Source organism: Salvelinus namaycush, chromosome 19 (assembly GCF_016432855.1).
Source record: "Salvelinus namaycush isolate Seneca chromosome 19, SaNama_1.0, whole genome shotgun sequence".
NCBI classification, from domain to species: Eukaryota; Metazoa; Chordata; class Actinopteri; order Salmoniformes; family Salmonidae; genus Salvelinus; species Salvelinus namaycush.
In genome coordinates this window covers 5,569,603-5,677,820 of record NC_052325.1, presented here as the reverse complement: position 1 = coordinate 5,677,820, position 108,218 = coordinate 5,569,603, and the positions used below count along the sequence as shown (strand labels likewise).

The following is a 108,218-nucleotide window of genomic DNA, read 5'->3' as shown; positions in this document are numbered from 1 at the left end:
AAATTGTCCATGCCTCTATAATATTAAGTATAAATTGCATTATGAGTGTGAGAAAACGTGGAAATTAAGTGTATAAATGTGTGTTCAGGAAAATACTGAATCATACCTTTAATAAATAGCAGCTGCAGTAGTCCTAGTGGAAAATATGAAATGCACAGTATGCAAACTTTTACCAATTGTACAAGAACATCTGATACTATGCAGTTGTTTGGAGTGGTTTGAATGTAGGTAGGCTACATTAGGAAGTTGAAATAGAGTAACAAAGTTACTAAGCCCTACCCTGTCCAGACAGATCATTTATGAATAGCCTACTATGCAGCACCTGACCTGAGTAGCTAGAGGAGCTGCTACATTCCAGCTCTAAGAGCCTGAAAAGCAGGTAACCCGTTGTAGAAATGATTTCTGGATCAATGGAGCTATGAATATGCATTGATTACAGAGAGGCCATTCAGTGGGTTTATACAGTGGTATTCTAATCCATGCACCTTATCTGACAAGGCACAAAGTAATGTGTGTTTTAGGTTTACAGTGGCAGGGATTATATCAACATAATAGTGAATTGTAGGCTATTATGATTTTGGATTTTTGCAGCTCTCTCTTCTCCTTCCTTCTTTCTCAATGAACAAACCTAACTGCTACTGACATCTGGTGGTGGATAAAATAACTTATGTAGAGAATGTTTTCATTAGAGAATCACGTTGCATCCATGAAGAATGTATGTCACAGAATGTGCATGCTAAGGAGTGCCTTGCCATGTTTTCTCACTGTCAAATATTTGCCTCGATAATGTCAATGTGGGGTAGCAATTCTGGGATATTTAAAAATAAACTAACTTATGTGGATGATTAGTTTATTCTCATGGCGGATCTCATGGCGAACCGGATGCTAGTTTATCTATGCCAGACAATGCAGTAAGTAAGTAAGTCTTTCTGGCGTGTTTCCTCTGTAAAACAACAGCTTATCCTCCAAATGGAAAAAGTAGGGAGCATAAATTGGTTTCTGGCAAATAACTCTGGCAAATTTCTGTGAGCCTGGAATTTCTCCTTGTAAAGTTTAGGCATTTATAAGTCTATCCAGCCATCTTTTTGAACTGCATTTCTTTCCAAAAATGTATTGGATTTTTGGAAACTTGCATGTAAAGTCTGACTACAACTGATGAATAACCAGGCATGGAAAAGTCCTCCACTGAAAGCATGGCTTTACAGTTTGTATCCAAGGGAAAAGTGTCAGTCACGATGTTGACACATTACCCAAACTACAAAAACAAACGTGTACCTGCACATCTCCTACGTATCTTTCCAGCCCCCCCCCCCTATCTTTCTTACTAAAGCCCCCTCCTTCCCTCTAACCCTCCCTCTTTAGTTGGAGGTGATGGGTGTGAACTGTCTGTGATGACAGTGTCAAGTTACAGACCTGCTCAACAGGATTCTACTCACTATCTCTGCCCACAATTGGGTCTAATGAACAACATATGCACTGTAAAAACAAGCCCAGCAATGCATACAAAACCACTTCCTGCAGGGCAGACTGAAGCTGAGGGGAAATGACATCACAGGCTTTAAGTTGGGATGTGATGTCGAAATCACCCAAAAACAGTTCAGGAACAGACGGGTACAGATAAGTGTTGACACCAGCGACAGGTCGAAGTCCAGTTGCCGATGTTACAAAACCAATGGTGCAAGACAGAGTACTAGACTGCCGTCTGATTTGGGGAACTCTATAGGTCAACAATGAGACAGGCTACAGGACACAGCAGTGACAACCCGAGGAACAATGCTATCCAGACTGGATCAGTTGTTTTTCTCTCCAACCCTTTGATGAGTGGTGAGTAGACTGCTTGGTGAGATACACTAAAAGTTTCCACTTGTCTATATCTATGCTTTGGCCAATGAATGTGTGTATCTGTGAATGATCCTATAATTGTTGTTCTTCTCTTATAAGATATTGAGTCAGATTGGTCCCCCATTCATGATGCAGCCTACAATGGACGTGTTCTCACACTAAGAAACCTAATAGCTCAGGTAAGGAAGGCACACCCAGGCCCACAGGGCACAAACGTTTATTCCACGTTGGTTCAATGTAATTTCATTGAAATGACATGGAAACAATGTCGATTCAACCAGTGTGTGCCCTGTGGGTCCTTATTATGCACGCTCATGCCTGCAGGCTTTAGTGTAACTGCTATTTGTTATTTCTGTTTATAAAGTAACAATAGCCTTACCATTGTCTGCGGAATGGGGCTGTAGATGGAATGCATCACTTAAGCACAGCATTATTCAAGAGACAGCTTAGCACACTGAACATTCAAAGCAATTTCAATATGGAGAAATGTCTGTCTATTGTTGGCAGAGGGAATAGGATTGGTTTTATATTTGTGTGTCATTTTTCAACCCTCTTCACAGGGAACGTGTGTCAACCTGGCCACTCTAGACAGAGTCTCTCCCCTTCATGGAGCATGTCTGCAGGGACACACTGACTGTGCCCGGTTACTGATAGAAAATGGGGCAAATGTGAGTAAGGAATTTCACTCTAATCTGCACCATCTCTGAATTTGGCTGATTTTAAGACTCACAGCACAAAGCTGTATACATTACTTACATGATTATGATTCAATTTCAATGTAGAACAAGCACAGGCCAAATACAGGCAGACCCCTCTGAATATGGGTTATAAATGTTTCTGTGGAGGTATTAGGCGATTAACCTCACTCATTCCTTGTCACTTTAACATTACTAGCACAAATCTGTAGACAACAATACCCCAACTGTACACTGAGTGGGTGTAAAGTCACATGTTTCAATAGCTACTGAATTGGAGTGTAACAATTTATTTAACTGTTGAATAGTCTACATTTTCGTTTTTAAAAAGCACTGAGCGAAAACGGAATATCAACAACATAGCTCAGGAAGTAGGAAGCTCTCTCATCCATTTATATGCAGATGATACAGTCTTATACTCAGCTGGCACCTCCCCAGTAGTCACCTCATACAAGTACTTGGGAGTATGGCTTGACAGTACACTGTCCTCTCAGCACATATCCAAGCTGCAAGCCACGGTTAAATCTAGACTTGGTTTCCTCTATTGTAATCGCTCCTCTTTCACCACAGCTGCGAAACTAACCCTGATTCAGATTACCATTCTACCCATGTTAGATTACGGAGACGTCATTTATAGATCGGCAGGTAAGGTTGCTGTCGAGTGGCTAGATGTTCTTTACCATTCGGCTATCAGATTTGCCACCAATGCTCCTTATAGGACACATCACTGCACTTTATACTGCTCTGTAAACTGGCCATCTCTATATACTTGTCGCAAGACCCACTGGTTGATGCTTATTTATAAAAGACTCTTAAGCCTCTCTCCCCCCATCTGAGATCCCTGCTGCAGCCATGTTGTGTAGCTACCGTGTTGTTGCTCTTGGTAGGCCGTCATTGTAAATAAGAAGTTGTTCTTAACTGACTTGCATAGTTAAATAAAGGTAAAAAATATATACACTGAACAAAAATATAAACGCAACATGCAATTTAAAAAAATATTTTTCTGAGTTACAGTTCATATAAGGAAATCAGTCAATTGAAATAAATCAATTAGGCCCTAATCTATGGATTTCACATGACTGGGAATACAGATATGCATCTGTTGGTCAGATACTGTACCTTTAAAAAAGTAAGGGTGTGAATCACAAAACCAGTCAGTATTTGGTGTGACCACCATTTGCCTCATGCAGCGCGGAACATCTCTTTCGCATAGAGTTGATCAGGCTGATGATTGTGGCCTGTGGAATGCTGTCCTACTCCTCTGCAATGGCTGTGCGAAGTTGCTGGATATTAGCGGGAACTGGAACACGCTGTCATACACGTCTATCCAGAGCATTCCAAACATGGTCAATGGGTGACATGTCTGGTGAGTATGCAGGCCATGGAAGAACTGGGACATTTTCAGCTTCCAGGAATTCTGTACAGATCCTTGCGACATGGGGCTGTGCATGATCATGCTGAAACATGAGATGATGGCGGCGGATGAATGGCACGACAATGGACCTCAGGATCTCGTCATGGTATCTCTGTGCATTCAAATTGCCATTGATAAAATGCAATTGTGTTCATTGTCCGTAGCTTACAACCTGCCTATACCATAACCCCACCGCCACTATGGGGTACTCTGTTCACAACGTTGACATCAACAAACCGCTCGCCCACATGATGCCCTGCCATCTGCCAATTACAGTTGTAACAGGGGTTCATCCGTGAAGAGCACACTTCTTCAGCATGCCAGTGGCCATCCAAGACGAGCATTTGCCCACTGAAGTTGTTTACAATGCCGAACTGCAGTCAGCACGCAGATGAGCTTCCCTGAGACTTTCTGACAGTTTGTGCAGAAATTATTTGGTTGTGCAAACCCACAGTTTCATCAGCTGTCCAGGTGGCTGGTCTCAGATGATCCCATAGGTGAAGAAGCCGGATGTGGAGGTCCTGGGCTGGCGTGGTTACACGTGGTCTGCGGTTGAGGCCAGTTGGACGTACTGCCAAATTCTCTATAACAACATTGGAGGCGGCTTATTCAATTCTCTGGCAATAGCTTTGGTGGACATTCCTGCAGTCAGCATGCCAATTGCACTCTCTCTCAATACTTCAGACAACTGTGGCATTGTGTTGTGTGACAAAACTGCACTTTTTAGAGTGGTCTTTTATTGACCCCAGCACAAAGCGCACCTGTGTAATGATCACGCTGTTTAATCAGCTTCTTGATATGCCACACCTGTCAAGTGGATTGATTATCTTGGAAAAGGAGAAATGTTCACTAACAGGGATGTTAACAAATGTGTGCACATATAAATAAGCTTTTTGTGCGTATATATAACATTTCTGGGATCTTTTATTTCAGCTCAAGAAACATGGGACCAACACTTTATATATCTCCATGTAGGTGTGCAACTACCATTCCCAGACACACTAATATGCTTGGAATATGACAACCAGTGGAGTGTTAACCTTCTCAGCAGGCTATCACCAGCAGTTATGTTGGTTTGTATAGGATGGTAGAGGTATCTGGCAAGATATATGTTGTTGTCTGCGGTACCAGGTGAATGTCCCCATGTTGGAGAAGACCACCCCTCTGTCGGAGGCCTGTGCCCGGGGCCATGCGGCCTGTGTGACCCTGCTCCTCCAGCACGGAGCCTCACCCCAGGGATCCAGCCTCTCAGCCTCCCCCATCCACGAGGCCGCAGCCAAAGGTCAGGGGTCACATTCTTAGCTTTTATCGTCAGCTTTTATAAAATAAAAAAGAGCACCATGAACTCCATTTTTTGTTGTTGCAGTTATTTCTTTTTTTGTAATACCTAGGAGCACTTTGTTAAACCATTGTCAGATTTGATATTTTTTATGATAAAGTGTAATGAGATGTATCATTCCCCAGATTTAGTTACAGTAAGCAGTTTTTCAAAGCAGATCCCACACACTGTTCTTTATTCCATGAATATATCTATGTCCAGGTCACCCAGAGTGCATTGAGTCTCTGGTTCATCACGGGGCAGATGTAGATCAGCACACTGACCAATCAGGCTCGCCGCTCTACATTGCCTGCACAAATCAGCATCTGAGTACCGTGAGGAAACTGCTTCAGCTTGGTATGAAAATGGATTCTCTTTAGTTTGTTGTTATTACGCAGAAAGGATGTATAGATAGAATCTGGACTAGACATTGACCAGTGTGCTTCTATCACAAGGTGCTCAAATATTATAATAAGAGTTATTTACAGTTTACACTTGGCCTGCAGTATATGATACTCTCATTTGACATTTACTGTAGGCTACATACAAAATCCACACATTTACACACAATATCCACACATATATGCTCTCTGTCAGGTGCTAGTGTGAACAGGAGTAAGGATGGGGACTCTCCTCTGCATGCGGCAGCCCGTCTGTCCAACCCTGAGCTGGTGTCTGTTCTCCTGGAGCACGGGGCTGACTGCAACTGCAGAGACACACAGGGCAAGCAGCCCCTGGACCTGGCCCTTGCCAACAGCCCCGTTGAGAAACTACTGGGCCACAGAGGAGGTAGCTAGACCTGTAAGGGATCTATCTGATACACAAGATTTTGGACAGAAGATTCTGTGGTGCTTTGAACTGCTGTTGTATACATTGAGTTTAAGTACATCATGGATGTGTTTGTGAAAGGATTCTTGGTTCTTGCATGATTTATTAATAGATTTGCATAGTATTTACATTGTACTTGTGTTATTAACAATATCAAACCCTGAGAACATCTTTATGTTATCTAAATTATGGCTGTTTCTCCTCTGATGGCTGACCAGGAGTGTCTCGTCTGATGCAGCAGTGCCGGCTGTCCATCAGGAAGGTTTTGGGAAAGGCCAGACTTAGTTCAATCCATGGTCTTCAGATCCCCACAGAACTGAAGCAATACCTTCTGTACCAATCAGATCTATAGGGTATATCCATTAAATTAACATATTTTTTATGTTCTCTCTCAATGCATTTCTACTTTCGGTCAATAGGTGGCACCTTAGCACCAGCATCTGTGGAGAGGACGTAAACACTTATTGTGAATGTTGATTAGTGGGATGGTTTGTGCCACATTATCAGATTTGTGCACATGAAAGATATGAGAAAGAGAGAACTTTAGATTTTATGCATTCAGAAATAAATAAATAAATATGTACTGTTACTTGAAAATTGGTGTGATATTGCTCAACGGTAAGATCATAAATGTTTACCAAAGGAATGCCAAATAAACATAATTATTTTGTTTCAAACAATGCCTTTTGGATTTTCTAAAAAGCTTAAAATGTAAGTATCCATTCATGATACTGTAGCTTCGTACACCCATTAATGCATTAATCTATCCATACAATTACATATATATTTACTTATTTACATGTAAATTATGTAAGTATACATACACAGGTACATACACAGCTTAATACATAGTGTATTCAGACCCCTTGACTTTTTCCACATTTTGTTACATTACAGCCTTATTCTAAAATTGACTAAATAGTTTTTCCCCCTAATCAATCTACACACAATACCCCATAATGACAAAGCAAAACCAGGTTAAGATTTTTTTTGTTGCCAATGTAATAAAAATAAATATCACATTTACATAAGTATTCAGACCCTTTACTCAGTACTTTCTTAAAGCACATTTGGCAATGATTACAACCTTCTTTGGTATGACGCTACAAGCTTGGCACACCTGTGTTAGGGGAGTTTCTCTCATTCTTCTCTGCAGATCAACTCAAGCTCTGTCAGGTTGGATGGGGAGCGTCGCGGCACAACTATCTTCAGGTCTCTCCAGAGATGTTCGATCGGGTTCAAGTCTGGGCTCTGGCTGGGCCACTCAAGGACATTCAGAGACTTGTCCCGAAGCCACTCCTGCGTTGTCTTGGCTGTGTGCTTAGGGTCGCTGTACTGTTGGAAGGTGAACCTTCACCCCAATCTGAGGTTCTGAGCGCTCTGGAGCAGGTTTTCATCAAGGATCTCTCTGTACTTTTGCTCCGTTCATCTTTGCCTAAATCCTGACTAGTTTCCCAGTCCTTGCCCCTGAAAAACATCCCCACAGCATGATGCTGCCACCACCTTGCTTCACCATAGGGATGGTGCCAGGTTTCCTGCAGACGTGATGCTTGACATTCAGGCCAAAGAGTTCAATCTCGGTTTCATCAGACCAGAAAACCTTGTTTCTGAGAGTCTTTGGGTGACTTTTGGCAAACTCCAAGCAGGCTGTCATGTGACTTTTACTGAAAAGTGGCTTCCGCCTGTTAACTCTACCATAAGGGCCTGATTGGTGGGGTGCTGCAGAGATGGTTATCCTTCTGGAAGGTTCTCCCATCTCCACAGAGGAACTCTAGAGCCCTGTCAGAGTGACCATCGGGTTCTTGGTCACCTCCCTGACCAAGGTCCTTCTCTCCTGAATGTTCAGTTTGGCCAGGCGACCAGCTCTAATAAGAGTCTTGGCGGTTCCTAAATTCTTCCATGTAAGAATGGAGGCCACTGTGTTCTTGGGGAACTTCAATGCTGCAGACATTTTTTGGTACCCTTCCCCAGATCTGTGCCTCAACACAATCCTGTCTCGGAGCTCTATGGACAATTCCTTTGACCTCATGGCTTGGTTTTTGCTCTGACATGCACTGTCAACTGTGGGACCTTATATACAGTTGAAGTCGGAAGTTTACATACACTTAGGTTGGAGTCATCAAAACTCATTTTTCAAGCACTCCACAAATTTCTTGTTAACAAACTATAGTTTTGGCAAGTTTGTTAGGAAATCTTATAATTCACTGTATCACAATTCCAGTGGGTCAGAATTTGGAAAATGATGGAAAATTCCCGAAAATGATATCATGGCTTTAGAAACTTCTTATAGACTAATTGACATCATTTGAGTCAATTGGAGGTGTACCTGTGGATGTATTTCAAGGCCTACCTTCAATCTCAGTGCCTTTTTGCTTGACATCATGGGAAAATCAAAAGAAATCAGCCAAGACCTCAGAAAAAAAATAGTAGACCTCCACAAGTCTGGTTTCATCCTCGGGAGCAATTTCCAAACGCCTGAAAGTACCACGTTCATCTGTACAAACAATAGTACGCAGGTATAAACACCATGGGACCATGCAGCCGTCATACCGCTCAGGAAGGAGATGCGTTCTGTCTCCTAGAGATGAACGTACTTTGGTGTGAAAAGTGCAAATCAATCCCAGAACAACAGCAAAGGACCTTGTGAAGATGCTGGAGGAAACAGGTACAAAAGTATCTATATCCACAGTAAAGCGAGTCCTGTATCGACATAACCTGAAAGGCCGCTCAGCAAGGAAGAAGCCACTGGTCCAAAACCACCATAAAAAAGCCAGACTACGGTTTGGGGACAAAGATCGTACATTTTGGAGAAATGTCATCTGGTCTGATGAAACAAAAATACAACTGTTTGACCATAATGACCATCGTTATGTTTGGAGGAAATAGGGGGAGGCTTGTAAGCCGAAGATGTGGCAGCATCATGTTGTGGGGGTGCTTTGCTGCAGGAGGGACTGGTGTACTTCACAAAATAGATGGCATCATGAGGGAGGGAAAATGATGACCCACTGGGAATGTGATGAAAGAAATATAAGCTAAAATAAATCACTCTACTATTATTCTGACAATTCACATTCTTAAAATAAAGTGGTGATCCTAACTGACCTAAGACAGGGATTTTTTACTAGGATTAAATGTCAGGAATTGTGAAAAACTGAGTTTAAATGTATTTGGTAAACTTCTGACTTCAATTGTAGATACGTGTGTACCTTTCCAAATCATGTCCAATCAAATTAATCTACCACAGGTGGACTTCAATCAAGTTGTAGAAACATCTCAAGGATGATGAATGGAAACAGGAGGCACCTGAGCTCAATTTCGAGTCTCATATTAAAGGGTCTGAATACTTACATATACACTGCTCAAAAAAATAAAGGGAACACTTAAACAACACAATGTAACTCCAAGTCAATCACACTTCTGTGAAATCAAACTGTCCACTTAGGAAGCAACACTGATTGACAATAAATTTCACATGCTGTTGTGCAAATGGAATAGACAAAAGGTGGAAATTATAGGCAATTAGCAAGACACCCCCAATAAAGGAGTGGTTCTGCAGGTGGTGACCACAGACCACTTCTCAGTTCCTATGCTTCCTGGCTGATGTTTTGGTCACTTTTGAATGCTGGCGGTGCTTTCACTCTAGTGGTAGCATGAGACGGAGTCTACAACCCACACAAGTGGCTCAGGTAGTGCAGCTCATCCAGGATGGCACATCAATGCGAGCTGTGGCAAGAAGGTTTGCTGTGTCTGTCAGCGTAGTGTCCAGAGCATGGAGGCGCTACCAGGAGACAGGCCAGTACATCAGGAGACGTGGAGGAGGCCGTAGGAGGGCAACAACCCAGCAGCAGGACCGCTACCTCCGCCTTTGTGCAAGGAGGAGCACTGCCAGAGCCCTGCAAAATGACCTCCAGCAGGCCACAAATGTGCATGTGTCAGCATATGGTCTCACAAGGGGTCTGAGGATCTCATCTCGGTACCTAATGGCAGTCAGGCTACCTCTGGCGAGCACATGGAGGGCTGTGCGGCCCCACAAAGAAATGAGCAAATTCTTTCCATAATAACGGATACTGCGATGACCACATTCATTCCAATTATTGCTTATGAACAATTGGTTATTAAACAAGCCCCAGAAGAGGTGTCATTGATGTATATGGTTCATGACAGCCTGTCTGTCATCGTGTCTCTTCTCCATGTCTATAACTGCAACAGGAGATATTGTGCTGCCATGAACATGATTTCCCTATTCTGTGATGATACAGCAACAGCTGCTGAGCCACATACACGGCTTCTCATTATTCGCAATACTCATTACCTCTTCATCAATCCCCTCTCACAATTTACTGCTCGAGGTTAATCATTGTCCCTTCAAAATGTACAATAAGCATCTTGGGCCACCCGTGCGCATTGAGCCAGCCTTTGATTTACTAGTGCTGAATGTTAAATCAATATTGTGGAGGATATTGTGACTTCTGAGACTCCCCGGTCAGACTTATCAGACCCATGTAATTAGTGGCATCTGGGAAATCAAGAAAGAGACTGAGTCTGTCTGTCAAGGGGGAGAGAAGACAGTCGTGTGGCTACACATTTTCAAACATGTAATGAACAACTTTCTCTACTGTAATGACTGAAAGTAATGCATTAGTGGTGAGAGCGAGTGGGAGCCTGCCTGGAGGATGTTCATATTGGGTTTTGGTTTCGCCTTATGTAACCAACAGGATCAATCTGTCTCTGAGTGGATTCTGACAGACTTGGTCAGGTACTGAAGGAGGTATAGATGCACTTAGAGCTTACCCACCTGCATCTGATGCTTAAGCTTTTACCTAAAGCCCCCTAGAGAACCTGACACTCCATTTGGCTTCGTCCTCCTGCTAAATGCACAGGCACTTACCGCCTCAAATAGCTGCGAAAGCGATTCTCAGTGAGAGCGAAAATACAACAAATAATGCAAGTCTACACCCACTGCACACATTCTCCTAAAACGATCCAATGACTAATACAAACAGTCCATTGATGCAGGGAGAGAGGTTTCTCGATCGCGTGGTAAAGACTCATACATAGGAACCCTTTAAGAGAAAATGGAGGGTTCAAAACATCACATGTGAATGAGGAGAAACACAGAAATAGCACTGTTAGGAAACATGAGGTAGCTGAACGTGATGGGCTTATATAAGAAAAAGAAAAGGCTCCAACCGAAGCAAGACAAAAGCCAATGCACATGAAACAATGATGTCTTCAGTGCCAGACCAAACATATAGCCACCAGACACTGTATCGTTTTGAGGACAAAATGCAATCAACCACCAACAGCAGACCAGCTGCAGAGCAGTCAGAACAGAAGGAGTATTTATATCTGTAATAAAGCCCCTTTGTGGGGAAAACATTCTGATTGGCTGGGCTTGGCTTACAAGTGGGTGGGCCTATGCGCTCACAGGCCCACCCATGGCTGCACACCTGCCCAGTGATGTGAAATCCATAGATTAGGGCCTAATGAGTTTATTTCAATTGACTGATTTCCTTATATGAACTGTAACTCAGCAAAATCCTTGAAATTGCTGCATGTTGCATTTATATTTTTGTTCATTATAATATTCTAAGTGTGATCCCCCTGCGCTGGCTCTGTGGTTGAGTGCTCTGCGCTGAATCTTGTTATAGATACCCAGCCTTCCCACTGAGCTCTGTGGGTTCTGCCATTTCCCCATCCTCACCAGTAATTGCCTGGTATTTTTAGGTTTGCCAGCGTAGGGCGAATTCACACATTGCTATTTTTTCAATTAGGCACCCCTACATTGATGAGGCTTTTATCAAAGAGGGAGGGTGGCAAGGCTGGATCACCGACACTGTTATAATGTTGATGTAAAATTAGAGTCAAAAGAGAGAAGTTTGAGGCCTGCTTCAGGACTGAGATGGTTATCTACTGTATCAGGATGGAGCTCATGTTGGGTGGTGCCTTGTACATGCCAGACACTTATTTTAGCCATTTTATAAGCCAAACAAATTGCAATTGGTTTAAAGAAAAAGTGCACGTTTATTCTTGACCTGACATTTTTATACTGTATATTTAAAATGAAATGTTCATTAGGATCAGAAAAATTTACTAAATCTCCTTCGTCATGTTACATATTGAAATAATGAATATGTTACATATTCTAATAAATAGACTTAATTTATAATTCCATGATTAGTAACAAAAATACATTATTGATTTCATTTCACGGTATCGAGAGTCTTTAGCTACGGTACCTCTCACAACGCCAAGGAGACTATGACGAATCTCTCTGGGCAACTGACTGACAACTCCACATGTCCCTAGTTCACTGCTACATAATTAAGCGTTCCTCCATTTCATGACGACAGACCTTGTAGAGAAGAGAGTCTGCCTTTGTTTTGTTTTTATCACCAAGTCCAATATCAGCCCTGTCTGTTGATTTAGCTTTAAGCTGCTGTAGACAAGGTTGAGTCCAGTCAGGAAGCCCCAGAAAGGTGGTAGAGAGTCAAGAAGCTGAACATCATGACGACCAGCACCAGACCAATCAGGACCTGCTGGACCCACAGACACTGGTCCAGCTTCTGCTCCAGCCTGGCGTTACACACCATCACACGCATCAGCTGCAGAGGAGAGCATTTGATTACTTCATCTTACTAATTTATTCACTTTTCAGTCTCCCACATCAATTTGACAATACTAAAATGTTTCAGAAAACTACACCATTCACTATAATTATAACCCCATGGCTCTAATTGTGTAAAAAAAGATTATACAAAGAAAGTAAATCAAGTTCAAGTACAGTAAATACATTGGTTAATATGCAGTACCTACAGAAAGTCTACACCCCCCTTGGATTGTATGTATGTATGTATGTATGTATGTATGTATGTATGTATGTATGTATGTATGTATGTATGTATGTATGTATGTATGTATGTATGTATGTATGTATGTATGTATGTATGTATGTACAGTGGGGCAAAAAAGTATTTAGTCAGCCACCAATTGTGCAAGTTCTCCCACTTAAAAAGATGAGAGAGGCCTGTAATTTTCATCATAGGTACACTTCAACTATGACAGACAAAATGAGGAAAAAAATCCAGAAAATCACATTGTAGGATTTTTAATGAATTTATTTGCAAATTATGGTGGAAAATAAGTATTTGGTCAATAACAAAAGTTTATCTCAATACTTTGTTATATACCCTTTGTTGGCAATGAAAGAGGTCAAACGTTTTCTGTAAGTCTTCACAAGGTTTTCACACACTGTTGCTGGTATTTTGGCCCATTCCTCCATGCAGATCTCCTCTAGAGCAGTGATGTTTTGGGGCTGTTGCTGGGCAACACAGACTTTCAACTCCCTCCAAAGATTTTCTATGGGGTTGAGATCTGGAGACTGGCTAGGCCACTCCAGGACCTTGAAATGCTTCTTACGAAGCCACTCCTTCGTTGCCCGGGCGGTGTGTTTGGGATCATTGTCATGCTGAAAGACCCAGCCACGTTTCATCTTCAATGCCCTTGCTGATGGAAGGAGATTTTCACTCAAAATCTCACGATACATGGCCCCATTCATTCTTTCCTTTACACGGATCAGTCGTCCTGGTCCCTTTGCAGAAAAACAGCCCCAAAGCATGATGTTTCCACCCCCATGCTTCACAGTAGGTATGGTGTTCTTTGGATGCAACTCAACATTCTTTGTCCTCCAAACACAACGAGTTGAGTTTTTACCAAAAAGTTCTATTTTGGTTTCATCTGACCATATGACATTCTCCCAATCTTCTTCTGGATCATCCAAATGCTCTCTAGCAAACTTCAGACGGGCCTGGACATGTACTGGCTTAAGCAGGGGGACACGTCTGGCACTGCAGGATTTGAGTCCCTGGCGGCGTAGTGTGTTACTGATGGTAGGCTTTGTTACTTTGGTCCCAGCTCTCTGCAGGTCATTCACTAGGTCCCCCCGTGTGGTTCTGGGATTTTTGCTCACCGTTCTTGTGATCATTTTGACCCCACGGGGTGAGATCTTGCGTGGAGCCCCAGATCGAGGGAGATTATCAGTGGTCTTGTGTCTTCCATTTCCTAATAATTGCTCCCACAGTTGATTTCTTCAAACCAAGCTGCTTACCTATTGCAGATTCAGTCTTCCCAGCCTGGTGCAGGTCTACAATTTTGTTTCTGGTGTCCTTTGACAGCTCTTTGGTCTTGGCCATAGTGGAGTTTGTAGTGTGACTGTTTGAGGTTGTGGACAGCATTAATACAGGTAACGAGTGGAGGACAGAGGAGCCTCTTAAAGAAGAAGTTACAGGTCTGTGAGAGCCAGAAATCTTGCTTGTTTGTAGGTGACCAAATACTTATTTTCCACCATAATTTGCAAATAAATTCATTAAAAATCCTACAATGTGATTTTCTGGATTTTTTCCCTCATTTTGTCTGTCATAGTTGAAGTGTACCTATGATGAAAATTACAGGCCTCTCTCATCTTTTTAAGTGGGAGAACTTGCACAATTGGTGGCTGACTAAATACTTTTTTGCCCCACTGTATATATATATATTTTACATTATATTGTGTTACAAAGTGAAATTAAAATGGATGTAATTGTCATTTTTTGTCAACGATCTCTACAACATATTCTATAATATCAAAGTGGAAGAAAAATTCTAACATTTAAAGATGAATGAAAAATAAAAAACAAAAATACCTTGATTAGATAAGCATTTCCCCCCCCCCCCCCCGACATGCTGACCACACCGCTCGCGTTACGTGCGTGAGCGTTTCAAAATTAATGTACACATACAATGTTATTCAATCATTTCATCCAAACTGCTCGCGAGTGTCTGCATAACCAGGCATTAAAATAGAACTCCAAGTCCCACCTCTCCCATCTCCTCATTGGTGTTTAGGAGCATATACCCACGTGGGTGATTGGAAGATGAAGTGATGTCCACACTCCAGTCCAGTTGCTGGTGGTAATGCACCTTAAAGTTGGTTGCCAACTACCATATAAAGTCCAAAAGAGAAGAAGCCTTGAGGAGAGATTACTAGAAACAAACTCAGTTTACCCTTTTATCTGTGGATTAATTGTCGGAGTAGAGGACCTTGTGCATTTCAGGTAAAATAACGACCCAATGTTTATATCCCAGGACAAATTAGATAGCAACAGCAAGCTAGTTAAATTGCCATGAATGTTTCATGTGTTTCGACCAGTCCCCAAATTAATATAGTTGGTTCAGAGTTCGTTTGGATATTTCAACCTGCGTGTCCTGATCGTGTCTGGTGTGGATGGACAAAATCAACATGTGTGCGATTTAGTCAGTATATGCTTCATTACATGTTAGAAACACCTTTGTCAGCGATAACAGCTGTAAGTCTCCTGGGGTAAGTCTTAAAATAACTTTTCACACCTGTATTGTGCAATATTTCCCCATTATTATTTTCAAAATTCTTCAAGCTCTGTCAACATGTTGGGGACCATGGCTAGCAGCCATTTTCAATTCATGGCATATATTTAACAGATTTAAGTAAAAACTGTAACTTGGCCACTCACGAACATTCACTGAGCAACTCCAGTGTAGATTTTGCCTTCTGATGTGGGTTATTGTCCTGCTGGAAGGTGAATTCCTCTCCCAGTGTCTGGTGTAAAGCAGACTGAAACAGGTTTTCCTCTAGGATTTTGCCTGTGCTTAGGTCCATCCCGTTTCTTTTCATCCTGAAAAGCTCCCCAGTCCTTAACGATTACAAGCATACCCATAACATGATGCAGCCACCACCATGCTTGAAAATAAGGAGGCAGTTACTCAGTGACGTGTTGGATTTGCCCCAAACATACAGCTCTGCATTTATGCCAAAAAGTTTATTCCTTTGCCGTGTTTTTTGGCAGTATTACTTTAGTGTCTTGTTGCATGTTTTGGAATATATATTCTATATATTTGAATTCTTCTTTTCACTGTCATTTAGGTTATTATTGTGGAGTCTACACAATAATGATACATCCTCAGTTCTCCCATCACAGCCATTGAACTCTGTAGCTGTTTTAAAGTCACCAATGGCCTCATGTTAAACCTGTGGGGTAGGGGTCAGTATTTTGACATCCGGATGAAAAGCGTGCCCAAAAGTAAACTGCCTGTTACTCAGGCAGCTAGGATATGCATATAATTGGTAGATTTTGATGGAAAACACTCTAAAGTTTCTAAAACTGCTAAAATGTTTGTCTATGATTATAACAGAACTGATATAGCAGGCGAAATCCCGAGGACAAACCAACCCCCCCCAAAATAATTTCAGCTTACCACTATTTTCAATGGCTAGTACTATAATTATAAGCCCAAGTCCTCCCAAATTGCAGTTCCTATGGCTTCCACTAGATGTCAACAGTCTTTAGAAAGAGTTTCAGGCTGGTTTTTGGAAAAATTGTAGTTTTTCTAGGTGGCTCCCATTTTGGCTGTAGTGTTTCCAAGCGCGTGGAGGAAAGCGCGTTCTTTCTTATTTATCTCCGGTAATGAACATACTATTCTCCGTCTTAAATTTTATTGTTTATTTGCGTATTAGGATACCTAAGGTTTGATTATAAACGTTGTTTGACTTGTTTGGAAAAGTTTATTAATAATGTTTGGGATTCATTTTGTATGCATTTTGATGAAGGGAAACTGAGTGGATTATTGACTGAAGCACGCCAGCTAAACTGAGTTTTTATGGATATAAAGAAAGACATTATCGAACAAAAGGACCATTTGTGATGTAACTGGGACCTTTTGGAGTGCAAACAGAAGAAGATCATCAAAGGTAAGGTATTTTTTATATCGCTATTTCTGACTTTCGTGTCGCATCTGTCTGGTTGAAATATGATTTTCATGTGTTTGTATGCAGGGTGCTGTCCTCAGATAATTGCATGGTTTGCTTTCTCCGTAAAGCCTTGAAATCTGACACGGCGGCTGAATTAACAAGAAGTTAAGCTTTATTTTGATGTATAACACATATATTTTCAAGAATGGTAAATATTTGAATTTAGTATTTTTGAATTTGGCGCTCTGCAATTTCACTGGATGTTGGCCAGGTAGGACGCTATCGTCCCGCGTATCCGTAAGAAGTTTTAACATCCCTGAGCAGTTTCATTCCTGTCCTGCAGCTCAGTTCAGAAGACGACTGCATCTTTGATGTGTCTGGGTGTTTTAATAGATCATCCACAGCATAATTATTAACTTGACCATGCTTAAATATGTATTTAATGTCTGATTTGTTATTGTTACCCATCTACCTTTCACTGCCCTTCTTTATGAGGCTTTTGAAAAGCTCCCTTATCTTTGTAGTTGAATCTGTGCTTGAAATTCAATACTTGACTGAGGGACCTTACATATGTTGTATGTTTGGGGGACAGGGGAAGACATTCAAAAAACATGTCAACCCCTATAAAGTCCATATGACTTATTATGTCATTTGTTAAGCCAAATTTTACTTCTGAACTAATTTAAGGAGGGTGAATACTTATGCAACAACTATATTTTAGTTAGTACATTTTATTACTTGTCACTTTGACATTACGCAGTATTTTGTGGAGATCAATTCCTTTTTTTTCTTTTTCTTTTTTTACAATTAAATCTATTTCAATCCCACTTTGTAATGCAACAAAATGTGAAAACAGTTCAAGGGGGTGTAGATTTTCAATAGGCACTGTATAGGTTAATAAGTTATTGTGGGTGGAGGTGTATATTCCAATCAGAGTTCACCGTTGTGTGCAGGTCTGGGTGGCCATTGGCTCCTCCTTCCACAGGGTTGTCACATCCACTCGGATAGCTCAGAATGGGTTTAGTGCTCTCCATGACGTGACATCGTAATCTACAGGAAGGACAGGACACAGTCATGTCAAAAAGGGCCGGGGAGAGGGGATTATCAGCCTGCTAGGTCACTGACATTCAATAGCCATGCTGAGGCAATCTGTGATGTACAATGCAAGACCACAATGGGTTAAGTTAATCAAAGTTATCTTGAGGTCATTATAGATTTTGATAGTGGCATATCAAATGACTTCCTGCCCCTTGAATGAACTGGTAATAAAAACATATAAAAAGGTATTCACATATTCCCATTCCCATCCATGATGAGACATTGATGGTGATGTACCTGTGATCCATGATCTTGGTTTTGGGCACGTCCTTCCAAAACTGAGCGAGCTCTGGTGATCCAGCACCAGCGTTCTGCTCCATCTCAGCAGCCATGACCAAGAAGCGGTCCTGCAGAGATGCCTGGTAGCCTGCACAAACACATCCAGGGCACTCGTTCTCTCATTGAACTCAATGATATTTAATCTCTGTATATTGTTCAGTTTATGTATCTAGAGTCCTACATATGGATGGGATCACCCCACTGCTGCCAGCATCAAAGTCTCAGATATAGAAGTGAAAGAGCTGACTCATTTACAGATACAGTGAGGGTTCTTATCCACTAGAGCTAAGTGAACAAGATGGAAGCGATAGATGGCGGCTGCTAAACATGTAATTAATGAGTTTCAAAGTTAAAACCCAGAAAGAGAGAAGAAAACCCTCAAACTTTGGAATAGTGCCAGAATTCAAATCTTCAAAAAACCCATGTCTAGTACATCAGAAGCCATGATTGACATGTCCATGCTTAAAGGCCTCGGAACTTCTTATCAGCCAAGTCCCTGCATACCAACTCAATGTTGGTCTCAAGTGATTGAGGTAAAAACATTGACCTTAGAGGTTTCAGCCTTCCAGGAGAGTACTGAGAGTGGCTCAATAAAGTTTATTCACCCTCTGTTAGATTTCTGAAGTCTCGGTTTAGGGGAAGATAAGAGATTATTATTTTATCACTCTTAAAATATGTATGTCGGGCAAAAGAAAGCTGCACTCTGTCAGCACTTCCCAAAATGAATAGACTGGACCTTATGATTATTCTGAAGTTTCTGCAGGAGCATTTGGAAACATTCAAAGGACGAAGTAGGTAAGAGGAGGAGAGAGAGTGCAGAGAGATAATATCAGTACTCTACCGCCATGTAAAGACACCACTATATCCACAGATGCGCCCGGTTCACAGCTGCTGTTGCTGGGCTTCACTCTGTACTTCTCAGGTGCTGTGGTTCGTACCTGTAGAGGGACACACACACTCAGGTCAGCTTGGAGACTGACAACAACATTGTGTATTTTGTGCAAATGCACACCACTGTGTATCAGACAGACACACACACACACACACACACACACACACACACACACACACACACACACACACACACACACACACACACACACACACACACACACACACACACACACACACCTTGAAGGCCACTTGATTCTTGGACACATTATCGAGGATGATAAGACACTTCCTCTCTGACTCTTTAGTGCCAAAACTCAGCTCCTCTGCTGGACTGGAAGAAAAAAAGAGAAAAGACGTCACATTTTACAGAAGAAACAGCACATGAAGAGAAGGTTGCTAGGACTGAATTTGTGTCTAACTAAATCATTTAACCCATTGGCCACAATGGCTATCTGGGTGTTCAAAACAAGCCAATATATCTGTTAAAAGTGGATAGCAACAGCAGCTTGCTTTACAGCGTGCTGTTGTTGTTCCTCTCTGTGGTATCTTAGCTTTATCAATCTTTTTGACTAAGCTTCATGTTGCTTCTGTTAGTTTCTGTTGTTACAAATTTACTAAACAGCTGCTGTACCACCATCTACCTCAATATTATTAGCTAACACATGGCAGATTATGTCCATCTGTGCAGGCATGAGTAAACAAAAAGCCTTGTATCCTACAGAGATGCTGAAACCGGTGTGTGTGTGTGTGTGTGCCATTTATCAGAATTATATTCTTCTCTCAACATAAGGAGAGCCTTGATTGACGTCAACATGTTCTTTAGCATATTTTTAAAGGGGGTTCTTTCCAGAGAAATAGCGCCTGACTATGTTCCTCTGGGCCAAACCCTCAGCCTCTGATGTGCTGTGTCTCCTCCTGACCCATATGGAGCTGTCTGTCAGGCTCCTGGGTACTAGGCTGCCTCTAGTCTGGCTGAACCCATTTATGGGGAACATGGAGAATTACACCACATTATTTTCCAGGTTTAGGGTGAAAACATCTGTGATCTGGCATCAAAGCTGTGAAATCCAGAGCAGCAGCGCAAAAAATCCATGGCCTGAGAAATTAGCCACAAGGTGCTCTGATTCGCTCTTCAACACTCAGCACACCCCATTCACTCAGCCCCCCCCCCCCCCCCGCAAGACTGCTTAAACAGGCTCAGGTTTAAGGGATTATTCTGTAATTGGATAATTCAGCCTCAGTGAACACTTCTCCACACAGCGATGCTGTGGAATCCTGATGGCCTGCTACAGTACCTACTGAAAACTCAGTGAAATGGCTAACAGGATTCAAATCCCTGTCTAGCGCATATAATCAAATCAAATTCAATTTGTCACATGCGCCGAATACAACAGGTGAAATGCAACCTTACCCTGAAATGCTTACTTACGAGCCCTTAAACAACAATGCAGTTAAGAAAAATATTTACTAAATAAACTAAAGTAAAAATAATAAAAGAGTAACAATAAAATAACAAGGATGTATACAGGGGGTACCGGTACCGAGTCAATGTGTGTGGGTACAGGTTAGTCGAGGTAATTGAGGTAATACGTACACATAGGTAAGGGTAAAGTGACCATCCATAGATAGATAATAAACAGCGAGTAGCAGCAGTGTAAAAAAATGCAAACAGTCCAGGTAGCCATTTGATTAGCTGTTCAGCTGTCTTATGGTTTGTGGGTAGAAGCTGTTAAGGAGCTTTTGGACCTAGACTTGGTGCTCTGGTACCACCTGCCGTGCAGTAGCAGAGAAAACAGTCTATGACTAGGGTGACTGGAGCCTTTGGCAATTTTTAGGGCCTTCCTCTGACACCGCCTGGTATAGAGGTCCTGGATGGCAGGAAGCTTGGCCCCAGTGATGTACTGGGCCGTACGCACTACCCTCTGTAGCGCCTTGCTGTCGGAGGCCGAGCAGTTGCCATACCAGGCATGATGCAAACAGTCAGAATAGTCTTGATGATGGTGCAGCTCAATACATTTTTCAGGATCTGGGGACCCATGCCAAATCTTTTCAGTCTCCTGAGGGTGAATTGGCATTGTCGTGCCCTCTTCACGACGGTCTTGGTGTGTTTGGACTATGATAGTTCGTTGGTGATGTGGACACCAAGCAACTTGAAGCTCTCAACCTGCTCCACTACAGCCCCGTCGATGAGAATGGGGGCGTGCTCGGCCCTCCTTTTCCTGTAGTCCACGATCATCTCCTTTGTCTTGATCACATTGAGGGAGAGGTTGTTGTCCTGGCACCACACTGCCAGGTCTCTGACCTCCTCCCTACAGGCTGTCTCATCGTTTTCGGTGATTAGACCTACCACCGTTGTGTCGTCGGCAAACTTAATGGTGTGGAGTCGTGCTTGGTCACGCAATCATGGGTGAATAGGGAGTACAGGAGGGGACTAAGCACACGCCCCTGAGGGGCCCCCGTGTTGAGGATCAGTGTGGCAGATGTGTTGTTGCCTACCCTTACCACCTGGGGACAGCCTGTCAGGAAGTCCAGGATCCAGTTGCAGAGGTAGGTGTTTAGTGCCAGGGTCCTTAGCTTAGTGATGAACTACAAACTACAATGTAGAAAATAGTAAAAACCCTTGAATGAGTAGGTGCCCAAACTTTTGACTGCTACTGTAGGTATTACAGACTCGGCCAGGGACAGGTTGAAAATGTCAGTGAAGACACTTGCCAGTTGGTCAGCACATGCTCGGAGTACATGTCCTGGTAATTCGTCTGGCCCTGCGGTATTGTGAATGTTGAGCTGTTTAAAAGGTTTTACTTACATTGGCAAAGGCATTATCACACAGTCGTCCGGAACGGCTGGTGCTCTCATGCATGCTTCAGTTTTGCTTGCCTCGAAGCCCGCATAGAAGTCATTTAGCTCGTCTGGTAGGCTTGTGTCACTGGGCAGCTGGCGTCTGGGCTTCTCTTTGTAGTCCGTAATAGTTTTTTAGCCCTGCCGCATCCAACCAGTGTCGGAGGCAGTGTAGTAGGATTCAATCTTAGTCCTGTATTTACGCTTTGCCTGTTTGATGGTTCCTCTGAGGGCATAGCGGGACTTCTTATAAGCGTCCAGGTATGAGTCCCACTCCTTGAAAGCAGCAGCTTTACACTTTAGCTCCGTGCAGATGTTGCCTGTAATCCATGGCTTCTGGTTGGGGTATGTACGTAGGTCACTGTGGGAGCAAGGTCATTGAACTTATTGATGAAGCCGGGTGACTGATATGGTATACTCCTCAATGCCATTGGATGAGTCCCGGAACATATTCCAGTCCGTCCTAGCAAAACAGTCCTGTAGCATAGCATCTGCGTCATCTGACCACTTCCGTATTGAGCGAGTCACTGGTACTTCCTGCTTTAGTTTTTGCTTGTAAGCAGGAATCAGAAGGATAGAATTATGGTCAGATTTTTCAAATGGAGGGCGAGGGAGAGCTTTGTACGCGTCTCTGTGTGTGGAGTTTTTTCCCCCTCATTGCACATGTACTGTAACATGCTGGTAGAAATGAGGTAAAACTGATTTAAGTTTCCCTGCATTAAAGACCCCGGCCACTAGGAGCGCCACCTCTGGATGAGCATTTTCTTGTTTGCTTATGGCTTTATGCAGTTTGTTGAATGCGGTCTTAGTGCCAGCATCGGTTTGTGGTGGTAAATAGACAGCTACGAAAAATATGGATGAAAACTCTCTCGGTAAATAGTGTGGTCTACAACTTACCATGAGATACTCTACCTCAGGCGAGCAAAACTTTGAAACTTCCTTAATACTTGATTTCGAAACACCAGCTGTTATTGACAAATAGACACAGACCACCACCCCTTGTCTTACCGGACGGAGGCAGCTGTTCTGTCTTGCCGATGCACGGAAAAACCAGCCAACTGTATATTATCTATGTCGTCGTTCAGCCATGACTCGGTGGAACTTAAGATATTCGTTTTTAAATATCCCGTTGGTAGGATAGTCTTGAACGGAGCTCATCCAGTTTATTCTCCAATGATTGCACATTGACCAATAGGATGGATGGTAGAGGTGGGTTACCCACTCGCCAACAAATTCTCCAAGGCACCCGGACCTGCGTCCCCTGTATTGACCTCTTCTCTTCATGCAAACGACGGGGATTTGGGCCTGGTCGGGTATCTGGAGTATATCCTTTGCATCTGACTCGTTAAAGAAAAAAATCTTTGTCCAGTTCAAGGTTAGTAATAGCTGTTCTGATATCCAGAAGCTATTTTCGGTCATAAGAGACGGTGGAAGAAACATTATGTACAAAATAAGTTACAAACAACGTGAAAAAACACACAAAATAGCACAATTGGTTAGGAGCCCGTAAAACAGCAGCCATCTCCTCTGGCGCCATTCTTTAAAGTCTCTCATTGTACATTCCATAGGGTACGGCTCCTCTAAACCGATTGTTCCAACTTCCTTCCTCTCCACATCCTCCTGTATTTATTCTTTGCCCCAGTAAAGTGTTGAGGAGCACAGCGCTCCCCTGAGCCCAGAATGACTCTCTAGATTCCAAGAAACCTTTTGACAAACATATTCTGAAGATCAAAGCCTCCCCTCTCATGCCCCTCCCCTCTCAGTGCGTTCTGCCTTCCTCGTGGTCTCACTGGAATCAGGACTAACACAGCTCAGAGACATAATTGCATCTAATACATAGCCCTGAGCTGTCAAATCTCACATCAAAGAGTCAGCTCTCCAAAAAACTGAACTAGACAAAAATGACTAGGGAAAAGAGGAATGATCTGATTTGACATCAAAATAGCCATCAATGGAGGTAGCTCACAAGTACTGTACCTGAAGTCAACCTGAACTTAACAACAGCACCCCATACAGGTCACCTTAAGTCAACAAATTCTTATAAAATGATTAGGAAAGATAAAGTTCTTTCAAATAAAATAGAACACTGAATAATGCCACTCTATAATCAGCCTCAAGATAAATGATACATCAGCTTCAACACAAAGGAGTACAAATAGGTAACAGAATGACCTTGAACTATGTTTTGCACAAAAGTGTCACCCGATCACTAATGCAACATTCATTTAGCCATCCAACATCCATGATGGGAACTACTGGCTGCTCCTTGGTCAATATGGGAAGTAATCGTCGGTATGATCAATCAATGAATTCCATTGAATATCACAGCACAGTAATTAACTGCACCAACTGATTTCCACGCAATGCACCACTGATCGCAGACATCCGATATTTCTGTTCAGATACTACAAGATCAATCGATCCATCCAGGTGCAAACATATCGATATCTTTCTCTGGGCTTGAGTGTCAAAAACACATTCATCCTAAACTCTACAACCCATTCAAATCCTGCCCATGTGGATATGGATTAGCTACAGCCTAGTCACTGTGCTACCAGTCCTGCTATTCTTTAAGCGTTGAGTGCAGCTGAGAGATGCTGAATTCCAAATCAAACCCTAGTCCCTCCCGACTTTCTAGAAACTCTTGTATATCTGCAACTATTGGATTAACAATATGGTGAAAATTCCACCCAGAAGGCAAGGTGAAAGAATTAACATATTGCTTATACATTTTCAATACTTTCTGAGATACAGGAGTGCCGAGCAAGTAAGGGTTGATTTGATAGTCAGCAAGAGAAGACTAAGAGAGGGCTGCATTGAATACCTGACGTTTAGAAGAGGGCCCTTGAATGTGGTCAGTGGCTTCCTAGCTCCCTTCGTCCGACAGTCTCCTTTGTCGTTGTCATCCAGCTTCAGACTGCTCAGACTCTCCTCAGAGAAATACACCTGAAACAAGACAACAGTTGATCATTCATCAGTTCATCATTCTAAGTGCTTTGTTTGGAGAGGTGTTCTAAAAGATACATATTCTCATAAGTAATCTTTATTCATTTCTAAATAATACTATTAAATGCTTAACTATAGTCATCCAGAAGCGGCGCTCCTAGTGCCCGGAGACTTCAATGCAGGCAAACAAATCCGTTTTACCTAATTTCTACCAGCATGTCACATGTGCAACCAGAGAAGAATATATATACAGTGGGGAGAACAAGTATTTGATACACTGCCGATTTTGCAGGTTTTCCTACTTACAAAGCATGTAGAGGTCTGTAATTTTTTATCATAGGTACACTTCAACTGTGAGAGACGGAATCTAAAACAAAAATCCAGAAAATCACATTGTATGATTTTTAAGTAATTCATTTGCATTTTATTGCATGACATAAGTATTTGATCACCTACCAACCAGTAAGAATTCCGGCTCTCACAGACCTGTTAGTTTTTCTTTAAGAAGACCTCCTGTTCTACACTCATTACCTGTATTAACTGCACCTGTTTGAACTCGTTACCTGTATAAAAGACACCTGTCCACACACTCAATCAAACAGACTCCAACCTCTCCACAATGGCCAAGACCAGAGAGCTGTGTAAGGACATCAGGGATAAAATTGTAGACCTGCACAAGGCTGGGATGGGCTACAGGACAATAGGCAAGCAGCTTGGTGAGAAGGCAACAACTGTTGGCGCAATTATTAGAAAATGGAAGAAGTTCAAATGACGGTCAATCACCCTCAGTCTGGGGCTCCATGCAAGATCTCACCTCGTGGGGCATCAATGATCATGAGGAAGGTGAGGGATCAGCCCAGAACTACACGGCAGAACCTGCTCAATGACCTGAAGAGAGCTGGGACCACAGTCTCAAAGAAAACCATTAGTAACACACTACGCCGTCATGGATTAAAATCCTGCAGCGCAAGCAAGGTCCCCCTGCTCAAGCCAGCGCATGTCCAGGCCGGTCTGAAGTTTGCCAATGACCACCTGGATGATCCAGAGGAGGAATGGGAGAAGGTCATGTGGTCTGATGAGACAAAAATAGAGCTTTTTGGTCTAAACTCCACTCGCCGTGTTTGGAGGAAGAAGAAGGATGAGTACAACCCCAAGAACACCATCCCAACCATGAAGCATGGAGGTGGAAACATCATTCTTTGGGGATGCTTTTCTGCAAAGGGGACAGGACGACTGCACCGTATTGAGGGGAGGATGGATGGGGCCATGTATCGCGAGATCTTGGCCAACAACCTCCTTCCCTCAGTAAGAGCATTGAAGATGGGTCGTGGCTGGGTCTTCCAGCATGACAACGACCCGAAACACACAGCCAGGGCAACTAAGGAGTGGCTCCGTAAGAAGCATCTCAAGGTCCTGGAGTGGCCTAGCCAGTCTCCAGACCTGAACCCAATAGAAAATCTTTGGAGGGAGCTGAAAGTCCGTATTGCCCAGCGACAGCCCCGAAACCTGAAGGATCTGGAGAAGGTCTGTATGGAGGAGTGGGCCAAAATCCCTGCTGCAGTGTGTGCAAACCTGGTCAAGAACTACAGGAAACGTATGATCTCTGTAATTGCAAACAAAGGTTTCTGTACCAAATATTAAGTTCTGCTTTTCTGATGTATCAAATACTTATGTCATGCAATAAAATGCTAATTAATTACTTAAAAATCATACAATGTGATTTTCTGGATTTTTGTTTTAGATGCCGTCTCTCACAGTTGAAGTGTACCTATGATAAAAATTACAGACCTCGACATGCTTTGTAAGTAGGAAAACCTACAAAATCGGCAGTGATCAAATACTTGTTCTCCCCACTGTATATATATATATATATATTTTTTTTTTAAATAACTCTAGACTACCTTTACTCCACACACAGAGACGCATACAAAGCTCTCCCTCATCCTCCATTTGGCAAATCTGACCATAATTCTATCCTCCCGATTCCTGCTTACAAGCAAAAACTAAAGCAAGAAGTACCAGTGAATCGCTCAATACGGAAGTGGTCAGATGATGCGGATGCTACGCTAGAGGACTGTTTCGCTAGCACAGACTGGAATATGTTCCAGGATTCATCCAATGGCATTGAGGAGTATACCACCTCAGTCACCGGCTTCATCAATAGGTGCATCGACGACGTCGTCCCCACTGTGACCGTACGTACATATCCCAACCAGAAGCCATGGATTACAGGCAACATCCGCACCGAGCTAAAGGCTAGAGTTGCCACTTTTAAGGAGCGGGACACTAATCCGGACTCTTATAAGAAATCCCGCTATGTCCTCAGACGAACCATCAAACAGGCAAAGTGTCAATACAGGACTAAGATTGAATCTTACTACACAGGCTCTGACACTTGTCGGATGTGGCAGGTCTTGAAAACTATTACGGACTACAAAGGGAAACCCAGACGCGAGCTGCCCAATGATGCGAGCCTAACAGACGAGCTAAATGCCTTTGATGCTCGCTTCGAGGTAAGTAACACTGAAGCATGCATGAGAGCACCAGCTGTTCCAGACGACTGTGTGATAACGCTCTCCGTAGCCAATGTGAGCAAGACCTTTAAACAGATCAACATTCACAAAGCCACGAGACCAGACGGATTACCAGGATTTGTACTCAAAGCATGCGCGGACCAACTGGCAAGTGTCTTCACTGCCATTTTCAACCTCTCCCTGATCGAGTCTGTAATACCTACATGTTTCAAACAGACCACCATAGTCCCTGAACCCAAGACAGCGAAGGTAACCGGCCTAAAAGGACTTCTGCCCTGTAGCACTCAAGTCTGTAGCCATGAAGTGCTTTGAAAGGCTGGTCATGGCTCACATCAACATCATCATGCCGGAAACCCTAGACCCACTCCAATTCGCATACCGCCCAAACAGATCCACAGATGACGCATCTCAAATCGCCCTCCACACTGCCCTTTCCCGCCTGGACAAAAGGAACACCTATGTGAGAATGCTGTTCATTGACTACAGCGCAGCCTTCAACACCATAGTGCCCACAAAGTTCATCAATAAGCTAAGAACCATGGGACTAAACACCTGCCTCTACAACTGGATCCTGGACTTCCAGACGGGCTGCCGCCAGATGGTAAGGGTAGGCAACAACATCTGCCACGCTGATCCTCAACACTGGAGCCCCTCAGGGGTGCATGCACAGTACCGTCCTGTACTCGCTGCTCACCCATGACTGCGTAACATGACTCCATGCATGACTCCAACACCATCATTAAGTTTGCCGACCACACAACGATGGTAGGCCTGATCACCGACAATGATGAGACAGCCTACAGGGAGGAGGTCAGAGACCTGGCAGTGTGGTGCCAGCATAACAAACTCTCCCTCAATGTGAGCAAGACAAAAGGAGCTGGTCATGGACTACAGGAAAAGGAGGGACGAACAGGCCCCCATTAACATTGACAGGGCTCAAGTGGAGCGGGTCGAGAGTTAAGTTCCTTGGTGTCCACATCACCAACGAATTATCATGGTCCAAACACACCAAGACAGTTGTGAAGAGGGCACGACAACGCATTTTCCCCTCAGGAGACTGAAAAGATTTGGCATGGGTCCCCAGGTTCTGAAAAATGTCTTGAGCTGCACCATCGAGAGCATCAAGACCGGTTGCAGCACCGCCTAGTATGGCAGCCTCTCTGCCTCCGACCGCAAGGCACTACAGAGGATAGTGTGTACGGCCCAGTACGTCGCTGGGGCCAAGCTTCCTGACAACCAGGACCTATATACTAGGCGTGTCAGAGGAAGGCCCAAAAAATTGTTAAAGACTCCAGTCTCCCAAGTCATACTGTTCTCTCTGCTACCACACGGCAAGAGGTACTGGAGCGCCAAGTCTAGCACCAAAAGGCTCCTTAACAGCTTCTACCCCCAAGCCTTAAGAGTGTTGAACAATTAATCAAATGGCCACCCGGACTGCTGCTACTGGCTGTTTATTATATATGCATAGTCACTTTACAAATTACCTCGACCAATCTGTACCTCCACACATTGACTAGGTACCGGTACCCCCTGTATATAGCCTCGTTATTGTTAGGTAATTTTCTTGGTGTTACTTTTTGATTTGATTATATTTTTGTATTTAATTTTATTTAGTAATTATTTTTTTAAACTATTTATTTAACTGCATTATTGGTTAAGGGCTTTAGGTAAGCATTACACGGTAAGGTCTACCTGTTGATTTCAGCAAATCTGACAAAATTTGATTTATTTCAAATTATAATCAGTTAAATACATTTTGGGACTGTGTGTGACAGGTCATTTCATTTCCTAAATAAACACATCAATCCCCATGATAACCCCTGAACCTTGTTCACAGTATAGTGAGGCAACAAGAAGAGGAACCCTACAAACACATGTCCTGTGAGAACACATGGTCCCATGACAATGGCTAGTCAGCACTTTCACTTCAATAAACGTAAACCTTCGCCCACATCCAACTTCCTCCCTCATACACCCACCCACACAATGAGTTCACGAGACCACAGAACAGCCGATATAAACACGTGGTTTGTTCAACGTTGGCAGAAAGTTATGGAAAGACAGGTGAAAGGTCAGTTGTGGTGGGACGAGCGTCATTTGGCCTCTATAGTATATTACCAAGGCCAGTCCCACAGCTTGAGTGAGCCAGATGGGAGATAGGGAGAGGGGGAGTGCAGCAGGAGAGAGAAGATGTGATAGGATGGGAGAGTTGGAGGAGAGGTGACTGGGGTGTGCCTGTGATCCGTGTACAAGCACTAATGAGTCAGATGGGGAGTGTGTCTTCTACTGTGATAAGCAACACACACCTCCACCAGACCGCTGCGACACACACAGATGACACAATAAAGACATCAAGAGACACTTGAGCTGCTTCTGAAATGTCTATTTTTATTCAGTGTTCAAATCAAGTGCAATACACAACAGGGATTAATTAGCTACTGTTGAAATGTACATGAGCATAATTGACTGATCTGTTGGTTAAATAAAAAATTACAGCATTTCCGTTGATTAAATAGACTATCAAATAATTGCATAAGAGTTACAATCATAACTAAATCAATTGTTAATCAAACAGCGAAAAACAAAATGTTCAGTTTATCATTCTGGTTAATCAAAACCAGGATCAAAATACTATGACCTACCGTTATTGATCACCAGCCCCGAGAGTTAAAATGTATTTTTTACACAACGTTTTCACCAAACATCTTGCAAGGTAAGCTTAAATCTGGTCTGTGTTTGAGCTATATGGGGGATATCAAATTAATCCTTAGGTTGGTAGGAACAAATATAGCCTATTGTCAATGTTATCTGATGATGTATGACTTAATGGCAACATCGAATGTCTACCGAGTGACTATATCTTTGCGCATGAAAGATGATGAAAACACTTCAATATCCCACGTATGTCCCCCAACACCACCACAATGTTTGAGAGAGGTTGGTGTTGTAGAAATGTCTTTTTTTTAGTGAACAATAACTTTTAGGCACATCCAGTGTGCAAAAACAGTGCAATTACCACATTCGGACACTTTGGAGAGAAGGACACTTGAATGTACCCTGGATACCCCATAACACCACCACAATGTTTGAGTGAGGTTGATATGGTAGAAATTGTGTTTTTAGACTGAACATTTTGCATTTAGGGATTGCAAATATGTAATAGCACTGGTATTATCTAATTTACAGACATATGCCACAGTGGAGAGGTTTAGGGACACTTGGAAACATCCCGAGACCACACCTGACACCACTTACTAAAACATCTGCCCATTTCTAGTGGTTAGGTCTATCAATCCCATATGTTTTCTGATATTGTTCACATGTTGTGGAAGCCACCTGATGCGTTTCCAGTTCTGGGCATCAATAATTCACTTATAGCTTGTCAATGAAAGATCACTTTCAAAATAAAATAACGGTTATTTTGTATGTGCTTGATCTTGTGTTTTCTGAACTATGTAACTACTATATATCTTCTGATCATTTCCTCACAATCTTACAGATTACTTCTTTCCAAATATACCAAGTGTTGGCATGTCAGAATCATGTAATTACACATGAATAGCAGTTACTTTTGGGTATCTCTATTTAGGTGAAAATCTACATTTTGCCATTACATCTAATATTAATCCTACTGGCTAAAATGAGAAATCACCCAAAAAATGACATAGGGTCAGGAACAAACATTTAGAAATGAAAAAGGACCGTCTTGCCACTACGCAAGCTGGAGTGAATAAGGCTGATCTAGGCAGCAGATACAATATGAAATCCATACATCCAGAAATGTCTAAGACATGTAGCCCGTATGAAATTCTTGTTTTGATAACATGATTTGTAGGCAGCGTCCCCAAGCAGACCGTGGAATGACTGTTCGATGATCTGTGCACAGTTTTTGAAATGTTATTCATCTGGATTTCGCCTATCGAGAGGATTAAATGCATAGAAATATAATGAATTAAAATGGACAAGTCATTGACTTGAATGGGGACTCCTATCTGATAGCCGAATCCGGATAAATAACTTTTGAAAGACGGGGCCCTGGAGTGGTTGACAGTAAGGCACAATACAGATGATTTTTGAAAAGGTGCTCTCTCGTCGTTTGAAACGGTGTTGATACACAGAGGTAGGTCTTGCAATTACAGGTATATCTGTCATAAGGTAAGTGCAAATATGCTAACATAAGTGCGGTAAAAATACCAAAAACTTTAGTGCTGGTGGTAGTATGACTGTATAATTATCTTTCTCTAGTATTATAAACATTGAGTACATTCATCATTATAATACAGTAGATAAGCTCATTTGAACTGAACACAACAGTAATGATACAATACAGTATGGTTTTGGATTAAAAAGGTCAGTACAATACATTTAGGCATGTATACACTTAGCACACTTGCTTTCTTTTCACTACAGAAAAACAATTTCCCTAATGTTACATTAAGGAAGATAAAACACTCAAGTTGGATAAAATACCACCATGCTATAAAGCTGGTCACTGGGACAGGCATCAAGGTTGAAAAACGTTTCTTCTTTTATGATGCAGTATTGTGAGTAATGTATCTGATAGCCTACTTGATTGGCTATGAATCTCTTCAAAAACATAATCAAATTCCAAATCATCTCACTGAGTCCAAAAAGTGCAACACATTGTAGGGGTCAAATTTGAAATGTTTGATCCAGGTCCATTTTGGATTCAATCAAAGGCTGAATGAGTCGATGATGGTGATTAGATGGCAAGGGTGGGGTACTCACACATTCTACATGAGTAAAACCCTCAGACTGCCCTTTCAGACTGCAGAACTCTCCAGGACTCAGTACTTCTGCTGGTGAGGCTAAGAGCATACAATGGCTTACCAAAACCAGCCCTTGGTTCAAAACAGAGAGAAAGGCAATTAGCTGATCGCTCTGGGACGCTACTGTATCAACACTGTTGAGACACACAGATATTGATTCAGGAGGCAGGACAATGTTTATGTAGAGAGAGGAGTAGCAGAACATAATCATGACAGCAGAATGTGTGCAGACAGACAAACTGTAAGCAATGGATATCATGATTGGAGTTAGGACCCTAACCTTAATCACAGCAAACCAAGAGATTAGCCTATAGCCTAAGTAGATTGTTAGTCAGAGTCAACAAAGACCATTGTGCTCACTCGCGTGTATAGATGGACTCATTCACATACCACTCGATCACACATAGGCCTACACACAAAACCACACACAGACTGGATAAGGCTCGGGTTTTGGTTTGCCAACCTGATTTATTATAATCTATTACAAGACATTCCCTGATCATGCCAAAGAAATACCCAGGCTGAACCTGAACCATACACCAACCATACCGTTCCCTCTGGGGTTGCGCAAGGCAGGCTGACCCTCCCTGACCATAAATACATAGCTACACTCCAATGCCACAGCAGAGTGTGTAGTTTGACTCCAGGTCTGTATGTTACAACACCGTCAGCAGGCCATTCCAAGGAAAGGGTTTGGGTGTGAATTATTGGTCCTTGCTATCGGGGATTCTTGGGACATCCCTACCCCACTGAAGTTGAAATGTAAAATTTATGATTAGGTAAGGGTTATGGTTAAAGTTAGTGTAGGGACGTCCCAAGGATTTTGGATAGCCCTAACTATGTTTATTTACCGACTCATTTGCATATGTCCATTTGTAAATCTAAATCTGTTGTGCATGACTAATGTGGTCTTAATTTACAATGGGGACTTTGACGTTTTAGGCTCCAGGTGCTTAAGAGGCTCATGCGAGCAGCTTCGCGACGCGTAGCTGCCGGGGCCACTCTGGAGCATAGGTCTGTGTATCTGCGTGTACGCACGTGTGTGTGTGTGTATATGTACAGAGTCCCCTGTGAGCTACAACAGTGGTGCAGGTTAGCCAAATGGCTTAAATGTAGGGTTGGTGGCATCCAGATTGTCATACCGTTCCTGTACCATACCAGGGTATACTGTATTACCGAAAGTGCACACAAGGGCCGCAATAAATAAAATTAATATATATATTTTAAAAATCATACCATTGGTATTTCTAAATTCCCACAGTATACGGTACATCGCACATGCCTAATTAAAGTTTCAACAAAAGTCTGCTTTGACACAGCACAGTCACAGCATAGCCATAGCGCCCCGTTGTCTGACAATGTAGAGACAACACAACCCTCTGCCAGGAATACAGGACACATAGCTAGCACAGCTACACCCAGAGAGCTACATCAATAAACACCCAACACTTCACAGCACTACCATCCAGTTGACATTACACTAAAGAATATGAAACAGGTAGATCTACTCATGCAGGCTAGTCTTCATATGACAGAAATGACAGTAGCATATATCATAGGCTACAATGTGTGTTTGTTTTGCTTGTCACACAAAGTAGAGGCTAAATAGATTGTGCTGTGGATGAACAGTGAAGACCCCAAGGGAAGAGAAAGAGGGGAATGTGTGCAGCATATGCCAGTAATGATGTGCTGACTGTTGCTAGGGTACAGCAGCCTAACGACAGCAGAGAGCACTAGATGGTGGAGGTTGTCTCAGTGATGGGCCCTGGCTGCACGGTGGCCGGCCGGCAACAAAACCATTAGTGGTAACACAAAAGAAAGAAAGTAGGCCCCGCGGGTGTATTCTGGGAACTGCTTTAAACACTGCTGTGAAGTCAGGTAAGCCGAACGACGCATGCGGGTAAAAGCGGTCTCCACCGCAGCTAGGAAGAGCTTCTTTGACGGCAGTCAGACTTGACACATTCTCAATAGCCTGATGAGAGGAGCCATGGGTTGAGTGAGGTAGACTGAGGTAGATCCAGAGAGTGGGACTGCGATGTGCGGGTACAGTCAGTCAGTCGACAGGAAGGATTAAGCTGCAGCTGGAGACATGGGAAGTCACCTTGACCGAGACAACGAGGAGGAGCTTAACAGCTGCCAAATCAGGGCATTAGCACCTCAACCATTCACAGCTCTCTCCACAGAGGACCCTGATTACATAATGTTATCTCACACTAAATGTTGAGAAATGAAAGGGTCTGGGAGTAAAACGGCACATCAAAGTGAGGAGTAACTGAACTGAACTTCTTCTAACGTCTTATTTGACGTCTTATTTGACTGTGGACAGAGTGTGCTTAATGGTAATTCGAGCTAATGATGAAGATAAAATCTGTCTGCTGTTTCTAAGAGAACCCCATGCAGGGTTAAACCGTCAGTAATCAATTTTAGCTCACTGCAAATACTAACTAAATTCACTCTACTGTTAATGAGTAATAGCATCCGCCATTATCAGATTTAATGGCAGGCTACCTTAGAAACACGACAACATCTTGTACTAATTCTAAAAATCGAATGGATAAGTAAGACTATTTAAGCCAGATTAGGAGTTTATATGCAGCCACAGCGTGAATATACAATGTATCTGTGCGTGTTGTTGTCTTCCTTGCTGTACCGACATTTAGAGAGGAGGACAGAAAATACCAGAGTTGATAAATAAAAGGGGAGGCTTTGTACCTTTTTGGGTTTGACAGCGACCTCGGAGCTAAAGCTTGACTCCAACTCCTTGCCCTCTGATTCGCCCTCCTTGCTCTCATTGTCATCCTCGCTGACGATTGGTCCGTTCTCACAGGTGGGTGTTTGGAAGTCATCGTCAGGAAGGGGAGGATAGCTGTATTTGAAGGGGTCCTGGAATGAAGTCAGAGATAGTATTAAGTCAACCATCCGAAGTAATGTGATAATGACCAAATATTGATTAGTCACAGGCTAGCCACATTTTCTCATGAAAAGTGAGCGGAGGAATAGAGGCAAACCCTGTAAAATGTTGACATTTGAAAAAGGGAATTCATCAGATGAGATAGTAAGATGAAAATGTATGCAGCCAGGTAGATCAATGGACAGCGTCACTGCCATCTTCAGTGAGTTAATTACTGGAGGTACATACTGTTCCACCCATGTGAAGAGGGAGGTACTCAGGGTCAATAAACGTCTGGATCTCGTTTTTGGATGCAAACTTGAGCTTGCTGATGGCTTCTGGACCCAACCATGTCTTCACAATCTTCCATGCAGCTGAAAAAAAAACAAAAAAAAAACGGTGTCCCAACGACGAAGTCCAAACTACGATTCGATTATCATAAAATCCTTATGGGTACTAACATTTCTATAGCAAATATTTTGAATAACTACATGACTCACCATTCATGATCCATGGCATGTCAACAATGATCATTTTGGCTGAAATGACAAGATAAAACCATATCTGAGAGGTAAAATGTCATAGACAAGCTTGTAGCATTAGCCACAACACAGAATCATATGATGCCATGTGCTTTGTTTTAAATCCATTTATTAAAACTAATTTCACACAATGCATGTCAATGATAATACTAATTATGTAGGCCATCTGTGTCATACAAAGTTGATCGATCAACCTGTGAATGAAATCCATATTGTTATACTTTTTATATACTTACATAGAAACTTTGGATAATACACTTTGAAACAATTAATGATATACTTCACAAAATCCATGTCCTGAAAAAGAAAAAAAAGTAAATGAACACGACTCAAAAAGTACAGTGCTATACAGCCTCAAAGCAGGCTTTGACTAGCAAAGACGTTTTATGGGTTTTCAATAGGGAAATTGTTTGCTCAGCCTGAGATATTTACTGCCGCAAGCTGTGCAATGACCCAAATCACCACCATTGAAACTTTGTCACAAGTTCTACTGAACAGAGCTGTAGCCAATCCATTTCATACTTTCAAACACCTTCCCTCAACTCAATCATATGAAATATAATTCAGGCACCCCATGAAACACCATAACTAAGGCAATGGCTAGTCTACTTGCATTGCGCTGATTGTATTAATCACAGTATTTGCTGACACATTGCAGTTTGGTTGTTTACTGTATGATTGAGGAACCTTGATTAAAAGGTTGTATAAAGTCGCTCTCCATAACAAGCCTTAGCTGCGATAACTACGGACAGCTTGGAAACTCAAAGGTTTCCTTTTCGTGTGTGCAAATGTGTTCTCTAAACAAACCAATGCTATCTGTCCTGAGTCTCCTGAAACAAGGACAAAGGTTGAATTCATACAAACACACGAGACTACCGGTATCTAAAACTCTCCAGTCAGTTGAATGGATTACAGCTACCTTAAAAGCCTCCTTCATGAGAATTCACTCAGTCATGTTTTCATTACCATATTGGACTATTATCGTCAGACAACACTATCAATCTAGTCATACCCTTAGGAGGAGTCTGTCTAGATCCCACCCCCTACAGACACATTTTTTAAAGTTAATGAGATAACACTGGCTAGGCCTGTTCCAGCCCACACAGGGCTATTTCAGAAAACTTAATTGAGACTGCTTCCCAAACTGATCTACTAATCCACACATTTCATATTTGGGTTTTGTGAAGTTATTTATTCTCTCTCTGGCTCGTGTGTGTTTAATTGGTGCATTTCTCCAAGAGAGTTTGGCCTGTGAAGCAAGCTGGCTGACAGAGGAGAGTGCCTGCTGGGAGGCTCCGACAGACAAAGTCAGTCTATGGATTAGGTAGTCAGTCGATTTGGATTGACCAAACGGATTTAAAGACCACTTTAATCTCCAACGTGCTAAGCATTGAAGAGCATCAATCCCTCCAAGTCCCTGGCTCAAACAGCAAGCAAAATTAGGATGCTCACCAGGGCTTCAATGACACTCATAACCACCCACAGAGTTAGGCCACATCTTTTTGAAAAAGGGGCAAACATGTTTAATTATGAGGACAAAAATTTACAAAAATAAAGCTCGCCTTTAACCTATGTAGAGTTGATCAACAGTGATATTGGTTGAAACCAGTGCTATTGATGTACTGTAGCAATGGATGAAATTACAGTGATTCTTCAAACACTATCAAATAATAAGGGCAGGTGACAAATACATGAAACGACTACAATGTTAATCATACAGGTAAGTGTCCACTCACGATATTGCTGATCCCTGAATCAGCCATGTCGAACACAACAGTCAGTGGCATCCCTGGCTCTCTCTTAGCATAGCGCTCCAGCCAGAAGGCAACATACTTCTTCTTGTCCATGATGGTCTTTGCATCCTTGGTATGTAGCTTGACTTTGAACCAGACTGAAAACACAGACAAAGGTATTGCATTCAATAATCTCAACATATGTGGCAAACATATTAAAGAACAATGACTGAACATTTTTTGTATCCTTTTGTAAGGGGTATCAATATTGTGTCAGTGAGCAATTATTAGAGAAATCAATTATACATATGGTACCGTATGAGCATATTGAATCAACATACAGAGCTTGTTGCCTTCCTTGTCGTAGCCGTGGAGAAAGACAGCCCCCGTCTCAAACATCCACTTTGGAATGCTGCTCTCAGTGAGATCTGAAATAAGACAAAACTTTCTTGGCCAAAAATCTAATAGAGCATTCAATAAGAATGTTTCATAATAGGAACAATTACTGGCCAAAATAACTTTCTTAAAAACCAAAGCATTCCTAACACCTCTCTTCTATTCAAGACTGACAAAACATGTCAACAAGTGACAATAACTCATATCAGATGTTGTAAATCCAATTTCTGCATGATGCCGATTTAACAAACTGACTGTTGTCTGGATTAAAACCTTGTAATTGCATGACTAAAATGCCACAATTTACCAGTGAAGCTTATAGAAGATTGTCTCCGGCTTGTACGGATGGACTATGAAGCCTTTCTCTGAGAGAAGGCCAAGAATCTATCCCACATTGGCACACAAAAACAGCTACTGATGAATCGTCACAGTGTGGTGATACTGATAGGCCTAAATAAAAATGCTCTTTATAATTTGCCTGTATTTGAATATAGTTAGGACACTACTTTAGCAGAGTGTAGAATGTGTGCTGTTCCTGTTTTCTACACTCAACCTTAAAAAGGAGAAGTTTACTTTTTACAACCAAATCTCTATTTGATGCAAATGGCATGTTATAGAAGGGTCCAGACACTTTTTTTGTAATTTAACTTGGTTTTGAGAAACCACCCACTTGCAGTATGGGGGCCACAGATTAACATGAACAAAGGCTCCAAAAACACCCAAATATGTCCTTTTAGAAACAGCAAAGCTCTCAGTATAGTGATGCAGGTCTTTAGATGTTGTACACATGAAAGTATCATTCCGAACATTTATATGCAATGCTAAATTCCATTTTGTTGCGACTCAATCCCACCATGTCTAACAAACAGATTATCTGTCGGCATTTATAAAATTGTACCAAAACTTCCATCACAGATTTTTTAAATAATGGTATGACTTTACTCGCATAAAAACTGTGGATGGAAACGTGGTTATTGACAGTGTCACTACTTTCCGCTTCTTTAATCCCTGAAAATAAGGACACCTGCAATGGAATTTTAGGAGAGGTTAAAAATGTGCCCAGTCTCCTCACCATTCAAACCAAATTCTTTCCTCCACAGGAAACTGTCGTCAATCATTTTCAAGGCATCGTCAACAGAGTATTGTCGCCATGTCAGGTATGCCTCCACCAGAGCGTCATCCTTCTGTAGCCTGTCCACATCTCTGGAGTCATATTTGTCAGATTCTGTGAGGGATAGAGAAATTAACAATTTATATTACTCATATATAAACTAAAAACCTACTCCAAAAACACACCTATGAGTTTGTTGTTTCTAACCTTTTGCGACAAGACCCTACCATAGAGTGCAGACAGCAATTAGCCTACTGTATGTAAAACAAAACAGGGGTGCCTTGCTACTTGAGCTACCTCATTTACTAAATGTAGCTGTTTAGGAAACAAGTGTTCTTTCAAAGAGGGATTGGTCTTTCAAGAACGCTTATCAGGGGACTGAAAGGTATAGTATAGTCTTCACTTCAAGTAGGCTACTCAAAATAACAGGTTTTTCTATTACAAAAAAACAAGTTTACATTATAATCATGGTGTGAACAGAGACATGTCACTGCCAGTAGCCAAACCAATATTCATTCATCAATGAATTAATGTATCAGAACAATCTGTCAGAAACTGAATAGGTATGATGATGATTACTATGATAATTCTTGTTTACAAGTGGCACATGTGAACATATGGCAACAGGCTACTATTTCAAAAGTATGATCTGTTCTCAGTCAAATAGGTAACGTTAGCTAGCTAACGTTAGCGAGCTAAGTAAACTAGATTGATGAACTGAAATCGAACAGCGCATAGCTTTTTGGCTTTTAGCTAACTAGTTAGCAAATTATGTTATCCGTTACAGTAGCTAGATTATGGGGTGTTGTGTCAAATGTTATTTTGCTAGCTAGCTAACTGGACTGTTAACAAGGCACTTACCTTGGACGTACTCATTCTTGAACTTCTGTTTTGTCTCCTCAATTTTCTTCTCAATGTCCTGTTGTAAGAGAGATAAGTTTGCCATGTGTAATGTTAATGAATATTATCATAACAAATAGCGAAGCAAAATATATGTATTCTTGTTTCTAAAATGAGCTGGTGTGCTACCTGCTCTGATTCGAGCTGCCCAACTTCCGCCATGTTCAAGTGACTCTGTTCAAGTGACTGCTTCTGTGGTGGCTACATGGAAGTTGATAGATGAATCAGTACTACCCACTGATATACAATATGTTGCTATTTTTACTCTTGACTAGCTCGTCAAATATATACATAAATATATGATATCTCAGGTCCATTTATGCAAATGTAAGAACATTGCATGGATTAATTCAAGCCTCTTCAACGTAAGCATTGATGACAAAGCAAGTAAACAATAGTTTATCATTGGTGCTTTCAAGACAACAGGGAATTCGGAAAAAAAACAAGGTCAAATCATGACGTCAGTGAACTTCAGGTCGTAAAATCGGTGCCCCAGAGATTCCATGTTGGATGACCCGTTCAATACGATATTTCCCAGTCGGAGCTCGTTTTTTTTCTCCAGGGTTCCCAGTAGTTATGAGCGCACTGAAGTCGGAAGTCATAGTTTTCCGAGTTACCAATTGTTTTGAGTGCGACAACTGTTCACGTGTATGTTGTTGGAAACAAGACTGGCTATCCCACAATGCAAAGTTTGTTACGTAATTGAACGCGTTAGATTTTGGTCACGTGCTTCGCCGGATGAGCGGCAAATGCTGACCACAATTTGTTGCAGGAAGTAGATGCAGAGGGTTGAGAACGTTATATGAGACTTGTATAACCTTATATATATATATATATATAAAACCACATCAACATCAACTTATATGAACCATTTTGGTATTTGGCCATGAAACACTCCACCCATCTTCTACGCAGGCGACATGAATCAAGGGCACATTGACTGAGTGCTGGCGCGATGTTTTGACTGTGAATATTTGATAGCTAACTAACGTTATTTGACAAACTTTTGCCCCATTACTGCAGGTAAGCATCACCGGTTCATCTTTCATAATTGTATCGCGAAATCACGTAGCTAGCTAGTTAACTACATGTTTGTTCGGTGCAAGTTTGGGGTTTAGTGCAAGTAAGTTAACTAGCTAACGTTACAGTAACTGGCTACTATAACTACAGTACACCAGCTGAGCATTTCAGTCAGCTGATTAAGCTAACTTAGCTAGTTAGACAAGCTAAACTCAACTAGAGTCATGTGCATATACTTTTCAGGTGACGAAGAGGGGACACAGATGACACCTGCTGAACTCATCCTACTGTGGATAAAAGTATCACAATGACACATGACAGTCCCAAACACACGAAGCTGCTCTCCTTCCATGGTGATATTCTCACATTTCAGTGCAAACTCTCCTATCCCAGAGATGGCGAAAGTCGAAGAGGATCAGAATTGGCTTTCAGCAGGCTGACATTTCAACGGGATGGCTGCACTTTCTTAAAGGGGAATGGTGGTATGGCCGTCATCAACAGAAAGAGTTCATCTAATGTTGATATAGTGGCATGCACCTTTGCCCTACATGTGAAAAACAGAGTCACTTCGCCATGCATTTTACTGATACAGAGCAAGAAGGGAGATGTCTTCAAGTACAGCCTTCTCACTCTGAGCAGCTCAAATAGATTAGAGCCACATATGGAGTTTAAACTGCCATACCGAATGAAAGATAATGTTACTATCTTGCAAGGCCCTACCGTATTATGGAGCCATGCAGGTATTGTCTTCTACACATCACTGCAGGCAGGTGAAGTTAGACAAATACCTATCAAGCTCTCTCTGAATTGTATTGGTGAGTTTCCCCTCAACAAAAGAAAAATATTCATACTAGGTTACCAAACACAATCAAAAGAATGTCTGAAAGATCAGTTGGATGCTCCAGGCAGCAGCAAAACCATGGGGTATTTTGTAGAGGACGGACACGTATTTAATGCAGATCTGATCTTACCTCATGCCTATAGTTCCATCACACAGTGTGTATTTGTGATCTCAGCTGAAGAGGTGAACAGTGTGTTGAAATCAACTGTGGTGGCAGCGACCAGTAAAAAGCAGTTGGTGTATTTTGAGAACGGCATTCCCAGAGAGGTATGTCTGCTTCCCTTTGAAGAACCTCAACACATTCAGATGGTCAACACTGGACGCAATGGATGTCTGTTTGCCATCTATTTCAACGATGGACAAGTCTGTGCAGTGTGGAAAGATACTTTTCAGGTATTGTTATGCTATTTTGGGTGAGCTATCATGCTTACTGTATAATTCTCATGGCCCTGTTCTGTCTCCCACAGGTAGCATCATGCTGGTCAGGTGTGAGCTCCCTACATGTGGATGACTTTTTGAGCTGTGGAACAGATCAGATGCTGCTGGTCTTTGGAAGCCAGAGCCCTCCTGTGGATCCAGTGGATCTTTTCCTCATCACAGATCTCTGCGGGACAACCTATTCTGTGAGACACTACTATTTGTTCTTCCTTACCAGTTTTATAACACCCAACTTATACCCCTAAATGTTGTATGTAACAAAGTTCATATCTGGTGTTTTGTAAACCAAATGCCTAAAGGTACCATTCTGATCTTTAAAGATTGTTGTGTGTTTCAGCATGGACAGGAGAGCAGTGAAGGACAGCAGGCATCTGACACGGCTCAGGAGAACTACCTCCTAACTGTCCAAGCTCTACAGTCCAGACTACAGGTATATTATTACATTCAGGAGAACAACATCACAGCTGTTATTCTGTAGTTGTGTATTTGGGTGCTAATGAGAACAATGCGTCAATTATTAAGCAGTTGTCATGTTTGGTGTGTATTGTCCAGATGCAACGATATTCCAGTTTATCCAACATGTTGCTATTTTCCACTATGTTGTGTTTCTTTAGAGTGGCCTGACCTTGCTCCAGGATTTTCAGAGCGATGTGAGGGTGAAGGAGAGGGTTCTACGCCAGTCAGTCCAAGCCCTCACAGACCTGGTCTCAGGAAGAGAACACATTCTCACCCAGACAGAGCAGGTGATTGTCAATAGCCTAGTCATGCTTATCTTTCTTACATTATCATGATCTTTCTCACATTATCATGATTTTTCTTACTTGACAATTCAATATATGCCAGATGTATGTAACTGTTATCATATTGGTGTTGATGGTAGTCTTTGATCCTCTCTAACAGGAAGGCCTTGTTTCTCTATGGGATGATGAGCCAGAGGACGAGGCCGTTCATGAGAAGAGGCAGGTTATGCCAGTGGTGCCACCACCTCTAGTGGACAATCTTTGGCACCGTGTCATTGAAGACCGCTTGATTGTGGGCGTGATACTATCCACAGAGAGTGCCATGTAAATATACTTCTCTCTCTATATCAGTTGATATTTTCACTGTCAAGTGAGCTCGTTTGAGAGCCCTATGAACATTGCATCTTATTTTCCTCAGTTACGTATCATTGAACATCAATTGTTAGTAGTTAATTTTGGCACTTCTAATTTTATTGATATCTTTTTAATTTTATGGAGCTGAGGGCATGCCTATGGTAATGATAGCAGCAGTGTTAAAGTAATGATAGTATGTGTTAATGGGCTCAGTCAAGCATGGATCCTGCCTGGTGAAAGCCACTGACCAGATGTTAGATCCCACAGTGGCTGACCAGATTTCTTTACCTACCAACAAGAGCAATTCCCCAAACCAAAAGACAGAGATAAAAAAGTTAAAAAAGCCAGAATATTGATCTTTAAATCCACTCACTTAAATCACACCCGAAAGATAATGTTTCCTCTCCGGACATTTGTCTCACTAGCTAGGTTTCAATCCAATTGGTGACAAATATTGTAAAATCTGCATATGCGCAAAACAATATGCGCATTTTCACATCAAAGATGTGGTTTCATCCAATTGACTTTTTGCGGACAAAAGGCAGTGATGACTTAATGCACATAAATTACTTTTGCGGTTAAATTCCCATGTACCGAGAGAGAGAAAAAAAGGGTTTCCATCGCATTTTCAATTCTACTGATGATTTTGTCACAAAAAATGTTGCCTTTTTAAATAGCGAATGTTCCCACTCTGGCCTTGGCACGTGCGCTCTAGCAACAGCTTACACATATAGTGCAGGTATAGCCTACATCAGTGGTTCCAAACCTTTGTCCGTTACTGTACCACCAACTGAATTTTGCTCTGCTAGGGGTTACCCCCTCGTGCATTTTACCAGTAGTCCAATGGTCTTGAATCTTCTCAAGTACCCCTTGGTTGGGAATCTCTGGCCTACATGATAAGATTATTATTATTATGTCAAACGACAGCCAAGCATAGATCATAATGTCACCAGAATATTGGAAAAGAGCATCAAGCTCATCGCTGTGTACTTTCACCACCCTGTGAACTTCATCATTTATTTAATCTGTAGTTTAATAAACTGCATGCTTTCCTGAGTTGTAGTGAGAGGACCACACAACATATCGCGTGACTCCAATTTTACTTCGATATGATGGTTATTGTATCAATATGTGCGCATAAAGGTGTTTCCACCACCATTTCTTGCAAAATTAATTGTACCGATACAAAAAGATTCCATCTTGTCTAGCGTATTTTGGTTTGTTGACACTCGCATAAAAAGTGAGATGGAAACCTGGTTAATATCACAGAACTTATACAACTTAGATCATGATTGCATTGATGAGGACATATAGCAAACAAAAGTAACATCAAATGCTGTTTATGCCTGTGAAGTGCACTCAAAGCAAGACTGAAGGGGATATCAATAATGTCTTCCCTTCCACCCAGTTGCCTTGCCTCAGCCTCCTGTAGAAGAGCTACTATTAGGAGCCAGTCTTACTCTCTCGGGCGATAACTCTCCAGACTTTGAGAAATTACTCTACAGCAGCCACATGCCTATCTGGTCACCATGGCAACATACTCTCCAACAGCCCTCAGAGCGATTTCTGTGGGAGCGCAGAGCAATCAAGAGTCCAAGTTGCGCCACCTGTTTTGTTTTAACTTGGGCGCATGTCTTGAGGATGGAGAATATCATCCTTATGGTGGAATTGCTTGGGGGCCCTCAGTGCTGCTGCTGTGGGTTAACATGTTACTGGTACAGCTCAAGTAGTACATAGGCTCTCCAGACAGTTTGAGATCACTCATCTGTTTGTTCTTTCACACGTTCTTTTGGTCTTTCATTTATTCACTCACTTCATTAATGCTAAATGTATTTGATTCCCTGTGCGGCAGCCTACTGTGTCCAAGTGATTGTTACTGACGTTATACACTGAACAAAATTATAAACGCAACATGTAAATTGTTGGTCCCTTGTTTCATGAGCTGAAATTAAAGATCCCAGAAATGTTCCATACACACGAGAAGCTTATTTCTCGAAAATATTGTGCACAAATTTGTTTACATCCCTGTTAGTGAGTGTTTCTCCTTTGCCAAGATAATCCATCCACCTGACAGGTGTGGCATATGAAGAAGCTGATTAAACAGAATTATCATTACACAGGTGCACCTTGTGCTGGGGACAGCAAAAGGACACTGATGTGCAGTTTTGTCACACAACACAATGCTAAAGATGTCTCAAGTTTTGAGGGAGCGTGCAATTGGCATGCTGACTGCAGGAATGTCCACCAGAACTGTTGCCAGAGAATTTAATGTTAATTTCTCTACCATAAGCCGCCTCAACATCGTTTTAGAGAATTTAGCAGTACTTTCAACCGGCCTCACAACCGCAGACCACGTGTATGGCGTCATGTGGGCGAGCGGTTTCTGTCAATGTTGTGAAGAGTGCCCCATGGTGGGGTCATGGTATGGGCAGGCATAAGCTACGAACACAATTGCATTTTATCAATGGCATTTTTAATGCACAGAAATACCAATGACATGCTCCTGAGGCTCATTGTGAGGCCTGTTTATTTTAAGGTATCTGTGACCAACAGATGCATATCTGTATTCCCAGTCATTTGAAATCCATAGATTAGGGGCCTAATTTATTTATTTCAATTTACTGATTTCCTCATATGAACTGTAACTTCGTAAAATATTTGATATTGTTGCGTTTTCTATTTTTGTTCAGTATATATTTTTGTTCCAGCTCAGCAGAGAGTGTTACTTTATCCATCCTGAGAGAGAGAGGCCAGAGCCAGATGCCTGCGGTCATCCAGACCCACAGCCAAGCGTCCTGGTTCCCCACACCCAGCCCCTCTACACCCAGCCCCTCGTCTCCCTACTCTCACCCAGAGCCAGCGGCTAAGAGGAGCAGGCGGGCCGGTGCCAGCGGAGCCCGTGCCACACACCGACTGGCAGTGACCGCTGTGACTGACCTGACCCCTCTGCTGACCTCTGGCAGTGTCAAATGCCCCATTATGCTCCATTACGTCCACAGACAGGGATCTTCGGCCTCTGTAACCGCTCCAGGACCAACAGTGGTCCAGTGCGGTCAAATCCAAGTTGATATTCAGGTCAAACACCACCCCCAGCTGATGACCAACAGTCAACTCACAACAGGTAAAACTGTGACACTTTATATCAGTGGATGGTCAATAAGTAAGAGCTCTGTAACTCCCTGTATGATAATTGATAGTAATTTGTGTATGCAGTTAAAGACAATATGTGGACATCTTCACATGTCTTTTCTTAACAGTATAATAGTGTTGCTTACTCATTGAATAAACAGTTAATACAGTATGTATGTAGTGTGTTCACTATTCTATTGCATTCTATTTTCTTTCCTGTCTCTCTAGATGAGGCTAGAGAAGACCTACTTAGCCTATTGGCTGTGCTGGATGCCTGGACCTTCCTGATCCACTCCCCTGACCACACCCTGTGTGATGTGGCTGGCTGGATCCAGACAAGCATGCCCTGTGAGAGGCTAGAGATCAGCCCACACTACCTACTGGCCAATCCTGCTGGGCCATCTGCTGTCATGCTGTTTCACTGGCAACACAAAACACCTTTCCTGGGAGAATTATCCGTCCACTGCAGGTAGCTAATCTTTGCTTACAATGCCGTTTGATATGTTCAACGAATTAGGAAATTATCCACGAGTGATTTAAATTACTTAGTGGTGGGCCATGCATGAATGTTCCTTAATCTAAATATACTGGAACATTTAATGGTGCTGTAATATTTCAATGGTATAGTGCGTTTCGATACAGATAAAACACAAATAATATATATATATATATATCTCTCATGATATTTACATAATTGTTCACCTGTAGCCAGTTCAAGGTGCTGCAGTTCCTCGACTCCCTGTTTGGTTTCCTGCCAGCATCCTGCTCCATCCTGCACCTCAGACAGGGGGGAGGAGACGGGACGGCACCACGACTGGCCCATTCCCTGGAGAAAGAGGTACTGTCACTCAAACAGGGCGTGTTGTCTTTGCTCCATGGCGAGGAAGAGGAGATGGAGGAGGCGAAGAACAGCAGTGGAGTGAAGAAGATGGAGCCCCCTGATCCAGGCTCTGCTGAGGGACTCCAGAGGTGCAGGGAGGAGTGGCAGCGGGACAGGGAGAGGAGCAGGAGGCTATTGAGCCCCCTGGTGGGCGTGGAGCGCTATCGCAGGTTGACCCAGAGCCTAACCCAGGTACAGCTGGAAGGAGATGTAGCCGCCCTCCTAGAGACACAGACACTAATTTAGGCTTGCAATGCATTGACATGCACACTCAGTGGCCAGCCCAGATTCTTCGGTTCATGGGAACGTAGCTCAATTGGTATCAAGGGACCTAACGGGTGCCAGGAAAACATTCCCCACACCATTATACCACCGCCACCAGCCTGTACCGTTGACACCAGGCAGGATGGGGCCATGGACTCATGCTATTTACGCCAAATCCTGCCATCAGCATGACGCAACAGGAACCGGGATTAGTCGGACCAGGCAAAGTTCTTCCACTCTTCAGTTGTCCAGTGTTGGTGATCGAGTGCCCACTGGAGCCACTTCTTGTTTTTAGCTGATCGGAGAGGAACCCGGTGTGGTCGTCTGGTGCAATGGCCCATCTGTGACGAGTACCGGCAAGTTGTTCATTCCGAGATGCCGTTGTTAGCTTGCACGATTCTTGCCGTTCTCATTTGACCTCTCATCAACAAGCTGTTTTCGCCCACAGGACTGCCACTCACTGGATGTTTTTTGTTTGTCGCACCATTCTCGGTTAACCCTAGACACTGTTGTTTCTGAGATACTGGAACCGATGCGCCTGGCACTGACGATCATTACACGCTCTCATACCACGTCTCTCATACCACGTATCTTAGATCACTCGTCTTAGATCACTGGTTTTGCCCATTCTAATGTTCAATCGAACAGTATCTGAATGCCTCGATACCTGTCTGCCTGCTTTGTGGCCGTGGCTTGCTATACGTGACTCACTGTCTGTAGGAGCGAACCATTTTCGTGAATGGGGTGGTGTACCTAATAAACTGGCCACGGTAGTGCAGTAGTTCTTTTTTATTTCTATGCCTTCTACAGGATTGTATGGTTACCTTCTTTTGGTTTCTAATATTCTGTATGTTCCTGTTATCAATGAAATGTTAAGATTCAGTCCAGATGATCACTGTCTTATGCCATGTTGAACTGAGTGCTACCTTATGCGTTGTCATTGGTAATGAGAAGTTACAAACCTGAGATGCAATTCACCCTGTAGGTTACTGTAATTATTATGTTAATCTCTCATACTGTAAACCTGCCTGTACCTATAGTTCCTCAGATGTACGGTCCATTAAAAAAAGTATTCATACCCCTCGACTTATTCCACATTTTGTTACAACCTGAATTCAAAATTGATTAAATGTTTTGTTTCATCCATCTACACTCTATAATGACAAAGTGAAAACGTTCTGAGAAATTGTTTCAAATGTATTAAATGAAATACTGAAATCTCATTTACTTAAGTATCTCTCTTTGTCAATACATATTAGAATCACCTTTGGCAGTGATTACAACATCTGTGAGTCTCTCTGCGTAAGTCTCTAAGAGCTTTCCACACCTGGAATGTACAATATCTGCTCATTTTATTATTTTCTAAATTCTTCAAGCTTGTTCTTCATTTAAGTCAGCATTGATGGGGTGGAGCATTGCTCTCTCTACAGTAGTTTCTGTTTCGAGAAGGGGCTCAGCCTAGTCGGTTATGGCGCTTCACAACAAGTAAATAGTTTCACTTCCTTTTATTAGCACCTCTAAACCAATGGTGCTTTATTTCTACTGAAGTAGCAGAACAGCAGCACAAAATGTTTTGTTAGAGCCTGAATTAAAAATGGACAAAATAAATAACAAACATCTCATCCATCTAAACACAATACCCCATAATGACAGTTAAAAAAAAATAACAAATGTTTGAAATGTTTCTTATTTACATAAGAATTCACACCCTGAGTCAATGCATGTTAGAATAACCTTTGGCAGTAATTACAGCTGTGAGTCTTTCTGGCTAGGTCTCTAAGAGATTTGCACATCTGGATTGTACAATCATTGCCCATTATTTTCAGAATTCTTCAAGCTCTGTCAAATTTGTTGTAGGTCATTGCTAGACAACAACTTTCAAGTCTTGACAGATTTTCAAGCAGATTTAAGTAAAAACTGTAACTCGCCCACTCAGGATCATTTGCTCTCTTCTTGGTATGCAACTCAAGTGTAGATTTGCCCTTATGTTTTAGGTTACTGTCCTTCTGAAAGGTGAATTCATCTCCCAGTGGTACAGCACACTGAACCAGGCTTTCCTGTATAATTTTGGCTGTGCTTAGCTCCGTTTTTCTTTTTTGTCCTGAAACTCCCTAGTCCTTAATGATTACAAGCATACCCATAACATGATGCAGCCACCACTATGCTTGAAAATATGGAGAATGGTACTCAGTAATGTTGTATTGGATTTGCCCCAAACAAGGTATTCAGGACAAAAAGTGACTTGTTTTGCCACTTTTTTTCCCAGTATTACTTTATTGCAATATTTGTGTTCTGTACCATCTTCCTTTTCACACTGTCAATTGGGTTAGTATTGTGGAGTAACTACAATGTTGTTGATCCATCCTCAGCCATTTAAACTCTGTAACTGTTTTAAAGTTACCATTAGCCTCATGGTGAAATCCCTGAGCTGTTTCCTTCCTCTCCAGCAACTGAGTTAGGAAGGATGCCTGTATCTTTGTAGTGACTGGGTGTATTGATACACCATCCAAAGTGTAATAACTTCACCCTGCTCAAAGGGAGATTCAATGTCTGCTTTTTTTGTTTGTTTGTGAGGCATTGGAAAACATCCGTGGTCTTAGTTTGAAATTCACTGCTCGACTGAGGGACATTACAATTATCTGTATGTGTGGGGTACAGAGATGAGGTAGTCATTCAAAAATCATGTTAAACACTATTGTTACTCACAGTGAGTCCATACAACTTATGACTTAAGCTAGTTTTTATTACTGAACTTATTTAGGTTTGCCATAAGAGGTTGAATAATACTATTTTTATTATTATTATTTTGTATAAAAAAAACATCTAAACAATATTCCACTTTGACATTATGGGGTAGTGTGTGTGGGCCAGTGACAAATATATGTTTAGTCCCTTTCAAAGCAAAATGTGGAAAAAGTTGAGTTGTGTGAATACGTTCTGAAGGCACTGTATGAATGTGTGCGCGTGTGAATGCATGTCTCCCTTGGACCACCTCCTGTGCTTCACACCTCTAATCTGTGTGTAATAGCTACTCCTCTCTCCCCTCAGACCGGCAGCCTGTGAAACACTGTGCTGCTGCTGCTGTGCCCACTGGGAGAGACGGGCTTCTTACTCTGATCTGAAGTGTGAAACACTGTGTGTTCAGAATGAAACTTTAGGAGGTAACGGGATGGCAAAGGTCTACACCTGCCTCCCTGGTTAGAAGCTGAGAAATCTTTGTGTCTGTTCCCGTTATGGCTCAGTTATGTTTTCTGTAAGACGCTATAAAATAAATCCATCTTGGATATTGTCTTGTGTTGACCAAATGTAGTACAGTTACTATGTGTGCTCAAACAGCAGCTTTCCTATGAGTCCTCATCCCAGGCTGTTTGACTAAAGGTGTGGTGAGACGAATGGTGTAGTTCTACCAAGTTTTTGGACCCTAGTTTTGTGAAGTTCGCCCCTGGAGGACCCTAGGATGGGGATGTGCCGTTTTGGTTCTCGTAAAGTCAGATCGCGACACAGCAGCTCCTGTCTGTGGCACACTGTCTGACCAGAGAAATTCCACTTTTCTCTCTCTTTCACCACAATGCTATCTGTGCTCCAATGCCTAAGGCTGTTATTGGATCCAGGGCTCTTGGACTCACTGTCACAATACTTTTTGTCTAGAAAACATAATTGGAGAACATTGTTGTAGGCACTCTTTGTTTTCACTGTCATGGGATTCTTTGCAAAATAATAAAAATAAAAAGCCATGCAATTCAAATGATTCAGCTTTGAACCTGTTTTGTGAGAACTGTATCATCTGGTGATACCTGCCATTTGCGTTTTGTTCTGCTGTCTGTCTTGTTCACAACAATCACACTAATTCACACCTTCGGCCTCTCCTTCAAACACACACAGGTTTTTAGGTTTTCCTCTGGGGTTAGGTATACAGCGCCTGTACTGAGGCACCTGCTCGATTTGTTATGGTATCAGCTGGGGATGGTTTTCTGCCTGGAGGTCTCTTCAAACCTCACTGCCTGGCAGGCTGAGGGGAATGCATTGGGATTTGTTTTGTCATCCCATTATTGCAAGCTAACTTTCGTTAAGTTTGAGAAGGATGACTGCAGGGCATCTGCCCTCGATCCACAGAAGTGTTTTCATCAGAATGAAGAATGCGGTTCCTGACAGAGGAATGTCATCAGGTGCCATTGCAGACGAGGACCAGACATGAAGCTTGCATATGCAACTTCTCCGAAGCCAAAATATACTGAACAAAAATATAAATGTAACATGCAACAATTTTTAAGATTTTACTGAGTTAGTTCACAAGGAAATCATTTAATTTAAATAAATTAAATAGGCCCTAATCTATGGATTTTACATGACTGGGAATACAGAAATGCATCTGTTCGTCACATATACCTTAAAAAAAGGTAGGGGCATGGATCAGAAAACCAGTCAGTATCTCCTTTGCATTGAGTTGATCAGGCTGTTGATTGTGGCCTCTGGAATGTTGTCCCACTCCTCTTCAGTTGCTGGATATGATGTGATGGTGGCAGATGAATGGCACAGCAATGGGTACTCAGGATCTCGTCACAGTGTCTCTGTGCATTCAAATTGCCATCGGTAAAATGTAATTGTGTTTGTTGTCTATAGCTTATGCCTGCCCATACCATTACCCCACCGCCACCGTGGGGCACTGTTCACAACGTTGACATCAACAAACCGCTCGCCCATACGACGCCATACACGTGGTCTGCGGTTGTGAGACTGGTTGGACGTACTGCCAAATTCATTGGTAACAGCTCTGGTGGACGTTCATGCAGTCAGCATGCCAATTGTACGCTCCCTCAAAACGTGAGAGATCTGGCATTGTGTTGTGAAAAAACTGCACATTTGAGAGTGGCCTTTTATTGTCCCCAGCACAAGGTGCACCTATGTAATGATCATGCTGTTTAATCGGCTTCTTGATATGCCACATCTGGATTATCTTGGCAAAAAAGAAATGCTCACTAACAGGGATGTAAACAAATTTGTGCACACAATTTGAGAAAAATAAGCTTTTTGTGCATATGAAAAGTTTCTGGGATCTTTTATTTCAGCTCATGAAACATGGGACTAACACTTACATGTTGCGTTTAATATTTTTGTTCAGTGTAGTTTGAAGGTTATTATAGGGCAATTCTGCCACTTTTCAAACTCATCTCCAGCACCATACCAGAGTCAATATATGTGAAAATGGCACGTTTCTATGATCTGTGGTTAAAAAGATAAGAAGAAAGGTCAAAATCATTTTTTTTCAAAATCTGCAATGAGTCCAGAGGGAGGGTATCTTCTTTCTCCACACGTCACTCCGAATCTCGTAGTGTTTGAAAATCACTGTTTTTAAAATGTCATCAGGTAGAACTTTTTCACTTTTTTTTCTACAAAATGTAGATATGTGCTGTTTTCACATATGTAGACACTGGTATTGTTCTGGATATGAAAATTTGCTTGAAAAGTGGTGGAATTGGCCTTAAAGACATGAAGGCAATTTGCCAGTCATTCCAGATTTAAATCCGTTGACAAGACAACATGTAGCCTAGTTTCCATCTTGTACAGTTTTTTGGAATTCTTATGTTGCTGAACATGAATCACAATTTAATAATCTATTAAGGGACAAACAATCCCCAGATACTTGATTGACTGTTTTCAGAGGCATCATTGTGGTAATGTTAACACCAGCAATGATGAGTGTTGTTGGTGGAGAGAAGTCATTGTTTATGTTGATTCTGAGTGACAGGAGGTCAACCTTGATCGCTCTGCTCCTGGCTTGGTTAGTATAGCTATTGACTGAGGTTTCTTTCGCTGCAGGACTATGTCGCAGGTTGACGTTTATCGGGATGCATCTTGTCCTAGAGGCAGAGCTGAGAGATTTACACTAGATGGGCCAGTTGCAAAGTCAAAATTGGCTAAATACGTACAAAAAATTGCTTTTTGGTCTAAAGGATACTTAGGGATTTTGACATTAGGCCCTTTATCTAATTCCCCAGAGTTAGATGAACTTCTGGATACCATTTTTATGACTTTGTCCAATATGAAGGAAGTTAGAAGTAGTTTCACAAACCAATGCCAACTAGCTTTAGCACAATGACTGGAAGTTTAAGGGCCTCATTGCCAAAATCACAAAGTATCCCTTTAATTTATGGTTAGGCATAAGGTCAGCAGTGTGGTTAAGGTTAGGGTTAGGTTTCAAATCAGATTGTGACTGTTTTTGTGCCAGCTAGTGACTACCCTCCAGTACATGAGTCATCCCAATAAATGCCTGTGACTCTGTGTCAAATCTATGTGGAAATACATAGGCTTATTGATTACAATAGAGAAGTAGGCACAACTATACCAAGTGTCTCTACATTGAAGATGTATTTCGACTTCACCTTGACTAGTAGTCGCGGAAGTACTCTCTCACCCTGTGTTTATTGACTACAATTCCAAGTGGCACACTTGCAGTATTCCAAATACAACATTTCTTATGCAGATAGTCTAAAAAATAAATACTCTTAAAAGCGCTTCCCAGTAATGTGTTTGAATGGAACCATCACAGACACTTTTAAAGTAGACCTCAGACGTAAATCCCAATTGCGTTACTTTATCAAATATCAATCATGTATTATGGTATTTGTTCAATTTAGCGACTCCCCTGTGTTCTTTCCTTATCACATCCTAACACATTTATATTAGTTTCTGATTTGACTACTTCTTCTGACTGATGGGACATGCCTGACTCAGTCAAAGTGTAGGGTTGCTCAGTCTAATTCCTCTAATTGTACATGTCCCATTAGGAGCATAAACAGTGTTTATCAGTTCTCGTTAGAAACCATATCTCTGAGCAGTACAACTCTGTGATTAGAAAGGGATATTTATTTATGCACTTTGGAGTAGGGATTTAGAATGATAGAATCGTTGTGCTTTGAAAAATTCCTAAGAGCAGGTAAACCAGTCTTGGAAGGCCTGGAGGGGAATCGAAGCCTCTAAAGGTGGGAATTGAATTGACATTAAGTGGTTTTGGTAGTTAGTTTGTATAGACTTGGGGGGGCTGTTTTGCTGTTCCAGACAGGATAATGGGTTAACATTGGTTTGAGTTGGATGACAATGATAATAGCTTTGTTGTGGTCATCTATAAGGCTGGTTTAATCACTGGAATAACATAAAACAGTTTTCATTTGTCAAAATATTCATCTCCCAGCCTTTTAAAGAGGAGAAAGACAAAATATATTCTGTGACAAAATGATCCACCAGTTTTCAAACTCAATCAATCCCCACTTTCCCCACACACTGGCCTTTCCATTTCTGTGCAGTTGCTATGGAAACCCTGTAATTTCTTTTTTTCTCCCTCCCAGACCGTCTAGAAGCCTAATGAACGATTGGAAGTCGTATTTCCTCTCTGAGACAATTAAGATGCTATCTATTTTTACACTTTATTCTGAAAATAATTGTATTTTTTTATAAGCTGTCACTGACTGGCTATTTCAATAAGACTGCATCCTTGCCTTTTAGACCAATAATGAACAGTGACGTAAAGTGTCACCTACAGTAAATGGGAGGTATTATTTGTAGACTATTAACATTATGAATCAGTTTAGAATCCTGATGTGAAACACTCAACCACAGTTGTATGCATTATTTTGCTTGGATAGAGTCAATCATCTCCAATAACACACTTTGTGTTGGATGTGGCTCAACGTTGATCTCTCACATTCATTTCCAGCATGGTAATAAGGTCCAGTGAATTAACTAGTGGGAAAGGTAAGTCCAGTATACAGTAGAGCAATGTTATCTTTTCTGTCTAATTAAGATGATTCACATGGTCATTTGGTGTCAGGGAGCATAACATGATTCTCTCTGGGCAGCAGTGTTTTCCATGGTTTTCACATTAAACAACTTCGGAGACAATTGCACTGAGTGGAGACCGTTTAGGAGGTGCTACCACTTAGCCCCAGGTGTATGTCTAATAGAATGTTTTTGCCGTGGCAGTGAAGCCACTCTGGCATTTTCTATTCAGGTGGTGTCCACACAGGTAAACGCTACCTGCTGTGATGTCTCGCCAACACACCATGAGGTCCATTATCCTACATTAGCGGAAGCCCGCTGTCGCCCCAGGTCTGTGTCACACGGTGCGACCTGGATAGAGAGAGAGCCCAGCCAGGCTTCAGCAGTCACCCTGAGTCATTGGCCAGGTAAGAAGAAAGGACAGTTGTTGTTTTTTATCCTCTAACTTTGTCCCAAGGTACCATAGAGATGTCTGTGCTGTCTGTTTTACTAGATTTTTCTTGGTTGGTCTCTAATCATTATTTATGGGTAATGATTCCCTGTTGCCATCCCACTAGAAATATTGAACTCTGTAGTCTGCATCATACTTCTTCTAAAATGTGATCAGCTAGTTCCATACGGTACACATCATGTGAAGTTCTGACAGTCTGTTTGAAGATGGGACAACACACTACCATGATGAGGGAGAGGGCAAATGTGGTGCACACTCAACTTTATTGATGTACAGTTTCTTAAACAACCTTTTTCAGAAACAGCAACAGTTTCCCCTAGGACTTCTTTCAGCAGCGGTGGCAGAGTAGGGGGGGGGGGGGGGGGGGGGGTCTTCCTGCGGTGCGCGGGGAAGAAAACTTCTGGGGAATACATCTATACATCTACATTGCACCGCTGCTAAATGCATATAGGGGAAACACTGAGCATTCAAGAAAATACTTCCCTTGTAGTATGTCAGGAGTGCAAGGACCAATAGCTGCTCGATACCATTGTGTTATGAGGATATCCTGGCAATACTGTATAGTATACAATGTTAACTGTAATACGTACTGCCCAAAGAGGGAATGCATTCAGCAGTCCTCAGAGGAATCTTAAGAAGTAGAATAGAAATCTCAGTATTTAGAAACATATCATCTGCCTTCATTACAATAAACGTTTCATTACAATTAAATCTACAAAACGTACAGCCCAACTCTAAATATTTATCTGTGATACAAACAAACAAATTATTTGGCAAAAAGGGAATATTGAGTAGTGGGATATTGTCTGTGGGTCAGTAGTTTGTCATGTACCCTGTCATGTACCCTGTGTGGCATATTTAAGAATAGAACAAGAAGAAAATGAAATGCAAAAAATGGAGTTTGAAAATAGCGATGATACGTTGAATAATGAATTAGGTTAGATAACATGTATGTAATGATGATGACTTGATATAGAGTTGAAGTCGGAAGTTTACATACGCCTTAACCAAATACATTTAAACTCAGTTTTTCACAATTCCTGACATTTAATCCTAGTAAAAATTCACTGTCTTAGGTCAGTTAGAATCACCACTTTATTTTAAGAATGTGAAATGTCAGAATAGTAGAGAGAATGATTTATTTCAGCTTTTATTTCTTTCATCACATTCCCAGTGGGTCAGAAGTTTACATACACTCAATTAGTATTTGGTAGCATTACCTTTAAATTGTTTAACTTGGGTCAAACGTTTTGGGTAGCCTTCCACAAGCTTCCCACAATAAGTTGGGTGAATTTTGGCCCATTCCTCCTGACAGAGCTGGTGTAACTGAGTCAGGTTTGTAGGCCTCCTTGCTCGCACACACTTTTTCAGTTCTGCCCACAAATGTTCTATAGGATGAGGTCAGGGCTTTGTGATGGCCACTCCAATACCTTGACTTTGTTGTCCTTAAGCCATTTTCCACAACTTTGGAAGTATGCTTGGGGTCATTGTCCATTTGGAAGACCCATTTGTGACCAAGCTTTAACTTCCTGACTGATGTCTTGAGATGTTGCTTCAATATATCCACATAATTTTCCTGCCTCATGATGCCATCTATTTTGTGAAGTGCACAAGTCCCTCCTCCAGCAAAGCACCCCCACAGCATGATGCTGCCACCCCCGTGCTTCACAGTTGGGATGGTGTTCTTCGCCTTGCAAGCATCCCCCTTTTTCCTCCTAACAAAATGATGGTTATTATGGCCAAACAATTCTATTTTTGTTTCATCCGACCAGAGGACATTTCTCCAAAAAGTGCGATCTTTGTCCCCATGTGCAGTTGCAAACCGTAGTCTGGCTTTTTTATGGCGGTTTTGGAGCAGTGGCTTCTTCCTTGCTGAGCGACCTTTCAGGTTATGTCGATGTAGGACTCGTTTTACTGTGGATATAGATACTTTTGTACCTGTTTCCTCCAGCATCTTCACAAGGTCCTTTGCTGTTGTTCTGGGATTGATTTGCACTTTTCGCACCAAAGAACGTTCATCTCTAGGAGACAGAACGCGTCTCCTTCCTGAGCGGTATGACGGCTGTGTGGTCCCATGGTGTTTATACTTGCGTACTATTGTTTGTACAGATGAACATGGTACCTTCAGGCGTTTGTAAATTGCTCCCAAGGATGAACCAGACTTGTGGAGGTCTACAATGTTTTTTCAGAGGTCTTTACTGATTTCTTTTGATTTTTCCAAGATGTCAAGCAAAGTGGCACTGAGTTTGATGGTAGGCCTTGAAATACATCCACAGGTACACCTCAAATTGACTCAAATGATGTCAATTAGCCTATCAGAAGCTTCTAAATAATTTTCTGGAATTTTCCAAGCTGTTTAAAGGTACATGTAAACTTCTGACCCACTGGAATTGTGATACAGTGAATTATAAGTGAAATAATCTGTCTGTAAAAAATTGTTGGAAAAATGACTTGTGTCATGCACAAAGTAGATGTCCTACCCGACTTGCCAAAACTATAATTTGTTAACAAAAAATGTGTGGAGTGGTTGAAAAACGAGTTTTAATGACTCTAACCTAAGTTTATGTAAACTTCCGACTTCAACTGTACATTGAAGGGGAGTGGAAAATACAAACCACCTTTAGGCAAAATTTTACTGAGTTTTAAATAAATACGTGCATTCACTTCTGACAGACAGCTGAGCGAGAAGAGACGTTGCTTTGTGAAAGATAGGGAAGCCTACCATTTATCTCCAAATCCATGATAAGGCTTTGGGTAGCTTATAAAAATGCAGTATCTAACTGTCAATCTGGATTTAATCTATTCACACATGTAGGCCTTATAGATGTGTGTGTGTTTGGTTTTACTATCCTTGAGGGGACCAGAACTCCTCACAAGGATAGTAAAACAAGGAAAATTCAATCAAGTGGGGACATTTTGTCAGTCCCAACAAGGAAAAAGCCTTTTTTAGTCTTAGACTTGGGGTTAGGGTTAAGGTCAGAGTTAGGTTTAGGGTTAAGGGATAAAGAAAATAGGATTTTGAATGGGAATCAATTGTTTGGTCCCCACAAGGATAGTAAAACGTGTGTGTGTATACATTGTGCTCGTTGCCTAATAAATAGAACTGCTGCTTGTAGAAACAGTGAGGAACTGCAGTATAATTGTATAAAACTGCTCTAAATCAACCTTTATATGAAAACCACACAAAAGTCTAACCCTAAAGCCCAGACTACTCCACATACAAATGCATGGAATGTTGCTCCATTGCAAGGTTGCACAAATGCAAAGGCAGTATTGTCTCATAAAATTTGGTCCACCTTTTTACATCATTGCTCTGTGCCTTGAGTAAAAACCCAGTAGAATCTCCAGGATGCATTAACACATAGGAATATATCTGTGCCTCACCAATTGTTCACTTGTTTATCTAAAACATGTGCATTAGTCTATTCGATTTTGCTTGAACACCTATCAATTATCCCTGAAAGAACACCACCACCCCCAGCTTCACTGTGCCTCTGCTCCATGTACAGTCCCACAACATAAAGTAGTCTCACTGTGCTGTCCAATCATTTCTCATTCAGTAAAATTAGAGTGAGAGAGAGATGAGAGTTCCATAGGTAAATCCTGCCGGGCAGAGTGACTACCCTGACTGCATGCCAATGTCCTCATGCCTGATGACCTTGTATGTTATCCAGTAGAAGATGTTGAAGAGGAGGAAGGCCATAGGGAAGGCTGCTCGGGACACAGTGTCAATCCTCTTGGCCCTGTCCACAAACCTTTTCCTTATCACCTCTTTCTCTTTAGGGGTTGGTGGTGCTGGGCTGGGGTTTGGGACAGCGTTTTTAACAGCCGACCCATCCTTCAGACACTGAGTCATGCCGTAACCAGAGAAATTGAAGCGGCCATCCCTCATGTCATCATCCTGGTGGAACAAACCAAAGGCAGAACCATGGTGAGTATGCTTCTGTTCAATGGAGAGAAAGAGTTTCAGACACACTCCCATGTGCACACACACTATGACATTGTGGTGTATGGCCAGTAGCCATGTTCTTGCGTCCTTTTCTTGGCCCGTGACTCAGGTGTTGTACCCTTTACCTGAGGATGCCTCCAAGCGACATCTACAGCTGCTTCATTAACACTGGGGACACAGCTGAATGTCTCCCAGATACACCCTCCCTACCTCCCTCCCTCTGCTGCAGCAGCAACAACAAGCTAACACACTTAGATAACCTTAGATAACCTGACACACTTCAGTCAACAAGTCTCTGACTGCCCTAAATGTTCATTCAGCCCAGTTTCATCATGTCACACTTCCTTTTGAAAGACACCATTCATATGTTCAGCCATGAGGCCCTGGGATTTGGTGTAGCAGTTACTGGCACCGCCTGCCTTTGGTGCATGTAAGCCTGTGTAAGCGAGGGATTGATCGAATCCTGGTCGCATATTGCATTTTCAACACACATTTTCTCAATCTTTCCTGTCTCTCCCCATCTCTTCAATAGCAATTAAAAAATACTAGAGTGGAACTCCCACTCTTTAAAAATGGTTAATGAGTCTGGGCTTTGCAGTGACTGTTCTAAAGGCAATCCCACTGGGCACAGACGTCAATTGAATGTCTATTCCACGTTGGTTCAACGTAATTTTCATTGAAATGGAGTAGAAACAACGTTGATTTAAGCAGTATGTGTCCAGTGGGATGCTCCTCAAGACTAGACTGTTTACCTTGTGAGTCCGCCTCTGTCTTCGCCTCAAGCGAAGTAAATCCTTCTGTTGCCTGGAAACAAAGTTAACCCCAGCATATTCCAGTAGGGCAGCGAATACAAACAGGAGACACACGGCCATCCAGATATCAATGGCCTTCACATAGGACACCTGTGACAAGAAACAAACAAACAATAGTTTACTGGGACTGCATAATCCTTGTATGTCCTGGCGTCATGATGCATCGTTCAATTAACATTTCAATGGGATTATTATCTTCCCTCATTGTGCTTTGTTATGTTAATCAGAGTTGATGTAAATTCTAAATCACCGTAATTAGAGGGGTGGTATTTGCTAACAAGTGCTTTAAACTTTCAACGCTGAAATTGATATGAGTGATTTCAGCGATAGCACTGGAAGGAAATAATTGCTGCTTCAATTACCAAGGTAACATAAAGGAAACAGTAGCAGTTAGACTGAAGCCTTCATCTCCCAGCCGGATGTGAGATGGAGGCTAGAATCTGAAGGATGACCTCTTATTCATCCTACAATAACCTCGTCTGTCTCTCAAAATGACAGGTCATTTATGCATGGAGAGAAAACAACTCAATGTTGTTGAGTGCTCTTTAGGCATATTGAGCTTTTGTTGCTCTGAGTTGGGCCTCTCAAAGTCCTCTCTTAATGTTTATCAGCGTTTTTTTCATGTGGGCCTCTTTGACGTGGCCGAGCCCTCCGTGGTCATGTGTGGTCCAATGTGTAGGAAAATTATTGATCTTCAAGAGATGACTCACACTGGAGGCCTCTTGCTAGCGTAAGTGTGAATAGCAATTTAGTGTTTGACAGTGTACTGTCGCTGTGTATACACTACTGTTTAATTTAGTCATGTTATATCACCACCTAAATCACTGTTCTAACAAGTTAAATACATTTCTTAAATATATTGTGATAATGTAATGTTTAAAGGTCTTCTCTGTTTTGCAACTTATTGATTTAAATATTGAAAGACACAAATGCATTGACATTCGCTTGATATAAATCAATTGATTGCTTATCTATTGCCCTAGGCCACTTGAATCAGAACCCAATACTCAAAATTCAGGGAAGCATGGAGACTTCAACCTTAGGCATATTTACATTTCATGAGCAGTATCTGATTATGTACGACTTCAAAAATGAGTAGGAAATGGAAGATTGATCTGAACATGGCCCTCTCTCCTCCATCAGATTGTCCCCTCACCCTGCTTTGGGTTAACAGGATTACCTTGGGAAGGGAGGCTCTGGAGCCGGAGCTCTGGGTTGTCATGGTGAGCACGGTGGTGATGCCCAGCGCTACCCTGGCGGGAGCGGCGTCCATGTTGATCCAGAAGGAGACCCAGGAGAGGATGACAATGAGGAGGCTGGGGATGTACATCTGGATCAGGTAGTAACCCATCTGTCTCTCCAAGTGGAACTTCACCTCAATGCAGGTGAATTTACCTGGAGAACAAAACACACTGACACCTCAGATCAGGGACGGTGTGGTGAGAGGTGTGGTGTGTGTGCGTGAGAATGTCTGTGTGTGTGTGTGTACAGTATGTGTGTGTGTGTGGTTCTCTGACCGGTGTTGTAGCTTTTGGTACAGTATCCCAGCTCCTTCTCATCTCTCATGATAAACTGGGGGAGGGTCAGCCCTGCGGCCACCTGCACCGGATTTTTGTCCTTGCTCTCCCACTCAAAGATCAAATCATTCATGGTGTAGCCAACTGAGGAATGAATGAATACAGCAAAGATGTTTGAGATGTTATTGCATTTTTACAAAACATATTGCATGTGCTTTGCCATGTGGGATGTAAGGAGCAGTCACTTACAGCTCTCCAGTTGCATGGTACAGATCTGCATGTCCATGGGAAAGTTCTTCAGATCCATTGGACAAGATAGAATGAGAGTCAACCTTTGAAGAAGAGACATGTAAAGGTAAGGAGTCAACTGTGCAGGCATTCTTTGTGAATGTACAAATAAATGATATAAATTATGTAGATACTGGCTTATTACATTATCGTGTTCTATACCTCACTCAATAGATGCATGTAATGTAAAAGTAAAAATCTTATATGGAACCTAATTTTTACTGTTTCAAGATTTAAATACAAGCTCCCTACAATGTATGCCTACTGTGTACAGTATGTGATAAACATATGCTCCTCTCCTGCAGTCAATGCTCTTTCTCCTTCCCCTCTGAGAGCCTCCTCCTCCCACACAGCATGTGGGATTCCCTTCAGCAGGTTCTTATCACACTTTCATTACTGGACAGTTATTGCGTCTGAGATGTATTGTCGTCTGCAGTCTGCTCTCTCTCTCATCTCTTCTCTCATGAATGGAGCGAGCGGCTAACCACCTTTCATCTGTTCTCTCAGAACCCCCTGCCTCCCTCCACACCTGGGCTCCCCCATCTGAATCAGCTCTCCAATGGACAAAATTGAGCTGCATTATTCCGCTGCCTTGAGGTTTAAATCTGAGGCGGAGTTGTGTGACTGAAGTGATATTGAAATGAAATGAAATTTAATGTAATGTTAGTGTAGTAGTGATTTTTGTAGGAGGAGGCTATTGTATGAAGGTTACCCATGTCTCATCTACTACGAGTGGGCTGCACCTACTGCGAAGTGATTCCATCTTACTGATCCCATGCAATGCTAGGGATGAAGCAAATGCCCAGTGGAAATGAATAGCCTACATGAGCGGCTTTTTTTTCCCATACTCCGTCCCTGAACGTATTCTAAACATCTTTGGAGAAAAATTCCCTGTAGCCTTTGGCTACTCTAGTAGTTTGTGTTTCTATGGAGACTCTTAGTGGAGACCATATTGCAGCCAATTCCTCCAGGTAAAGGAATGCTTTATTGAGATGAATCCCATGAAACCAGAGAGATAGTCTTTGATGTTTCTTACAAAAGTAATTACATGTGCGTTAAGGGCTTGGAAGTAGACTAACGTTAAAGGGAATCTCTGTATGCTGAAATCTCACTGGATTTTAATATTTTCTTTGTTTGGATGTTTCCAACAGGAAATGTTCTGCGTGATCTTGTTCTACATCTCTCCAGCCTATTTCACTTATTTCCCCAATCAATAGAGTTGAGTCCACCATTCAATGCATGCCCCACATCTGACCTGATACTGTACAGGACGGTACCATCTTTGAAGACCCTCAGGAGCTTGTTGTCTGTGGTGACATCATGGAAGTTGGCGCCTTTCTCATTGGCGAAGAACAGGTCAGGTTTCCAGATAGAATCCAACATGGACGGATCCAGGTCCAGAGAGGAGTCTGGGTATTTGCTGTACGCCAGCCGAGGGTCTCTCCACTTCTGTCGCAGGAAGATGTTCACTCTGTAATCCTTGAGGAAATAGTGAAATCTGCTTTAGAACTGCTTTATTTTGACATATAAACTACTTTTGTCTATCTCCATTAAATATACAGTACTCTACTTTTGATGACTAGAATATGTTGTGTCATAGTCAGTGAATACAATGACTGGTCACTTACTCATGAAAACATTTTTTTGCTGTGGACTTTTACATATTTAGAATGATAGCGCTACTAATACAAAACAACATTATCCTCTTAATATGTAGGCCAAATGCCTGCCTCAGGTTTTTGCTTCCATCGTAGTGACATGCAGTATTACATTTGGCACTAAGGCACTAATATTGCACCAATGATACCAATATTAATATTAATATCAATGGTAATAGAATACTGACACTGTGGGACTACCACAACCTTAACTAGAGAAATTGCTCAATATATTTTTTTACATAGAATTGTAATATGATAAATAATAGCATGAATGAATGGATGCAATACATGGATTTCAATGCATATTTGTAAATATGTATGTTTGTAAATCACCACACAATACCATCATCTAAAATCCAAATGACATTTTAAGAGTAGATACAAATGTGTTGAAAAGAGCCATCAAAGAATTGCAGCCATCAGTCTAACTTAGTTACTTGCTCCATATGATCAGTTTCCTCTGTTATTGCTGAAGGTCCATAATAGGAGATAGATGATGTTTGGGTGACCCAGGAAGTACATTGAAGTTTGAAGATGCATTTAGTATTGAATCATGCAGGTTTTAAGAAGCTAAATTGATTGCAGATGAACAGACCGTATCAGATGAGATGCCTTTTCTCTCCCTTTCAGAACATACCTATTTGGTAGGCAGTAGTGTATTTGTGGTCAACAGTCTATTGGCAGTCCCAGATGTGTATGCTTATGTGTGACAAGTTATTGAACAACTGTGGGCAAATGGTTGAACCCCAGCTCAGCTGGCAAAGTACTGTCATTGCGATATAACTATTGAATGGGATCTCAATGCCTATTCCAGGTTTGCTATTGTTTACCCCTTGGGCAGTTGGATGTCTTCAGATATTACACCTGATCAATCTGCTTAAATCTCACACCTACAGCTATTGGCTGCAATTAAAATGAATTATGTGCTTGCATTCACTGTGTAAATTATTAAAACAGAACTAATTTAACACATGCACAAGGGAGTGTCATGGGAATAGCAATCCAATATTGCCTTGAGTATAGTGTGCTATACTTGCCCCCTGGAGCTGCCAATAGACTAAGGGGATGGGACAAAGTGAATCATCGAACATGAAGAAGCAAACGTTGAAAACATCCATAAACTAATAGGAAAATTAGCTCATGAACAGTAAAGAAACTATTTGGATTGGATGATTTAAATCTTAAACTCCAGAGGAGAAAAATAGCCAGGCTGTAGACAACATGACCAAGCACAACACTCCAACTCACCATTGTAGTTTCTGCTATAGAACCAAAGCTGTTGATAAATATGTTGCAGGTAACATTAACTGGGGGACCTGCAGGTTGGAGGACAGATAGCACATTGACATGTTTGACAGGGAAGAGGTAAAGCAAGAAGACGTTCGGGACACTTACCATGCTGGCCTCTGTGACCGAGCCCAAAGCTGTTGATAAAAATATTGCATGTAACGTTTACAGGGGGACCTGTGAAATGGAGTGAGAATGAGGTGACAAGAAAAAGTCAATACGTTTTGTAGCCCTTAATTATCATGTGCCATCTGCACGGGGTGCTTTAGCAAATAGAGGTGAGAGAGGTTGAAGAAGATAGTGGTGCAATATCTGTTGGACGTAACTTGAGTGTAATAAATGTATCTATCACCAAAATATGGGCTGTATGTATTTCTGTCAACATAAGAAAGGCATGTTGTTCTCCTAAGCATGCCATGCAAGTCATAAAGCCACAGATAGTCGTTGACTAATCTCATCACCAAGTGTTTGTCTTCAAAAGCAGGCCTGGTACAGTAATAAGACCAGGTTAAAAATGGCGGGATCATTATTCAACAAACAGTGGTATCATTCAGAAATACTGACTTACTTCAAAAGTATGGTCCCTGGTAAGTGGGGCTAGTCATTGACTAAATCAATAAGGATGACAAGGAATGTTTTACTGGATGGGGTTAAAGGACAGACAAAAACACATGCTGAAAGACAAACCGAGAGACACGTTGACACACACATACACACACACACTGGCATTAAACAGTGGCACATGCAAACAGAACAGTTAATTTAGTGTCAGAAGCGTTACGCTAATATCTTTGAGGACTGGTGGCAGAATGACTGGTAAATACATTAACAGTGGGAAAAAAATTGTAGGAAATAGTAAACCCTATGTCATCTCAACGCCCTTCACTGACATGAGTTCTCCAAGCAGCCTTCACTGACATGAGTTCTCCAAGCAGCCTTCACTGACATGAGTTCTCCAAGCAGCCTTCACTGACATGAGTTCTCCAAGCAGCCTTCACTGACATGAGTTCACCAAGCAGCCTTCACTGACATGAGTTCTCCAAGCAGCCTTCACTGACATGAGTTCTCCAAGGAGCCTTCACTGACATGAGTTCACCAAGCAGCCTTCACTGACATGAGTTCTCCAAGCAGTCTTCACTGGCATGAGTTCTCCAAGCAGCCTCAGACAGCAATGACCCTTTAAAGCAGCGCCAAATCTTGGTCTCTGTGTTAAGATGTGAGCACAGTGCCCTTCCCCTGTGTATTCATCAATATTCAATGTGACGTGGTGGTATTAATATTTGCCTCTGTTTGTAGTCGGGCAACTACATTTAACGTCAGTAACAGAAAAATGCAACGGAATAACTCTGCACAACAACCTTGGCAAGGAAATGTAGGTCAGGCTCCAGCAGCACTGTGGGGAATAGTTGTGACAGTATGGTTTGTAAGTGATAAACTAGCATCATCTATGTATATCCCTGTATACTGTACATGGATGTGCAAATGTACTGTAAGTGTGTGTGCGTGCGCATGTGTTGGTGTGGTATTACACCTCATTAGACTGGAATTCTCTATCTGCCAGAGACTCTGTCCTTCATCATTTTACCAGACAAGGTAAGATCATGTTTTTCACTCCAGACTTTTTTTCACCTCTACTCCAGCATTCTCCCATATCCATAAACTGATTAAAATTGTTTCTGCTTTTCAGAACAGACAAGTCTTCCCCTGATCTTAAGTCAATTTCTGAGGTCTTGTCTACACTTGTTTTCCATTCTCCCAGACGGAGTGGATAGATCTGGGCCAATGTTTCTGGGTTGAGGCTGAGTCTTGCTGACCAATCTCAGACTGGGTTTCCTGTGCTACTCTCCTGACAGTGGCCTTCTCTTCAGCATTGTTCCACCACTAGTCTCCCAGCCCTCCTGACCCAGCCTGCCTGCCTCCCTGTCTGGGGTGTGCCCCTGCCTGCCGTTGACGTTTATTGTCATGAATCTTGCACTGGAGGAAGAACTGAGCAATTTCCACTATATGAGCCAGCTGCAAAGTCAAAATTGGCTATATTGTAAAAATAATGAAAACAAGAATGTAAGGTTAGGCATTAGGCTTAGCAGTGTGGTTAAGGTTAGGTTTAAATGAATTGTATGACTTTGTGGCTGTGCTAGCTAGTGACCACTCTGCAAAGCTGCCTCCAGGGCAAGATTCATGACAATAAATGCCAACCTGCTCCCTGAGCCCCACCAATGAGTTCCCTTCCCTCTCCTTACTCAGCTCCATCACAGTGACAGATGCTGTGTCTCTCCCCCTCACCACAACACAACAATAGAGGAACTCAACAGCCCACAGTCTAGCTAGAGGGAACCAATCCCTCATCTGTGGCTGTCACTGTGGCACCACCGTTGGTTTGGGGCCCACATCTATAACTTTAAGCTCATTATTGTTTTTCTAGTGTTGAATACTGATGGTAAATATAGCTGTTGCACACTATAAATGACAATTGAGGAAATAGCTATAGTTATTGGGTGTTGTGGTGGTGGGCTGAGATACAAAACTATATCTAGCCTACTGCTTGGTTCTGATGTGAGCCCTTCATGTTCGATAGCTCAATCCCATAAATCCTACAGGGATGAGGATGTCACTGTCTACAGGTGTGATTGATAGCCATTCTTCTTTAAATATTTAAGGAGTGGGTTCCATCAATAGACAAGTACATAATTAATGTTCATAATGGGCCTTATTGACTATTGAGGGGTTTTTAAGTTGAGAATGTATTCATTGTTCAAAATATGCCCTATTGACTGTTGAGGGTGTGTTCAGTTGAGAATGTATACACCTACATCATAATATGTAAGGGATGTCAATACTTTAGAAAATTAAATATAGCCATATAGGTGGATACAATGATAATCCCAGATGCATTTTATGCAAAGGTTTTGTAATCCACACTAAACAAGTCATAAGAAAGTCAAATAAAAACCAACCTTTGAAGTTCGGTCTTATTCGTGCATCATAACCCGATGTTCTACCCATCAATGAGTCCAGAAAGTCCGAGGGAGACAAGTTAGTAGTAGATCCTGATCTGGACTCATGCTCCTTGGCATCCACCACCCTGTGAGAAACAAATGGAAAACACCTACTTAGTCCAAAGTGTGGGGAAAACATTTCTATTTAAACACAACCAAATATGATCCTGGCCTGAATAGGTATGGAGAGAAACACAAATGGGATTCAAATTCTATGATTATGAAGAATTATAATAGTGTAGAACACCTTGGCAGACAAGGTGTGCAATAAGTCTCTTGTCACTGTAATGGAGAATTGGCATCGTGACTCTCCTCATTGTATACATATAGGCTATGCACATTTTGAAATAAATCACTCCGGCATAGGCTACTATAATTTCACAACGTTTTGACAACGCCCACAGAGTTAGAGGCAGTGATTAGCTTGGCTACACATCCTAAGCTATATTTTCAGTCCAATGACTGAACATTAAAGCTGTATGATTTCTACCTTCCATTAGTAACATTGTAACTTTGAGGTCCATGGGGAAATAACGTGTTCATTTTAGGTAGGTTCATATTAAATTTCCTAAACTTTGTTTTAATGGCAACGCACACCTTTTCAAACAATGAACATTACAGTTGAATAGACTACATATACATACATCCAAGAAAGTATCTAATTCGATTTGGAATAGTTTTATTTGTTTATGTTAAATGGCCAATAACGTAGCCATTCACCTACCTGCTGTTGTTGGTCCCCATTAAACATGCAAATAAAGCAGTTAAGACTTTGATAAAGGGGCGATTCATTCCTCTTGATTTTTTATTTCTTCACTTCTTTATTTCTTCCATATGTGAATGCTGGTCAAACACAATCCAAGCAGCAGTATCGCTTTATTTCTGACCAAAGCGCAGTTGGGTGTTCTCGTGGCACACAGAGAATACGCAGGTGGCATTCCAGTCCGTAGGATCATAGTTTAGTTTGATGAAACACTGGTTCCCAGAATCATAAATTCTGAGTCATTGCCACCAAAAAAATTACCTGTAAAAAAAACGTCGTGAGGTGACACAATTCGCCGAGTCGTCAATGAGGCGTTCTCACTTTCATTCAAAAACTCACTGAAAACAGATGTATGTTCTCAAAAACATATAGCGGTGTTGAAGCATAATCTTTCCTTGCGTTGAAGACTGTCCACTGCTGGAATGGAGACAAGTGGACGCCTCTTCAGATTCAGCACTTGGATAGCTCCCGTTACCTTTGCGCGCAAGCGCACCATTAAGAACTGGAGGACGCGAGTTGATTTTCAATATGTCATATAAATGAGGAATACAACATTTTAAAAATAAATTCAAACTAGCGTTGTTAATGATCCAAATTCCTGTGTTTCGAGTAAAATCCCCCTGAGAGCTGTCCATAAAAAGGTATGGATATGGAAGTGCTCAGGTCAGGAGGGACTGCACACAGATGTTGTGTGCCAGAACATCTTGTTGTCAGACAATAGTTTTCTAGAATGTTTCATCACCTGACACTGGCTGGCTGGCTGCAACCTGTTCTCAGAGCACTTCATATTATTCTGTAAGTAAATCTAAGAAACTCCATTTAGTTTGATATATTACGTTTCATGTGGTATGTATTAATATGTGGATGTCCATCACCCATTTTGTATGATATTATATGAATTACAATTCGTATTATAAGGTAAGAATTTGCAAAAAGTACTATATGTTACGAATTGTAGCTACTTGTCAAACGTAGGTAAGCAGTTGCTTATCTACAGATAGTTTGTTGATAGTATAACCATCTGTAGATCACCTATACGGGACTATCTGAATAAAGTGTGACCCAAATGACTAATGTTTTCCAATGGAGACACACATAAGGCAATTAACCACCCAGAAAAGAGAGAAATACAGCATCCTCTGTGAGCAGTAACAGGTACACTAACAACGTTTAGGTTGGTGCTGCAAAACCAGCATCAACCAGAGTCTAAATGGATTGCACTATAAACCAGGCAATGTAAAATCCTCAATTCCACATAGAGCAGCAAGCAACAGCAGCCAATCTCACTTGTATCTGGGCAGTTTTATGAAAGAGAGGCTTGTCCTGCATTGTGCCTTATTTTAATGGGCATAGGAAGTCCCGGGTGAGGGAAAGAGACAGCTCTAGTCGGGGGATTAGGGTGTTTTATTATTGTTAAACCCACAGATGGATACATCTCTCTTTCCTTTTGGCGACGTGCAGAATGGGATTTAAATTCCTTAATTATCTGACGGTTATCTGATCCACCTGCCCAAAGGTCCTTACTGATGGGATCTAATGACCAGTTGGAGTGGGGACGGGAGGTTGGAACATGGTAAAGCCAATTGTAGCTGTCTTTGGACTCGGAGTGACTACGGACGGGGTCAGTGTGTCTGATCCTCTATACATTGTCTCATTACTTATTCATCATACATCCTGTCTGGGTTTATTTAATGAGATATGGGAATAGTTTCTGGTTGATCGGTGAAACCTTCTCTAAGATAACGTTTGCCAAGATGAGGGTTTCTCAATAGGAATGTTAAGAGATTTTTCTGGGATCTGAGACAAGATATGTTTTGGTGTGTGTGTTGTGTACAAAAGTCTTCCTATTCACGGAAAACAGGATCGGAACTATTGCAGCTCATTACAATAGGCCAAGGCTACTTTAATAAAGATTGGGAAACACCCCCGGCTGCATGTTTTGGTTTTTGCCCTAGCACTACATAGCTGATTCAAATGACCAACTCATCATCAAGCTTTGATTGTTTGAATCAGCTGTGTAGTGCGAAGGCAAAAAACTAAACGTGCACCCAGGGGGGGCCCCAGGACCGACTTTGGGAAACCCTGACCTAGATGATTCAATATTGGTCTGATGACTCAAAACATACATTTTTTCCTCTACATTTTCTAATTTAAAATATAATTTTTAATGGCTGTGACTGGAAGGTTTATGTATTGTATACTCTGTAGTGCAAATCAAACTGATTCATCCATTGAAAGTCTCCTAACCTTTCATTGCCGTTGGGGAGTAGAGCATGTCAATTCGCAGGCGCTCTAATGAAAAAGAAAGGACACACCTCAAACCAGAGCAAGTCATACATCCTGTACCATGAGATCCAATGTGACACTTGTAATTTGGTTCATACAATTAAACAGGGGAGGAGAGAAGGAGGAGGAAGATGGAGTGGATTATTTCCTCCTGGGCCTCAGACAGTCTCTCACAGCAGAACAGCACAGCAGAGGAGCTTGAAGCTGAGCCAGTCAGTAACAGAGTGCCAGACTGAGGAGTAATATTGCCCCCAAGCATGTCACAGCATTCAGCCATGTGTTGTACCGAGAAGTAATCTCACACAGCCTATGGATGGCTTGACATGAATGAGAGAGAGAGAGACGTTTTCACACTGTTGTTGTTGTTGTGTCTCCCTGTCTGCTCTCCAGCCTTCCCAAGTGGAATGAACATCATTCATGCCTTTCGACCATGATGATAAGGCACTTGCAGCCTCCTAAATGGCTTACACAGTTTGAATTCAGGACAGGTCCATGCTCTTATATAAATACTTAAGAAATGAGCAACGCTAAATATCTAAATCGGATTTGATATGTCAATCTCACTCGTGTGTGTGTGTGTGTGTAACTGACTATGCGTGTGAGTGAGTGCGTCTCTCTGTCAGTCAGTTATCCCCTTATCCCCTGGCTCCCTCTGGGTGGCCAACCTTCCAGCATTTACAGTGATGTGCCTCTGAAATCTGTTTCCAGGGCAACCGGGGCACCAAATACATTCCCAGAGGCATCTTGCTGGTGTGCCTTTTGTTTATACTATTCATATCTGAGAGACAATTTATCCACTCCTACTTACAATATTTGAATATGCTAACTGAAAAAGACGGTGAATGACAAAGGGAAAATATATTCAGTGACAAACGATTTTCGAAAAGATTAATTGAATAACCTCACATTGTCCTTATTAATTCATGCTGTTTTATCCAACCTGGACTCAGGAGTAGATGTAACATAGTAAAAGTACATCTGTCCCCCTCCATTTAGTGTGATATGATAAGTTTCATATGGTATGATATATTACGAATTCCAATTTCTTGTGGCTAACATTAGGTAGGTAGCTGATGTTATCTAGGTGGCTAACGTTATCTCAATAATATCCCTGATCTTTTTCTCATAGTAAAGTGAAGCTATTTAGCAGAATCTTACCATATCCACTGAAGATGACAAACACAATATGACAAGACAGGGGCCCTGGTTTCAGTGTTGAGATATGGAGCTTCCATGGGCTTTCTAATATATAACAATATTAAACAAGCCATTTAACAGACACTTTTATCCAAAGCGATGTATGGTTCTATCAGAATATCAAATGTGTACGCTTACACACAGCAGTGTTCTAGAATATTGGACCGTTGGCTTTCATACTTTTGGAATTTCTCAGTGCAGCTCAAGCAATTTCTCCAACTGTCAACACTTTTAAATGAATAGAGGACACATTGGTTGGGAATTGTGGGGACGTGCCCATCCGGACGCACAGTCATAGGTGTGTATGTGTGGTCTCAGAGCTGCGTCACAATGGGTCGCCGGACTATCGCGTCTCAGCGTCTGTGGACTATGATTTACACTTTACAGTCATGCATGCATTCATTTTACGTTCGGGTAGTCCCAAGAATCTAACCCACTATCCTGGCATTGCAAGTGCCATGCTCTACCAACTGAGCTACAGAGGACCGCTTTCTGAGCGAGCAGACAGTCTGTGGTGTGCATGATGGATCCAGGTTGAGTGACCCCCTCAGGGCCTATAGGAGGATGCTGATCTCAGGTGAGGAGTGGGGGACTGGTGAGGAGCCCACCTGTCAATCACAGCCCTCTCTCCCCATCAGCGGGACCAACATGGCAGTCACTCAGCCTTCCTTTCTACATCACTGAGTGTTACGAATCCCTTTGGCCCGACAGTCTAGGGGGGATGGTAATGGGACCCGTAACACAACTCATGCAAATTATAGTAGTGAAAACGTAACAGTGAGAACAAATAACACAGACAACTTAATTACCGTCAAACACTAAATGTTTATTTATAAACACACGGTAAATGGGGGGGAGCAGGAAAAGGGGCTGAGCGGGACCCAAGGAATAAAATAATAATTCAAAAACACCCCTAAGCTAGACTAGCCTACTTCACAAACAGCTAACTAACTAACCAAAAATACAGGGGGTGGTCCACCCAGTTCTAACTAGTGTTTTTAACAATGTTTAACTACGGGTAGTGTAGCCCAAGGGCGACTTGTCTGGTTACCCCCTTTTCCCACCATCAAACAAACACTCAAACACCATAACAAAAACAATACTCACAGGTGGGGACAAAGTGACATGTAGCTGCAAACCACACAAGCGATCTACAGACAGAAGGCATGTTACAAAGAGATTGAGCTGGGGAGACAACAACTGACAGGGGTTTTAAACCAAGGGAAAAGGACTGTGATTGGGTAAGGGAAAAGGAGCAGGTGTCTTCCGATTAGCGACTGATTGATGACTGATTGGGGAATGATTATTGTCACCTGTGAGTAGGGGAGAAGGAGAGAAAAGAAATACACACAGGATACACACAGAACACTTGTATCCGTAACACTGAGCACTAAAACCCCACTGATCCCCAGTCTAGACCCTCAGTAGGCTCCACGCTCCATACTCACTCTGGTCAGTCACAACAAAACCCTCCCCTGTCTGTTTATCTATCTGTGTGATTACAGTGTCTCTGTAGCAAATACTTACTGAGCTGGGCTCCCATGCCCTTAGGGGATATATGGAATAAGACTGAGCACAAAAATACAAGGTAAACAATGTTATTGGGATTCATGTGGTAGAAGGAGCACGCACATTGAATTGAGTGTATTTCCTGCTTGTTCTCCAAAAGTAAATTGGGGTTACATGTTGATACAGAGTCCATTGCATGGATTAGCTTACCTGCTTGCCTCATTGCCTCTCATGTCTAAGGTTTAGGTTGGAATCTCTAGATGCAGTCACCCAAATCCAAAAGCCAGACATTTCTCTGGTCCAACGTCTGCATTTCTCTGGTCCAATGTCTGCTTGACGCTGACACTGGCTCACAATTAATCTATTTCTGGCTGGCAGGCTTTTCTCACTGAGCAATGTCACTGGAGCTGTACATGACTGTCAGAAGGATGAAGGGGGAGATTGAAGATTGAGCACAATTCCAATTGCTTAACTTGTTTACATCAGCTCTCCCCTCAGTGGAGCTTAGCAGTATGTTAAAGACCCAGTTACCAACAAGACGGAGACCGACAAAGGAAGATCACTTATTTTCATGTTCTTTAATTATATTTTATTTGAGTCTCGTCTCAAATCCTCAGCGGCTTGTGTAGGATTTTCCTGCAGGTTGAGATTGCAACCCAGTTTGACTCATATTCCATATGTCCGGTTGGATATTCCCTGTGGTAAGGAATGTTGACTGATACAACTGCTTGTTACATCCGCCGAGGTCTGTCAGAGGAAGCTGGGAAATTCCTCCCTTGGTAGTTACTGTCACTCTATTTCAGCAGTCCTCAAACCTCTGCTCAGGGACCCCAGAAGGTTCACAATTTTGTTGTAGCCCTGAACTAACTCACCTGATTAATCTAGTCAAGGGCTTGATGATTAGTTGACAGTTTGAATCAGTTGTGCTAGCTGTGGAATAGTTCAAATACATGGTACGTCAGGGTTACTTAAGGAGAGGTTTCAGAACGCCTGCTATATTTTATAGCGGAGCCGGAGGCTACGAAAAGTATGTATGTGCAAGAAGTATATCTATGGGCTGTAAACACATAATACAGCACATGATGTGCTTGTACCAAACATTGTTTCATAAAAGTGATTAACATGCATTCTGTCAAATGGAAGGCTATGCTTAAGATGACTGACTGTCAGACACTGAATATGCTCCCATACATAGAGTAGGGTATAAGTAAGGGTTGCGGCTATATGCGCTATTAAGAAACTGAACAAATGCGTAAAATCAATTTGTACCTGTACTGTACATTGATATTATGCTGTATGTCACTAACGCTATATTACACAATATCATCATCATTCATGGTTGTATTCTATTAATGTATATTAAATGAATGTATAATGCTGAAGTCCTGTATAGGGGTTTAAACTCATTGCAGTAACAGGGCTAACACTGCTTTCATTATTCAGTGTCTGGAGTCCTCACTTGTCATGTTTTCCTGCCCACATGTCATGTTTGTCATGGTGAGAACAGTCAAACAATGACTCATCCATTTCCTGCTATATTAATCTAACAAATTGCATTTAATTGACAAAACTCTGTGTGAGAATGCATGATAAATAGACCAGATATGTTACGCAGACTAGGCTGAGGATTCTCTACATATTTTACTCATTACTTTCTCATTAATTAAACCCCTTCATGATCAGTATCTTTATTTTGATTCTACTGCAAAAATAATCCTGAGGAAATTTAACTTAATTTTTACACATTTTAAAAGCACCTCCACAAACTACTGGGCTACATTGGAATGTACACTGTATATACTAAAGTATGTGTTCACCCCTTTAAATTACTGGATTCGGCTATTTCAGCCACACCCGTTACTGACTGGTGTATAAAATCGAGGACACAGCCATGCAATCTCCATAGACGAACATTGGCAGTAGAATGGCCTCACTGAAGAGCTCAGTGACTTTCAACGTGGCACTGTCATAGGATGCCACCTTTCCAACAAGGCAGTTCATCAAATTTATGCCCTGCTAGAGATGCCCCGGTCAACTGTTAGTGCTGTTGTTGTGAAGTGGAAATGCCTAGGAGCAACAAAGACTCAGCCGCAAAGTGGTAGGCCACAAAAGCTTACAGAACGGGTCAGCCGAGTGCGGAAGTGCGTAGCATGTAAAAATCATCTGTCCTCGGTTGCAATACTCACTACCAAGTTCTAAACTGCCTCTGGAGGCAACGTCAGCACAGAAATTGTTCGTTGGGAGCTTCATGAAATGGGTTGCCATGGCCAAGCAGCCACACACAAGTCTAAGACCACCATGTGCAATGCCAAGCGTCTGCTGGAGTGGTGTAAAGCTCGCCGCCATTGGATTCTGGAGCAGTGGAAACATCTTCTCTGGAGTGATGAATCACACTTCACCAACTGACAGTGCGACGGACGAATCTGGGTTTGGCAGATGCTAGGGGAACGCTACCTGCCCGAAAGCATAAAGCCAACTGTAAAGTTTGGTGAAGGAGTAATTATGGTCTGGGGCTGTTTTTCAAGGTCCAGGCTAGGCCCCTTTGTTCTAGTGATGGGAAATCTTGATGCTACAACATACAATGACATTCTCAACGATTCTGTGCATCCAACTTTGTGGTAACAGTTTGGGAAATGGCCCTTTCCTGTTTCAGCATGACAATGCCCCCATGCACAAAAGCGAGGTCCATACAGAATTGGTTTGTCGAGATCGATGTGGAAGAACTTGACTGGCCTGCACAGAGCCCTGACCTCAACCCCATGGAACACCTTTGGGATGAATTGGAACACTGACTGGGAGCTAGGCCTAATCGCCCAACATCAGTGCTCTACCTTACTAATGCTCTTGTGGCTGAATGGAAGCGTAGTGCCCGCAGCAATGTTCCAACATCTAGTGGAAAGCCTTCTCAGAAGAGTGGAGGCTGTTATAGCAGTAAAGGTGGAACCAACTCCATATTAATGCAAATGATTTTGGAATGAGATGTTTGATGAGTAGGTATCCACATACTTTTGGTATGTAGTGCATTATTACTTAAGCCTCACTAACTTTCTCGCTACATAATTATTATAAGCTTGAAATGTTGCATGTTAAATTGGCTGCAAATTCATACTTTCGTGTGAATAAAATGTGTTTTGAATGCACCAGTCTTTAATGATACGTAGTTATGGAAATATATTGAAAACCTACATTTTGAAAACCAATTCCAGAGCCATGCAGCTACTGAATACACAATTATTACATAGATAGAAAATTAGTGAGGCTTACAGTGACTTGTCTTTGAAGTAAAGATAGTCTCCCCCTATGAAAACAAGCACGTCTAGGTACCGATTTGACAGCAGGTAATTACCGGTTCATTTCAATTACCACCTAATTTCCTATGAAACACCAGGTAAATACTAGTGGACGTTGTGAGATGGCAGGTCATTCCTGTGTTGTGGGGCCTGTGCTGTGGGGAGCCCAGTGACGTGGTACGTTGAAGGGTATGATCTGACAGGACATTGATCTGACAGGACATTGATCTAGTCTATCAGGCCAGGTCCAGGAGACAGCCCAGTGAGCTCTGATTACTGAAGGAGAGGTTGCTATGCTTGGCTTCACTCCACAGAACTAGGACTAGCCACTGGTCAGTGCCAATGAATAACTGAATATATCTGTGGAATCATTTTCTTTACTCTAAATGTATAGGTCCTGGAGTTTTTGTTTGGATAATAATATCACTTTTCTCTATTTTTGTTTCTCTAGTTACTGTCAATCAATCAATCAAATCAAATCAAATGTATTTATAAAGTCTATTTTACATCACCAGATCAATCAATAAGATACAGTATCTACTGTATATGAAGACATATGCCTACATTATATTACTTAATTGTATTCTGGTCTTGAAGAGGAATAAATATAAGGTATTATTTTCATAAGAGCACAGTTCTTTTACCAATAGCTGTTGTGTGTCTGTGGAAAGCTTCAGTATCTCTTACGGAAAAACCACATAAATTTCACGTGAACACGTGATCTCGTGTGATCTCATGTGATTTAATATGAAGTTAATATGATAACGTGGCAACAAGTGACAACAAGTGAAGCAACATGTGATAAAATAAAATTACACGTCACAAAGTGAGCACATGTGAGAACATGATCTCCTATGAAATTCATGTGAAACACAGTAAATGTGACAACCTTGAATATAAGGTGCGATCATCACTGCGCTTTGATAGGTGGGGTAATGTACGCACTTTACTACCAGACCATCAGGTCAGGTACTAGCTACAGTAAATTACTGTGAATTTAACATTAACGTCCTGTGAACCAGCTGACATTAAACTATTGGAAAATGCACAGTAACCTCAACAGTGCAGCTCTTGATTGTCACAGGTTATTACAAAGCTTGCAGAAATGTCAAAAGACGTGCTCAACCTACATCTTCTTTTTCTTCTTCTTCTTCTTTAAATTTGCATTGGCGGATCGCAACCAACTGAAAGATGCATACAGCGCCACCTACTATACCGGTCACGGCCTCCCTTTCATCTGTTTTTCTTATCTAGCCCTGTGTTTCTGCCTACTGTTCTGGAGTGTGAATTTATTACACTTTGACACAAAAAGGGAAGGGAAAAGAATGGGGCAAAGGGAAGAAGAATTGCCCTACCAACTAACCCTACAACCATTAAAACCTCACCACTATTCCACTACTTGGCCCTATCTGATCCTACACCAGGCAGACAGCCTGGGAGGACGAGACACGATCGTTCAACACACCTTGTAACTCCTCTGCAGTAAAATCTTGTATGTCCAAGTACGTCTCTGCAGCTGCCACCACAACATCTATTTTCTGTGATTTACGTTCCATTTCTGTGGTACACTTAATAACCATGGCTATGAATGCTAAGAAACCAACCTTACTGAAAAACATGTTATTCCTATCACTCTCTATTGGCCTCTGCCTACTCACAGGAATCCTCTTAGGATCCCTCACCCTGTACGCATGTTCCTCTACTACTCTCTTCACTGCCTCAGCATACAACACCTTCTGTACTACTCTGATCCTGGCAACCTCAACCTGCCTTTCTCTCACCGGAAACTTCTGATCTCCAGCACCATGGGTACCCCTACAGTTCACACACACAACTTTTTCCAAAGATACTATACATTCCTTTGTCTCATGCTCTCCTGTACACTTCTCACATCTAGGAATCTCCCTCCTAAACACTGCTCCAACATGACCATAAGCTTTGCACCTTAAACACCTTAATGGGTTCGGAAAACAAAAGCTCTCACAGGATAACTGACACATCCTAACGTGACTTTTTCGGGTAAAGACTGAATCATGTGTCTTTTTTGTTTTCAAAAACTCTGTAGCATTCCCCTAAATATTCATTACTTATAATACATATCTGCACTGAGCAAAAGAGTGGCATCTGCACTGCTATTTTAATTAACAGTTATTCTGACTATTCTCTCATCATTGATTTCATTTACTTATTTCAATTTGTGGGTTTTCAATATAGTTGTCTAATGTTGGTGGGGCATATTAATCTGTTTTAATGTCACTCCTGAATCTCTATTATACATATAATTGTTTTCTTGAGTGTATTCTAAATAAAGCTGAGATTGACATTGAAATAAAAGTATAGAAAGACAGTTGAATGTTGAATGTTAAAAGCACTGTGTGTATATCTCGTGAGAAAATTTGAATCCACATGTGAAATTGTGATTTTCCGTTAGGATACAGCACTGTATGTGCTTGTGGCTGTCAGATTGCTAAAAGGTTTCATGATGTGACAGAAAAATTAATTCAGCCCTTCATTACCATGTGTGTCTCTCTTTTGGCAAGGGGAATCCCATCATATTTGTTTTATTTCCTACAAACACGTTGCTATGGAAAGAGGGAGGACATACCTGGTAGGCTAGATAAAATTTGTTCAATGTGAACTCACCTCACATGTCCCCTTACCTTCTGATGAGTCATTAGAGGCTAAATCCCTGGACTTCACAGGGTCGTTTTGACCCCTGCTTCCGACAAGCGACATTGAGCGATGTCATAGGCACTTATGGGTACTCTATGCCTGCTGCTCCAGGAAACCTCAGGCTCCGGAGGACTTCCAAAGGACAAGTCTACTGTAGTTTATAGTTCTTTGCCAAACATTGCTTTGAAGATGCTGGGTGATGGTTCTCGTCTTGCTCACCCCCCAGCTTGACTTTCTTTAACAGATTTTTGTCAAAATGTCTCCCCTGATCACTGTGGAGACCTTTTTATTTGTTTTTATTTTATTTAACCTTTATTTAACTAGGCAAGTCATTCTAGACCTTGCAGTGCTCCAAACCGTCAGAACATCTCATCCACCAGCTTGTTGGCAGTAGTTGTGGTGTCCTGGTTGGGGAACCACAGGTTTCTTTCAACTTGGTGAAGCAGTCCATGGCTACAAGTATGAACCATTTGCCTGCCTCATTCGCGGGGTAAGGACCCAGAATGCCCACACCAACCCGCTCCATGGAGGCCCACTTGGGCCTTTGTGGGCAGTACAGGTGACGCAGGCATGCACATACTGCTCCAGCCCAGTCAAATTTCTCTCTGTTTGCCCGAAGTGGCCTGCACCCACCAACCCATGGACAGCTCTGAGGGCATGGACCCTCAAACTCCTCTGCTTGCACAAGGTCATCCAGGTAGACAACAACACAATTGTTGTGGGAGGGTTATGGCCAGCACTTGCTCCATAAGGTGCTCACAGGTTGGCGGAGTAAATGAAATCAATGTCTTTTTTACACTTAAAATCTGAAAATCCATCTGATGGAGGTATGGGTGTGTTGCTATCCCACTTCTGACACCAAAATGGATTATATTCATAATGGAATGATAATAGAGTTCTTATATTGCATTTGCATGTACATAATCTATGAGATGGCTTCAAAACTGGCAGTGAACAAGATGAACATTTATTGGCATAACACAACAGAACACTTACACTGGAACTCTCACTCATGGTTGCACAAAAATAACTGTGCAAACCACGCCCCAAAATATTATAATGAGCCGCCACTGCTACAATGGTAGAATCTCAATTGCATACTCCTCACGTCATCTCTTCGCTCTCCTCGCCTTCTCAAAACCCATGGGAGGAGAAGGTCAGAGGGGAGGGGTCTCTGGCTTTCTCATCCAATGGGTTTTGAGAAGAAGGTGAGGAGAGAGGACATGAAGATTATGCAATTGAGATTCTCCCATTACGTTGTAAGAAAAGGGAAGGATAAAATTGGAGGAAATTAAGCAATTATAATGACAATGGTTCTCCTTGGTAAGAGTAATTTAAAAATGCAAACTATCTCTTAGTGTGCAGGTTTGGGCAACATGCCAGTGAAATCCACTTTGTGAGGAAGGGAAGGAAATAATGGCTTTCATTAACCCTTTTCATTCTACAATAGGCTCTCCACACTAATACTGTATGTGTTTCTAATTTGCTTCTATCGAAATTAGCACTCACCAGCTCTCACTCCCCAGCGCCCATCCCCTTCAAAGCTGCCAGTTATAATAACCATGGAAACAGGACTAATTGAGACACAAAAGGCATTCTTCTATAATAAGTATTAACTTCTTCCAGTTCCAATGCCAAATACAATGCTCTCCCTAATAAGTTGATTTACCTTACTTTCAAAAATAGAACATGAGGTTAGAAAATCTTAATTATCAGTTTTCATCTTATTTAAAGGAGAAATGTTACAATTGATAAAAACCTGTAGGCCTATTGATTTATCTTATTTTTCATTGTTTGCAACAAGAATGTGATGTAAATGCTGAGTGCTTCAAATGCATGAATATTACAAAGGGTATTGACTAAATACAGTATATGTACTGTAATGGTTATCTTATTTACATTTTTATCTCAGGCATCACGGTAGGCTAATCGAAATTGAAATGATATTCAAATATTGTAAATTAATGTTTAATTTGATTGTTACAAGTAAATTAATTTGTCCACATTATGCCCACATTAGCTGCTTGTTATCTGTGACTGGTAATGCAAAGAATCAAATAGATTCCTCTACTTCTGTGGATCTCCCTTGGAGGGTTGTCACTAGTTACCACAGCCACAAAGTCATGATTATGTCTAAACCCTGCTTATTTAGACTATTTCTCTTCTTAAAATCTGATTTTAAATCTTAACCATAACCACACTGCTAACCTTATTCCTAACCCTAGCCTTAAACTAAGACCAAAAAGCAAATGTTTGTTTTCATTAATTTTTACTGTGGTAACTAGTGACAACTCTTGAATACATTGTCAATGTTTAATTGTGTTCTCCAACTGAAACACTCTCAGCTTTTGAGGCTCCATTCGTCATCACAGAAGTGCAGAGCACACCAATTCGCTTATCAATGTGTGTCTGGGGGATGTTTCCCGGCTGTGTTCTAGAAATGGTACCAAAGTGATAACGGAGCCAGACCTGTAAGTGGGGTGTACTGAGAGTCGGACAATGTAACAGGTGGATCCAAATGAATGCACACAAACCAATGATTGTATTCGTCTTTGCCAGGTGGATGGTACACAAACTTCAAGACTCAGAACATACACCGTCTTGGGGGGCTCTTTATTGAGTCTCAGCAGTAGAGAAGAGGACATTGATGGACAAACCTGACTATTCTGCAGCCTGTGATAAACTGAAAGAGGCTATACTTGACGGGAGCACAGCTCCCCTCAGTGATTTCTGAATCTCCCAGGAGTCTGAGCAGTGCAGAAAGTACAAGAGCACTGACCTAAAAACGGACTAAGCCAGGCAGCTCTCTGAAGTACTAAAAACACAAACTGGGATAACATACAGAAGTGGCTATACATTAAAACAGCTTATTATCAATGGAATGGGTCTGTGAACAAGGAGGGCACACCCCCTTAACATGTCAAAGGGGCACAGGAAGTTCACAAAGTGATGCCAAGTGAATGCGAGCTGTTGCTGAAGTCAGAATTACAGGATAACATAGCTCATAGAGTGGTGAGGAGACAGAGGGTGAGAACCTGTAGACATACCACAGGCATGTCACCTCCGTTTACACCTGCAGCAGAGTACACAGGAGAACCTATTAACTGAGGGCTTTCAAGCTACTCCTGACACATCACACACAAACACATACAGTGTGACACTCACATACGTGCACACACACATGCACGTGCAGTACATACAGAAACAACAACAAGGCACTGAAACTATGACAAGGACACTGCCCATCACACATCTGTGTATCCACACTCACAGACAACACACACGCACAGATAACACACCTCTTACGGAAAAACCTCATGAATTTCACGTGATCACGTGTGATTTTATGTGAAGTTAATGTGACAACATTTGAGCACATGTGGAAACATGATCTCATGTGAAATAAATGTGTGGGGCTGCACATTTTTTACATGTGATACCAGGAAACTATACATGTGACAACATTTTTGCACATGTGAAAACCCAGGTGTCAAATTGAGAATATTTTACTTTAAAAGGCATAATTGAAATAAATTTAATTTAAACAGTCACGGTCTCCTGCAGGTTTAGTCTTTTTCCCGGTTTGTTCCAGGGACGTCCCCAAGAACCTTTTTAGGACATTCCTAGAACCTTGTGTCATGGTCTCCTGGAGGTTTTTGTCTAGCTGCAGTGAAAATATAGTAAAACTACATGTTACTGTATTTTTACAGCTAAATTAAGGTGTTAATGTTGAAGGACAGTATTCTGCTTACTTGGGACTCAACCTAACTCACACCTTCTTGATTGCTAGCTACTTGAAGTTCCTGCTGTGCCATAAGGTCTGTAGACAGAATGGAGATTGTGTATACATAAATTGCCAAAAATATACTTTTGCACTTTGCCTGAAGTATATACAAGAACTTGAAGGTGTTATTTATATAAAATAACAGTATGCTGCTGTATTCTGATTTCAATGAGAGCAAAAAATCTTGTAGCATTTTCTACTGTGGCCACACTTGGGACTCAGCCTTAACTGGGATTTAAACATATCACCTCTGGTTGCTAGCAACCAGAAATGTCCTGATACATGCCCTGCTACACCACCAGCAGGGTGGGGGAGTAATGGATTACAAAAAACGTAACCGTAATCCGTTACATAACCAGCAACTGTAACCGTTAAGTTACCAAATTACAGATACTTTTGAAAAACTAGATGATTACTTCGTGGATTACTTTTAAATTCAGAAAGGAGATATGCAAAAAATATATAGTTGACACTTTTCTGTTTTCTCAATAATATTCAAATCAGAATTGAAAAAAGGCGCAGGTTAAGCTTGTTCCACCTGAGCGAGTCAGAGAACACTATGATGACACAACAAATGGGTTTGATGGATAGGTTACACTCCAAGCTACAGTACCAGTCAAAAGTATGAACACACATACTCATTCAAGAGTTTTTCTTTATTTTTACTATTATCTACATTTTATAAAAGTAGTGAAGACATCAAAACTATGAAATAACACATATTGAATCATCTAGTAACCAAAAAGTGTTAAACAAATAAAAACATTCTTCAAAGTAGCCACCCTTTGCCTTGATGACAGCTTGGCACATTTTTGTCATTCTCTCAACCAGCTTCACCAATAATTATTTTACAACAGTCTTGAAGGAGTTCCCACATATGCTGAGCACTTGTTGGCTGGTTTTCCTTCACTCTGCCGTCCAACTCATCCCAAACCATCGACAATTGGGTTAAGGTTGGGTGATTGTGGAGGCCAGGTCATCTGATGCAGCACTCCATCACTCATTCTTAGTCAAATAGCCCTTACACAGTCTGGAAGTGTGTTGGGTCATTGTCCAGTTGAAAAACAAATTATAGTCCCACTAAGCACAAACCAGATGGGACGGTGTATCACTGCAGAATGCTGTGGTAGCCATGCTGGTTAAGTGTGCCTTGAATTCTAAATAAATCACTGACAGTGTCACCAGCAAAGCACCCACACACCATTATACCTCCTCCTCCATGCTTCACGGTTGGAACCACACATGTGGAGAACATTCGTTCACCTACTCTGCATCTCACAAAGACAAGACGGTTGGAACCAAAAATCTCAAATTTCCACCGGTCTAATGTCCATTGCTTGTGCTTCTTGGCCAAAGCAAGTCTCTTCTTCTTATTAGTGTTCTTTAGTAGTGGTTTTGTTGCAGCAATTCGACCATGAAAGCCTGATTCACGCAGTCTCCCCTGAACATTTGATGTTGAGATGTGTCTGTTACTTGAATTCTGTGAAGCATTTATTTGGGCTGCAATCAGAGGTGCAGATAACTCTAATGAACTTATCCTCTGCAGCAGAGGTAACTCTGGGTCTTCCTTTCCTGTGGCGGTCCTCATGAGAGCCAGTTTCATCATAGCACTTGATGGTTTTTATGACTGCACTTGAAGAAATGTTAAAAGTTCTTGATATTTTCTGAATTGACTGACCTTCATGTCTTAAAGAATGATGGATTGTTGTTTATCTTTGCTTGTTTGAGCTGTTCTTGCCATAGCTCTATTTGGTAAAAGACCAAGTCCATACTATCTTCAGTATACCAACCCTACCTTGTCACAACACAAATGATTAATTAACCTGTTAATTAAACGCATTCCAGGTGACTACCTCATGAAGCTGGTTGAGAGAATGCCAAGGGTGTGCAAAGCTGTCATCAAGGCAAAGGGTGGCTACTTTGAAGAATCTGAAATATAAAATACATTTTGATTTGTTTAACACTTTGTTGGTTACTACATGATTCCATATGTGTTATTTCATAGTTTTGATGTCTTCACTATTATTCTACAATAAAGAAAAAATTAAGAAAAACCCTTGAATGAGTAGGTTTGCCCAAACTTTTGATTGGTACTGTATATATACAGTTCAAGTTGGAAGTTTACTTACACTTAGATTGGAGTCATTAAAACTCATTTATCAACCACTCCACAAAGTTCTTGTTAACAAACTATAGTTTTGGCAAGTCGGTTAGGACATCTACTTTGTGCATGACAAGTAATTTTTCCAACAATTGTTCACAGACAGATTTTTTCACTTATAATTCACTGTATCACAATTCCAGTGGGTCAGAAGTTACCATACACTAAGTTGACTGTGCCTTTAAACAGCTTGGAAAATTCCAGAAAATTATGTCATGGCTTTAGAAGCTTCTGATAGGCTAATTGACATAATTTGAGTCAATTTGAGGTGTACCTGTGGATGTATTTCAAGACCTACCTTCAAACTCAGTGCCTCTTTGCTTCACATCATGGGAAAATCAAAAGAAATCAGCCAAGACCTCAGAAAAAACATTGTACACCTCCACAAGTCTGGTTCATCCTTGGGAGCAATTTCCAAACGCCTGAAGGTACAACGTTCAACTGTACAAACAATAGTATGTAAGTGTAAACACCATGGGTCCACGCAGCCGTCATACCACTCAGGAAGGAGAAGCGTTCTGTCTCCTAGAGATGAATGTACTTTGGTGCGAAAAGTGCAAATCAATCCCAGAACAACAGCAAAGGACCTTGTGAAGATGCTGGAGGAAACAGGTACAAAAGTGTCTATATCCACAGTTAAACGAGTCCTATATTGACATAACCTGAAAGGCCGCTCAGCAAGGAAGAAGCCACTGCCCCAAAACCGCCATAACAAAATCCAGACTACAGTTTGCAACTGCATATGGGGGCAAAGATTGTACTTTTTAGAGAAATGTCCTCTGGTCTGATGAAACAAAAAGGGAACTATTTGGCCAAAATGACCATCGTTATGTTTGGAGGAAAAAGGGGGAGACTTGCAAGCCGAAGAACAGCATCCCAACCATGAAGCACGGGGGTGGCAGCATCATGTTGTGGGGTGCTTTGCTGCAGGAGGGACTGGTGCACTCCACAAAATAGATGTCATCATGAGGAAAGGAAAATTATGTGGATATATTGAAGCAACATCTCAAGACATCAGTCAGGAAGTTAAAGCTTGGTTGCAAATGGGTCTTCAAAATGGACAATGACCCCAAACATACTTCCAAAATTGTGGCAAAATGGCTTAAGGACAACAGGGTCAAGGTATTGGAGTGGCCATCACAAAGCCCTGACCTCAATCCCATCGAAAATTTGAAGGCAGAACTGAAAAAGCGTGTGTGAGCAAGTAGGCTTACAAACCTGACTGAGCTACACCAGCTCTGTCAGGAGGAATGGGCCAAAATTCACCCAACTTATTGTGGGAAGCTTGTGGAAGGCTACCCGAAACATTTGACCCAAGTTAAACAATTTAAAAAGGCAATGCTACCAAATACCAATTGAGTGTATGTAAACTTCTGACCCACTGGAAATATGATGAAAGAAGTAAAAGCTGAAATAAATAATTCTCTCTACTATTATTCTGACATTTCACATTCTTAAAATAAAGTGGTGATCCTAACTGACCTAGACAGTGAATTTGTACTAGGATTCAATGTCAGGAATTGTGAAAAACTGAGTTTAAATGTATTTGGCTGAAGTGTATGTAAACTTCTGACTTCAACTGTATATATACGTATATATCCATTTATTCTTGAAGAATATAACTTTTAAATGCCTCATGAGCTTAGTTCAACTGTCACGCTCCATGACAATCCATAATATAAAATTGTTTTCTCCAATGTTTGTAAACATTGTAAATGTAAACAAATACTGTATAGCCTCATAACATGGTTAAAACAATAATTTTGATATCATTGATGCTCAGTCCTTGCATCCATTGCTATGTCTATTAATCTGAGAGTGGTCACTGTTTACCAAAACAGAGGTGGGGCAGCCATTTTGTTATTGTTTCATCTGTGGATTTGCCCTTTAAACAGCTGCATATTATCAAAATATCAAAGTGTCAAGGACAAAAAGTTCAACAATAGGCATATAGAAAATGCAGGATATGGCATTTTTTTTCACATTTAAGTAGCAGTTTTCAGTAGTGCTAGCATGACATTCCAGGAGCGCAGCATTTATTTTTCAACGAATCAATGAGCCCAATCAGTCCTCCATGACAACAAAATCAGAAACAACAGAGTAGGGCTGGCTAATAAGTCCTTAGTTGTGGGGTTATGCTAATCTATAGTTCCATATTTCCAAGTCCTATTCTTGAAGATCAAGGGGCATAACATTTATTGGAATGACTGGAATTCTGATAGACTTTGGTTTTTAATGCTATAATTTAATCGTATTATTATATGTAGTAGAAAGCGATGGGTTAAAAATAAGTCTACATAACCAACCCATAAAGTAAAATTTAACATCCATATATGGCCAGCTATGCAAACTTTAACATTGACTTATCCTTCAATAGATGTGGTTCAATTGTTATCATACATTTTGACTTCTTCTGATGCCTCTTAAAGGGAAAGTAATCTAAAAGTAACTGAATGTGATTACGTTACTGAGTTTGGGTAATCCAAAAGTTACGTTACTGATTACAATTTTGGCTAATCTATACTTCCATATTTCCAAGTCCTATTCTTGAAGATCAAGGGGTATAACATTAATTGGAATGACTGGAATTCTGATAGACTTTGGTTTTTAATGTAAAGATATAATTGAATCGTATTATTATATGTAGTAGAATGTGATGGGTTAGAAGAAGCACACATAACCAACCCATAAAGTAAAATGTAATATCCATATATGGCCAGCTATGTAAACGCTAACATTGATTTATCCTGCAATAGATGTTCAATTGGTAATATACATTTTGTCTTCTTCTAATGCCTCTTAAGGGGAAAGTAATCTAAAGGTAACTGAATATAATCAGATTACATTACTGAGTTTGGGTAATCCAAAAGTTACGTTACTGTTTACAATTTTGGACAGGTAACTAGTAACTGTAACAGATTACATTTAGAAAGTAACCTAATCAACCCTGACCACCAGGTCTGTAAACATAAAAGAGATATGGCCACAGACCTACTGGCAATAATTAATTTCTGCAATTTGCTAAAAGCTGCAGAGAATCAAGTAAATAATTGTCCAATGTAAAACTAGCAGTGCGCAAGGACACTTAACATAGAGTATATAGTGGGATTTGAACTTGGAACTTTTTGGTTGAATGCATTGCTCCTTCTGCAGTGCCACCAGGTCCATACTTATTGTGTGGAACATTAACATAAGGGTATGGTTAGGGTACAGCGTTGTTCCCTGGGCTACAAAAAATGGCAACTTGTTGACAGAAGTTAGTGTGAATTTGTAATTTCTTACTGATAAACTGTTGCCAGTAACCTACAAGCAACTTGCTGCCACAAGCAATACATGCCAGTAACCTACTGTGCTTTCAGTGACTCTTCTGTTGACAACATGCAACATTACTTGCTGATTGGCAGCATACTGTAGCAGCGACTTATCAGAATATTGCAGGCGTGGCTTACTGGAGGCGTTGTTTTCAGTTAGCTCATTTTTGTTTCCCATGAGAGGGAATGTCATCCCAGTTAATGTGATGTGTTTTATATATACACAGCTTGTACACGGTCAGTTCTCTGGCCTTGTGAAAGAGTGCTGTATGTGCATGTGATTCTAAAGAGCCATACAATATTTAATTTATAGCTAGTCAGCATGTCATTGTAATACTCAATTCTCTGCTACACCATCAGGTCATTGAATGTGACAGTTTAGCTTCAGTAAATTACTGTGAATTTTTAAATAACACACTTGCAGCTAGTTGAAAGTAAGTTATCAAAATTTTACATGAACTATCTGTCAATCAGATGCCATTAAGCTACTGGAAAATGCACAGTAATCTCTTACCAGTGCAGTGCTTGATTGTCACAATTTCTTACAAAGATTGCAGAACAAATAGTGTCAAAAGATATGCTCAACATTCACCAACATAACAATAAACCCCTTAAACTGGTACAACATTTCCACTAATGGTTGGCACAAATGCAACATATTTTAGACTATGCCCCCGAATATGAGCCCCTCTCAGTACATTTCCCCCACCTACATTTTAAAGTGCGGTAATGATTGTACCTTATATTGAAATATATTGGGTTTCAAAATATACCATTATATTAGATTATCCGCACTTCATCTGCATATGTACCCTAAAAGTTACCGGCCAGTATGATGTGAGTTCCTATGTGTACCTCTATGTGTATCATTTACCTTTTTGTAAACCAAGGAACAACATTTTACTGTAATGTATTTTTGAGAGTATGTGGATATATGTTCTTGGTAAAAAAAAATGAAAAAAGTATCTGATGGCCTTGCTGAGAAATGAATGCACTACAGACCAAAAGGTTGCAGGTTAAAATCCCCAGAGCATTTATGCACACTTAATGTTAAGTGAAATTTCACATGTGAAAACGTGCCTTTGGAACCTTTCACATGAGAACATGTGCTTTTGGAACCCTTCACATGTGACATATACATTTGATCACAATTAAATTCATGAGGTTTTGACATAAGGGTGAGGAATATGTTAGTATTTTTGTAAGATGTTCTCAAGACATTTGTTTTACCGGTCGTGAGGAGGTCACATGATGGTCCCAGATTGTTCCAAATCATTATAAGTAAAGTAATGGTATGGTTGTTTTAAAGTAGGTGGTACGCTGTTCAGCTAAAATATGACCCCTTCTGGGATTTGAACTCACAACCTCCAGGTTTGAGATGCAATGACAAAGTCTGTAACATTCCTCTACACATTCCTTACCTATAATACATCTCTGCACTTAGCAAAGGAGTGCCATCTGCAATACTATTTTAGTTATCAGTTAATTTAAGTATTCTCATCATTGATTTAATTAACTTATTTCAGCAATTTGAGGATTTTCTGTATAGTTGTCTAATGTTGGTGGGTTCTAGTATTATGTTTGAATGCTACTCCTGAATCACTATGATAAATATAATTGTCTTTCTTGAGTGTATTTTGAACAAAGCTGAGATTTACTTTGAAGTCCAAAATTTAGGAATACAGGTGAAATCAGCTGATGGCACGGATGTGGTGGTGTAGCAGAAAGACCAAATTTCACAAGTGAAATCACGTGTTTTTTCCATAATGTGTACACACACACACACACACACACACACACACACACACACACACACACACACACACACACACACACACACACACACACACACACACACACACACACACACACACTCAAATACACACACTCACTCATACAGACCCCATAGGAAAGTATGCTTCCTGTTCCCATGCTGTGTAGAGTATGAGCAATGTTCTTTGCGTTTGGAGTGAACTCAGTCAGCATTGGCAGCAGCCTGATGCAGAGGCGTAGGCAGAAATTGCCATGTGGCTGGGCAAGAGTAAAAGTGACTGGGCCAACATTTTCCAGAAAAATACCATCAGTGGTGTAGTCGTGGTGCATGGCAAATGAAAGGCGCCCTGTGTGAAAACTTGTAGGAGAAACAGACGTAGGCTACTCTGAATGACCTAAAGTCATGGCAATGTGAAACACAACCACCATGATATCCAGAATTAAATAACAGACCTAGCTCTTAAGGCTGATACACTGAGTGGACAAAACATTAAGAACACCTGCTCTTTCCATGACATAGACTGACCAGGTGAATCCAGGTGAAAGCTATGATCCCTTATTGATGTCACTTGTTAAATCCACTTCAAATAAGTGAAGATGAAGGGAAGGAGACAGGTTAAAGAAGGATTGTTAAGCCTTGATACAATTTAGACATAATTGTGCATGTGTGCCATTCAGAGGGTGAATGGGCAAGACAAAATATTTAAGTGCCTTTGAATGGGGTATGGTAGTAGGTGCCAGGCATATTAAGAATGGTCCACCACACAAAGGACATCCTGTGTGTACTAGCTAGCTGCACAAGCAACAATAGTTATCAATGTCCTGGACCAGAGCTAGTGCACCGACTGGTATGTGCGTAGCACACTGACGCCCTGGAACAAAGCTACTGACTCGCGATACACGAGACCAACAAAAGTCTACAGGTTGCGCGCATACAATTTGATAATCAAAACCCATCAGAGGCATACGCACTTTGAGGTTCGCAGAACCGAGAAGCAAGAAGCTCAATGCTTCTCGATATATTACATAAATGTACACATACATGTTATTCAATCATTGCACCCACACTGCTCACGTACGCCAATGAGCGTCTGCGTAGCCAGGCTCTAAAATAGAACTTGCTGCAAGTCCCGCCTCATTGGTTTTTAGCTCAGAGTCTCCACTGTGTCCTGGCAATCCTTTGGGTGGTAACTATTACATGGACTAGATGCTATTTTTTAAGGTCTAATCACCTCTCTCCACATTTTTCTCTGGTTCCTCAGATTGTATTCTACAATGCAGAGTATCCACAGGGGGGAAACTGTAGAGGAAAATTAGAGAAGGTGATACTCGCAACTGGCTGGCGTGGGAGCGCAGGATAATGACTAAAATCACGATTTATGACATTGTTTATATGGCAGACCATCTGTGGGCTATCACAGGGGTCAAACATGTCTTATATGTGGAAATCTCGATGAAGAGACATTCCCACAGAAGTCTTAGGGTAGGAGATGTGAAGACTGATGACACTTGAATCGACTAAATTGTCTTGTTTGGATTGTTTCAAGAGTTCATAAATAGCTCTGAATTTTGATGTTTCATTGTACTGTAAGTGCTATGGACTTATTGTTACAGAGAAAATGTGTTATTCTTTTCATCGGATGGCGGATAGTTCAAAGAGGAGCGACACAGGGGTGCGCCCGTATAATTTAGATAAGAGTTGTGATGATTAGATCCAAGAATGTATGTGTTGTTTTCATGCCTTTGTTTGAATGATTTGGGCCATGCAAAGTAATGTGAGGATAGGCCACCCCTCAGAGCCTGGTTAGCTCTCAACTGTAGGTTCCTGCCTTTCTAGGGAGTTTTTCCTAGCCACTGTGCTTCTAAATCCACATTGCTTGCTGTTTGGGGTTTTAGGCTGGGTTTCTGTATAGCACTTTGTGACATCTGCTAATGTAAAAAGGGCTTTATAAATACATTTACATTTGATTGATGTTAATTAGATGATAGGAGATACAGGGAGTTGGTGCTCTTGGAAGAATAAAAACTGGACTTAAACTTAGATCATGGAGTCATTGGTAAACCAATCTCCTGATATATGTTTGTATATCATAGTGGTGCATTTTCTACACTGTTAAGACTTAGGATATTTTGTATTATTTTTATCATGAAGATTTCTGGTGTGCACCATTAATTGTATTCTTATTGCGTAACTGTAATAGATCTGATTACTTTTAAATGGATATGAACCGTAGTCCTCACATTTCTGAGTAATATTCTTTGAATTATTATTTGGTGAAATGTCTGATGTTAAATGTTATTAATTCGGAAAGTATTCAGACCCCTTCCCTTTTTCCACATTTTGTTACGTTACAGACTTATTCTAAAACAGAAAAACCTTATTTACATAAGTATTCAGACCCTTTGCTATGAGACTCGAAATTGAGTTCAGGTGCATCCTGTTTCCATTGATCATCCTTGAGATGTTTCTACAACTTGATTGGAATCCACCTGTGGTAAATTCAATTGAATGGACATGATTTGGAAAGGCACACACCTGTCTATATAAGGTCCCACAGTTGACAGTGCATGTCAGAGCAAAAACCAAGCCATGAGGTCAAAGGAATTGTGCATAGAGCTCTGAGACATGATTGTGTGGAGGCACAGATCTGAGAATATTTCTGCAGCATTGAATGTCCCCAAGAACACAGTGGCCTCCATCATTCTTAAATGGAAGAAGTTTGAACCACCAAGACTTTTCCTAGAGCTGGCCGCCCGGCCAAACTGAGCAATCAGGGGAGAAGGGCCTTGGTCAGGGAGGTGAGCAAGAACCCGATGGTCACTGACAGAGTTCCAGTGTTCCTCTGTGGAGATGGGAGAACCTTCCAGAAGGACAACCATCTCTGCAGCACTCCACCAATCAGGCCTTTATGGTAGACGGAAGCCACTCCTCAGTAAAAGGCACTTGACAGCCTGATTGGAGTCTGCCAAAAGGTACCTAAAGGACTCTCATGCCATGAGAAACAAGATTCTCTCGTCTGATGAAACCAAGTGTTTGGCCTGAATGCCAAGCGTCACGCCTGGAAGAAAACTGACACCATCCCTACAGTGAAGCATGGTGGTGGCAGCATCATGCTGTGGGGATGTTTTCCAGAGCAGGGACTGGGAGACTCATCAGGGTCGAGCGAAAGATGAACGGAGCAAAGTACAGAGAGATCCTTGATGAAAACCTGCTCCAGAGCACTCAGGACCTCAGACTGGGGCAAAGAGTCACCTTCTAACAGGACAACAACCCTAAACACACAGCCAAGACAATGCAGGAGTGGCTTCGGGACAAGTCTCTGAATGTACTTGAATGGCTCAGCCAGAGCCCGGATTTGAACCCAATCGAACATCTCTGGAGAGACCTGAAAATAGCTGTACGGCGACACTCCCCATCCAACCTGACAGAGCTTGAGAGGATCTGCAGAGAAGAATGGCTGTAACTTAAAAATGTGGGAAAAGTCAAGGGGTCTGAATACTGAATACTCCAAATGCACTATATAGCATATATGCTCGGTCTCTAACTGAGGTATGGCTTATTTGATCTAATAAAAGTTTCGTAATGATTGGGACCGCCGAGTGCTAAAGCCCGTGGCACGTAAAAATCATCTGTCCTCGCTTGCAACACTCACTACCGAGTTACAAACTGACTCTGGAAGCAACATCAGCACAATAACTGTTCGTCAGGAGCTTCATGAAATGGGTTTCCATGGCCAAGCAGCCATGGAAACAAGCAGCCACACACAAGCTAACAATCACCATGTGCAATGTCAAGTGTCGGCTGGAGTGGTGTAAAGCTCCCCGCCATCTGGCAGTCTGACGGACAAATCTGGGTTTGGTAGATGCCAGGTGAACACTACCTGCTACCTGCCCCAATGAATGCTACCTGCCCGGCATAGTGCCAACTGTGAAGTTTGGTGGAGAATAATATCTGTGAATGTTTTTCATGGTTCGGGCTAGGCCCCTTAGTTCCAGTGAAGGGAAATCTTAACGGTATAGCATACAATGACATTCTTTACGATTCTGTGCTTCCAACTTTGTTCCCAACAGTTTGGGAAATGGCCCTTTCCTGTTTCACAATGAAAATGCCCCCGTGTACAAAGCGAGGTCCAAACATAAATGGTGTGTTAAGATCCGTGTGGAAGAATTTCACTGGTCTGGCACCTGGCAACCGACACAGCCCAGCCAAGCATATAGTTGTCCTAATAACTTTATAATCAAATCAAATCAAATTTTATTTGTCACATGGTTAGCAGATGTTAATGCGAGTGTAGCGAAATGCTTGTGCTTCTAGTTCCGACCATGCAGTAATATCTAACAAGTAATCTAACCTAACAATTTCACAACAACTACCTTATACACACACAAGAGTAAAGGAATGAATAAGAATATGTACATAAAAATATGTGAATGAGCGATGGCCGAACGGCATAGGCAAGATGCGGTAGATGGTATAGAGTACAGTATATACATATGAGATGAGTAATGTAGGGTATGTAAACATTATATAAAGTGGCATTGTTTAAAGTGGCTAGTGATACATTTTTTACATCCAATTTTTTATTATTAAAGTGGCTAGAGATTTGAGTCAGTATGTTGGCAGCAGCCACTCAATGTTAGTGATGGCTGTTTAACAGTCTGATGGCCTTGAGATAGAAGCTGTTTTTCAGTCTCTCGGTCCCAGCTTTGATGCACCTGTACTGACCTCGCTCTGGATGATAGCGGGGTGAACAGGCAGTGGCTCGGGTGGTTGTTGTCCTTGATGATCTTTTTGGCCATCCTGTGACATCGGGTGGTGTAGGTGTCCTGGACGGCAGGTAGTTTGCCCCCGGTGATACGTTGTGCAGACCTCACTACCCTCTGGAGAGCCTTGCGGTTGTGGGCGGAGCATTTGCCGTACCAGGTGGTGATACAGCCTGACAGGATGCTCTCGATTGTGCATCTGTAAAAGTTTGAGTACTTTTGGTGACAAGCCAAATTTCTTCAGCCTCCTGAGGTTGAAAAGGCGCTGCTGCGCCTTCTTCACCACGCTGTCTGTGTGGGTGGACCAATTCAGTTTGTCCGTGATGTGTACGCCGAGGAACTTAAAACTTACTACCCTCTCCACTACTGTCCCGTCGATGTGGATAGGGGGGTGCTCCCTCTGCTGTTTCCTGAAATCCACGATCATCTTCTTTGTTTTGTTGACGTTGAGTGAGGTTATTTTCCTGACACCACACTCCGAGGGCCCTCACCTCCTCCCTGTAGGCCGTCTCGTGGTTGTTGGTAATCAAGCCTACCACTATAGTGTCGTCTGCAAACTTGATGATTGAGTTGGATGCGTGCATGGCCACGCAGTCATGGGTGAACAGGGGGTGCAGGAGAGGGCTGAGAATGCACCCTTGTGGGGCCCCAGTGTTGAGGATCGGCAGGGTGGAGATGTTGTTACCTACCCTCACCACCTGGGGGCGGCCCGTCAGAGAGTCCAGGACCCAGTTGCACAGGGCGGGGTCAAGACCTAGGGTCTCAAGCTTAATGACGAGTTTGGAGGGTACTATGGTGTTAAATACTGAGCTGTAGTCGATGAACAGCATTCTTACATAGGTATTCCTCTTGTCCAGATGGGTTAGGGCAGTGTGCAGTATGATTGCGATTGCGTCGTCTGTGGAGCTATTGGGGCGGTAAGCAAATTGGAGTGGGTCTAGGGTGTCAGGTAGGGTGGTGGTGATATGGTCCTTGACTAGTCTCTCAAAGCACTTCATGATGACGGAAGTGAGTGCTACGGGGCGATAGTCATTTAGCTCAGTTACCTTCGCTTTCTTGGGAACAGGAACAATGGTGGCCCTCTTGAAGCATGTGGGAACAGCAGACTGGGATAGGGATTGATTGAATATGTTCGTAAACACACCAGCCAGCTGGTCTGCTCATGCTCTGTGGACGCGGCTGGGGATGCCGCCTGGGCCGGCAGCCTTGCGAGGGTTAACACGTTTAAATGTTTAACTCACATTGGCTGCAGTGAAGGAGAGCCCGCAGGTTTTGGTAGCAAGCTGTGTTAGTGGCACTGTGTTGTCCTCAAAGCGAGCAAAGAAGTTGTTTAGTTTGTCTGGAAGCAAGACATCGTGGGACCGCGACAGGGCTGGTTTTCCATTTGTAGTCCGTGATTGACTGTAGACCCTGCCACATACCTCTCGTGTCTGAGCCGTTGAATTGCGACTCTACTTTGTCTCTATACTGACGCTTAGCTTGTTTGATTGCCTTGTGGAGTGAATAGCTACACTGTTTGTATTCAGTCATGTTTCCGGTCACCTTGCCCTGATTAAAAGCAGTGGTTCGCGCTTTCAGTTTTGCGCGAATGCTGCCATCAACCCACGGTTTCTGGTTGGGGAATGTTTTAATAGACGCTGTGGGTACAACATCACCGATGCACTTGCTAATAAACTCGCTAATAAACTCGCTCAATAAACTCGCTCGATCAGCGTATTCATCAATGTTATTGTCCAACGCTATGCGGAACATATCCCAGTCCACGTGATCGAAGCAATCTTGAAGCGTGGAATCCAATTGGTCGGACCAGCGTTGAACAGACCTGAGCACGGGCGCTTCCTGTTTTAGTTTCTGTCTATAGGCTGGGAGCAACAAAATGGAGTCGTGGTCAGATTTTACAAAAGGAGGGCGGGGGAGGGCTTTATATGCGTCGCGGTAGTTAAAATAACAATGATCCAGGGTTTTGCCAGCCCGGGTCGCGCATTCGATATGTTGATAAAATTTAGGGAACCTTGCCTCAGGATATGTGGTTTCCAGTTTACATAGAGTCAAATTAAGTTCTTTCAGGGCCATCGATGTGTCTGATTGGAGCAGGATATACATGACTGTGATTATGATCGAAGAGAGTTCTGTTGGTAGATAATGCGGTCGACATTTGATTGTAAAGAATTCTAGGTCAGGTGAACAAAAGGAATTTAGTTCCTGTATGTTGTTATGATCATACCACGTCTCGTTAATCATAAGGCATACACCCCCACCCTTCTTCTTACCAGAGAGATGTTTGTTTCTGTCGGCGCGATGCGTGAAGAAGCCAGGTGGCTGTACCGACTCTGATGACATATCCCGAGTGAGCCATGTTTCCGTGAAACAGACAACGTTACAATCTCTGATGTCTCTCTGGAAGGCAACCCTTGCTCGGATTTCGTCTACCTTGTTGTCAAGAGACTGGACATTGGCGAGTAGTATGCTCGGGAGCGGTGTGCGATGTGCCCGTCTACGGAGCCTGACCAGAAGACCACTCCGTCTGCCCCTTCTGCGGCGCCGTTGTCTTGGGTCGCCCGGCTGGGATCTGATCCATTGTCCTGGGTGGTGGACCAAACAGAGGATCCGCTTCGGGAAAGTCGTATTCCTGGTCGTAATGTTGGTGAGTTGACGTTGCTCTTATATCCAATAGTTCCTCCCGACTGTATGTAATAAAACCTAATTTTTCCTGGGGTAACAATGTAAGAAATAACACATTAAAAAACTAAATACTGTGTAGTTTCCTAGGAATGCGAAGCGAGATGGCTATCTCTGTCGGCGCCGGAAGTAGTCACTACTGTCACTCTAGAATGTGTTATAGCTATATGGTGATGTTTTAGTTCAAAGCAAAACTGCAATGCCACATCTCGAGACAACCTCTTAAAAAATGCATGTGTCAGCATTAAGCTATTTTGCTCAGGTAAAAAGATTAAATAAATGATGATGAACTTCACAGGGTGGTGGCATGATGATCGATGCTTGGCTGCCGTTTGACAAATCTAAATAATCTCACTCTTTTGTCCATATAATAATGTCATCATGTAGGCTATAGGCAATGTATCTGCCAGCTGTTGGCTAGAGCGCAAATTCCAAGACCAGAGTGGGCACATTCGCTATATAATGCACATTGTTTTTGTGACAAAACCATTAGTTGAGTTGAAAATGCTACGGAAACCCATTTAACTTGTATTCAGTATTTTTTTTGTGCACTACATCATCACGCACAGCCTTTTATCCACAACAAGTCAATTTGATGGAAATCTCTAGTGGGAAAAAGTGCATATTGTTTTTATGCAGATTTTAGAATATTCGCATGAAAGTCTATTGACAATTGGATGCAAACCTAGCTAATGGGAGTAAAATGGGCTTGCACAATTGTAGGATAGTACCTTTTAAAATATTTATACTGTATTGTCATATTAAACGCGACAGAATCAGGGCTACGTCTGTTTTCCTATGGCATCGAGATTCAAATCTCAGCTGCATTTAAAAGCCTCAGTCAGGCATTTGGGGAATAATTTTAAGTGGCAATGAGTGGCTACTTCAGTGGGGTCAGCATATAAAGGGAACTACAATATGCTCGCAACCTCAAAGCTATTTTATACATTCACTCAAATTCATACCAGCAACGATGCATCTAGGCCTATACAACCCATATGGAAAAGAATCATGAAAATCAAATAAGAATCTTGTATGGCAGAAGTAGATTTTTTTGTACAAAAATCTAGTAAGAATCAGGTAAGAAACAAATAAATGGTTTGTATGAATATTCTATGTCAATTTTGAAATTGTGTATGTTTGGCCTTGTATGACAAATACAATAGAATATATGAAAGTGGCTGCTTTTAATACACGGGTACCTATATTACGATTTGGTCCAAATCATGCTAAAGTATCTAAAAATTGGTCTTGTAACTCTGTTACGAACCGGCTCATAGCCCGTAACAAAGACGGAGACAACGCAGAGATAAACAAAGGACAAACATATTTATTAAATAAAGTAAACTATATCCAGCAGTTTTACAGGCGCCCAACCAATTGTGCTATTGTCTGTTTTTTTTCGCGTTATTTGTAACTTATTTTGTACATAAAGTTTCTACAACCGTATCTTACGGCAAAAAAGAGCTTCTGGATATCAGGACAGCGATCACTCACCTCGGATTAGACAAAGATGTTTTCTACAGCAAGGACGACGCACAAGACATTCTCCAAACACCCCACAGGGCTGACATTCCCGTTATTTGCAAGACGAAGCGACGCAGGTACAGAGGACAAAGAGCCAGATGCCTGGTCAGGACCCGGAGAAGGCGACTGGGAAAGCTGCCATTACCGTCAATACTACTCGCCAACGTGCAATCATTGGACAATAAATTAGACGAGGTACGATCATGAATATCCTACCAACGGGACATCAAAAACTGTAATATCCCGTGTTTCACGGACTCGTGGCTGAATGACGACATGGATATTCAGCTAGCGGGATATACGCTGCACCGGCAAGATAGAACAGCACAATCCGGTAAGACGAGGGGGGACAGTCTGTGCATATTTGTAAACAACAGCTGGTGCACGAAATCTAAGTAAGTCTCTAGATTTTGCTTGCCTGAAGTAGAGTATATTGTGATAAATTGCAGGCCACACTACTTGCCTAGAGAGTTTTCAGCTATACTTTCATGGCTGTTTATTTACCATCACAGACAGATGCTGGCACTAAGAACGCACTCAGTCAGCTGTGTAAGGAAATAAGCAAACAGGAAACCAAACACCCAGAGGCGGCGCTTCTAGTGGCCGGAGACTTTAATGCAGGGAAACTTAGATCAGTTCTACCAAATTTTTATCAACATGTTAAATGTGCAACCAGAGGGAAAAAAATTCTAGATCACCTGTACTCCACACACAGAGACGCGTACAAAGCTCTCCCTCGCCCTCCATTTGGTAAATCCGACCACAACTCTATCCTCCTAATTCCTGATTACAAGCAAAAATTAAAGCAGGAAGCACCAGTGACTCGGCCTAGAAAAAAGTGGTCAGATGAAGCAGACGCTAAACTACGGGACTGTTTTGCTATCACAGACTGCAACATGTTCCGGGATTCTTCCAATGGCATTGAGGAGTACACCACATCAGTCACTGGCTTTATCAATAAGTACATCGAGGACGTCGTCCCCACAGTGACTGTACGTACACACCCCAACCAGAAGCCATGGTTTACAGGCAACATTCGCACTGCGCTAAAGGGTAGAGCTGCCGCTTTCAAGGTGCGGGATTCTAACCCGGAAGCTTACAAGAAATCCTGCTATGCCCTGCGACGAACCATCAAACAGGCAAAGCGTCAAAACAGGGCTAAGATTGAATCATACTACACCGGCTCCGACGCTCGTCTTATGTGGCAGGGCTTGCAAACTATTACAGACTACAAAGGGAAGCACAGCCGCGAGCTGCCCAGTGACACGAGCCTACCAGACGAGCTAAATCACTTCTATGCTCGCTTCGAGGCAAGCAACACTGAGGCATGCATGAGAGCATCAGCTGTTCCGGATGACTGTGTGATCATGCTCTCCGTAGCCGACGTGAGTAAGACCTTTAAACAGGTCAACATACACAAGGCTGCGGTGCCAAACGGATAACCAGGACGTGTGCTCCGGGCATGTGCTGACCAACTGGCAGGTGTCTTCACTGACATTTTCAACTTCTCCCTGATTGAGTCTGTAATACCAACATGTTTCAAGCAGACCACCATAGTCCCTGTGCACAAGAACACAAAGGCAACCTGCCAAAATGGCTACAGACCCGTAGCACTCACGTCCGTAGCCATGAAGTGCTTTGAAAGGTTGGTAATGGCTCACATTAACACCATTATCCCAGAAACCCTAGACCCACTCCAATTTGCATACCACCCAAACAGATCCACAGATGCACTCCACACTGCCCTTTACCACCTGGACAAAAGGAACACTTATGTGAGAATGCTATTCATTGACTACAGCTCAGCGTTCAACACCATAGTACCCTCAAAGCTCATCACTAAGCTAAGGATCCTGGGACCTTTTCTCAATAGGGGGGCGCCATTTCGACTTTGTAAAAATTCGTTCCCAAATTAAACTGCCTCGTACTCAATTCTTGCTCGTACAATATGCATATTATTATTACTATTGGATAGAAAACACTCTCTAGTTTCTAAAACCGTTTGAATTATATCTGTGAGTAAAACAGAACTCATTTTGCAGCAAACTTCCTGTCAGGAAGTGAGAAATCTGAAATCGAGGGCTCTGTTCCAGGGTCAGTTTATTAATTTGCATGTAATCTATGGGTCGACATGCACTGCATACGCCTTCCCCTAGATGTCAGTAAGCAGTGAGAATTGGAATGGGGTGTCTAGGTAGATCTGAGGCCGAACAAGAGGTCTTGGAACCGGGGGTGCAATCTTTTCAACGTTCTTCATGACGCGAGACAGACCTCAGGATTGCGTCCTGAAAAGCTGTTGTTGGCGCTAGATATATCCGGCTCTGATTTTATTCGATATACGTGTTAAAAACATCATAATGTAGTTATTTTAAACCAAGTTATATCAGTTTATATCAGTATATTGCGATTTTCGGGATTTTCTTTGTTCTGCGTTATGCTGAGTTGGACACGTCTGCACCACATGGCTAACGTTTGCTGCTAATTCCACAGTTGAAGACGACCTTCTACAACCGAGCAACGATTATTCTGGACAAATGACAACTTGTACAAGATTCTGATGGAAGCTCATCAAATAGTAAGAACTATTTATGATGTTAATTCGTAATTTCTGTCGAAAAAGTTAAACTATTATTCCGCCATTAATTTCGGTGCGGTCTCGCTTTAACGCACGCTGTATGTCGTAGTAACGTTAATTTTACAAATCTAACACAGCGGTTGCATTAAGAACTAATGTATCTTTCATTTGCTGTCCAACCTGTATTTTTTAGTCAAGTTTATGATTAGTTATTGATTAGATTAGGTGCCTCTCCCAAGATTTCTCCTGACATTTTGTTTGCAGTTTGTCTACTATTCTCATTGTATAACCACGATTTGTGCCGCTAAATATGCACATTTCCGAACAAACCATATATGTATTGTGTAATATGATGTTATAGGACTGTCATCTGATGGAGTTTGAGAAGGTTAGTGAAAAAATTAATATATTTTGCTGGTTTATTCGCTATCGCTAACGTTATGTTGAATGAATGGGGCTGTGTGGTAGGCTATTCTAGTAAGCTAATATAATGCTATATTGTGTTTTCGCTGTAAAACACTTAAAAAATCTGAAATATTGGCTGGATTCACAAGATGTTTGTCTTTCATTTGCTGTACACTGTGTATTTTTCATAAATGTTTTATGATGAGTATTTAGGTAATTCACGTTGGTCTCTGTAGTTATTCTAGCTGCTTTGGTGAGATTTTGTGATGGTGGCTGCAATGTAAAACTATGATTTATACCTGAAATATGCACATTTTTCGAACAAAACATATGCTATACAATAAATATGTTATCAGACTGTCATCTGATGAAGTTGTTTCTTGGTTAGTGACTATTTATATCTTTATTTGGTCGAATTTGTGATAGCTACCTATGCAGTAAAAACATGGTGGGAAAAAAAAGTTGGGTCTTTTGCTATCGTGGTTAGCTAATAGAAATACATATTGTGTCTTCCCTGTAAAACATTTTAAAAATCAGAAATGATGGCTGGATTCACAAGATGTGTATCTTTCATCTGGTGTCTTGGACTTGTGATTTCATGATATTTAGATGCTAGGCTATGCTAGTCAGCTTTTTTACTGATGAGGGTGCTCCCGGATCCGGGATGAGTACCAAGTAGAAGCTAAGGATCTTGGGACTGAACACCTCCCTCTGCAACTGGATCCTGGACTTTCTGATGGGCCGCCCCCAGATGGTGAGGGTAGGTAGCAACACATCTGCCACACTGATCCTCAACACTGGAGCTCCACAGGGGTGCGTGTTCAGTCCCCTCCTGTACTCCCTGTTCACCCACAACTGCATGGCCAGGCACGACTCCAACACCATCATTAAGTTTGCAGACGACACAACAGTGGTAGGCCTGATCACCGACAACGACGAGACAGCCTATAGGGAGGAGGTCAGAGACCTGGCTGGGTGGTGCCAGAATAACAACTTCTCCCTCAACGTAACCAAGACTAAGGAGATGATTGTGGACTACAGGAAAAGGAGGACCGAGCACGCCCCCATTCTCATCGACGGAGCTGTAGTGGAGCAGGTTGAGAGCTTCCAAGTTCCTTGGTGTCCACATCAACAACAAACTAGAATGGTCCAAACACACCAAGACAGTCGTGAAGAGGGCACGACAAAGCCTATTCCCCCTCAGGAAACTAAGAAGATTTGGCATGGGTCCTGAGATCCTCAAAAAAGTTCTACAGCTGCAACATCGAGAGCATCCTGACTGGTTGCATCACTGCCTGGTACGGCAATTGCTCGGCCTCTGACCGGAAGGCACTACAGTGGGTAGTGCGTACTGCCCAGTACATCACTGGGGCTAAGCTGCCTGCCATTCAGGATCTCTACACCAGGCTGTGTCAGAGGAAGACCCTAAAAATTGTCAAAGATCCCAGCCACCCCAGTCATAGACCTTTCTCTCTACTACCGCATGGCAAGCGGTACTGGAGTGCCAAGTCTAGGACAAAAAGGCTTCTCAACAGTTTTTACCCCCAAGCCATAAGACTCCTGAACAGGTAATCAAATGGCTACCCAGACTATTTGCATTATGTGCCCCCCCAACCCCTCTTTTTACGCTGCTGCTACTCTCTGTTTATCATATATGCATAGTCACTTTAACTATACATTCATGTACATACTACCTCAATTGGGCTGACCAACCAGTGCTCCCACACATTGGCTAACCGGGCTATCTGAGGGGTTGGCGCCCCCCCTTGGTTTGTGCTGTGGTGGAGATCTTTGTGGGCTATACTCGGCCTTGTCTCAGGATTGTAAGTTGGTGGTTGAAGATATCCCTCTAGTGGTGCGGGGGCTGTGCTTTGGCAAAGTGGGTGGGGTTATATCCTTCCTGTTTGGCCCTGTCCGGGGGTATCATCGGATGGGGCCACAGTGTCTCCTGACCCCTCCTGTCTCAGCCTCCAGTATTTATGCTGCAGTAGTTTATGTGTCGGGGGGCTAGGGTCAGTTGGTTATATCTGGAGTACTTCTCCTGTCTTATCCAGTGTCCTGTGTGAATTTAAGTATGCTCTCTCTAATTCTCTCCTTCTCTCTTTCTTTCTCTCTCTCGGAGAACCTGAGCCCTAGGACCATACGTCAGGACTACCGGGCATGATGACTCCTTGCTGTCCCCAGTCCACCTGGCCTTGCTGCTGTTCCAGTTTCAACTGTTCTGCCTGCGGTTATGGAACCCCTACCTGTCCCAGACCTGCTGCTTTCAACTCTTAATGATCGGCTATGAAAAGCCAACTGACATTTATTCCTGATTATTATTTGACCATGCTTGTCATTTATGAACATTTTGAAAATCTTGGCTCTCTCTAATTCTCTCCTTCTCTCTTTCTTTCTCTCTCTCGGAGGACCTGAGCCCTAGGACCATACGTCAGGACTACCGGGCATGATGACTCCTTGCTGTCCCCAGTCCACCTGGCCTTGCTGCTATTCCAGTTTCAACTGTTCTGCCTGCGGTTATGGAACCCTTACCTGTCCCAGACCTGCTGTTTTCAACTCTTAATGATCGGCTATGAAAAGCCAACTGACATTTATTCCTGATTATTATTTGACCATGCTTGTCACTTATGAACATTTTGAACATCTTGGCCATGTTCTGTTATAATCTCCACCCGGCACAGCCAGAAGAGGACTGGCCACCCCTCATAGCCTGGTTCCTCTCTAGGTTTCTTCCTAGGTTTTGGCCTTTCTAGGGAGTTTTTCCTAGCCACCGTGCTTCTACACCTGCATTGCTTGCTGTTTGGGGTTTTAGGCTGGGTTTCTGAACAGCACTTCGAGATATTAGCTGATGTACGAAGGGCTATATAAAATAAACTTGATTTGATTGTGTCCTGCCACCCACCACCCGCCAACCCCTCTTTTACGCTTCTGTTACTCTCTGTTCATCATATATGCATAGTCACTTTAACCATATCTACATGTACATACTACCTCAATCAGCCTGACTAACCGGTGTCTGTATGTAGCCTCGCTACTTTTATAGCCTCACTACTGTATATAGCCTGTCTTTTTTCTGTTGTTCTATTTCTTTACTTACCTATTGTTCACCTAACACATTTTTTGCACCATTGGTTAGAGCCTGTAAGTAAGCATTTCACTGTAAGGTCTACTACACCTGTTGTATTCAGCGCACGTGACAAATAAACTTTGATTTGATGTGATATCCAAGTAACAATGGTGTTAATAGTAAGTAGTGTAAGTGAGTGGATGCGTACATAGATGGTGATAATGAGAGGTGTTGAGAGGTGCTAAAACAAATCAACACAAAGAAGCCCCAAAATGCCACAACCAAAAAAATAGTGTGTCTGCGTTGAGACTCTCCTCGATGTATGGGGGAAAGCTGTCGTTTGGGTTTGGCTGAGGTAGGCCGTCATTGTAAATAAGAATTTGTTCTTAGCTGACTTGTTAAATAAAGGTTAAATAAATAATTATTATATGAGTCCTATCAATTAGCTTAATTTCTCTGTGATCAAAATATATTTAAACAAAACAATGTTTTCCGGAATGCTTATCTTATCTGTTTCTAACTACAGAAACGATGTCAGAACAATCTGAGATTGTGGGTGTCATAGCTTGCTGAAATGACATGGAAAGACCCTCTTGTATGTTTTTATACAATACTTGCAACATCTCTGTTATGTCTAAATTTAATCCACTCATATACACTACCGTTCAAAAGTTTGGGTCACTTAGAAATGTCCTCGTTTTTGAAAGAAAAGCACATTCTTTTGACTATTAAAATAACATCAAATTGATCCGAAATACAGTGTAGACATTGCTAATGTTGTAAATGACTATTGTAGCTGGAAACGGTTGATTTTTTAATGGAATATCTACATAGGCGTAGAGAGGCCCATTATCAGCAACCATCACTCCTGTGTTCCAACAGCACGTTGTGTGAGCTAATCCAAGTTGATCATTTTAAAAGGCTAATTGATCATTAGAAAACCCTTTTGCAATTATGTTAGCACAGCTGAAAACGGCAGTGCTGTTTCAAGAAGCAATAAAACTGGCCTCCTTTAGACTAGTTGAGTATCTGGAGCATCAGCATTTGTGGGTTCAATTACAGGCTAAAAATGGCCAGAAACAAAGAGCTTTCTTCTGACACTCATCAGTCTATTCTTGTTCTGAGAAATGAAGGCTATTCCATGCGAGAAATTGCCAAGAAACTGAAGATCTCGTACAATGCTGTGTACTTACTCCCTTCACAGAATAGCGCAAACTGGCTCTAACCAGAATAGAAAGAGGAGTGGGAGGCCCCGGTGCACAACTGAGCAAGTACATTAGAGTGTCTAGTTTGAGAAACAGACGCCTCACATGTCCTTAACTGGCAGCTTCATTAAATAGTACCCGCAAATCACCAGTCTCAATGTCAACAGTGAAGAGGCGACTCCGGGATGTTGGCCTTCTAGGCAGAGTTGCAAAGAAAAAGCCATATCTCAGACTGGCCAATAAAAAGAAAAGATTAAGATGGGCAAAATAACACAGACACTGGATAGAGGAACTCTGCCCGACAGGAAACAGAAAACACTATTGTAATCAAAGCACTTTGTCAAACTAAGCAAAGATTTTTTTTAAATAAAAAAAATGACAGCAAACAATCAAACATTTGTAAGTACTTCTTGGTACAACAATTATGCCAAAATATGGTACCAGTGAGGAAGAATAGATTGGCTTTCTCACAGCCATCCACTCAATAACTACAGTATCAGTTTTTCATTCATTCATCCACATACTTTGTGAGAATGATTGATCTGATCATATCTTGGCTTATTCATATTTGAAAGTATGTGAATAGTGAGATGTTTGGCAGTTGGCAGATCATTTCACGCCTGCAACATGATTGTAAAAAGAGCAGTCAAATGCCTATATGGATGTGTGCTGTTGTTCCTTTAGCCTCTTTCATGCTGCATATCAACACAGAATCCACTCCATACAGTTACTGAGCATAGCTAGGGGGGGCAATCTCAAACTGTCAGATGACTGTCACTGCTAGATTTGTATGGCGCTCAGAGATCCTGAGCTGTTTCCCTCTGTTTTGAACTCAAAGCAGTATTCTTTATCATGGGGAATGAAAGATCCTCACAAAGGGGCATTGCTTGTAGTGCTATGTTCGAGACCACCTAAAGCGAGACCAATTCAAGACCAAGACAGCAGCAAATCGAGACCTAGACCGGAGGGGGGACAAGACCGAGTCAAGACCGAGACCGGGAGGGGGACGAGGGGTTCGAGACCGAGTCAAGATGGAGAA

At 41.9% G+C, this 108,218-nt stretch overlaps 4 protein-coding genes across 6 annotated transcripts; 2 read left to right on the top strand and 2 right to left on the bottom strand.

Moving 5' to 3' along the window:
* Positions 1–1,594: 1,594 nt before the first annotated feature.
* LOC120064093 (ankyrin repeat and SOCS box protein 9-like) lies at positions 1,595–6,774 on the top strand. 2 transcript variants are annotated; one of them, XM_039014441.1, is made up of 7 exons: positions 1,595–1,824; positions 1,942–2,021; positions 2,403–2,510; positions 5,083–5,233; positions 5,492–5,626; positions 5,867–6,058; positions 6,316–6,774. In XM_039014441.1, exons 1-7 carry the CDS (start codon positions 1,731–1,733, stop codon positions 6,447–6,449), a joined length of 894 nt encoding a protein of 297 aa, XP_038870369.1. In that variant the 5' UTR covers positions 1,595–1,730; the 3' UTR covers positions 6,450–6,774. The 2 variants fall into 2 exon arrangements, with proteins under 2 accessions (XP_038870369.1, XP_038870370.1); XM_039014442.1 differs by having other exon boundaries at positions 1,596–1,824; positions 5,867–6,070; positions 6,316–6,433.
* Positions 6,775–12,095: 5,321 nt separating this feature from the next.
* mospd2 (motile sperm domain containing 2) lies at positions 12,096–40,460 on the bottom strand. Its single transcript, XM_039014440.1, has 15 exons — positions 39,940–40,460; positions 39,772–39,829; positions 38,872–39,024; positions 37,745–37,831; positions 37,407–37,561; positions 35,907–35,967; positions 35,629–35,667; positions 35,378–35,502; positions 34,951–35,121; positions 24,793–24,914; positions 19,368–19,461; positions 19,078–19,174; positions 18,195–18,324; positions 17,801–17,909; positions 12,096–12,702 (listed from the first exon to the last, which is right to left on the bottom strand). The coding sequence occupies exons 1-15, from the start codon at positions 39,970–39,972 to the stop codon at positions 12,559–12,561; spliced, it is 1,578 nt and encodes a 525-aa protein (XP_038870368.1). The 5' UTR covers positions 39,973–40,460; the 3' UTR covers positions 12,096–12,558.
* Positions 40,461–40,573: 113 nt separating this feature from the next.
* fancb (FA complementation group B) lies at positions 40,574–48,554 on the top strand. Of its 2 annotated transcripts, XM_039014438.1 has the most exons (10): positions 40,574–40,833; positions 41,074–41,645; positions 41,847–42,064; positions 42,139–42,294; positions 42,447–42,539; positions 42,724–42,852; positions 43,010–43,173; positions 45,912–46,324; positions 46,561–46,801; positions 47,041–48,554. In XM_039014438.1, exons 2-10 carry the CDS (start codon positions 41,138–41,140, stop codon positions 47,456–47,458), a joined length of 2,340 nt encoding a protein of 779 aa, XP_038870366.1. In that variant the 5' UTR covers positions 40,574–40,833; positions 41,074–41,137; the 3' UTR covers positions 47,459–48,554. The 2 variants fall into 2 exon arrangements, with proteins under 2 accessions (XP_038870366.1, XP_038870365.1); XM_039014437.1 differs by having other exon boundaries at positions 41,074–42,064.
* A 10,765-nt stretch (positions 48,555–59,319) lies between these two features.
* On the bottom strand, positions 59,320–69,002 carry LOC120064531 (glycine receptor subunit alpha-2-like). Its single transcript, XM_039015140.1, has 9 exons — positions 68,935–69,002; positions 68,169–68,296; positions 65,176–65,243; positions 63,522–63,745; positions 62,228–62,310; positions 61,979–62,122; positions 61,642–61,856; positions 60,402–60,551; positions 59,320–59,601 (listed from the first exon to the last, which is right to left on the bottom strand). Exons 1-9 carry the CDS (start codon positions 69,000–69,002, stop codon positions 59,320–59,322), a joined length of 1,362 nt encoding a protein of 453 aa, XP_038871068.1.
* Between the last annotated feature and the right edge of the window lie 39,216 nt (positions 69,003–108,218).

Bases quoted from the DNA above. Each gene is read 5' to 3' on its own strand.
- fancb (XM_039014437.1), top strand. From the start codon at position 41,138: ATGACACATGACAGTCCCAAACACACGAAGCTGCTCTCCTTCCATGGT. The intron at 42,540-42,723 runs GTATATTATTAC...GTGTTTCTTTAG, and splicing joins CTCTACAGTCCAGACTACAG to AGTGGCCTGACCTTGCTCCA. The intron at 43,174-45,911 runs GTAAATATACTT...TTTTTGTTCCAG, and splicing joins CTATCCACAGAGAGTGCCAT to CTCAGCAGAGAGTGTTACTT.
- mospd2 (XM_039014440.1), bottom strand. From the start codon at position 39,972: ATGGCGGAAGTTGGGCAGCTCGAATCAGAGCAG. The intron at 37,832-38,871 runs GTGAGGAGACTG...GTCTTATTTCAG, and splicing joins GAAAGAATTTGGTTTGAATG to ATCTCACTGAGAGCAGCATT. The intron at 12,703-17,800 runs GTGAACTCTGAT...TCTCCTCTGCAG, and splicing joins ACCCAGACCTGCACACAACG to CTGATGCGTGTGATGGTGTG.
- LOC120064531 (XM_039015140.1), bottom strand. From the start codon at position 69,002: ATGAATCGCCCCTTTATCAAAGTCTTAACTGCTTTATTTGCATGTTTA. The intron at 68,297-68,934 runs GTAGGTGAATGG...TGTTTCTCACAG, and splicing joins ATGGGGACCAACAACAGCAG to GGTGGTGGATGCCAAGGAGC. The intron at 60,552-61,641 runs GTAATCCTGTTA...TTCTTGTCACAG, and splicing joins CCAGAGCCTCCCTTCCCAAG to GTGTCCTATGTGAAGGCCAT.
- LOC120064093 (XM_039014441.1), top strand. From the start codon at position 1,731: ATGAGACAGGCTACAGGACACAGCAGTGACAACCCGAGGAACAATGCT. The intron at 2,511-5,082 runs GTGAGTAAGGAA...CTGCGGTACCAG, and splicing joins TGATAGAAAATGGGGCAAAT to GTGAATGTCCCCATGTTGGA. The intron at 5,234-5,491 runs GTCAGGGGTCAC...ATCTATGTCCAG, and splicing joins CCACGAGGCCGCAGCCAAAG to GTCACCCAGAGTGCATTGAG.